Source organism: Medicago sativa, chromosome 7 (genome assembly GCF_051527215.1).
Source record: "Medicago sativa cultivar Bolivia chromosome 7, Bolivia_mono, whole genome shotgun sequence".
NCBI classification, from domain to species: Eukaryota; Viridiplantae; Streptophyta; class Magnoliopsida; order Fabales; family Fabaceae; genus Medicago; species Medicago sativa.
The window spans coordinates 10,060,432-10,204,610 of NC_140755.1; the positions used below are offsets into that span (position 1 = coordinate 10,060,432).

The window sequence follows — 144,179 nt, forward strand, 5'->3', positions numbered from 1 at the left end:
TAATGTCACCGTGACATTAAATCTGGGCCACACAACACACACCTTTGTGTGGCTCAGATTTAATGTCACTCATACATCACATCTGGGCCACACAACACAACCCTTTGTGTGACCCAGATTTAATGTCACGGTGACATTATGTCACCAAAGTATTATCCGTTTATGTTAGCTAATAACTACAGTTTACACGAGAAATGTGTGCTGATATAGAAGAGTCTGTCTGATATGAATATTGTCCTTTTAAGTTGTACAAGGATATAACCTTCGTATACACGGTGAATCAATATATGCTGCTTTAAAACAATTCTATGATAAAAAATGGGTCAAAACTTTTCTGAAACATGCAAGACTTTACCAAAACTTTTGTAGAGCATGATTTTTCTAAAACATTGACATACTCGGACAACTCGATTTTACCAAAACATAGAAGCAGTGAATGTAAATTAACAGCGGACATTAAATGAAGTCTAGAGCAAATATTACACAGGCTCAGGCTAGCGTGGGAGACCAAATTGGGTCTCTCACGGTGGGAGGGGAGAAAATACCTACATTAGCAGGTCAAAGGCTGTTTTTTTTTTTTAACAATAAGTAACCACCTTTAATTAATAATATATGGTGGTGAATCTAATGGTTTCAATCTTATTTTGTTTCAACAATTTTTATTAGTTCGTGAATCTAATGGTTTTACTTCTCTGTTGAATTCTCAAAGCCAAATCGTTGCTCTCTAGCAAAACCCCAAATCACAAAGGATCAACGAAAACAAACATAGATGAAATCAAAATCTTTGAAAACGACGATTACGACGGCGACCGAAGACGACGACGGCGAGATGAGCGGCGTACGACGATCAGAGATGCAGAACGCAGAAGTGGTGGTGGGTCATGCTATGGGTATGGGTTTTGTGATGGGTCTGCTTTAGATGTTTGCTTTTGTTTTTTAATTACAAACAAAGCTTGGAACATGCGTCAAATTTTGAACCAAAAGATTTAATCAATGGTTGATATTGACCAAAGTCACCTTACTTATCCTACCACAACATTACTGAATCCTGATCCATATAATATAACTTGAATCAAACGACTCAAAAAACACGCCTCTTCCCATTCTGTCACTTCACCCATCACAACCCAAACACCACATTTGTAAAAACTAACAACCTAACCCCCCAACTACTCTCAGTTTTCATTACTTCACCCATCCAACAACATGCCTCCCACCCTTGGCCAACTCCTAAAACAACCTGCAAGAGGATTTTTCTCTACTGTGCATGTCAAAGATGAGGTTTGTTTTAAATAATTTTCACGTCTTCACTTTAGTCCTTATAATAGTTTGTATTAGGGTCAACTATTATTTGAGATTACGGGATTGTGATTTGATTTGGTCCTTGCTCTTTATTACATTGTTAGGTTTTTAATCACATCACATTTAGTAATGCGAAATCTACTTTGGATTTTAGATGTTTATTGGTAAAAGATTGTGTTGATTCATGCAACTATTATTTGATATTATGAGATTGTGATTTGTTTGATCCTTGGTCTTTGTTACATTGATAGGTTTTTAGTCACATAACATTTATTTGTTGGTACATATTGCTAGTTTTTTTTTGGTCCTTGGTTTTTGTTACATTGCTAGTTTCTTAGTCCCATCACATTTAGTAATGCTAAATCTGTTTTTGGATTTTAGATGTTTATAGGTAAATTATTGTTATCTGTTTTGTTCTTCGTTTTATTTCTGTGTTACACCTACAGGACTGTGGTGAAATTGAACCCAGCTTTTTCGATGAATTTCACGGTGAATTGGGACAAACTTGGGTTCTATACGACAACAAAGGCGTTAGACTCACGGTTGAGTGCAACAAAGACCCAGATTTTCCCATGTTAACCGATGGATGGATGACATTCAGGGAAGTTCATAAACTCAAAGGGCACCACAATGTTTTTTTCAAGTATTTAGGAACAAGCATCAGCACAGGGAGAAGTATTTTCGTTGTTGACGTTTCACCAGTTGAAATGGATATTAACGTTTTCCCTTCATGGCACAGTAGGAGCAAGGGACTTAGAAGGGCTGTGATTTTTCGAAAGACTCTCACACATGGTGACATAACTACTGAGCTGGTTGAGTTTTGATAACCACAATTCTTGCATTTTTTACTAAATTTATTAAGGATGACATAAATGTAAAAATTTGATTCCTTATATTTTGTTTTTATGTAGACTGTGCCTAACGAGATGGAAGAATATCTACTGAGAACACTCTATTATAAGGTTAAGATGCGAGGACCATCCGGACTGCAGCGAGTATGTTGCATACATAAGGCTGAAGCTTACCCATGGAATATGGTATTTCGTGAAGATTGGATTGAGTTTGCTGCCCACAACAAGTTCAAGGTTGGAGATAAAATCTCCTTTCGCTTTGTTAACTTTCATGTTGACCAAGTAATCGCAGTTGATTATTGTTAATTCAAATATTGAAGGTTTCCTTGTTATTTTGGGTGGTAGTGTTAACCGCATAGTGCCAATAGGTTGTATTATTAATGGCATAATGCCAAGACATTCTACTTAAGACTTAAGTAGTTGATTGTCTGGAGTATGGTATTATGATGTCTATGTACATATTTTAGTTTGGTTGCGGTAGTATGACTTGTACTGTTTTTTTTTTTGGAATAGAGTATGACTTGTACTGTTATTAATGGCATAGTGCCAAGAACATAATATATTCACTATAATATCGTATTAAAGTGTGCATGTTTAATGTGTTTCTATAATATTCATTTGCAAATTTAATTACAATTTCAAAAAAGGGAACAAACCAACATCATTTTGAAATCAAAAAAATATTGGTTATCTAAATATGACATTAGTGCTTGCATGCCAGGGGTGAACACTGTTGTAAAGGTCAAAAAATAGCATCCCAGCTGAATGGAGAAATTCTTAATATGGTCACGGACCAAAGAAAAAGTGTTTGGTCACACACACATAAAGAAGTTTTTTAATAATAAAGAGGAAACTGATAAAAAAATGGTTGAGAATTTTGAGGATAATCTTTTTGTGTGTGTCCAAATATTATGGATTTGGTCTTGTGACAATGGAAGAATACCTCGAGACATATAATGACAAAAACATAAAAGAAAATAAAAATATGGAACAAAATTGGTGTGGTAGGGTCCACATAAATGATATAATCACAAAAACATAAAAGAAAATAAAAATATGAAATAAAATTGGTGTGGTAGGGTCCACATAAATGCAATGATAAATTAAGGTACACCCATTAAAGTTGACTAAAAAGAGTGTTAGTCAATTGGTTGAATAGATTGTGTGGGGTTCAATTTTTACCATCTAATTTGATTTGCATGTATTGTTTGTGAGTGAATGAGTGTCTGAGTGAGGGGCAGAATTCAAGTTTTCAGGCTTTTCAATAAATGATGGTAGTGATGTGCCAAGTGTCCAAACTCTAGTGGCAATAGGGTCCTATAAAACAAAAGAGTGGTATTAGTGTACATAATTCAAATCAAAAAGGATGGTACTTTGGGGCCGTACTTTGGTAGATAATTATTTTAATAGTGGTACAGAAAAAAAAAAAAAAAAAACCAAGTTTTCATGTTATCCAATCAACTGAACCGGGATGCATGATGTTATTGCATGGATCGAATGAAAAGTACGGGAACTAACTAGCGGATTGATGTGGATAGCTCATATGCATTACCACAAAAAGTGGTGGTCCAATATATTAATAGTATTGTGTTTTTTTGATCAGTCAGAGGAATAAAAATATTACACCACTAAAGCTAAAAGATTATTCCCCACGTGTCCCTCTGGGGTCAGTCAGTACAAGTACAACACCTTATTTTGTTCCTTTTGCCTATTGTTGTCCCTTTATGGTATCAATAAGGTGGGTACCATTGGCCAATTAGAGTGTGCCACCTACCAATGTTACTTTATAAATGCTTTGTTTGATACTGTATATTTTTTTAAAGGGTATGCCACGTGGCACATTCTAATTAGGCAATGGTATATACCATTATGGTACACAAGCGCTATCCGTCCCGGTCCTTTATAGTCACAATTTCGTCTTGTCTTATTTATGTCTAGCACTTTGGTGACATATGAAGGGGTGCCAATGTAACGTGACATTGGCCAACCACGATGTCACAAGTGCCAATGTAATGTGTGCACCATATAGTTCGACATTCTATGTTGGACAAAAGGATTTGGACTATCTATTTTACTCACATCATTTTTTATTTTAATCTTTAAATTGCACACCAAAACTAACAAATGCAAAGCATACCATATTATATACTAATTAACTCAGTACCCTTGCTTTAAAACGTAGTGACTCAACACCCTTGTTTTAAAACTAGTTGCAAACACCTTGATTAAAGGTCAATACTACAAAGTGTACTGGCACTGTGCCTCAAGTTTAAAACCAAAAAACCAAAATAGCACTGTAATACTAGAAATTGTGTCTCGGCATTACACCATAACATTACAAGCGAAACAACAAAACTATAAATAGAAGTCAAACACGACTTACTACGATGTATTGTCCAATGTGAAGGTTTGTCATGAGGAATCGGATCTTATCTCCAACTTTGTAGTTGTTAAGACGTGCAAAGCTACTCCAACCGAATTTAAATTTAACAAGCCTTGGTTGAGAAGTCTCATAAACAACGGTACAGTCCTGAATAACTTGTGGACTTTCCCACAACTTAACCCGAGTATAAAGAGTGTTCCTCAAGTACTCTCCCATCTCCTGAGGCAGTATCTACAAAAAAATAATGAATTGATTATCATTATGGTAATGTTAAAAAAATTAAAAGTAAACCATGGCTGCAACGTTTATATATTGCAACATTTATATATTTAGTACTCAACTAATTCATCAATCTGGGAAGGATCTTGTACGATAGTCAACACAAACGCTTTTGATTTCCTTAGTGCTTTGCTCCTAGAATGCCATGTTGGGAATTCATTGGGGTTGGTTTTTCGATCAACGTCAACAATGAAGTGAAATACACTATCTCTATTAGGAGTAGTTCCTAAATATTTGAACAAGATTTCATGGTGATGTTGTAGACAATATGCTTCCCTGATTCGTAGCCATCCTTCAGTTAAGATTGGATTGTTGTTGTGTTTCACGCATTCCAGATCAAACCTCCTTCCCGTGCATGTATAAAGCACCCATCTTTCACTCAACTCATCACGGAATTCACCAAAAAATGACGGTTCAATCTCACCTACAGGCTGAAACCGTTAAACAATGTCCGTTAGATTCAACCATTACTATTAATGTTAAAAGGTAATTCATTGCCGATTCAAAATAACATATCAAGGACATAATACGATATATACGACCTCATCTTTCACATGCACAGTAATGAACATGCCTTTTGGAGGGTGCACCAGCATTCGACGGATGAGATCAGATCTAGACATGTCGAAATGACACAACCTGCAACCCCTAAGTGGATGATGAATTGATAGTTGAGAAGAACCTGAAGTAACAAAAAGCGAACAAATTACAAGAACACAAATACTAAACCTAATAAGGAAAAATGTATATGCATGGGAAAATAAGATGATAGTAATGATATGAACCTTAGGGAATGTTTTGGACAAGTGCAGCGGATTCAAGAAGGATATGTGACGTTTTCAACAGTTACCACTTGAACGGTTAGCAACAATAGACGTACCAAATGGAATCGGTGCAGTTTTTGTAATTGGAAACCCAAACGCAGCCGTTGCCACCACTTGAAAAGATAATTATAGGTAAACGACTTTCAATTCGCGTAATGTGTATCTTAGTGTCAAGTACCAATGCACATAATTATTTCAACTACCACCAAACAAAAATTTAAATAGTTAATGGGATGGGATGTGTAGTGGTTGTGTCATCAATAAATGCCAGATATATATATATCTCTCTATATATGACTATGCACTTAAGTAAACACCACTAAATTCAATAAGCTAACTTCTGATGGAACTCCCTAGAACTGCACCATACAAATGTGGTAAATCACCCAAGAAACAGATTTATGTTGTCTATGCCGGTAAAAACCCTGGTATATATGAAAAATTGGAGGATATTGCAGAACAAATTGTTGGCTATGAATATACAAGATATGAGGGATTTGGATCCTATGTTGAAGCTGAGGATGCATGGTATAGACACCTAAACCGTGTGGCAATGCTAAACATTGGAGTCAACCATGGTGAGGAAAGATCATCCGGATCGTCACCCTCCCACCCAAGAATTCATTACAGGTATAATAATGGATATTCCATTTTTTTTAAAATAAACATTTGTTATTTAACTATTTTATTATATATTAACTATTATATATTTTAACTGTATAGGAGATAATTCATTTGCTCCAAACACCAATAATGCGTGGTTAGAGGAGGAACTACGTGAGACCTTAACTACTACAAAGTTGCGTGGTTAGAGGAGGAACTACGTAAGGCAGCTGATAAGAACTTAGAATTGGAACTTGTGAATCGCATGTTGATCTTGAAGATGGATGACTTGAAAAGGGAGTTTGGTTCGTGCTAATGTTTGCCAGTGTTTTAATGCATTTGTGTGATGTTGTGTTATATTTTCATGTATTTTGATGCATGTGGACTATTTTCGTGTATTCTGATGTGTGTCATTGTGTTTTAATATTTTAACGTTAATATATTGGTTCATCTAATATATATTTTGGGTTGTAGTTTACTCAATGTGGTAATTTGAGTATGATGTGTACTATTTTCGTGTATTTTGATGTGTGTCGCATTGTGTTTTAATATTTTAACGTTAATATTTTGGTTCATCTAATATTTTGGGTTGTAGTTTACTCAATGTGGTAATTTGAGTATGATGTGTACTATTTTCGTGTATTTTGATGTGTGTCGCATTGTGTTTTAAGATTTTAACGTTAATATTTTGGTTCATCTCATATTTTGGTTTGTAGTTTACTCAATATGGTAATTTGAGTATGATGTGTACTATTTCCGTGTATTTTGATGTGTGTCATTGTGTTTTAATATTTTAACGACAACGATAATATTTTGGTTCACCTAATATTTTGGTTTGTTGTTTACTCAATGTCGTAATTTAATTTGAGTATGGTACTTAAGTGTTATTGTCAATATTTTGATGTTGCAACCTAAACAGTGTTAATTTTTCAACAATGTTTTTCAGTGTGTCGTATTGTTTGCAGGGACGGACCTGAACAAGGCATGGTGTTGCAAGTGCCACACCAGTTCAGGTCCGATTTATTTTTTTATAATTTTGTTTTGTTCGATTCACTTTATATTTTGACTCATATATTAATACAGACATCTAATTTTTATTGTGTTTATACGTCTGTCTATATTCTTACTCATATATTAATACGAAAACATATTTTTTTTAATTTATATACGTGTCTATATTTTTACTTATATAAGAGAACTTTTTTTTTTAATTTATACATGTGTTTATATTTTAACTTGTATATTAATATGGAGACCGATTTTTATTTTTAATTTATACGCATCTCTATATTTTTACTCATAGTTAATACGAAAATAAATTTTTGTACAATTTGTACATATGTCTATATTTTTATTCATGAGAAATGCTTGAATACACGACTTGCTTTGTCGTGGGATATGCACGACCGTGTATTCCACTAAACACCGTTCAGATTTTTTTAATTTGTTTTAATTAAAATTGAATTTAAAAAAATGAAGTGATGCCACGTCACCTATCGTGCATGTCGTGTGTATGGATTTGTCGTGTGATTTAGCAATGCTCTTTATTCATATATATCAATATAGAATTTTTTTTTATAATTTATATGCAATTGCGACTTGCTTCCAAATAAACAGGTAAACGCTCTCACTCATCCGTATGCACGGGTATCCTGCTAGAGCATTAGACATCTCTTGTAACTTATATAGAAAGAAATGTTCTTAGCACAATTAGTAATGATATAATTTTAGTTCATTTTCAACAAATAAAAAATATATTGTAAAGAAAAAAATATTTAATTATTTGACAAAAAAAAATTGCCCCACTAGCATTCAAAGTCCAGCTGATCCGCCCCTGATTGTTTGTTGGATATGCTCAAATTGTTGGATTGTTTTTATTGTTGTGGCCAAGCCTAAGTACATTGCACTGAAAATAAAAATAAACAAATTATGAAGATCATATTTATTTTTTTTTGAAAGAAACTGAATCAACACGAGTGGTTATTATAATGGTTTTTAAAATTAAGAATACCAATAACTTTATAATTAACCAATGGAACCTTGGAAAACGTTGTAACGGTTGCCATGCATCAATTAATGTAACCTTTCGAAGGGTTGCATCTCTACAAATAATCTGCAATTATGTATATATAAATCCCAATTGTTGGACAACATAATCATTATCATTTTTGTACTTACTCCTTGCAAAACAAAATGAATGATCAAGGCAATTTAGAAGAAATGTCTCCACAATCATCCGTTGTTACAAATGACGAAACTAGGGTTAATATTGAAAACCTCTTTGATCAAATAAAGGATATGCTAGATCTGAGTTTTGATGCTTTTAGTTTGGATGAAGCCCGTATCTTGAATTTGAAAGAACTAATGGAACAAGTTAGTGTCTTCAAAGATTCCTTCAATGATGTCGAAGTTGGGTTCTACCTTGCCATCAAATTCTATCTCTATTCTTTTGGTCCTAACATGAGAAAGATTAATAACGATCTTGCAGCCCTTCGATTATGTGAGCATCAGTATGGTGTCTCGCAACGTGAACTTAACTTTCTCAATAAACAACGTGAGATCAATTCTGAGAAAATTCTGAAGCATATACTTAGTCAATCTTACCATGAAGATCTTCTCAAAAAACTTGGAAAAAGACTACGTACTCTACAAGACATGGTAGCAACTGGCCAACATGTCGAAGATGATGAGATCAACATTATCGAGGAAAAAATTAGAGTCGCTAACGTAAAATTGGGACTCATTCCGAGGATGAAAGAATCTACATACAAGACTCTCAATGAAGTGATTGCTAAAATTATGGGAGGTCACAATGAAAGATCCGAAATTGAATCTAACATGAATAAAGCGTTCGAAACTTATGAAGCAGCACTTAGTATCAAGAACGAATTAATAGAGGGATGGACAGACTTACAAGCGTTTGTTTGGATGTAATTTAATAATGGTTACATTACCATCTAATTTAAATTTTTATTTTACAAAAATGAGTTAGGTTAATGCATTTGTAATTTGTAAATGAGTTAGGTTAATGTAATTTGTAATTTTTATCAAGTATGTGTTATAAAGTTTTAAATGTTCGTTAATATCAATTGCATTAATTATCATTTCATCGTTAGTTGTCTAGATCGTAGTTGCATTTTTTCAATGTGTTAGATTATTGGTTGTGTTCTGCCCAATTTGATGTCCAATGCATCCAAGTAACAATATATACATACATATAGTTCAGACGCTAACCGTTTTGAAAAAACAAAATTAACGGTAAATTTTCATCGTCCGTGGACACGCGGTCTTTGGGTGGACACAAAACACAGAAAAGTGAACATGCTAAAATCATTTGAAAATCAATGATCATTTAATTGTTATTTTTTCTATTTTTTCCTTTTTATGTATATGTATATGTGACCAAATAAAGGGTCCAAATCTTTGTGTTGGCAAAGGGTACAAAACCCTTACAAATGGCTGTCACAGTGTCTCTTACCGGTTTTGTGATGACATCATTAGATTCCTGACGAGGGCAGCAAAATCTTCCAAAAATCTATCTAAATCTCAATGCATCACCATCAACAGTGCACTGTAGGGAAGTAGGAATATAGGCCTGCATTGGTAATGATAGTAATCATTATAGTGCTGCAAAAGAGCCTGTGTGCACACGCGTTTCGGTCCAGTGTGCCATCAATTTATTGAAGTGAATTAGTCTTCATCTTTTCCTATCGTTGATCTCAGATCGGACGGCTACAATATCAAGAAGACATAACCCGTCTGAACAATCTCAGCCGTATATTTTAATCAAACGGCATCTGTGTGTATCTGCATTGTGGTTATGCTTCATGTTATCTTACACCCAGTAATTAAGCGGGACTATAATTTTGGTGAGATTTTTTCCTTTCAAAATTTAGGTGGGATTTATTTCCCTCAAACATAAATTCATCTGTAGATAACTTTGTTTGATTAATTTTTACTCCGTTTCAAAATGAATGTCGCTTTAGCCAACAAAAATTGTTTCAAAATGAATGTCACTATCAGTTTTCAATGCAGTAATATTTTTTTCTTTTTAATTGCACCCTCTAATTAATACTCTGCACACTAAGTGACTTAAGTCGGAATTATATGTGTTATTGGATCTGACAAAATATCCCATTAGAAACGTAGTCAATTGGAAAGGTCGTTACTCATATGATCAAAGCATAGTTAACCGATTGAATGCAACATACTTACCGTGTGTTTGGATAAACATTGAAAATAATTGATTCTTACAAGAAACTCATAGTAATTATATAAGGACATTATAAGGAGCAATAAGGGACCAAGAACTCAAGTTACCCAAACCGGAATCTTAGTTGAGTCGATCTAGGAGAAGATCCGCTAAGAAATCCTGGTAAACTTATACAAGGACATTAAAAGGAGCAGTAAGGGATCAGGAACTCAAGTCACCCAAACTGGAATCTTAGTTGTGAGTCGTTCTAGGAGAAGATCCCCTAAGAAATCCTGGTAAACTTATTGAAGGACATTAAAAGGAGCAGTAGGGGATCAGGAACTCAAGTCACCCAAACTGGAATCTTAGGTGTGAGTCGATCTAGGAGAAGATCCGCTAAGAAATCCTGGTAAACTTATACAAGGGCATTACAAGGAACAGTACGGGATCATGAACTCAAATCACCCAAACCGGAATCTTAGGTGTGAGTCGTTCTAGGAGAATATCCCTTAAGAAATCCTGGTGAACTTATAGAAGGACATTAAAAGGAGCAGTGAGGGATCAGGAACTCAAGTCACCCAAACCGAAATCTTAGGTGTGAGTCGATCTAGGAGAAGATCCGTTAAGAAATCCTGGTAAACTTATAGAAGGACATTACAAGGAACAGTAAGGGATCAAGAACTCAAGTCACCCAAACCGGAATCTTAGCTGTGAGTCGATCTAGGAGAATATCCGCTAAGAAATCATGGTAAACTTATACAAGGACATTACAAGGAACAGTAAGGGATCAGGAACTCAAGTCACTCAAACCAGAATCTTAGCTGTGAGTCGTTCTAGGAGAAGATCCCCTAAGAAATTCTGGTAAACTTATAGAAGGACGTTAAAAGGATAAGTAAGGGATCAGGAACTCAAGTCACCCAAACCGGAATCTTAGGTGTGAGTCGATCTAGGAGAAGATCCGTTAAGAAATCCTGGTAAACTTATATAAGGACATTATAAGGAGCAGTACGGGATCAGGAACTCAAGTTGCCCAAACTGGAATCTTAGTTGTGAGTCGATCTAGGAGAAGATCCCCTAAGATATCCTGGTAAACTTATACTACAAGGACATTACAAGGAACAGTAAGGGATCAGGAACTCAAGTTAACCAAACCGAAATCTTAGCTGTGCGTCGTTCTAGGAGAAGATCCGCTAAGAAATCCTGGTAAAATTATACAAGGACATTACAAGGAACAATAAGGGATCAGGAATAATAATGGAGCATGAAATCAAATTACCCCCAACAGAATCTTATGTGTAAGTCGATATGGGAAAATATCCCATTAGAAACCTAGTGAACCTGTAAGTACATTACTCACACAATAAAAATAGATGTCAACGACTAGGCAACATACTTAATCAATCGAAGCGTTCAATAGACCTTATTGGATTATGAACGGAACATGAACCGAGATTACTGCAATCATAATCATATGCGGTGTAGAGAGAGCTTTCTTCTTAAATACTGCAATCATAATCATATGCGGTGTAGAGAGAGAGCTTTCTTCTTAAATTTTGAATCCACCACATGCAGAAATTGTGGAACTTGGTTTTGATTCAACGACGTATTCAATTTGCCTAAGGTTTTCTTTTGATTCTCTACAAAGGTTTTTGAATTGATAGTCAAAAGCTTTTAGAACATATCAGTTTTTTTTTAACTGCTAATTCCAATAAAAAGTTAAAGATCAATTGAGTTTGAATAAATAAAATAATCAGAAAATTATGTACTATGTTTTTCGAATGTTCTTAAAACTGGAAATATCGATGAATTCTTCTTAACAACAATTTACGATACCAGAAATATAATATGTCGGGGTGAAATAATGAAGTGTAATTCAGGAACGAAGTCTAAAAATTGACATTTTCTTTTGATTTGTAGGGGTGAAGGTAAAGTTGTAAGGGTATAGGGTAAAATTTCCCCAGGTTCTTAGGTCTTGGGCCACTTAATATTATTGGGCCCATAGACTATTTTTCTCTGGCATGCGTACCACCCTCCCATTCCCAACATACAAACGGTACCCGATCCACCATTTTGCCCAGCCCAGTAATTATTACCAACAAACACGGGAAGGGAAACTAAATAGACAATTTTCATCTCTCCACTAAATTAACACGCGCGTGCATCGCTATACTCCAACTTAAGGAAGACGACAATGGCTTACTCCGACGACGACAGTTACAACAGTGTGGCTTTCTCCGACGATGACCGTGACAGCGACAGCGACTACCTCCCACCCGGCTACAGCAACAGTTACTCCAACAACACAAACCCCAACAACTCACCAGGGATATTTTTACGCAGGTACTTTGCTATTTTTGTTGCATTTGTTGTTTTTTTACCGTTTATTTGTTCTTAAAGGCTAACCTTTTATTTACCATTTTTGTTGATTGACTACATTCTTCTTTGTTTCAGAACCTATACTGTGCAAACCGTATATATAGCTTGTTAGGTTAAACAATGAATATATCGAATTTTTAACTAATTTAATGTGCACACTTATTTTTGATGGACCTGCATGTTGATTTACACAGTTAACCAAAATCATTGACCATGTGTATATTTCATTGTTTCAGACGAGAGACAAGAGGATTCTACCCTAAACCAATCAATTATTTCTATACGGCCATTTTACCAAAAAAGGTAACAAATCATATTTTTAAAGCTCTTCTAGTTTTATTCTTATTATTATCTGTAGACTTTTTTGTAAACTAGTTGCTTATTGATTGTTGCATAAGGCAACTGGTCTAAGATTATACTTTTTTGTAAACTAGTTACTTATTGATTGTTGCATAAGGAAACTGGTCTAAGATTAATGTAACTTTATAGTCTATTTATAATCTATTATTTTCCCTTACAGAACACAATCAAAGTGCAATCAGATTTTGCCCATAATTGGGCGAAAGAGCTAAGGGTTCAGAACCAATATAGTGTCATCCTCCCTAGTGAGCAAATCCTTGATGTTGAAATGATATGGGATCACGCACTTGTGTACTTGCAATCCGATAGATGTGTGGCGGAAGAATGTGGTTTTAATGAGCCGACATGGGTGGAACTGAAATATGTGACTGAAGGTAACAGGTTTGTCATGACTGTCTTAACCGATGCTGACAAGGTGTCAGGTTGTTCAAACAAGCATCCATCTCTGTTAGAATTTGAAGTCGAAGATGACAAAAATGCCGTAGAACCATATGTTCCTGATGACGATTGTGTTGTCCTTGAACATCCTCCTGATGGTTACGGACCTTTGTTGATTGAACTACAGGATGCTGATTATGACAATGAGGATTCGAGTGGAGACTACGAAAACCAACGTGGTGATGGAGATGCTGGAACTCAAGGTGGTGTTCAGATGACTGAAATGGAAGATGCTGATTATAATAATGAGAATGAGGATGAGGAATTGGTTGATTACTATGCTTTTGCTGAAGATCATGACCAAGGTGCTGCGAATGATGCAGATGTAGATGGCCAAGGTGATGGTAATGATGTTGAGAATGTGTTGGGAAATCATCGTGATGATGGTGGCAATGAAGAATGTGGTGGTCATTATGTTACTCGTGAAGATGATGGTGGTAATTATGCTGATGGTGGTAAGTATGCTGGTGGTGATGAAGACTCTGATCAAGAATATCTTCCTGGAGAAGATGAAGAAGATTGGTTACACCGTGAACTTCAACCGGATGAGTGGGATATTTACAACTGGGAGCGTAAAGTATCAGCAGCATTTGCAAACACCAAGAAGCCTCAGGCTTTGGTAAGTGAACCGAACTTTATACTTTACTTAATTACACCAAATGTACTTATGAATTTGTATATATTAGAATATAATATACGGCTCACTGCACCCCGTCTCAATTTCACCATGCAGTTTCAAAAGCTCGTCCACTAATAATTGTTTAAAGTTGCTCCGTTAATTTCAATTCAAGGACATGCAGTCATTTCCCTTATTGTTTGGATGTATATCATGTATTATCTCTTGCATTTGTTAATTCCTGCAGTTGATTTATAAGAGTAGAATGTATGTATATCAATAGACATATTACAATTGTATGGACATAGACATATGTCATTACATGAGTTCACGTTACATGACTTCACTGATGTTAAACTTCTTACTTGTTTATGTAGTATATTCCAGCCGTTACTACTAAGTTTGGCCTAAAAGATGGCCAACAATCGATTATACTTAGTAGTGAGGACGACGGTGCTGAATATGTATGCAAGATACTGCCTTCTATTCATAGCCCAAACGAGCGGCATTTGGGTCAGGGCTGGTATGAGTTTGTCAAGGACAGAAAGCTAAAGCCTGGAGACTTGTTGAAGTTTGCACTTGACCGCGACGCAGAATATTTGTCTGTACAAATAGTGCGCTGCTAAGATTTTTTTAAATATTTGTTTGTTGTACAACTTCGTGTACTTTTCGGTCTATAACATCAACCGTGGGTGTATATTACTTGGATATATATTACTTATTACCTGTCGAACATTTTTTCAAAAGGGATGGAAAGAATTTTTCAATCTAAAATCAGAATCAATATAATTCAAAAGTAGGACGTGTCACAATTATCTTGTGTAAAACAGAAAATCACAAAAAGAACATAACTTATTATTCATTTAAGCTCGTCCTTTATCTTGATGATTTATGTCTTTAGCAGCGGCGAAGCTAACAATATTTTTACGCGGTGGCCATATATATATATTGCACCTGAAATCGAACTTGTGTTAGCCAAATATACATTATTAGAGGTAGCTAAATATAAAAATACAACTAACTCAATAATTTAAATTTTTTTGGGGCACCCATAGGCCATAGCTACCCCTTGGTTGTACAAGCATTCGTCCCTGATCTTTTGTTTATTGTAAAAAAGACCGGACCGGAGGAAATATATTGTTTATTACTCCCTCCATCCCAATTTATCTGACCCCTTGGCTCATTTCACACATACTAGACCATCGACCCGTGCTCCGCACGGGTCCCACCGACTAAAATATGTACGAATAAGTTATATCATAATAATAAAAAAAATATGAAATATTCACATGATAAAAATGTATTACATTAATCATATCATCTTGACATTAATATATAGTTTGAAAACCGTACATTTTACATTAGATATCATACATTACGAAATACTATAAAAACGACATTTGAAGTGACATTAGTATTTTCACATTCATCATTGGTTATCATCAACCTTTTTTTTTTTTACGTATTCAACTCATCTCTTAAAGTAACTCTTGTTAATAGTCATTACAAATAAAACAAACAAAAATTGACTCCTTTGAAACTTGATCCAAGCCTTACACCAATTCCATATTAAGTTTGTTCTTGTGTGGCAAGAGTTTGTAATTCCCCTCATTAAATCCTATCATGACATTCTCTACCTTATATGTTCCTCCTTCTTCAACCATTCCTTGAATTGTTGGCACCAGGAACTTATGAACAGTGGCATGGATCCGTCCTCGCTAAACAAAAAATAACATGTCATTAACATAAACCATACTATATGTTATCGTAGTGGCAACTTGAAAAAAGGATCATTTATTTATACAATTGATTTATATATATATATATATATATATATATCAACCAATATCATGTTCATGAAGATGATATCGTCTGGATTTTCCTTATCACGGATCAGCCATAAATGGGCCACACAGACAATCAACTTCAAATCCTTCTTTCCACCTGTCACAGCTGAAATGGGGGTGAAAATGTTTGCCATATTAGCAAGTGCAAGAAAGAGTTATATTTGCTTAATTTTGCTTAAAGTCGAGAATGGCTGTATTAGCACAACTAAGTGGTATTTAAATAGGTAATTGGCAATTCTCTTCGTTAGTTTCAAATGTGATTATTAATCATAGTTTTCTATTGGTAATAATTACTATTCAAAAGTTTTTAACTGCCATTAACTACGTTCTTGATTGCCATTAACACTACGTCATAATTACTGTTCAAAATCGAATCAACCTTGATACGTGTTAATTTTTGAAATAAGTACGTAGTTAATTGCTTTTAATAGGTAGTAATTGGTAAAGTGATTGGTGCATAATGCATAAAAGCAATTAAAAGTAATTCCTATACAAAAATATGCGACTTAAAAGTTTTTAATTGTCATTAACGACGTTTTCAAGCCATTAACTACGTTCTTAATTGCCATTAACAATACGTAATAATTACTATTCAAAATCGAATCAACCTTGATACGTGTTAATTTTTGAAATAAGTAGGTCATAATTGCTTTTAATAGGTAGTAATTGGTAGAGTGATTAGTGCATACTTTAGTGGTAAAATTCGAGGGAAATTTCACTTTGAAACGCATATCTTCCTATCACTCTATATCGGATAGCACATTATAGTGTAAAAAATGCATGCGTGAAACATTGAAATGTCAGTATTGGGAATTAGGGCAAAGTAGGGAGGATTAGGGCAAACATGATAGCCAAGCAAGTCTAGCTTTTATAATAAAGGATAAAGGATTAAGAAAAATGTATAAATAAAGGAGAAAGTGGAATATATTGTATTGGGAATGATAAAAGTAGTATTATTTAGTGTTATATTGTATTGGAAATGATGAAAGTTGTATTGAAAATTGAAATGACTCAGTTATTTTGGGACACTTTTTTTAAGAAAATGGGTCAGATATTCCGGGACGGAGGGAGTAGTAGTTATTGAAGGTTAAAAATTATTGTTTAATATTTAATCGCTGTTTTTGTTAACATAAATTATCGACTTACACATTTGGTATTTTGGATTAAAAGGGTTGATGAAAATATTTGATCAAATTATAAGTGAATAATTGCCTAAAAAAAGGTCTAAGATATATATATTTTTTTTAAGAGCTATAAGATAATTTTAAAACTGATTAAAAATAAAAATTGGTATAATAGTGACATGGCATCTAGCTTGCATTTGCATCCCTGCCTGCCACATTACCCAATTTGGCATCAAATGAGTATAAATAGAAGGAAACCCTTGGGCCTTGGTTACCACTTTCTCCAATTTTACCACTTCCCCCAATTTGATAGCGACATCACACCTTATATATTCTTCATCACCCTACATCGTCAATCTTCCGATTTCATCCTAGATTTCAAAATGGAGAGCCACCGTAACTACTTCCAGCGCCAGACTGAGGAATCAAAGTACTGTATGAGGTTAGTAGATTTCTTTACGTCATTTTCTTGTTGTTGATGTTGTCGCTGTTATTTCAATCACTTTACCAACTTAGGGTCTGCGTTTATAGAGGACTATTATATATGGCTGACAACTAATTATTATGTAATAATGCTGCTGATTTAAATCTACTTGTTGAAAATGATGTCATTTTGCATGTTTAGGGTTATCCTTTTAATTCATTTGATCTGATTATGTTTAGGCCACCACCGGCGCAAGGTATCAGGTTAAGAATTCACCATATGGGTGAACTTCTTCAGACACCTTTTAAATTGTACGTAAAGGGTAAGGTTGATGAGATGGACTGGGAGTGGGATGTGGACTATATAAACCATTACAAATTGGAAGAATTGGTCAAGTGTGAAGAACATTACAATAATATCAAATGCATGTGGTACTGGTTCCCCAAGTATAGTTTTCAACGTGGCCTAAGGCCTTTGAATTGTGATGACCATGTACTGCAATTTGTTAAGGATATGAAGGATTACAAAGTTGCTGATATTTATGTGGAACATAAAGTTGACACACCTGTTCTTCCGGAAGATGGTGATGGTCATGAAGTTCAAAACAAGGTAATATAAATCAAACAGAAAGGGTTTAAGCTATTTTTTTTCTTCTTCTTTTCAACTATTGATTATATGTTATGCTTGTAGGCTAAGAAGGCAAGGAAGGCAGACAAGGGACCCGATGCTGAGGGGAACTCAAAGGATGTTGATCAAGAAACATTATCAAAGGAGGGAAAGAAAGGAAAGGCTGGAAAAGAGAGCAAGGGAAATAAGGGGAAGGCCAGAGCTACTAACAACTAATCGATCAAGAGAAATATATAAGCTTTGTTTTGTTATAAGTAGCCTCATTTTGCAAGTAGTATATCTGTTATATTTTGGAATGTGTAATGTCCTTGCAATGTCTTTAATAACTTGTACTTTGTATTGACTTGGTTCAATCCTAGAACACTTTCAAGTGACTAATTGTATGGAGTATATGGACATTGTCCAACTATATCACTAATATTCTTGCATATGCTATAAGTATTGATATTTAACACATTATGCACTGTCCGCATAGGTGAGTTAAGACAAGTTTGTGTGATCGTAGTAGGTAACATTCTACATTATTAACATATTAATTTGAGATTTACCTTCCTATTTGTCATGTTTATCAAATAAACTCTTCAAAATTAACGCGTACACCAGTTTTTCAAAGAACTGAAATGATTATCTCAAATGTATTACCAAAGTTAACGCGTACACCAGTTTTTCAAAGAAGTGAGATGATTATTACCATACATATTACCAAAGTTAACACGAACACCAGTTTTTCAAAGAAGTGAAATGATTATTACCATACATATTACTAAAGTTAACGCGTACACCAATTTTTCAAAGAAGTGAAATGATTGTTACCAAAGTTAACACGAATGATTACCATATATATTACCAAAGTTAAGGCGAACACCAGTTTTTCAAAGAACTGAAATGATTACCATTAACATTACCAAAATTAACGCGTACACTGGTTTTTCAAACAACTGAAATGATTACCATACATATTACCATACACAATACATGATATATATTATATATAGTAATGACCAGGATATTTTAATAGCCAATCAAAGCTACATCAAGTTGCCAATTTCATGACATGCACTAAATTATTGTTCCCAAAATGAGCAAATTTGAAGCGGACAGTGTCACCAGGTTTGTAACCACCTAACCTACAAAAGTTCCTCCATCCACCAACAATTTTCGTAATTTTCTCTGGTCGATTGGTCTTGATGACCGTACATTCCACAACTTCGCAATTTGATCCACATAGATTAAGACTTGTGAACCCTCTCGATCTAACGTAATCCCCAAATTCTTTATTGAAAATCTGAACAATAATTACAAATAATAGAACACAGTTTGTTAAAATACTGTCTACAATTATCAATAATTGTTTTTTACAAGATATAGCTTTAAAAAAAACATCTTACCAATTGTGAGCTTATAGAAAGGTAGTCGGTCACAAGTACATTAAAGCATCTAGTCGTTCCATTCTTCGTACTAAGGCTATGAAATGTAGGGTATTGGGATGAATCTGTAAGGGTTTTCCCCTTCAATACCCAGAAGTTGTTATTCCCCAAATAGAATGCATGCAGCTCGTGTTCCTTCGATTGTAAAAGCTTCCCTAAAAGATACCCAACCGTTTGTAATAATCGGTTTCATTTCGTTCTTCACCACTGTCACCAGATATGGATTATCGTTGTCATCCCTCAATATCCATTCATCCCCCAACTCATTGTAATGCTCCAAAACAAACTTTGGATCAATCTCTCCGTAGGGCTGGATAGTGAACAATCATGTTAACGACAAAACAAAATGATAAAACTTGATAAGAAACCATGTTTTTTTCAATGGTTGCATAAGAAATGAAAGGAGTAAACTTACCTGATCTGGAACATGTATTGTAGAGAATTGGCCTTGTACCACATAATTCATCATTCTATGAACTCAGGGATTGTCAAAGTATGATAATGAGTTATGGTGGTGTGCCCTGGTATGCAGAAAATGATAATTCATTCAGTATAGTACCTTGTTAATAAAGCCCTCGGTCATAGAAGATGTTGTGTTAAATGAAGTTGGTGAACATAATATACGTCATATGTTATAGTTGTTGACTCAATAAATTTTTACCACTCACTCACCTAATGCAAAGATGAATCATTTATGAGTGTAATCTTGGCTTTGTATTCACTCATTTTTGTATGGATTGAGTCTGAATAAATGGATATTAAAGGTAAATACAACAAACGTAATAAACCCATAGCATCAGACATCTTCCAACGTGCATGAAGTAATCACATTCAAAAATTCATTTAAACAACAGGTCTATCCCATACATAAAAACTACTTCTGTGACATACAAGAAGAAAATAGTAAGATCACCCTACCATCAACATACTAAGCCTTACACACTATTACTTACCATTTCATCTAAATGCTTCCAACCTTGGTTGATAATAACACCAACATACTCTACATCTACGTTATAAGTTTGTTGGAAGTTCATTGGGATTTTGGGATACTTATCAGTTGTGTAACTCAATCAAGTCATGTGTGTTAACTTATCATTCAGAATCGGAGCTGATCACAATTGGACTCTTCTTGTTGCTCATATGTTTATCTACCCCATCATAATTCTCAACAGCAATCATTTCATAGGTGTTATCTTCAGCATTCATTCAAGAGTACTGTCATACCTGACGTCATATAACAATTAGAACCGGAGATGTACAAGTCAAGTCCACCCTGCATGATCTCCCACTTGGATGGTTTAACCACCCACATTCATCTACATCAATTTCATATCTCCATGCCTTGCAAAATGCTAGACAAATTTCAATTCTATCCTGTAATTATATAACATAAATGCACAGTTAGTTCACTCGTATCACTGGTATATATAGAATCTAATTGAAATGCCTTCAACAATTCATTAAGTTATGAATAACCAATAATGGTTTATGATTTGAAATTTATAATCATAAAATTTGCAATGCCATATGGGGGGTAAATGATAGTTTGGAATGGCTTGTGAATTCCCTTTGATTTACTGCCTCTTGATCTTCTGAAAAACAGATATTGGTATTGATCAAATATTGTACATAACCTTACTAAATGATGTCAGTTATGAGGGACATGTATGTTAAGTTTTGTTTGTTGACAATTGTTTCCAGGTTGGGACCTAAATCAACATGTATGTCAATGCAAGCATATCAATTAACCTGTTTCAAATAACTCAACCTACCCACAACTCTTAATCTTTACTCATTAATCTATTAATCTATGCTGCGAATTGACAACAACCCATTGCTTCGTTTGGTACCAACAGACTCCCAACTCACACGCAACTGAAGCTGATGTTAATCCCCAACACAATCGTAACAAATCAATGATTTTAAATCGAAACCAATAACTAATTAAACAAACCAACTTTACCTTTTCGAAACTACATCCATTCAACGATGCGAGCTGAGAACAACGATCAAGGGAAGGCGAAAGATGCAAACTTTGGTCAAGACAGGATCGATTGTTGAAGGAAGAAGGCTGATTAATGAAGAATCAAACTTCGTCGGATCTTAATTTTTTGTTGAACGAAGAATCAAAAATCTTAATTTTAGGGATTTAGATCTTAATTTTGGGGATTTTGATGATTTAGATCTTAATTATTTCAGTAATGACATAATTAAAAGTAGGTTTGTTAAAAGAGTTTGATTAATGACGCAATATTAACTTGTTTCTTATATTTCATAAGTATTATTCAGCATTTTCCAAAAACATGACAATATTTAAAAAAAACCGATTGAAAACCTGCTAAATGAATTCATCCTGGCCAGTCAATATTTTAATATTATATCTAGGGCTGAAATCGATTTGAAAAAACTGATCCATGATGGATCATATTGGGCCACTGGTCCATATTAGAATTTGTCACCTATTTTAATATAATATTACTCTTTAGAAACATATTTATTATAATTATTTTGCTCTTTTGAAAAAAGTTTATTAGATAAATAATTATTAATATAATTATTGTGTTTTTGTTGCTATGAAAAAATGAAAAAAATATGCATTTTTTAAATATTTTATAAAAAATAAAGTTTTCGCGGGTGGGGGTGGGGGCGGAGCCGGGAGTTGAGGGCAGGGTTGGGTGTTCAATTTTTACCCCTGATATGGTTTGGGGATGGAGGCGGGGGCGGGTACGGGTGCATGGAAGCGGGGGCGGGGACGGGGATTCTCAAACCCGCCCCCGGTCCGCCCCGTTGCCATGTCTACATATTGGTCATTACAGGACATGCAATTTCTATATAAGCAGATCCTCCTGCCATTGAATTTTAATTGATGCACTTTTCAGGTGTAACAGTACGCAGAATATTTTTTTTACATCGTTGTTACCCCAAAATACAAATTTACATTAGACCATTGGTTTTGTAAAAAATAAAAACAAACAACAATCGACGTTTCTGTAGCCCAAACTATATTTAGACACACCCATAAAAAATTTAACGTTTGCATTCACAGGCTATATACATCTGACACTGACTATTATATAAAAAAAATATAATCTTTTTAGTTTTTATGATTAATAAAATATATTATGTCAACAAATAATAATATACAGTACGTCGGCGTATTTTTGCATAAATATTACATATGCTAAGTTTAACAATGAGTACATCTTATACTACAAATAATTAGTATAAGTATAAATCCAAATACTTTAATCGTTATGTGCAATGTTTAGATATTTCAAAATATATACAAAATTAACAACATTAAGATGATATTTTTTTCCATATCAAATTTAAATTATAACTACATTTATAATTTTAAGATAACATATAATATAAAATCTATACATTTGATCAAAAAAGTTTTTTATTTCCCGTGCTTGGCACGGGTCACTATACTAGTTTTATTTATAATTCATCCTAATTAATGAGAATCTTTGTCTCTCAATAGGTATGAGACCAATGATTGAGTCGGCAACGAGACATTTTTTGATTTATACAAGGGTTGAGTTGTCTCTCAAATTACTAATAGTGAGAATCTGGAATCAAACTCATATTCTTTTCTTGAGGAAGAGATAGAGTCATGTTACTATCTCTCCCAACACCCTGTTAGGGACACATTTTCATATGCATTAGAGATTATTATTATTATTATTATTCTGAATGAGAAGCGGCTTCGTCAATTGTATGTTATATGAATGAAATGAACGTTTCAGAGGAAGAAGAAAAAAACATATACAATACATTATAAAAAATGCATGGAAAAGAATTAATGGACACTGCTCCTATCGAGCTGCTTTTATGGGACCATTTTTTAATCAAGCAAGAAATGCAGCACGTGTGACCCATACTCTCTATTTAAATGGCAATAGGTTTGGTATCCAAGTAGGGCTGGAAATGAGTCGTGCTGAGTCGAACTTGGCTGAGCTCGACTCGACTCAATAAAATTTAGACCGGCTCAAAACTCTCGAATTTTTTTTTCCAGCTCAAACTCGACTCGATCCAAGCTCGTGAACAACTCGGTTCGATTCGATAGGTTCAATTCAATAGCTCGAATAAATGAACCAAACAAAAAAAATTAACGTATAACCGTATAATTAAAAACTAGTAAGGTAATTACAAAATTTAATGCACCTTTTTCATATTTTTCACAATTAGGGAAAAATAACACAACTTTCTTAGTTGTAAATTCAACTAGGACTAAAACCTTGTGTTTTATAACAACAGTCTTCGATATCTATCCTTGTTCCTATCGATGTGGGACTAGGAGTTTACAAGAAGTGCAATTTGCTTGTTTTTGTTATTTCCTCCACGTTTATTCTTTCTTTCTGTCTTTCTTTAATTCTATGTTTCTGGTTTTGTAAGTGTAATCCCAATATTCCGTAAAAAATTAACTTTAGTCTCAATTTTCTTCTTTTTTGATTAATTCTTTTACAACTGTAAACATTCCTATGCTAGTGTATATACATGCAATAACGAGTAAATGTAAACCACATACTGAAGGGTGAGAAATATAAAGTGTAAAGATGATCAAATATATGCATATTTTTGTAATAACATCAATAAATAATAATTCAATAACGAAATTGAGGAGAGTTTTCTAAGTGTTGGAGACAACTAGATACATATTCTAAGTGATTATATATATTAGATATACCGAGCTGACTCGTGAACCAAACGAGCCGAACTATCCACAACTCAAGTTCAACTCATTTATTTCACGAGCTTAATTTTCAACTCAAGTTCGACTCGTTTGATTCATGAACCAAGTCCGACGAATAAATTACCGAATCGAATCTCGAACTATTTTCGAGTTGGATCGGTTCATTGTCAGCCCTATATCCAAGATTGAGATATCAAAAAACACATTTATCACTAGTTGTTGATCCCTTCTAGTTTTTTTTTTTTTTTTTTTTAAGATATGCAAATTAGGATTTTCATTGGGATGTATTGCATTAGGATTTGAAAGAACTTTCAATGGTAAAAGATTCTTGTATTATTTAATAAGACATTCATTTCTCTCATCCATAGTGAGTGATATGATTCACTCATCTATGCTAGGCGGAGCTTGGGATCAATAGACCGAGAGAGGAAGGAGTGATGCGGCTTCGTGAATTATATGTAGTATGAATGAAATGAACGTTTCAAAGGAAGAAGCAAGAAAACATATCGTTTTTTCTTTAATGAACCCCTTAAAAAAAATTAACCATGAACCCTCTCGACTTTTGTTCTCACTTTATTTAATTACAAGGTGGAAAGTCCGTGCGTTGCAACTCGATTAGAGCGGTGTCCATGAATCTTTCCCATGCATTGTTTATAATGTCTTATATGGGAACTTCTACGGTACATCTCACAAATTGAGGTGTACCAATACTCTTAGTTCAAAATTTTATAATTCAACGGTCATTTCCGCCCCACTGTAATTAGACTTATCACCCCTTTGTAATAGGGTGAAGTGTCCTCTGTACTCCCCTTAATAATAGCCTATAAAAAAAACAAAACTTTAACACACATTTGTAAATTCATATCAATCTCGTTTTTCTTAAATAAGATGGTTGTGGATGATTTGAGTATTTACGCGAAAGCTTGTCAGCAACATATGTATATAAAAATCACATAGATATTTTTTTGGTCACAGAAAAAAGGCATAGATATTTTTAAATTTTTAGATAGAAAAAGACATAGATATTTTAATGTTACTTAGATGTGGTTTGGCCTATACAAAACCAAGACGATGACGAGCACCATAAACCAATCAGACACGAGATTCAGCAAATAACATTTTTTTTTTGAAGGAAGACCCATTTAGCGCACATTTGTAAATTCATTTCAATATGTCCTTTTGCTAATAAGATATTTTTTTATTATTTTAATGAACACGAAAGCTTATCAACCACATGCACATAAAAAATGAATAGATATTATTTTGGTTACATAAAAAGGCACAGATATTTTAATGTTACGTAGGTTTGGTTCAACCTATATAAAGGATCATAAGTTTTGGCTATAGGTACAAAATCAACAGAAGTTAGAGAACCAAATACTAAAGAAATGACAATGACGACCACCAATATAAATCAATCAGACATGAAGGTGGACATGAGAAGGTCTGCAAATTATAGACCCAACATTTGGAAAGACGATTTTCTGCAGTCTCTTGGCAGTAAATATGATGTGAGATATATGTTATTTTTCTTATCTAATTTACTATTATTTAGGTTACATAACATAAATGATATCCTTTATTTTCATTACAAGATGTGATATTTGAACATCTCAAAAGAGTTGTCAAATACTCACACCTTATGCTTTTGTCCAAAATTTAGCCTTGCATGCAAATCGAGATGAAAAATAAATTATTAAAATATGCAAAAAAGGTACATGAATGGTATGAATATACGTTGTCCTACAACTTCATGTTTTCAACATATCATTTCCCTTTCATTACTAGCTAATTACAAGTAACTAACAGTACATGTGTGTGTGTATATATTAAAAAAAGCAACTAGCAATATACGAGTCCAGAAAGTTTGACCAACTTATGGTGTTTGGATATATTGCTTAAGAATTTAATTTATGTATACCGATAGTGTAAATATGTTTTACACCATCGATAAATTATATCTTAGAATCTCTTAAAACATTTAACGTTATTCATACCTACTATTAAACTTATTGATTTGATTTGTTGTGATTTATTACAACTTTTTACATTGTTATGGTATAAACAAATTAAACACGTTGTTTAAGAGTTTGGGCTCCCCATTCTTATTTTGGTTTGAGTCATTGGTACATAAATGATTTAATTAGTTTGTGAAAAATAAATTATTTAATTATTGTTATTTATAAAAGATGCATAAATGTTTTTTTATCCTCGTTGAATCACTTTTAACACTCTCCCCATACATTTAATAATAGAGGTTTATGTTCATAAAAATTGATATATTTAATCCAAATTTTACATAATATGAACGCAAAAATTTAGATATAAAAATTGATATATTTAATCAATTTTTAGTGGACCATCATACTTTTAGAAATCAATTTCTCTAGGGTGATTATATGTGTGCATCTTTAACTTTCCAACACATTTTACATTTTATTCTCTTTCAATCTCTTTCTATTATCATCACATCATCTATGCATCACATCTATCACATCATTTTGTCTATTCAAGTGTTCAAAAAATTGTTTCTCTCTTCTCAATCTCTATCTGGAGAATTCCTTGGCACGAGTAGTTTGCCCAAAAATCAAATGTATTCGTCTTTTTTAATGATACCAATAAAAGAGTATTTTTATAGTTAAATTTGTTTAAAGGTATAATTGGAAGTTAAAAAATCAGCTTAAAACCATATTTTCTCTATAAATTCACACACCAATAACACTACTACTAAAATAGTTCACTCAATTTAAGGGTTTGGTCTACATTATCATACTTTTATTAAAAATATGAATTTTTTTTTTTACTATTTTATAATTTTTGGGAAGGAAATCTGTATACTTTTATAGACAAATTTATTAAAATTTGGGATGAACATTACTCAACCATACCAAACAGGTTTGTAGTTAAAGTGATAATTGTTTCTCATTTATAAACATATGTTCATGTCACATCTCTTTTCAAGTTGGATTTTATACATGATGGATATTCATCCATTAAAATTGGAGCAATGATGGGTAGACACATTTAATGTGTACAATCCTTTGTACCACTCTGAAACATTTCAGTTAACCAAATATATGGTTTGTGTGACCACATTTTTTTGATTGCGTGACCACTAGTTTTCCAAAAAAAACGTGGTTAACTAAGTGGAAAAATAGTGGTCACGCGCATTTTAGTTGCGTGACCATATTTTTCAACTTCTAAATAGTGGTCACACAACTTAAAAATTGTGGTCACACAGACCATATATTTGTTTAACTGAAATTTTTCAAAGTAGTACAACAGGGTGCACACATTAAAGGTGTCTACCAATCTTTGTTCTTAAAATTGGATGAATTGAATTGAAATTGTTTAAAGAATTTTCCGTGGATTGCTAATGGATTAATGAATTGTTTTTATCCATCCATTATCATCCAAATGTAAATCCATCTATATTGTCATTCCTAATTTTAAATTGTTGTAATATAAATTTAATACTTACTTTTTTATTATCACAATTATACCCTTAAAGCACTTTTTTATAATAAAGAATGTTGTTGATGTCATTAAAAAATATAAGAGTTTAAATTTTTTTTTTGTTATATTGTTGGTGTCATTAAAATAGATAATTATGTTTTGTTTGATTTGTTATGATTTCAAAGCGAAAAGCAATTATATTTATACTTTTAATCAAAATCAAAATTTCATAAGAAAAACACCGTTTATAATTTTCAAACGTTAGCGCAATAAAAAGAGCGGAAAAACGGACACGTAATTGCTTGTTTTTTCGCTAGTAATAATAACAATAAAGAGAAGGTTAATGAGTGTCATTGAGACATTGGTTAAAGTACTAAAATAAGTAACTTTGCAACAAAAAGTTGTGTAATTATTGCTAAGACAAAAGTAAAAATTTATATTTTCAAGACAAATTTCTACCAACGAACACTACTTAATAATAATTTAGTTTAATATTTTTGTGCAGAAAGAAGAATTTGTTGTGCAGTTAAACAAGTGGGTGATTGAAGTAAAATGCCATTTTGTTCAAGAGTTGAACATTTTGCAAAAATTAGAGTTTGTTGATTGGATTCAAAAACTAGGCCTTGCCAACCATTTTGAGAAGGAAATAGATGAGTTTCTTGAAACTATATTTGTTTCTGTCCAAAACTTCAACAAAATTAGTGTTCAACAAAATATGCACGTGTCTACACTATGCTTCAAGCTTTTAAGGCAACATGGATACAATGTTTTTCCATCTGGTAACTATCTATTTTAATTAGATATTCATCAAATTGATCAAAACCTAGGAACTAATTTTTGGTTTTTTGGTTGTTATTCATGAAATTCAGATATACTAAGCAACTTCTTAGATGTGACGGACAACACATTTGCTAATGATGCTAAAGATATTATAGAGCTTCTTGAGGTCTCACATTTGGGTTTAGAAGATGAAATAATCTTGGATGAGGCCAAAACGTTTGCAAAACATTGGCTCAAAGATGCTTTCATTTCATATTCCATCAATATCAAAGAATTAGTTCCTATCAAGGTTGTTGAAAGAGTGGTCCATGCTTTGGAGCTTCCTTCCCATTGGAGAGTACCATGGTTTGATTTGAAATGGCATGTGAAGCAATACCAAACTAACAAAGACATGGACCATGTTTTACTTGAATTGACAAAATTAAACTTTAACATAACGCAGGCCAAACTTCAAAAAGAGGTCAAAGAATTATCCAGGTATATATTTTTAGCCAGAGAAAGAAATAAGTTGTTTTTAGAAGAAATAAGTTTTGTTGTACCAAAAAAAAAAAAAAAGAAGAAATAAGTTTTGTTTAATGTGCACAAACAAATAAGTATTGGATCATCTATAAATTTGTTTTTCACCATTAGATAATTAAATCTCATTGTATTTATTTTAAGGTTAATATATGTTTACCCTTGTAATATTAGTGGTTTTTTGTTTACCCCTAGTAAACAATATATATAGATTCCAACCCTATAATTTGAAGATTCTTTGATTTTGGATCTTCATAAATTTTGACCGTATAAAATCAATGATATGCAAGGGGGTAAACCAAAATTCGTTCAAATTGCAGGGGGTAAAAGAACCTTAAAATTTGAAATTTGATGTCAATAAGGTCTAAAACCAAATAATCTTCAAATTACAGAGTTAGAATCTAAAAAAAAAACAAAAAAAAAATAAACTACATACACCATAAACCGCTAATATTACAGGCAGATAAACATATATTAACCCTTTAATTTAATTTAATAGTGAAATTTTGGTTATAGCAATGATGAGATTTATTGATCCAATGATCCTATATTTATTGATCCAATGACATATACTACTAATATATATATTAAACATTCATATTTGTCTTTTAGGTGGTGGGAGAAACTTGGTATAAAAGAAAACTTGTGTTTTGCAAGAAATAGGTTGGTCGAAAGCTTCATGTGTGCAACTGGGGTTGCTTTTGAGACCAAATATGAATCCTTGAGGAAATGGCTCACCAAAGTGATTATTTTCGTATTAGTGATTGATGATGTTTATGATATACACGCCTCATTCGAAGAACTGAAGCCGTTCACAACGGCATTCCAAAGGTTTATTCTCTATAAATATTTCAACTTTCGATTTTAAACCCTACAAAAATTTCAACCAAAATTTCTTCATGGTATATTTTCCATTATCAATTTAAAAAAAAAAAAACTAAAACTATCAAGAGCATTTTAGAGAGGAAAAATGTGAAATTCATCTTTAATTCCATCGTTAAATTTTGTGATGAGAAAATTAGTGAAGGATTTATTTCTTTTTCCGTCAATAATATTTTTCGTCGCTAATTTTGATTGTTTCATTTTTATGTACTAAAACGAATTTCCACTTAACAAATGTTATGAGTGTCTTTTTTTATGACTGCAATATTTGTTCATGTCTACATCACCTACATTTCTTCTTATTATTATTTATAATTTAAAATCATGTTCATAAACACAGATGGGATGCAAAAGAAATTGAAGAACTTCCGGCTTACATGAAGATTTGCTTCAATGCACTTCAAGATGTCACAAATGAAATTGCTTATGATATTGGAGGAGAAAAGAACTTCAATTTTGTGTCACATTACCTAAAGAAAACGGTACTAATGCTAATATATTAATCATAACCAGTAATTTTTATTTTGAAAATGTAAAAATCATTGAAAGACTATGAAGCATGGATACGGACACGACACCGGGCACGACACGGTTACTGACACACCGACACAACTAATAATTTAAAAAAATCAAATAATTCAGTGTAATTACAAGTGTCGGTGTCGTGTCGGTGTCGGACACGACACATGTCTGACACCGGAACACGCCTAATTCGAGGAATGTCCGTGCTTCATATTTGAAAGATATGAATCAATATTTGCTTATAATTATCCTCACATTTTTACAGTGGATTGAATTTTGTAAAGCATTATATGTGGAAGCAAAGTGGTACAAAACCGGATATATTCCATCGTTGCAAGAATATTTGAACAATGCATGGATCACATCTTCAGGGCCATTAATTCTACTCCATTCATATTTTGCCACACTAGTGTATGAATTAACAAATGAGATAGATGATTTTCCACACATATATGATGATTTGGTCTACAATGTGTCTCTCATCATTCGGTTGTGCAATGATCTTGGGACCGCAGTGGTAACTTTTTTGTTTCATAGAATAAATTACATATTTGTTTTTTTATCTTTATTTTTTTACTTAAATTTGAAAAAAATGAGAAAACAGAAATGTTTATTAATAATGGTAACACTGTCACTAATAGTCAATTTTACCTGTTATTAAGTTATAGAAATGATAATTATATAATTTGATATGCAATCAATAGGCCGAAAGAGAAAGGGGTGATGCAGCTTCATCAATTGTATGTTATATGAATGAAATCAACGTTTCAGAGGAAGAAGCAAGAAGACATATACAAGACATTATAAACAATGCATGGAAAAGAATTAATGGACACTGCTCCAATCAAGTTGCTTTTATGGAACCATTTTTTAATCAAGCAAGAAATGCAGCACGTGTCGCCCATACTCTTTATTTAAATGGTGATGGGTTTGGTATCCAAGATCGAGATATCAAAAAACACATTTTATCATTAGTTGTTGAACCCTTCTAGCTTTTTTACTTTTTTAAGATGTGTAAATTAGGGTTTTCATTGGGATGTATTGCATTAGGATTTGAAAGAATTTTCAATGGTAAAATATTCTTGTATTATTTAATAAGATCTTTTTTTTGTCAAGTAACACACCAACTAAAATATCATCTTATAAGATGAATAAATAGGGTTTCGGAGTTCGAATCATGGAGTAAGAATTTTCAAACACCAAAAATAAAAAGCAAAGGCACTTACATTATAGAACTGTTGTTTGTTCCTCATGGAATTGTAGAGAGTAGGGAAGACAGGATATGCACAATAACAAAAAAGAATAAAAGCCAATAGCAATAGGGATCTCATTCCAATTTACAATATCACCCTTTTGATGAACACCAGATACATAAGAAAGCAGACTCAAATTATCCAACCAAATTGTTGGCAAGATAATCACTGCAACCAATATCACAAAGAATCTCCCTCCATTTCAAAATACATGTCACAATTTTACAATGTGCACTATTCACATATCTTACTTTGACCATCAAAGCAAAAATTCACCATGGGAGAGAAAGAAGAAAGCTTAGAAATGGAAAATTCTATTATTGATTCAATGTGTTCTCAGAGTACAAGATGAAAGCGCATATATACACTCAGATAGTGCCAGCACATCCTAACTGCTGTAACTAACTAAATGTAATCTAAATTCACATGAAATTACAATGAAATTAGAAACCTAATCTAGTAGGTAACTTGCGTAGTCAGCTAGGTAATATTCTCCACTTCTCCTTTATATGCTAATAGACCATATTTTTTAACTAATATATAAATACAAATGTTAAAATGTAAGATGTTGTTTGATTTATTTCAATGAATATTTTCAAAATATCAAATTTTTATAATTTTTTATTATATATAATTAAAGATATTAATGAGTTTTTTTACTTTTTTATGATGTGTAAATTAGGCGACTAAGAGTGGACCGCAATAAAGGCAAAACTTTCAACAAAGAGTATCAACAATAACCCAAAGAGTGTACCAAAAAAGGAAGGAAAAAAAAAAACAGAGAGAAACCGCTCATAATGCTCTATCATAAACATATCTTTATCAAATTCATTAATCTCTTGATCTTTTTTAATAGTTTTCTGTTTAGATTTTTCTCTGCCTCTAGTAATTTGATTAACCTACCTCTGGTCTAATGTTTTCTTTACTACATAATCTACATATATTCTCTTTCCATGCACAAACCACTTAAGTCTAATTTCCACTCTTTTCTATGATCGGAGCTACTCCAGCTCTGTTTGATTTCGCCATTTCTAATTCTATCTTGTGTATTGTTTACACACATACAAAACAACATCTCCATCTTCGCTACATTAATTTATTTCATTCTTGTGTTGCTTCTATATTGTCCAACACTCTCGTACAATCATAAAATACGTAATAATTTAATAAAAACAAAGATAAAAAAGGTTTGAGTTTCCTTCCCCTTAATTTTATATGACATCACTTTTATTAAGAAAAAAAATGATAGCTATATTTGCTCCTTAATTGTTAAGATTTTCTTGTCTCTGTTGACCAGAACTAAAATAGTCTCGGAAGAGTAAGACAGAGAAACAAGATCAAGCTCAAAATTTTAATTAATTTAGACTCTTAATTTTTTTTACAATTATAAAAGATATATGGTGTATAATGTGTAGCACTAAAATACATTGGTATTTGTTAATCAAGAAAATGTACACATACACGTTATGTTATTTCGATTATGCATGCTAACTTTGTGTGTAATACTATTGAGACCAAAAAAAAAAAATGTATGTTAAATACCGTATATAGTATTTGGAGTCCTAAAAACATTTTGTTATTGTTTAATGAAAACACACACACACACACACACACACATATATATATATATATATATATATATAACGTTATTTCAATTATGCATGCTTAACTTTTTAAAATTATTTTCAATAATTTTGTGCAAGCTCTTAAATGGACAGTCAGTTCTAGATTGATGTTTTATGCATACAACCAAATAATAAAATGTTGAGTAAATGAAGGGAGAAAACAAATTACTGTGTCTAACAAAAAATAAAATTGCACAGGAACGATTGTCTCAGTCAAGATATTAAATTGTTTTCCATAAATGCAAGTAGCAAGAAAATCAGAGCAAACTGCTGAGTCAAATAATAGAGACAAATGAAATTTGTGGAATTTAGATAAAAGTCATATTAAGTTAGATAAAAGTCTTTTTCAAAAAAAAAAAAGTTAGATAAAAGTCTTGCATAAAAGACGTGTTAGAATAGAGTACAATAAAGATGAAATAAAATTGTTGATTCTACTATAAAAGTCTTGTATAAACCACATGTGTTAGAATAGAGTACAATAAAGAAGAAATAAAATTGTTGATTCTACCATAAAAGTCTTGTATAAACCACATGTGTTAGAATAGAGTACAATAAAGATGAAATAAAATTGTTGATTCTACTATAAAAGTCTTGTATAAACCACATGTGTTAGAATAGAGTACAATAAAGATGAAATAAAATTGTTGATTCTACTATAAGAGTCAAGATTCAAATACCTTTTTTCTTCAAAAAAAAAAAAAAGATTCAAATACCTATTGTGAAATTTAAACAGTAAAGGAGACAAGATATAGACCTGTGATGTAGTCCTAAACCAAGTTCACTAAAGATATTTTTATTTGTTATGTGCAGTGCATTCCTTTAGTATATAAGAACCACCTAGTATGTGTCTAGCATTTCATCAAATTTTTCAGATTAAAGTATCAAGATACAATGGTGTTTGTCTGGTCTCTTGTTTTGTTACTAAAATTTCTTTTCCTTTATTCACTATTTTCTCTTTTATTTACTACATGTTTTCCTGAAATTCAGCCAAAGTGTCATCCATATGAAAGCCATGCCTTGTTGCAATTTAAGGAAGGCTTTGTCATCAATAACTTAGCCTCTGATAATCTTCTCGGTTATCCTAAAACAACATCTTGGAATTCCAGCACAGATTGCTGCTCGTGGGATGGCATTAAATGTCATGAGCACACGAATCAAGTGATTCACGTCGATCTTAGTAGCAGCCAACTCTATGGTACAATGGATGCAAATAGCAGTCTCTTTCGCCTTGTGCATCTTCGAGTTCTTGATCTTTCTGACAATGACTTCAATTACTCTCAAATCCCATCCAAGATAGGTCAGCTTTCACAACTAAAATTTCTGAACCTTTCTCTTAGCTTATTTTCTGGAGAAATTCCACCACAAGTTTCACAGTTGTCCAAGTTGCGGTCTCTTGATCTAGGCTTCAGAGCTATAGATAGTCCTAAAGGTAGTACTGGCAATTTGTTGCAACTCAAATTGTCCAGCCTCAAAAGCATAATTAAAAACACAACAAAACTTGAGATCTTTTTTTACCAGACACACTCACAAATTTAACATCATTGAAAGAACTATCTCTTTACAATTCGGATTTGTATGGTGAATTTCCAGTTGGAATATTTCATCTTCCAAACTTGAAAGTTCTAGATTTGAGATATAATCCAAATCTCAATGGTAGTTTGCCTGAGTTTCAATCTAGTTCACTCTCCAATTTACTACTTGACCAGACAGGTTTCTATGGTACACTGCCAGTATCCATTGGAAAGCTCCGTTCTTTAATTGTTCTATCAATTCCAGATTGCCATTTCTTTGGATATATTCCTTCTACGCTTGGAAACCTCACACAACTCGATCAGATAAACCTTAAAAATAACAAGTTTAAGGGCGACCCTTCTGCATCCTTGGCAAATCTTACGAAGCTAAGCATCTTGAATGTAGGTTTGAATGAATTTACTATTGAGACCATGTCATGGGTAGGTAAGCTCTCATCGGTGGTTGGCTTGGATATATCCTCAGTCAATATTGGCAGTGACATCCCATTATCTTTTGCAAATCTCACTCAACTAGAAGTATTAATTGCAAGAAATAGCAATATAAAGGGTGAAATTCCATCTTGGATAATGAACCTAACAAATTTAGTTGGCTTGAACCTACGCTCTAATTTTTTGCATGGAAAGATAGACCTAAACACATTTCTGAAGCTCAAAAAGCTAGTTTTTCTTAATTTATCATTCAACAAACTGTCATTGTACATTGGACAAAGTTCTTCCCATATCACCGATTCTCGAATTCAAGTCTTACAATTAGCTTCATGCAATTTTGTTGAGATTCCAACATTTATAAAAGATTTGGATGATCTGGAATTTCTTACGTTGTCAAACAACAATATAACATCGCTACCCAATTGGTTGTGGGAAAAAGCAAATCTACAAAGCTTAGATGTTTCCCACAATTCATTGTCAGGAGAAATATACCCATCCATATGCGATTTAAAATCACTCGCGACTCTTGATTTATCGTTCAACAACTTAAGAGGCAACATTCCTTCATGTCTGGGAAACTTTAGCCAATCTTTAGAAAATCTGGATCTAAATGGGAACAAATTGTCTAGCATCATTCCTCAGACATACATGATAGAAAATTCCTTTCAGCAGATTGATCTCAGTAACAACAAACTGCAGGGTCAGTTGCCAAGGGCATTGGTCAACAACAGAAGGCTAGAGTTCTTTGATGTTAGTTATAACAATATCAATGATTCATTTCCATTCTGGATGGGAGAATTACCCGAGTTAAAGGTACTGTCTTTAAGAAACAATGAATTTCATGGAGACATTAGGTGCCCTGGCAACATGACATGCACATTTCCCAAGCTTCACATTATTGACCTTTCCCACAATGAGTTCTCTGGAAGTTTTCCATCAGAAATGATCCAAAGCTGGAAAGCAATGAAAACTTCCAACGCAAGTCAATTACAATATGAGCAAAAATTGTTATTATACTCGAGGTTGAACAATTCAGGAGAGTATCATGCGGCTGCAGATAAGTTTTATTCATTCACAATGTCAAACAAAGGGTTGACCAGGGTTTATGAGAAGCTTCAAGAGTTTTACAACTTGATAGCCATTGATATTTCAAGCAACAAAATCAGTGGAGAGATACCACAAGTCATAGGTGACTTGAAGGGTCTTGTTTTGCTCAACCTGTCGAATAATATGCTTATTGGCAGCATTCCATCTTCCTTAGGGAAGCTTTCAAACCTTGAAGCACTAGATCTTTCTCGCAACAATCTCTCTGGGAAAATTCCCAAGCAGTTGGCAGAAATCACCTTTTTAGAGTACTTAAATGTGTCCTTTAATAAACTCACAGGTCCTGTACCACAAAATAAGCAGTTTTCTACATTTCAAGGTGATTCATTTGAAGGTAACCAAGGTTTGTGTGGGGATCAGTTGTTGAATACGTGTATAGATCATACAGGGCCTTCTACTTCTGATGATGATGACGACTCAGAATCATCGTTTTTTGAATTGTACTGGACAGTAGTTCTGATTGGATATGGCAGTGGACTTGTTGCTGGAGTGGCATTGGGGAACACTTACTTTCCACAAGTATTTGCGTGGTGTAGAGATTGCCTTAGCGTTTCAGTTATGATATTGCTTAATAAGATTTTTATGAGACATTAATGAGTTGTTTTTATGTTATGATGGCTTAAAAGGGTCTTGTTAGTTGAAAGCAATAAACGTGTTAGTCCTCTGAATTTATGGTTTTCATTTGCTTTAGTTTCCTTTTCTTGTTGTAATTGCATCTGGTAAGATTTTGCTTGCAATTGTTTTGGTTATTGGTTGTCGCTGACCCGTTCTCCACTAGGTGCAAAAAGAGGTAGTGTATGATGAGATTGTACAACACTTTCTGCTGTGTAGTTCTCCAGTTCGGTGCAAAAAGAGGGTGATGATATTAATATGGTTAACAACTAGGTGCATTTGGTTGGAACAAAACGATATCCTTCTCAACCTGAAGGCGATTTTGAGGTGACAAATTAAATAAAAAGGTCATCTTGATCTTGGTTTATCAACATGAATAAGAAAATAAAAATATGTTTTTATTTTTATTTTGGTGTAGCTACCCTTTAGCTTTATTTTAGGTTTTGATAATGTGTGAGTGTTGGTCGACATGGATCTCTCCAAACGGATTTTTGAAGAAGTTGGGAGAGTTACGCTTTCAATGTGGAAGTGGTTTATGAAAGGATGCCGATGTTTTGCACTCGGTGTCGTATAATTGGGCATAATGTCTCTTACTGTAAATGGTTGCATCCTACTGATAATGAGCAGGTGGATCATGTGAAGAAAATTTCAGAGGTGGAGGCGCCTAAGAAAGGAAAGCAACAGTGGGTTGATCTTGGTAGAAACACTCATGTTGGTGCCTGAAGAGTTGCTACCACCGAGGTGGTTGAGCGTACATTAGTTCCTCAAGAAGTGCTCGAGGAGAATCATGAGGTATCAAAGGAACTTCCAGGTCGGGGTGTAGGTCAAGAAGTTGTCCGTTCTGATGAGGAATATATGGACACAGATGAAACAGAAACTGTGCATGGGAAGCCGAAACAGATTGCGAATTCTAAAACTGGTACCTCATTTCATTTTCTGTTGGTGAATGTTACAGATGAGGTGGTGCCAAACCGTATTGATACATTGGGAATGGCTCAGCAAACTGAGTCTAATTCTCCTACTCTAGAACCGGTTCAGCCCTTGGTCTCGGCTGAGGTTGCATCTCCTGGTATGTCTACTGCAACAATTACTTCCTCTACACGAGAAGCTGTTCCAGAAACACAGAAAGTTCAGCAAACTAATATATGCCCGGTTTTACAAAAAGATTTCAGCTTGGTTCGGTATATTTTGGTAAAAGAGACAGACATACAATTCCAATGCTCCTTTCACACCATATCTAACAAAGAAGCAGAAAAAAGAAATCAACAGAACCTACAAAACCTGTTCAAAGGGTGACGTTACTCCTCCTAATCAATGAAGGTCCTCTTTTGGAACATTATTGGCAATGTGGAATCTCGTATTGCTTTTAAAAATTTGTCTTAATCATCGTCCTCTTTTGATGTGTTATTGTGTCAATGAATCTTGCTTACATAGAACAAACTCTTCATCATTCTCATATCAAAATATAAAATAAATCCAACATTATCTCAAATATGAATGAATTGGCCAAAATCAAAATAGGCCATCGTCACGTATGACTGATACTTTATTCGGATCAGGTACCCTACACATTCCTAACAAAATAGTTGTTGAGTTTATCCAATGGTCACTAGAGTTCAACGTCATTGGATAAACTCAACGGCCGGGATTCCAGCAGAGATATACATGAGAATGGACCACTACATAATACTTTCACCTATTACAAATTTTGTACTATTTCAACAACTGAAGTATATGTCCCAGATATTCCCACTGCTACAGCTACAAATATTATTACCACAATTGCCACTGTCTCGAACTCGAACTTCCTATAACTTCCAGAAATCTTCAAGTAACACAAACATGGAAGCAAAATAGAAGCAGTGACACTTAAAAATGCTCCAACCAATGACATGAGAGATCCAAAGAAAGGAACAGCCAATGCAACAATAACAGTGCTGATTACAAGGACAGTGCTCACAAACATATTGGTCACTCTATTATTCTTGTATGTCCTTGGAAGTAAATCTTTCAAAGCATTTGTAATTGGTGTAGCCATTAAAGCAAATTTTGATATTGGATTCACCAAGGTTGTGTATATTGCTATTCTTGAACTTATTTTGTTTAGTGGCAAGTTTAATGTTATTTGTGAATCAACTTTTGAACCAAACATTAAGTAACCAATTATAGCCATTGATGCATAACCAGCTGTGGTTAATATAAAACATACAATTAGGACCTGCAATGTAAAATAAACACATTAAAATATTAAAATAATATATATAAAAAGGATAATCAACTTATTTAAAGTTAATGTCCTATCCAATGCTTTAAGTAAAGGTAAATTATTTTCTAGACATTCATAGTATTTCTCTTGAATTATCTTTCAATTAAAATTTATTTTCTTTTGAAAAATTAAAGAAGTGCTGAAATTATTAAAACCATATCTTGAGTTTTCGATTATTTATATCAATGTTTTAAAAACCAAACCAAACTATGCGGTTCATTCAGTTTAACCATGACCTAACATGTATGTATCATTCAGTTGACTATGGTTTGTCTCAATTGAGTTATTTAAAGCACTTGAACCATGATCCGAAAGTCTCCTAAGTTTTATGCGAACTTATACATATAACCTTATGAACTCAACTACTCAAGTAAGAATTTTATAGAATCACAAATCAAAACACACCCAAAAAAAGAAAGTAGAAGCACTTACATTAGAGAATTGGTGTTTGTTCCTCATGGAATTGTAGAGAGTAGGGAAAACAGGATGTGCACAATAGCAAAAAGCATACAAGCTAATAGCTGTTGGAATTCCAGTCCAATTTACAATATCACCCTTTTGATGAACACCAATTCCATCAAATGCTGCAGTCCATGATATTGACAAAATAATAACACCAGAAGCAAACACACCACTTGCTGATACATAAGAAAGAAGGCTCAAATTATCTAACCAAATTGTTGGCAAGATAATTACTGCAACCAATATCACAAAGAATTTCTTTGCACCAATTGATAAACCATATACTTGAAACTCTTCAATTGGGAATAAGTTACTCAAATTGTCACCTTCTAGAATCAAGAATCCAATTGAAACCAAGTATAGCTCTGTGTACATTGATATTGATACTATTAATCTTCCTATTTTTCCAAATGCAAGTTCACCTATATCAGGATAGGTTTTAATGTTTGAATTTTTCTCCATGCATCTTTTCATTAGTATGCCTGAGTAAAATGCTGCTACTGCAATGCAAAATAAAAGTGCTAAACTTAACCATCCTCCTGAGGCTAATGCATATGGTACTGATAGTATGCCAACACCTGGAAAATCAAAGTCATATAAACATCATTAGCATTTCTTAGATTCTCTTACTTTGTTAGTCTCTAAAGTGTCTCTTTTGTAAGTCTTTTTATAAATAAAATTGACTAATGTAATGCACATTCAAAAACTAAACTACCTATGAAAGTTACACTCCCTCGTAAAAGAAAAAAACTATGAAAGACATATTTGATGCCCAAAAATGACCAACAATATAAACATTTAGATATATTTTTGTAATGTTGATGCATTCAAGGACTCTATAAAATGACATTATAAAACTAGAATAACGACAACAACCAAGCCTTATTCCACTAAGAGGGGTCGGCTACATGGATCAAATTACGTTATAATGTTCTATCATAAACCATATTTTGATAAACTCATTAACTGCTAAATTTTTCGTAATAGTTTTTCCTCTTAGAGTTTTTATAGGTCTTCATCTATCTCGTTTGATCCCTCTTAGAGTTTTTAAGTCTTCTCTCTACAAGCCCAAACCACCTAAACCATTTTCTACCATCTTTTATACTATAGGTGTTACCCCAGCTCTCTCTCTCTCTCTCTCTCTCTCTCTCTCTCTCTCTCTCTCTCTCTCTCTCTCTCTCTCTCTCTCTCTCTCTCTCTCTCTCTCTCTCTCTCTCTCTCTCTCTCTCTCTCTAAAGGTGTCATTTTAAACCTATTATGTCTAGTCTTACCACTCATCCAACGCAACATTCTTATCTCCACTACACTTACTTGATTCTCGTGTTGGTTCTTAACCGTCCAACACTTCGTACCATACAAAATCGCTCATTTAACTGTTGTCTCATCGAATTTTCCTTTCAACTTAAATGGTACTTTCTTATCACCTAAAACACATGATGCTTTTCTCCATTTCAATTATCCAACTTGAATACGATGATTTACATCTGCTTTTGTTTTCTCCGTCATTTTGTATTATGGACCCAAGATATTTAAACTGTGTAACTTGGGGTATAATATGATCTCCAACTTTCACCTCCAAGGTAGACCTTCTTCGTCTTTTGTTGAAGTTATACATTCCATATATTCGGTCTTGCTTCTACTCATGCGAAAGTCATATGCTTTTAAGGCTTGTCTCCAAGTCTCTAGCCTCCCATTCAATTTCTCCCTCGACTCTCCAAGCAAGACTACATCATCTACCAAAAGCATACATCCCAGTGCTAACTCTTGGATGTGTTTGGTAAGTATATCCAAAACTAAAGTAAGAAGGTGAGGGCTTATGGTTTACCCTTGGGGAAATCCTATTGTTATGGGACAATCGTCGGAAGCCCCATCCTGCGTCCTCACACTAGTCGAAGTTCCCTCATACATATCCTTGATAGCTCTAATATAAACAATCCTAACCCCCTTTCGTCTCTAGGGCTTTCACAAAATCTCTCTAAACACCCTATCATTCACCTACTCCAAATCATATACAGAACTATATAATTATATATCTACATCAAAATCATCATCATCATCATATATATAAAGGGAATTCAGAAATTAATCTTAAATTTTGGTGGGACATTTTTGCTGTATAATTGTCTTTTACAACACATTTTTCAAATTTAAATTAAAAAATATACAGCATGAAAATAAATAGTATAATTTAAATAATATTCAAATAAGATATAGAGCTCATTTGGAAAGGCTTATTTTTTACCTTATAAAAAATAGCTTATGCAAATAAATTTGTATTTTTTTTGGGTAAATGAAGAGAAAATAAATAAATAAGTTTGTATGTTAATTCATAAGTTCTCATTAACAAAAATTATATTTTTGTAAATGTTTTTTTTCTTAATAAACTACCTTAATAAGTTTACGAATAATACATAAAATATTTGCATACGTTGTTTTACGTGAGCTCAAAAATAAGACAATCTAAACAGACCAATATTCTATTTAACTAAAATTTGCTGTGTCAAAAATAAATAAATACAACTAAAATTTAAACGAACATTATACAACACAATAAAATACATATACAAAAAAAAATGTAATAGAAAAGAGGAAAACATAGTGGAAAGTGATGAATCCACAAAAACACTTGTAAGATGCACTAGCTATGATGCTCTATAGATTTATAGTGAGAGAAATTCTAGATATATAACTGTTTCCAGCATATATTTGTCGTACCATACAACTGCTGAATGAGATCTAGATACTACTATAAACAAGACAATATTAGTAGAGAAGTATATATTGTTAAGAATTAAGGAGTAAAACCTGAAATTGCATTGAGTCCATTAACACATGTACGAAAGAAAGATACTGCATTTTTGTTTGAAGGATGAGAGGCTATGACTTTCTCCTCATCTATGGAATGTCCTAACTTCCACTCAGATAGTAATGGCACATTTAAGGGTGGGTTGTTGAGGACTTTTTCTGACATATTGGAAGAAACTGAATTGTTGATGGCAAAAAATCTAGGATATTTTGTTCTCAATTAAATATAAACTGAAGTTTCAAAATCTCAAAGGTTTGATATATACTACTAGGTGGTAGATGGTCCAACAGTGAACTATACCACACAAAATCTCAATTATAAACGTTTAAGAAAAGCCCAAATTGAACAATTCAATTCTCATTTGCCAACCACACAAAATAACACCTTACATATCTCTATCAAAGTAAAAAATTAGTGAAAATAAAAATGTTTCAAATTGACTTTTATGGCTTTTATTATTTAACTTTTACTATAATTTTAACTAATCAAGTATATATCCTTTGATCATAATTTTTGAATATATATACCTTAATTATTGATCACGATAGAAGATACTCTTGCTTTGATAGATACTTACATTTTTTACTCAATCATGTCGATATATGGAACACATTAAAATTGTTTAATATTGCCCAGTCAAACACTGAGTGTGAAATTACAACCTTCAAGGCAAAGCAGGAAACGTGTATTAAAAAAAGCACCATAAACATGGCTTGTCCTTTCCTTTTACATATAAAAATAAAAATGATACAATAAGAAAGGGACAAAGACGTAACCAGTGGTGGAGTTAAGAATTGTAAGTTGTGGGGGCCATACTCGACATATATACATTGGATTTAGAATAAATTGTGCATGCAGGAGCTCCAAAGTGAAGTGAGTGGTTACAAACCTGCTAACTAGTCTTATTGGAACATTTGTTAAAAGAAAAAAAGAAATTTGATATTGCAAGTAAATGGATAGAATATTCAAAGGGAAAAAATTAATTAATCAATGCGTTTGATTTAACTGTGCAATTCAATTCAACGATTCTAAAATATCATGAATGATATTCGCCAATCAATTGACATCCTATTGAGAAACGACTCAAAATTGTATCGCGATTTCGTCGCGATTTTGGTGGCGTAACGCGATTTTGATGGCGTGTCGCAATTTTTTTTGCAGAATGAATGGTTTTTTTTTCTGGTGTCAAAATTGTAACGCGATTTGTGGCAGGCATAACGCGATTTGTGGATAAGGTTTTGTACCTTGGATCATACGTTAAAATTGTAACGCGGTTTTAACAATCGTGACGCGATTTTTAAGCTTTCACGCTTCATTATTTTAAGAAGTTTTGGGAATCTCATGGAAACCAAAGAAGGGAACTTATAGGGCATTTAGATACTAATGGTTGACGGTCTTTGGTTGAGGTTAAAGCTTCAAGATGTGAATCTTAGAGAACCAAAGGAAGGGGGCTCTTGGAAAAGGGTTGGTGCCTTTTGGGGAGAGATTCATGGGGTTAGGAAACACATGAGTGGAGAGACATTTGTGAGCAACTTGGATGAGTCTTGGGAAACCAAAAGAGAAGATCTTTATGTAATCAAAGGCTAAGGTTTGGTTCTTTTTTGGGGGTTAGATTCTAAAGTTGGGAAACAGTTGTAAACACCTTGGGTGAGTGAAAATCATTGAGTGTCTTGTTCATTAGAGAGATTGGGGAAGAAATGGTAGAAATTAGGGTTTGTTCTTTGTGAGCTTGTTGAAGCTAATTTCTTGTAACCCTTTTGTATCTCTTTGTAAAGAACTCATTGACAGTGGATTTGAGAGATCAATCTCCCCCAGAGTAGGTCATTGTTGGACCAAACTGGGTAAACATTTCTTAATGTCGTTTTCTTCTCTCTACTCACTTTATCTTGTTTATTCTTTGGTTCAATTATGGTTTTACTATGCACTTGAATTCTCTAGATTAGAACTAGATTGTTGTTGTTTACTTGTGGTTATTTTGTTTATTGGTTGCCATTGATACTTGTCCTACGAATCTAAATTTCATTGATGTGAGGTTTGGAATTTGACCGAATTCACAAACCCAAAAGGGTTTGGTTTTATTAACCTGAAAGGGTGGTTTGGTTACCAACGTGTTGAACTTATCTCTCGATTTGGGTTCAACGCGTCTGAAACCAGTTGAGTTTGTGGTTATATGCTTGATTATCTGATATTCCAGGTTTGTTGAGATCTGCAGGTCTCAATGTGTCAGGTCTGCCTTCACTCCAATACCGACGTATTATCTGTCTCAGTTCAAGGGGCTGTTTTCGTTACGCTCGAAAGAGCTTTTACGCCCGGTGCTTTGCTCAAGGGTTTGTTGTTATGTGGATCTTGATACCGTGTTGGCTAACATTCACCGTATGCTATTCATATTCTTGTTTTTTAAGATATGCAACATGTCTCCAACGTAAGATCAATTATTGACTTTGTGTTATGGATGAGTTGATAGTTCCATATATTGTATCATCAACTTCTACTTCAACAATTTATTTATCATCTTTTCATCTTCTAACTTTTTCATTCTTATTGAAACCCTACCAAATTTTCTTTTCCCTTTTCTCTCGTTCTCTATGGATATGTATTGTTAACATGTATACTCAAATAATATATCCATAGCAAAAAGAGATGCAAAATAATAATTATAAACATATAAATCTAAAAAAAATAATATATATTTGCTTCCATTGTAGTCCTGACACCAAACACACATCCACAATCTCTATTTGTGTTGGTTCTATTATTGAGGATTGTATTAACTTTAATGATTGTTCAACAGTTCAAGTGCCACTAAGAGAGCGTCAGACACTAAACGAGTGTTCGATTTCACGTTTAAATGTCTTAGATGTGATTTTCAAGTGTTAGAAACAATTCTAACTCTGTAAAATTATATTTGCCATTTTTTTGATAAATTAATTTTGGAGACTAAAAGCAATTCTATTTGAAGTTATTATATGTAGCTTTTGATTCTAAAATTGATTCTTACAACAAATTTATAATTCAACTCAATTTTAAATGATTTTGTCAAAAAAAAAAACTCATAATCAATTTTAAATGAATGTATCGAGACACTTTTAAATCAGAATCAATTTTACATAATCAATTTGCTTAAAATCAATTTTTGTCAATTAAATAAAACTTAAACGGTATGAAAAAAAACTTAAAGATCAACTTGTTACAATTAGATAACTTAAAAAATCTAAGTGATGTAAAAAAAAACTTAAAAGACCGACTTATTACAATTAAATAACTTAAAATACCTCTTGTGTGGCTTAGCCAATTTTTAAATAAAAACAGAAAATGTTATGTCCAAAATTAGTGCTAACAACCTTAATTCCAAACCAAACCAGAAAGAGACACAAGATGAAATTGAGAACACTTGAACCAAAGAAAATATAACAGGTGTATACTCGGTGACTGTTAGATAAAACTCATCCTCAAAATCCCATTCTCACTAACCAAAAAACTTTTTGGTCTGAAATCTTTGGGACACAAGAAAGAACCATTGGAAGTAATGATAAGAACAATGATTCAATCAAAGGGATAAATCCAAAAGAATAAAAACAATTGTTTCTCTATCTGTGTGGACATGAAGTTTCATAGGACAACAAGGTAGCCCATAGAAGAGTATAGCACCACACATTATATATCTATCTTTTACTAGTTAGGGACCAACATAATTATCATCACAAAACTCTGGTTTTAGGCTAAACAAAAAAAAATCTAATTTGTATTTTATTGAAAAACATCTTGTGTTTTGTAAAACAAAACAGCTAAAGTTAATAAGGTTACCTGATAAAGCATTGAGACCATTGAAACAAGTTTTCATGAATGATGTGGTGACATTGTTACTGGGACTGTTACCAGAAATTTGGCATCCTTCATGTTCTGCTATTAAGGGAATATTCAGAGCCATATCTTCATTACACTGCTGCCACTTATCACCTTCTCCTTCCATTGATATTTTCAAGAAAGATAGAGGCAGAGTTTTGTTGTTTGCTACTTCTTAGTTTACCAAAACTATGGACAACGTTTATCTCTTTCTTCAGAAATTATAATAATAATAATCTTTAGTGCACTATGTTTTTCTTTTGATAAGATAAGTTTGTTTATGTTTTTTTTTTTTTGAAAGAATAAGTTTGTTTATGTTGGATAGGGTATAATTAATTACGAATAGTGATTGAAACATTGTCATATGATTAACTATCTCTTTGATCTTATCTCAATTGGTAGGGAAATTGTATATTATATGCAGGGTCATGGTTCGAACCCCGGACATTTCACTTCTCCACAATTAAATTGTGTGAGCTCTAGCCACTAGACTACTTGACCAAAAAAAACATTGTCATATAATTGGCAATACACGTTGGTATGGATATGGATTCGGGGTACATGACTTGAGAAAAATTTGATAGGTATGTGACTTATTGATTTTGGTATGTGTTGGTTCGTAGTATTGTTACTATCATTTTTTCATTTAAATTTGGTATGTGCAATTCAACAACCGATTAATTTGTAGAGATTAATCTTATCACCCATTTACATAAGGTCGTTTAAAATTACAAATTAGTGATGTGATATAAAAATATGAGGAATGCTAACAACACTCTCTTTTGAGCACTCTCTCTAGCACTCACTCTTTTATTGGGTAAAATCAATGTACACTCTCCGGTCACTAATATAAGCAAAAATTCACTTTTTAGGTTCATTCAATTATTGATGTATGTAGTCTTTATTATAGACTACATACATCATTAATTGAATGAACTTAGAAAGTGGATTTTTGCTTATATTAGTGACCGGAGGGTGTATGTTCCACCACTTTATGTAGGTTCCATTTCCAAAGTGTAGGTCTCACATTGATTTCACCTAATAAAAGAGTGAGTGCTAGAGAGAGTGCTTGAAAGAGAATGTTAGAAAAAATAAAATATTGAATGTGGTCTAAAGAAATATGAGATGTACGCATATTATTGTGGTTGAAATAATCGATAAGTATAAATAAAATAGTATTTTTACCCTAAAAACTAGAGTATTTTAAATTCATCTTTGATTTTCTTCTACTATAATAATAACACTGAAAGCCACATTTATTCAACAAAAAAAAAAAACACTGAAAGCCACGTGAAGTAATAGGTGTGACCTCATTCTGGTGACATACTTGCCTTTATTGGCCTCAACTACCTTAGTCTTAATTGGTGGGATATAACCATTTTAGAGGGCCTTAGAAGAAATATTTCAAGTCTTTCTTACTACTCCCTCCGTTTCTTTTTATAAGCAAATTTTACTTTTTAGGTTCATTCAATTAATGATGTATGTGGTCTATATTATGAACCACATACATCATTAATTGAATGAACCTAAAAAGTAAAATTTGCTTATAAAAAGAAACGGAGGGAGTATAGATTTTGTTTGATAGTATTGTTGTTGCATTGTGTTTTGTATATTGCTCTATACTCGTTTTCCCTTGCCTTTTGTTTTTTTTTTTTTAAAAAAAACTAAGAAAATATATTAAACGAACATACAAATGTCCCTCTAGCACAATGCATACTAGAGAAACAAAGAGTTAAAGTATGTTGCAACACAAAACTATTGCAAGCGTAGCATAAAAAAAAACGTAGGAAATTGCCTTTAAACATATCAAAGGATTCAACCTCCAAGTAAGGTAATCAAAATCAAACAATACATAATGTGCTTTTAACCACCAAAATAAATGACTTTGACCTTTTCAAGTAAAGATGTGAGAAGATTAGTCTTTTGAATAAAAATTCTCTCAGTCTTGTCCTTCCAAATAGTATACAACACTGATACCCAGATAATATCGAAAGCCAAACGAGAGTTTTTTGAAAAATCCCCTAAATCCCCAAATTGGAGAGGATGATCAGATAAATTTCATGAAGAGACAATGCAAAAACTAACCAGCATGAAGTATAATTCCAAAGACGACCATAAAAGTCTTTGTTATTGATACATGGTCTATTAACCCAAGTTCATAATGTAAATTTGTTAAGTGGTTATGGTAGTTGACCTCTTTATTTATCTTTTTTCTTAGGGCCTCTTTATTTATATATACACGTTTGTGCTATGCTATCATATATTTAACACATCAAGAGACATTCATGTAAGGTTGATAGTTTGGTTTTTGTATTTGATTTTCTTTATGGCGATGTAACTATGTAAGGTTGTATGTAAGGAGAAGGAGACTAGTTAGAAAGGGATGCACTATCAATATCTTTGAGAAATGATATTTACATAATCATTTTATAACAATTTTTTTTCTTATACTTTTGTTGTATTTTTACTCTCTCCGTTGTTTTGATTTTGTGTTAATACCTATTTTTTTTTATATATATATTTAATTTTTTCGTAAATTATTTCAAAAATAATTGTTTATAACATATCACCGTCTTTAATGTAATCACTAAACATTTTTTTAACATATTTCCAAGCTTATCTGATAGCTCGTATTTGGTAGCATTTCTTTTACAAATGTGTGGTATTTTATATAAGGGTTATTAATTTACACTCACCTACAAACACTAAGGTGTAAATTAACAAGCTACACCCACTTGTATTTTACTAAAACACCCTTTTGTTTCTATTCTAATTAAATTTAAATAGAAGGACAGTTTTGTAACTATCTTAATGAAGATCCTTAAAAAAAGAAACAAAAAAGACAATGACATGCTTAAGGTACAAAACATGTAATAGAGCCAAAAATTTAATGAAATAATATTTGAAATGATGAAAGTGGATGTAAATTAATGAGGTGGGTGTAAACAATTTGATAAAATTTATAAAAATGAGTGTATATAATCAAGTGTATTTTTAGGTGGGTGTAGGTTGCTAATTTACATCTTAGTTTTTAGATGAGTGCAAATTAGCAGTCCCTTATATATATATATATATATATATATATATATATATATATATATATATATATATATATATATATATATATATATATATAAGAGTTAGGAAAAATGATTTTTGTAGAATTATTTTCGATAATTTTCTCTCTCATATTTATACTATGTTATTATTCTATCTTTTTTTCTCTCTCTATTGTTTTTAACTAATAAGAAGAAAAGAAAAAAAAGATTATCTAAAAAAATTGTCACAAAATAATTAGAAAAATATCATTATTAAAAAAAATATATGAGCTGGAGAAAAGTACTTTATACTCATAAAAAAAATGATAAATCAAAACAACTTTATCTCAATCATAATATTATTTAGGTGAGCAATTGACGTCACTAGCTAAATGCTGAATTTATCATTTTTTATACTATTTTTATTTTACAATTTAACTCTTTCTCTATCTGTTTGGTTTGGCTTCTGAGAAGCAATTCTAGCCCAAAATCAATTCTCTACAGTGCCAAAAGCAATTCTAGCCAAAAACAACGTGTTTGGTTCAGCTTTTCAGAATTGCTTTTATCCTCCAAAAACAATTCTCCATGAAGCTACAAATCCTAGCTTCTAGCTTTTCTAGAATCAATTCTCCTTGAACAACGTGTATAGGTTTGTATATTTTATTATTACAACATGTTATTTTACTTTATTGCCCTTTATCAATTCTCATTCTTTATCAATTCTCCTTTAGCTATGTCTATTTTAGTAATTATACATTCAAAAGCAATTCTACATAATTGCATCCAAACATAAATCATTTTGTTTAATCAATTCTACATAATTGTATCCAAACATAAATCAATTCTCTCAGAATCAATTCTGTCAGAATCAATTCTATCAGAATCAATTATATTCAAAGCTGAACCAAACGGGCACTATGTCTTTTCTTTCTTTCTTTCACTATGTCATGAAAAATATGTTTATATGTATGCTCTTTTTTTTTTCTTTTTTGACAAAATTAATATGTATGCTTGTAGGAAATGAGTCGTCTGGATTTTTTTTTTTTTTTTTTTTTACATAACGAGTCGTCTGGATTTGAATAACTACGATAACAGGTGCTGTTAATCTTATCATATGACGACTAATAAAACAAAAACAAAAAATAAAAAGTGCTTTACGTGGTGGCTGAATTGTCTATTTAGAGATAAGTGAAGGAAACAAAGCTCCTTGAACTCTTAAAAGTTCAAACTCTTTGATATGGACAACCGCTAGCAAGCTTCTCTAGACCATACTGCTAATTTTAACTTTTTCATATGACTCTTACAAAAACCATTATGCATTTTAAAAAACAAATATTAAATTCCTTAAAAAAAAAAACAAATATTAAATAACCAAGTGACTAGAATTTCACAATTTTAAGTTGAATAATTGTGGAATGTTAAATTTTAACTCCGGCCCCTAAATATATAATATAATATCCTTGTTAGAAGTGACAAATGGTAAGTGATAAAATGAATGGTTTGAATACATATGAATTTGGATCCTTATGGATGGATAAAAAAATTCTTAAGTCCATTAAAATCCATTAACTTTTTGTACCAAAAAAAAATCCATTAACTTTTAAAAGGAAAATAAAAAATATATATTCAGTCCATTAAATATAAAATTCATCATATCCATCCATTATTTGATTATTAATGGATGAATGTCCATCCGATCTATATATTAATGTGCATTATTAATTTGAATTTTACTCTTCTCCCTTTTAAAATTGCTCATTTCCACCTCTATTTTTTAGAATTAATCGTAGCATGAGTTAACTCACGCTTTGTATACACAACGTGACTTGAATCACACAGACCCCAGCGTGACTTAACTCCCACTCGGTAGCAGCATGAGTTAACTCACATCTTGTTCTGTTTTACATAAGAACAGACAAAATTTTCTTTGCCATTTGTTGGAAATATTACGAGTAAACTAGAATTGAGAGAGAGTTAGGAATGATAGAGAAGAGTTTTGTTGTGCCGTGGTCAAAACCACTGCCCTGAAAGCAAATTTTCGGTGGACCTCCGGTGCAACCCAATATCCGGTTTTGCTCCCCAAGGTTTACACAACTACGTGTTTGAACTCGTGCACTCGAGGCCAACACGTTGGAGCCTCACAAACAATGCCCAAAATTACAAGAGAACAATAGAAATGAAGAGGGCTTATTAGAAAGCATGATGAATTGGATTTCTATCCCCCACTGTCCCGTCCCTTAATTCTCTTTTATATTCAATATCTCTATGATGCAAGAGTGGCATAAACAAAAATGAATTCCTCATCTTTCCGTTGCCATATTTCTTATTGATATAAAGGATATTAATGACAAAGAAAACCGATGGAATAAATGCTTATTTTTCTGTAACGTTTAGCCAATTGAATATGAAGAATTAAGGAGACAAACAATAGTAATTGATTGCCATTATATCCAACACCATTGTGTTTCAAAGCAAACAAGTGCGAATTTCATTCCTCCAAATTCAAGTGTCATCAAACTCAACCAAATCAACTTCAACTTCTACCTCAATTACAAGTGTTTATGATCCTTTTGCATTGCCATTTTTTTGTTTGTTTAAATGTTTGATTTTTTTGATAAAAGTTGTAAAATGTTAGGTTTAATTGGGGTTGATGAAATTGTTAGATTTTTTCATGTTAATGATGAAATTAGTTAGAAATTGGATTGTTAATGTTAATTAGAGTAAGTTTGAGTGAAATGTGGTAGTTTAGATATTGAAATGACACAATGAACTCATAATGTTTATGTTGAACTCTAGGTGTTTGATAAAATGTGTCAATGAAAAATTATTTGATTTTTTGCATTGTTTTATATTATGTAGATATGCATGGCAACCCAAACAAGCAGAAACTCGACAAAGAAACGATGACCGGGAGTGCACATGCAGAGAGGGTGGTTGCCCACCCTTTTATAAGAAGGGGACGCGACAACGGGCATGGGAGTTGGGAGGGGTCGTTGAATATAGTGGTAATTGATGATTTGTATCGCGAAAATACACGTTTAGGTGTTTAAGCGCTAAAATATCAGCAATTCTTGACAGAATTGTTTTTATGTTATCAGTCCTAAAATCAACGCAAGTTAACTCATGTTGGGGGTCAGCGTGTGTTAACTCACTTTGGATATCAACGTGAGTTAGATCACGTTGGGTCTATTGAGCGTGAGTTAGCTCAAGTTGGAGTTATTTTTGGAAGTTTGAGGTGAGAATGAGCAAAATGGAAAGGGAGAAGACCAAATTTCTATTTATTTTTTCATGAATTCAATTTCAATCCAAAGAGAATTTATGCAACAAGGCCCAATACATATTATTAGAAATGGTGGTTGGGCCTAACACAACCCCACAAAACCGGCTTGTGAGGTGAGGATTGCCCCCACTTATAAACAAATTGTCAGGCCAACTCCTAACCGATGTGGGACTCTTAACACACCCCCTCACGCTCAGGATTACACATCTGAAGCGTGAACATAAATGACGGGTGGCCCGATAACGGAAACCTGATAACAGGTGGCCCAAAGAATCGTGAAGAGGCTCTGATACCATGTTGAGAAACATGGCATCCATGAAAATAGAGAGAAAAAGCTCTTTTCATTTTTGTATCATTTCAACTATTATGAATACAATAATTTCCTAAGCTTTTTCTCTCTATTTTCATGGATGCCATGTTTCTCAACACATATTTTTTTGAAAATTATTGTTTACACTTCTAATAAGGCTGAAATCCACCAGAAAAAGACGTAAATGTTCATCGACAGTTAACTGCCGCAGATTAAACTCCGTCGACAGTTAACTGCCGATGAGGTTATATTGGTAAATTACTAGTGTTTTCTAGCATTGAGTAAAGTGTGAACATCATTATTCTAATTTTTTATAGCCCAATGACTTTTTTGACATAAGTCCAACTAATCTAATAATTCAAAAATATTTAATGTTATTAATTAAATAATAAAAAATGATGGGGTGGCAGCCGATGGTCAACGGTATGACACCGTCGTTGACCACAGTGGCCAGATTCTGGTGACTCACAAGGAAGACACGGTGGTCCGTTGACGGCGTGCGGCGGAGCTTCAGCGACAGATGGTGGTTCCCCGACGATGCGCGGGTAGTCGTTGAATTTTAATTTTACTATTTTATATTTATTGAAATAGTAAATTATTAATTAAATTAATAATTAATTTAAAAATCTATAATTTTAAAGAAAAACCAAGTTGATAGTTTTAGTTTGAAACTTGTTTAATGTCATTGAATTTATAAACGTGACATTGCTATTATTTATGATGTTGTTGTGTTTCTTAATTATGTTGATGATGTTCGATTTGTTTTTTTTTTTTGTTACAAGATGTTCGATTTGTTTCATAAGCTTGTTTTTAGCACAATTTAATTTGCTGCTTTTTTTTTTAAATAACATCAACACAATTTTTTATAACAACAAACTGTAAAAAAAAATGCATTATAAAAAGATTTTTTTTTCGACAGGTCAGCCCGCCGACTTGTCAATCCACTACTAAACGTGAGAGAGTGAAATTTTTTAACTCAGCCACCTAAATTAACATGACTCATCCAGTTTTGTTTTATACGGGCTTAAGCAGGGCCAATCTAAATGGAGCAAGTTGGCCGGCTTTACCATCTCCACTGACATCTCACACGTCCTACAATATTTCGTATTCTATAATTCAAACAATGTAGAAACACATTAAAATCTTGTATTTCATAATTCGAACTAGGTTTGGTTGGGAAAAATCACTCTTCAAAATTTTGTAGCCAAACTGAACAAAGTTTGTTATATAATCATCTACAACTTTAACCCAAAATATTCTTCATTCTCATGACGCAGCAGCCGGAGCTAAATTTCTTATCTCACCATGCAGACTTCACGATTGCTTCACGTTACTTCTTGTTTTTTTTCCAACCATTTGACCAACACGTGATGCACACATGTGACCTTGGTACAATAACCGCCATACACACGAGAAAGTTTAATATGGTTGTGATAGGCTGATAGCACTTTGTGACGGTTCCGTGCACTGATCATCCACAATGTCACAAATGATTTTCTTCTCTCTTTTTTACAAGATTTTCTTGTAAACTTATTTTTTTTAAGGAGTCCAAATCTTTTATAATAACCGCCACACACTTGTATTTTATTTTTCTTTCGTTTTTCTATTTTATTTCTTTTCTAATAATTGGACTGTGGGCCCCCTTAAGAGTGACCAATCCAACATTAAGGAAGCACACTGATTATCTATATTTTCTGGTATAGATCACTGTTTATCTATCTATAGTGTATATATTAAACCTTTGAGATTTTGAAACTTTAAGTATATATTTGATAATATCCAAGTTTTTTCCATCAACGATTCTAGTTTTTTTCTTTTGTACTATGTCTGAAAAACATCACAACAACTCAACCTTAAATGTGCCTTTGTTATCTGAGTGGAAGTTAGGACATTTCATAGATGATGAAGAGAAAGTCATAACCTCTCCTCCTACAAACAAAAATACAGTATCTTTCTTTCGAACATGTCTTAATGGAGTCAATGCAATTTCAGGTTTCCTCTATAGTCCTTAACATATATAACGGCTAAAAGATGGACACTACTTTCTGCTTTTCTATTTGTTGTTTTTGTATATGTATTATATTGTATATACTGTTTGTTTTATTTTCAATTTCATAAAATATATGTTATTTGAGTTTATCTAAATTTTTAGTTTTAATATTCACGTGGTTTGTTTTTAGTTTTTAAATAAAAAATAATTTGTTAAAGATATATTTGTATAGAAAAGGTCCCTAAAACTGATAGATATATTTTGAGGGTATTTTTTTTTTTTTGAAAGAATATTTTGAGGGTATTTAGATACTGAACTATAGGAAATGTAAAAATAAAATAAAAATGAAGGAGAAAGATAAACGGATAAAATTGTATAAATAACATGAGTTTGATTGATTACTTTGACTTGTACAAGATGGGTATTGATAAACAAATAAAATATAAAAAACTGTTCCTACTGGTCAAACGACATGCATACAATGTTTAGTTCTGCTCGACTATTTGCATTGATAGTGCGTTAGTTTTCCCTCGTTGGGAGAATGCTTGACACGTCACGTTCAACTGATATGTTTTTCCTTTGCGATATGATCCGTTGACAAGATCCAATGTGCATAGCCTTCCACAAAAAGTCTCTCCTTACTCATTGCGGTTAGTGATGCTATAAACAATGAGCATGGCTTGAGTGCGTCACTGTCGAGTCCTACTGGACTTTGACTAAGTCTGATGTCTTCAAGATACTCTTCACTAGACTCAAGAGATAGTCGGTTGACCTTTGTTTAGCCGCAATATTGCTCGTCTAACCCTCCATCGGTTAAGGGGAAGTTCGCAAATTCTTATATTATCTATTTGTAAATTTCGGTCACGATAATTATTTTGAGCATGTGATCTTTTAATTTCTCCAACACACATTGTCATAGAAAAAAGTTGAATTAACAACAATCACTTAATGTTTTATGAGACTTTGATTTTCACAGGTGTTGGAATACTATCAGTTCCATATGCATTAGCCTCAGGAGGATGGTTAAGCTTAGCACTTTTATTTTCCATTGCTGCAACAGCATTTTACACAGGTTTATTGATGAAAAGATGCATGGAGAAAAATTCAAACATTAAAACATACCCTGATATAGGTGAACTTGCATTTGGAAAAATAGGAAGATTAATAGTATCAATATCAATGTACACAGAACTATACTTGGTTTCAATTGGATTCTTGATTCTAGAAGGTGACAATTTGAGTAATTTATTCCCAATTGAAGAGTTTCAAGTATTTGGTTTATCAATTAGTGCAAAGAAATTCTTTGTGATATTGGTTGCAGTGATTATCTTGCCAACAATTTGGTTAGATAATTTGAGTCTTCTATCTTATGTATCTGCAAGTGGTGTGTTTGCTTCTGGTGTTATTATTTTGTCAATATCATGGACTGCAGCATTTGATGGAATTGGTGTTCATCAAAAGGGTGATATTGTAAATTGGAATGGGATCCCTACTGCTGTTAGCTTGTATGCATTTTGCTATTGTGCACATCCTGTTTTCCCTACTCTCTACAATTCCATGAGAAACAAACACCAGTTCTCTAATGTAAGTGCTTCGACTTCCTTTTGAGTAAACCACCAAATTGGTCCATCTCTCTGTAAGTCATTTTTAAATTAGACTCTGACTCTATTAATATTTTATCATTAAGTTTTTGTCACATGACGAGGGACCTAATTGATTTTTTTTGACAAAGACAGATACTGGTTTGAAATATTAATAGAGTAAGGGATAATTTGAGAATGACTTACATAGATAGGGGCCAATTTAGTGGTTTACTGTCTTTGTTTTTGTTGGATGAGTTTTGATCTCTATAAAATTCTTACTTAAGTAGTTGAGTTCAAAAGTTTATATGCATAAGCGAATGTTATAAAAGCCAAACATCGCATTGAATTTAGGAGACCTTCGGATCACGGTTCAAGTGCTTTAAACAACTCAATTGAGACAAACCACAATGAACATGTGATTTGCTTAATAACCGAACTATACATGTTAGTTCATGGTTCAACTGAATGAACCGCTTAGTTTGGTTTGGTTTGGTTTTTAAAACATTGATATAGTTAATAGGGTTAAATATGTTTTTGGTCCCTATAAAATTGGGAACTTTTAAGTTTAGTCCTTACTTAATTTTAATAGGTATTTTAGTCCGTACAAAAAGAAAATTACTTCTAATTTTAGTCCCTGTTACAACAAAGTTTGTTTAATTATCCTTAAACTCTTAAATTTTTGAACGATTTTTTTTAGACAAGTTTAGAACACTATGAAATGTTCATTTACGAAAATTTAGAATTTTTTAACATGAAACGAATTAAATATGAATTTTTTAAAACGGCAGAAGTTAAAGATAAAATTAACATAATCTGGACGTAGAAATCAAATTTTGCGACAATTTTTTGTAGATGAACTTTTAGTTATGTTCTTAACATGCCTGCAAAAACTTGTTCAAAAATCAAGAGTTTAAGTATAAATTAAACAAATTTGAATTGAGGAGGGACTAATACTGAGTGTAGAAAAAAAATTAAGGACTAAAAGAACTATTAAAATTAAGTAAGGACTAAACTTAAAAGATCCCAATTTTATAGGGACCAAAAACATATTTAACCCTAGTTAATAATCAAAAACTCAATATATGGTTTTAATAGTTTAACACTTCTTTAATTTTTCAAAAAGAAAATAAACTTTAATTGAAAGATAATGCAAGAGAAATACTTTGAATGCATAGAAAATAATTTACCTTTATTTAAAGCATTGGATAGGACAATACAAATTGTATGCAAGTTTTAACATAAATAAGCTGATTACCCTTTATATATATATATATATATATATATTATTTTAATATTTTAATGTATTTCCTTTACATTGCAGGTCCTAATTGTATGTTTTATATTAACCACAGCTGGTTATGCATCAATGGCTATAATTGGTTACTTAATGTTTGGTTCAAAAGTTGATTCACAAATAACATTAAACTTGCCACTAAACAAAATAAGTTCAAGAATAGCAATATACACAACCTTGGTGAATCCAATATCAAAATTTGCTTTAATGGCTACACCAATTACAAATGCTTTGAAAGATTTACTTCCAAGGACATACAAGAATAATAGAGTGACCAATATGTCTGTGAGCACTGTCCTTGTAATCAGCACTGTTATTGTTGCATTGGCTGTTCCTTTCTTTGGATCTCTCATGTCATTGGTTGGAGCATTTTTAAGTGTCACTGCTTCTATTTTGCTCCCATGTTTGTGTTATTTGAAGATTTTTGGAAGCTATAGTAAATTTGGGTTTGAGACAGTGACAATTATGGTGATAATATTAGTAGCTATAGCAATGGGAATTTCTGGAACATATACTTCACTTGTTGAAATAGTACAAAATTTTCAATAGGTAATGTGGACTAGGATCCTCTCTCGGATAGTTTTCACTGGAGGAGGTTCAGTGTCCATCTCCACGATTAAATCTTTTTTTTTTTTTTTTTTGTTAATTGAAACTGCATGTGTAAGAAAAAAACTAAGGCTGAGACTACACCGGAGACAAATTCCACAGGAGAGGATCTCCTCCCATTATGTTGTGGACCATTCTCATGTGAATCTCTCCGGTGAAATCTCGGCCGTTGTATTTTTTATCTTGTGAGAATGATAAGAATATTTTTCAAAAATGCATTTCTATAAGAAGTTTCATATCAACTTTCTCATATCATTTCTCGGCTAAGGTTGTATATATATTTCATTTCATTCATAGGTAAATGACTAAAAATACACAAAAGGTTTTTTTTGCATAAAAAGGTATTAGTCTAACATTAGTATATACAAAAAATAAAGGGTGATAAATAACTTTTGAAACAAGTAAAAGCTAAAACTGAAAAATGAAAATACTATATGATCTGTAGTATAAACTCTAGACTATATATGAACTCATATACAACTCCATCCTACCACATTAGAAATCTATGATCATTCTCATACTTCAATCATTTCCCTTATAGAGGTTCTATCAATCTTAATTGAAGAAATATCTATAAATTCTGACAAGATTGATCTAAATTCATCTCCACTAAGTGTCTCTTTTTCAAGCAACACATCAACTAATTTATCAATTGCATCACGATTATTCCTTATGTGATTCTTTGCAACTTCATATGCTGTCTCGATTATATGTCTCACTGTGTTATCAATGTCCTCAGCTAGTTTCTCAGACATTGAATTTCTTGCCAACATCCTTAGCACTACATCACTGCTCTGAACTGCAGGTTCAATTAGTGTCCATGGTCCAATCTCAGACATGCCATATGTTGTCACCATCTGTTACAAAATAGAACCACTTATTAGGAGATGAACTCTATTTTTAAAATATATGTTTGTTTTTTGGTGGTGGCCGGGGTTTGAACCCCAGACCTTGCATATATTATGCACTGTCTATTATGCACTGTCTCTACCAACTGAGCTAAGCTCACGAGAACAAATGTCTGCCTGTTTAAGATTAAAATAAAGGCGATTATTAGAAAAATAATTTAGAGATTGTTTTTAGAGATTTTTATATGAAGGCAACAAATGTGCTCTTAATCTAACCTGTCTTGCTATCTGTGTAATTTGTTGCAAGTCCCCTGCTGCTCCAGTGGTTATCTCAGTTTCACCAAATATGACTTCCTCTGCAGCTCTACCTCCTAAGCCTCCAACTATTCTAGCAAATAATTGATTCTTGGAGATAAGAGAAGGATCATCACTTGGTATGAACCATGTTAAGCCCTTAGCTTGGCCTCTTGGAACTAGAGTCACTTTTTGTACTGGATCATGCCCTGGAGTAAGTGTCCTACAATGTTGCACACATCAATTTGCGTGTAACTTAAAGACGACAAATGCAATTTTGCCTATTATGTTTAGTCAAACCGAAGTTTAAAGATAATGAAAATGATGTTACAATTAAACACTACCAGCAATATGAAATAGTATATGATGCACTTACGCGCAAATAGCATGTCCAACTTCATGGTATGCCACCAAAATTTTGCTCTTGCCATCTGTCATTGTGGTACCTTCCATGCCTGCAACAATTCGATCGATAGAGTCGTCAATTTCTTTCATTGTGATCTTCTCTTTTTGCCTTCGACCGGCTAGAATGGCTGCTTCATTCATGAGGTTTGCGAGGTCCGCACCACTGAATCCCGGAGTTCTCATGGCAATGACACTAAGTGAGATATCCTTATCAAGTTTCTTGTTGTTACTATGAACTTTCAATATTTCTTCTCTCCCTCTGATATCTGGTAATCCAACAGTTACCTATTGTAACAATCGCAAAATTATCGTTAGAATAGTAAATGCGGTTCTAAAGTAAGAAAATAAACACAAGAATATAAGGATTGATCTTGAGTTCGATCAATATCTCTATGTATCAAACAACATAGTGGCTCATGTACTTTTCTATTGTACAATAAATTAGAGTTTAAGGGTAAAAATCTTAGTTTAACGACAATGATTTAAATTGCAGTCGGCGTCCAATAAATCAGGGTTTAAGCGTAAAAACCTTCGTTTAAGTACCATATTTAAATTGCGGTCTGCAAGTGCAATTGTAGCTTTAATATAAAGGATTTTGTGATGTCTACAACAGCACAGCAAACGCAAACCGCAATTTCAACCGGATCGTCCATATTTTCCTGCATTTTATCACAATCCAAAAGTTTGCAGAGTAACCGCGGCTACGATTGAAATACTACCGTCGGCTATGCACTAGTTTCTTCATATGAAGCCCGAACACAAACATCAGACACGACATTGACATGTCAACACCGGTAATAATTTAAGAAAATAAACCAATCATATAATCACGTGTCAGTGTCACATACCAGTCCCACGGTCACACCTGCCACCAAAAGTGTTGGTGCTAGACTTTCAAGCCACTTATATCAGCTAATATGAGTCATTCTCATCAATTATTTCATCTTTTTATTTGCTAGATTTAAACTTGAACTATATAAAGGATATAAAAAAAAATAAAAAATTAGCAAGTAAAATTTACCTGTCTATCAAACCTCCCAGGTCTAAGCAAAGCAGAATCAAGAATTTCAGGTCTATTAGTAGCAGCAATAACTATAACACCAGTATTACCATCAAAACCATCCATTTCAGTCAACAACTGATTCAATGTTTGTTCTCTTTCATCATTCCCTCCACCAATACCAGTACCTCTCTGTCTCCCTACAGCATCTATCTCATCAATAAACACTAAACAAGGTGAATTTTCTTTTGCCTTATTAAACAAATCTCTCACTCTCGAAGCACCAACACCGACAAACATCTCAATGAACTCGGAACCAGATAGCGAAAAGAATGGAACTTTTGCTTCTCCTGCAATTGCTTTTGCTAACAATGTCTTCCCTGTCCCTGGTGGACCTACTAATAGAACTCCTTTCGGAATTTTTGCTCCAACTGATGAGAATTTCTCAGGGGTTTTTAAGAACTCTACTATCTCTTGGAAATCTTGTTTAGCTTCATCAACTCCTGCTATGTCCTCAAATGTCACTCCTGTATTTGGTTCCATCTCAAATTTTGCCTTGCTCCTGAAGTAAAAGGAAATGAAAACAAAACAATTTCAAGAAACTCATGGTTTTAGATAGTAGAAACTGCAATTACGACCGAAATGTAAAGTCTCTGCGATCGTATCAAGACTGCAATTTTTCATGATTTCAAGAATCACGGCCTAGTCTTAACCGTGACTGCAATTTAAAACAATGAAGGAAATTACTTGAAAACAATTTGGACTGATTTATTTGAACTTAACTACTGACATAAGCACATGTCAATTTGTTTGAGAAAGCTTATGAAAATAAGTTATGACATGTCCATAAGTTGATTTCTATTTCCATAAGCTCTCCATATTAACTTATAAAAACAGTTTATATGAAAAGAGTTCGTCTTTATTTTATCTTTTGTTATCAAAATGGTTATACATAAACACTAATCTAATGAGTGCCTAATAAAGCTGTTTATTCAAACAAATCATAACAACTAACACATTACTTGGAGAATAATTTTTATGGACTATCAGTGTAAAACTTTTTACACTGTCAACCGATCACAAACCATCCCATTTGTCTGAAAGTCAAACTTTTACATGATCGACCGATAGTATAAAAAATCTTTACACTGTCAGTGCATATAGGAATCAAATCCTATTACTTATATTTATGGAAGTTTCATATGCTACAATTCATACCTTCCTAGTCCAAATGGCAAGTTAGGACCACCAACAGAATTATTTCTTGATGTCCTAATGAGTAAAGTACCAAGCAATATCAAAGGAAATGCCAAATTTCCCAAAAGATCAAGTAATGCAACTCCCCAATTTGTATCCATAGGATAAACACCAAAGTCAATATTTTTATCTTTCATTTTCCTAAGTAACTCTTGAGGCAACCCTGGTAACTGAACTTTAACCCTTTGGTTTTTATCCAAAGTTGTATTATATATCTCAGCAATAGCAACTGTTCCATTCTCAAACAAGTCAACTTTGTTAACAACACCTTCATCCAAGTACTGCAAAAATCTTGTGTATGAGATTCTATTTGAGGTTGAATCAATTGGGCTTTCAGGCTCAGCTCTTGTGGGCTTAACAACACAAGATGGGCCCAATCCAATCACACTTGATGTCAATAGCTTCCTCTTTGTGACCTTTGTGTCTAACAAAGTTGGTGTTTCTTTGTTGTTGGATTTTGTATGGTTGGTGTCTTTGGAAATGTTTTGAGGCTTGAAGATTAATGTGGAAGACACTGAGAGGGAAAGAGTAGAAGACATTTTATGACTTGAAATTGTTACCTTATTTGGTTATGTAGCTATGATGTTATACAAGAGTATGGTTTTGTGATTACACTTTTTCTTTAGTTAGTAACTTGAGAAGTGTGCAAAAATTGGTTCAGATGGAAAAAGTTAAGTTAGTTTAAAAAGAGAGTAAGAAACATTAGAAACTTCTGGTGCCTTCAATTTGGAATTTTTTGAGTATGATTTTTGTTATTTTGTCTTGTTTTTTGTTCATGAAGGGTCTTGCATGTTCCTCTTTCTAAAGATCCTTTGTTTTCTTTTCATTGATTGTTTTGAAAAGGGAGATCAATGGATATGATTGTTCCATGCAAAAAGCAAACAGAGAAGATATCATCAAAACAAGTTATAACCACACACTTGGAAGAAGTTGAAGGGGAACACCTTGTTATGTTGTTATTTTGCGTTTGACTTGCAAAGAAATATGTTGAAATTATGAATGGATATGATTTGACTTGGCATTTTCTAGAGAATGAATTTGGTTAACAAATACATTAGCTGCTCTCATATTTATTTAATAACAATAACGCATTTTTTTTCCTATTTATTCATTATACATCCTATGTAAAAGGACATTTTAGTAGATCAGAACAATGAAAGAAAGTGTTAAATGGAGGTGGTGAGGATCGCAGGACCACATGTCATATTTATATGTGATGGTAGAAGAGGTGTGTATCATCTATAATGGTCAACGTATCACCACTCTTTATTTAATTACAATAAAGTGTAATTAAACTTATATTAAAAACACTTTCTTTCCCTTTCAAAAAAAAATTATATTAGAAAAACTATTTCATGTAGTTGGCCTTACTTAGTGGGATAAGTTAGTTAGATATGGTTTTTCTTTTTTAAGGGAAAATAAGTCATGGTTGTTGATGTATTAAACAAAAACTATTCCTAATGCTCCCTTGAATAATAATGGAGAAAATATCTTTCTTAGTTAGTATAAGAAATTAGTATATTTTGGAAAATCCTAAATTGCCCTTTTGGACACGTGTCAGCTGTTGAGCTACTTCAACTTAATATATATGTTATTTTTTAGTTCAAAGTTCATGAATGAAGGAAAATTTTATCATTTCAAATTTCATAATTCTCCCTTTTCTCATCTCAGTTCACTACTACCAGCTATCTTTTTCTCTCTCTTCCTTTTTTTCTTTTTTCATCTGCAATGTATCTTTCTTTCTCACACTTTTCTTCCTCTTATTTTTTCAAAAAACACTCTTCTTCTCTCTATGTTCTTTAATTCAAGAATGACACGATTTTGTCGAACAAACGAATAAGAAACTTATATCATACGTACAATTTTACCGACCAATTTTTTTCCTTCATTTTTATGCAGATTTTACACTCTATCTAGATCTTCAATGATGATTTATTTTGGATTAAACTCTCAATTGGGTCCCTGAAAGTGACACTCGCTATCACACAGCTTCAGTTAAAGCCACAGATGAACTGTCACCCTCAACTGGACCACCTTCACAACCGTTCCTCCGCCCTCCATCCACCGTAAATCTTCTTCCTTCACCCGGATCATGTACCTTGCACCGACAATTGAAATGGTGAAAGATTCATCTATCAACCACATTTTAGGAGAAATCGTATCATCGTCAAAATCAATGAATTCGCCAAACTTTGAACCAAGAAGCTTGAAGAACACTTCCTCTCATGCATGAAGGGGGATTCCATAAACTTAAAGCCACACTCTTCTCCTCCTTGCCACTCTCACTGGAGACCATTTTATGATATCCTTGAAATTTACCTCCCACCATTTTTTGTAAGTTGTTTGGCTCTTTCTATCTCTCCTTTTTTAGAACAATTCGACAGGGCCAAGTTATCTCCCATTTCGGTAACAATAAAATCGGTTAAACCTTCCCAGAAGAAGCTAGACCTAACAACTTTAAAGTCTCTATGAAAAGGTAATACCCCCACATAAGAGTTCTCTAGATCCTCCAACACAACCTCACAAACAGTAACTTCCATCGTCAAAAATAACTCCATCATCGTTGAAAACTTAACATTTGCAACGTTTTTGAAAGACCTATCTAGCCCCACATCTACTGATGTACCAACACCTCTTTTCTCCACATTATTACTCATTATTTGCACTTTCTCATCCATACCAAAACGTGCCCCAGGGCCGGCCATAGGCTGGGGGTGCGACGGCCTAGGGCCCTTGCCGGTAGGGGCCCAAAAAAAAATTATTGAGGGGGTGTATATAGAAATATTTTGTTTATGAGGGGTATATATAGAAAATTTAACATAAAAAAACCCCAAACATTGACATGAAGGAGGGCTGGACTGAAGTCAATTTATGTTTTTTTACGCGATTTGCTATATGTACCCTCGTATATCACAAAGATTTCAATATACACCCTCCCTATAAAAAAAACTTAGTTGTTCTTAATAATGTGTCAAAAAAATTATTATCGAAGAAATTAATGATTTTTTTGGGCTCTTTATTCCTAATAATGTGTTTCACTAATATTAAAAAATATTAGTGATATTTATTCCTATTAAAAATATTGGTGATATTTATTATCCAATAAATAGAGATAATTTTCATAACAAAACAAATTATATTTTACTTGAAAATCGACCTACCAGAGAAATTAATCATAATCTTGTCTTTCAAAGGCACCAAAAAAATAAATTACATAGTTGAATTGATTATGTAAGATCATGCGAGACACATTCATGGATCATCATAATGAACTTGTTGTAGATACTTATAGCATATAAAAAGAGGAATGATGTATTTCTAGTATACAAAGGAGTTCTTGTATCTATGATTCATCTATAAACTTTAACACTAATTTTGTATCATGTATTATTGTTGTTATGAGTTTAACATTGGAGAATTTTGTATTCAAAAGTTTAAAATTTAGTTAATTATGTGTTGATATACTTTTACTTTTTTGATGTTATTATTTTTAGGTGTTAAAATTTCAGTCTACTTCGCATGTGCTATTGTTCTATACTTCTATGATATTTTATTTTGTTTTGGTGTCTATGCAGCATTTGATTTATTTTCAGATGTTGCCTAAAAAAATATTTATTTAGTAGTGGAAAGCGGAAAAAAAATGAAATAAAGAGTTAATACTATCACAACAATAAGCTAACAATTTTTATGAAGTATTATGTAAGGGGCATTTTTCGCTTATTATGCCTAAGACCCCTAAAACTCTATGAACAGTCCTGACGTGCCATTTTGATCTTCCGCTTCCTCCCATCGAACCAAACATCCCTCAACCTCTTTTCAAACTCCTCTTCGCTGTTCACATCCTTAAACATCTAAAAACCATATTTTCTCCCTCCTTTACCCCTCTTTTGACGAATATAGACTTTCCCTACCCTCCCATATTTAGCAAAAAGTTTCCATAACTCTACCATTTTTAGCTCAACCTAGAAGTTAGTGAAGAAGAAGGTGATGGTAACATGATCAAGATTGTGCACATACCCTTTCCTCCTTGCCGACCGTGCACTCCCTCATTTTCAAAAACCCCAGTGGACCCTTTTTCCCCCTTTGTTTGTCTCTCTAGTTTCTCTCTCATCTTATTGGATTTTAATTTATTTATAACATAAAGGATTAGATTGAAAAAAGAAATAAAGAATAGAAATGTTACTTGAAATTAAGTGTAGAAACAAATTGTGTAATTTTGTCTTAATTTCCAATAATATATTAAATATAATATACACTTTTATCTAAAATCGTGATGACATAGAAACAACCCATAAAAAAGGAAAAGAAGAGAAAAAAAATAAGAAAAAAAGAGTTGGTTGAAACAAAAGATATTTTTAATAATGGTTTGGTGATTCTAATGTTTTGGAAAATAAAAACATGAATAATATAGACAAAAAAAACATGAGAATGATAATTAGTTATTGTTTTAATAGTTTTTATTTGAAAAGAAAAAATTAGGTGATTTGGTTCATAGAGCTCCAAGGCTAGGACATACCTCAACCTACAAAAATTGACAAATCTACTAAGAGATTACCCTCACGGACTAGATGGTCCAATTTCTTACCAAGTAAATTGACTTTTATTGTCTTTTCATCATAAATAACTGAAGTACATAGATATCACTTATTTGATTCATTAGCCATTAGTTTTACATTGTTATAAAATAACTGAAGTAGATAGATATCAAATTTACCACATATAGCACTTCATTAACAACTAAAATGTAAGTTACCGACCAGTTACAATACTTAGATAATGTTAATTGAATTTAAGATGTACACCCTCCGATCACTAATATAAGCAAAAGTTTGATGTTTAGATTCATTCATTAAATGATGTATGTAGTCTTTATTATAGACTACATACATCATTTAATGAATGAATCTAAAAATTAAACTTTTGCTTATATTAGTGACTGGAGGGTGTATGTCTACGTACATGACAGACTCAATAATTTTCGATAGTAAATTCATATGTGTCCTTTTAGATTAGAGGTGTTCGTGGTGCGATTTAATTCGGTTTTGAGGCTAAAAGTTATTCAAACCGAAAGATAAAAAAAGAAACAAAACATACGGTTTGGTTTGGTTCGTTTGACGTTTAAAATAAAATCCGAACTAAATTAAACTAAACAAAACCAATGCGGTTTGGGTTTGATCGATTGGTGTGCTTTTTTTTTAATACAATATTAAAATCGAGTTAAAAAGTTAAAACACACCATATTTTAGCAATGCTTTAAATTTTATCCAACATTACAATTTTATTTTACCAAACAACATAAACCAAATTAAAAGCTTGGACAAAAAGTAATCATATTCCGTAAGAAATGTAAATGATTAAAAATTTATCATTCTCTAAAAGTTTAAGTAGCACATAAATCATTTTGAAACAAAAAGCAACAAAGAAACTTAACAAGAGAAAAAATATGTTATTTTTGTAAAAGTTTTCATTAAATCTCTATGAGTATTTGTCTACGTAATATAGATTTAATTAATGATTTTCTTATGTTGAGTTTTTGTTTGATTCGGTTGGTAAAATAAAAACTGCAAACCGAACCAAACCATACGATTGAGTAAAAACGTAATCCAAATACATCCAAACTAAATATGAATTTTTACAGTTTTACTTTGGGTTAATTCAGTTTGCAATTTTTCTTATGGGTTAACTCGATTTTGACACCCCCACTTCAGAATTTAAAATCTAATAAAAAGTAATTTTGTTGTTGCGCTTTAAGACTTTAGAGACCTTGTCGACATAGTTGCGTGTGATACTTTGATTTATAAAAATAAAAAATAGTAATGTATAAGATGTATAACACAATAGATATAAAATACAAATAACTTTTATCATCTAATTTATAATTTAACTCTCAATGAATTTGAAGACCTTGTGTTTCAATTCTGATGCCTGGAATTGGATTTCAGCATCATAGCTTTTGCTGTCATAGGCTAGACTGTTGTTGCTTTGTGGAGTTTTTTAGATGTTTCGCCTATATGCGGCATCCTTGTATTCTTTTTCTCCGCCTCTTTGCGTCTTGTTAAGAGTTTCGGTTTCAATAATATTTGCCGTTATCCAAAAAAAAAATGTAAGAATTTACTGCTAATCAATCCCGATTTTGTAGCAACGTTTGTTTGGAAACAAGTAAATAAGATTTGTCATAGTATAGCTACATATCTTTTATGATGTACCCTCTACTTTATACTTTTTAATTATGAATGAATTACAGTGATTCTACCTTTGCTAAATAAAAAAAGTCTACCTTTTTAATTATGAATGGATAGGCCTCTTTTGATAAGCAAGTGCCCATTTTTTATTTTTAAAGAATAAGCAAGTGCACATTGATGAATATGACGCAAAGCTAAAAAATATATATGTGACAACACTTGCCTAATAATTTTAGACCTAGCGAAGAACACTTAGCACATCTCACCAACTAAACACCAAGATTCCCTGTCTGGACGTTAAAGCCAAAGGTGAAAATTTTGACTAATGTTTTTGAATAAAACATCAGAAACTGAAAACAAAACAAAAAATATATATATTAAAAGTAAAATGACCATAATATTTTTTCTAACAGATGACCATAACATAAAGCTATCTTTTAAGGGATGATAAGATAAATTATATATAAAAAGAAAAACAAGTTGACAAAATTAGTAAAGATAGCCCGATATTTAGTTAGTGTCTTTCGATTATTGATGTAGCATCATGTATTTACAATTATTTTTTGTTTTTGAAAGAATGTATTTACAATTATTGGAGAGGTGCACCACCACGCCGGCAGCCCTTTTCGTCGGAGGGGAGGTTCACCAGGGGGAAGGGATCCAAGCAGGGTGCCACAAATTGGGGGGATGGGGATGATTGGTTTGTCGTGAGACGGCGACGAGGGAAAGCACAGGGACAAGAATGCAGCGATTGGGATAGGCAACAGGGGTTCGGACAGCTTGAAGGAAGGAACGACAACGTTAACAGACAATCTAAGGTTAGGGATTCAATGGTTTGGCAAAACAATAATTGGTCAGGTACGTATAGAGAAGCGGCGGTGCAGAACTATGAGCGACCACCACACAAGGGTTATGCTTATCGGTGATCTGAAGTTTCTGTTGACCTCAAAAGGAAGCGCAATTATGCTGATGATGGAAGGGAGTCTGCGCGCGATATTGGAGCTGCTGGAAAGGAAAGCGCGAGCAGTAAACAGGCAGAAGGGAAGAAGGAACAACAGGCTATATCACAGTATAAACGGTTCGTAACATTTTACTTTACAAATTTTCCACCGCAATTATCTAATTTCTATTTGTGCAAGGGTTTTGAGGTTTTGTGGAATTCTTGAGGAGGTAGTAGTACCAAGTAGAAGGAATGTGAATGGGGAAATGTATGGGTTTGTACGTTTCTCTAAAGTACGAGATGTTGGTAAATTGTTAAACGCTGTGAATGTTGTCTGCTTTGGTAGTTACCGTGTAAGGGCGAAGGTAGCTCGCTTTGACCGTAGTGTGGAGGTTGAGGGGTCTAGTGCAAAGGAGGATGAGGAAGTGGGAGGTGTCGTGAATTATAAGAAACATGATACGGGAGGAGAGATTAGGACAGATGGAGATGGAACGAGGAGGGGTGGTGATGGAGTTAATTTTGCGAAGGTTGTAGACAAAAGGACTTGGAATGGGAAAGGGTGCATGGAGGTGGTAAACGGTGTTGTGGAGGAGGGCTGTGTAAAAGTGGTGACGGTGGGGGACGTGGTTGTTACGATACGTGATGGTAAAGGGAAGGTTGGAGACCGAAGGGGGGTAGGTGTCGATGATGGTAAGGTGGGGAAGGTGGTTAGGGAATCGAGGGAGGATGAGCTACTTGTTGTGGAGAAGCATCAACCGGCTACAAATAAGATGGTACGGATGTATAGGTCAAATGGAAATGATTTAAAATGGGCACGTTCAGGTGTTTAGGCTAATGTGGTGAATGGGGAGGCGATCACGGTGGTTCAAAATCGGGTTGAAGATGCTGGTTTCGTGGACCTTGACATTATTCCTATGGGAGTGGATAGAGTTTTCTTGCGAAGTAGGTCGGATAAGGATATTATGGTCATGCTTGGGGAAGCGAAAGATTTTTTTGCTCACCTTTTTACAAATGTGGTTCGTTGGGATAAGGAAGCGGTACCATTTCGTAGAGGCGGTTGGGTGAGACTGTATGGAATTCCTATTCACGCTTGGAGTGGGGATTTTTTTTTAAATTATGTGTGATGGGTTGTGGAACTTATTTGCGTACTGATGATATGTCTTTGGATAGAGGAAGATTTGATTTTGCTCGAGTTCTGATTTCAACGCCATCTTTAGAGATTATTTCACGAGTCAACCAACTATTGATAGATGGACAGATGGTAGACATTAAAATTGTTGAGGAATGGGGCGTGAACATTGGGGAGGATGCATGCCTTTATGAAGATGAGGATGAGCAGAAATCCCAGTCAGATAACGAGGAGGTTTTTCGTGACCCGGAAACCTGTAAAAATATTGATACTGTTGTTGACAAAATTGTGAAGGAGTTAGAGGTTGAGGATTTGAATACTGTTGCTGAGTGTAACACCCCGTTTTTCCAACATAAAAATTTCATAACAATTATCAGAGTTTTTCATCACAAAACGGAATGTCACATTTCTTAAAAATCATAAATGGAATAAATTAATATTTATCCTTCAAAATTCAATCAACAATTAATTAATATTTTGCAGCGGAATTATTCATCATCTAAAATAGTCTTTGGCATGCAGGGCTCATCATAAAAGTCTCATAAATCTTAGTTCAATAATAATTCTTAAACTTCAAAAGCAATACGTAAAGGAACAGAAAATAGTATTAAAATCCCATCCCGTTACGTATCAGAGCACCTAAGGACACAGTGAGAGATAGTCACCCACGACCGCAACTAATCTTGATCACCTGCAAGTTACTCATACGAAGAGCAACATTTTCAAGCAGAAGGGGTGAGATTTCTCAAACAATAATATTAAGCTTATAAATCATAAATTACATTTAACAACTTAAATATCATCACATATCTTAACAATAATCATGTAACATCATAGGATTATCTAAACATAGTATTATCATACACATAACGTTATCATAACCAACTTCATAATCAAATTCATAAACAACTTCATATTCAAATTCATAATCAATTTCATATTCGTTCGGCAACATCACTTGATAAATCGACTTAGCACTTGACTCGACAATGCAACTCAACTCGACTATGCAACTCAACTCGACAAATGCAACTCTTCACAACTTATAACATCGTAAACTTCTTGATATGCAAATGCATGTGGTACCATTCAACAACATAAATGAGCGTAATTAGGCTCTTCAACGTGTGAGCATAAAGCTGCCGGGCTTAAAGCCCCCAACGTAGTTTGAGCACAAAGGCTGCCGGGCCTAAAGCCCCCAACTTTAATGAGCACAAAGGCTGCCGGGCCTAAAGCCCCCAACTTTAATGAGTATGCAATGGACTCAATCTTCCTACAACTTAAACAACTTGAACATCATGAACATCTTATATGACCCCAATAATTTGGACGACATCTTACAACTTTACAACTTAGACCGACATTTACAACTTTAATAAGATCAACAACAACATATGCAGCACTTATAAAGTCACATCATATCAACATCATAATTAACAATATCAAATGATAACAACATAATAGCATCTTAAGCATCGCATCAACATAAGCATCATAATAACACATATAGTGCATATATAACAATATCACATCATTAATAATCTTAGTCATTCTTAACTTAGGCTTCCTGGACAGCTTCTAATAATCTAGACATCCTTTCTTTCCTACTCCAAGTTCATCTTAAAACTACACGATCTTTAAATAGTAACACATCTTTATATAACACATCTTTAAAGCACACATCTTCAAATAACACATCTTTATATAACACATCTTTAAATCATACTTTGTCAATTAATTTATCATTAAAACAAACATTACACAAATATATATAATAGAGTTCACACTATAATTTAGGAAGAAAGCACAGATTCATATTTTCTCTCTTTATTTCCACCTAAGTTACTATTTTTCTTCATTTCAAATCCATCCACTAATTCATTTATAATTAATTAATTAATTAATGTGTGATAGCTCATGTTCTTTCAAGTATTACTATATATATATATAAAACACTGATGCCACTTCCAGACACAAACAAACAAATGATAAATTGATCTACAACAAAAAAGAGATTCAATCGGCCTACTTCCCTAAAAAAATAAAAGACTCTTTCCAAGGGATTTCAATTTCTCACTAGCGTTTTAGTTTGGTTCTCGGAAATACTATCTTCAACGCCCCATTGTTATTACTATCCCTAACCTTATCGATTTTCTTTAACTCACATCTTTAAATAACTAATTCTTGTTCATCATTTAGTCTTTCACTAATTCAATTCACCGTCTAAAGCAAAACATACTACTTTAGACATGTCAATTTTCGACACTTATCCTTACTTAACTTTAACTAACATTGAAAGTTATTTCTTTAAGGTCACAATCCTATTATGTCTGGTCTCCTATCCAACTTATGCGTTATAATAATAGCTAGAATTCTAATCTCCGTTTAAAGATAAAGCACCTATTTTACCCGTACTCACTCGGTCCTAACCTTTCCCTGTTGTTTCTTATTTACTAAAAGTCCAAGTTCATGAACTGCACAGTATTTATTATGTATCCCTTAGGACTATAACTTCAACTAATCCTTAAAACCACAGTTTTGGCTACTAATGCATATCAGCCACTTAAGTTTCTAAGCCTCTATATTTAAAATGGCCTATGACCAAAGTTGATAACACGTTCAGACTTACAAAATCCATGAGTGCACATAAAATAAACAATACTCTTCTACTTAAGACAATATTGATAGGTAGCTTCCATTAGTTTTCTATTAGGGAATTCACGTGGGCAGTTTGTTTTAATTCAAAGACAATCTAGTTGTTACTATTTTGTAACAAAATCAAATTCATATCTTGACGGGTCAAACACATCACGTGCTCTAGTTTTAGAAACATATAAAATTCAAAGATTCTAACACGAAAACGACTTCACTCAGATTCTTAATTCTAAAAGATGAACATTAAAAATTATGATATGGCTTCTGGTTATCATGTATATATTTTACCAAATCGACATCACATCGGAAACGAAAAATTAAACGTATAAGAATCATCGAAAAATATTAAGAGAAGAACGAAAATTAACAACCCTTCACTACCCCACATGAGTACACAACCCTTATGGTGAATAAAACTACCCCTTACAAACTCATCCTAAAACATGTTAGATGCAATCTAATGATTCACATACCTAATATTAGTGAAAGATAGTCTCACCCTTACCTTAGATTGTTTTTCTGAAATCAAAAGCAGCGTTCTTCGTTCCTAGGGTTCTCTCTCTGAGTTCTCCTCTTTCTCCTCTTTCTCCAAAAAGCGGTTTTAACGTAAAAACTCTTTCTAACCTAATCTTCCTTATTTATAATACTAATCGCTCTTCCTAAATCTATTTAGGCCCAATAACTTATTCTTATTTCTATTCTAACCTCCAATTCTACTTATCACCAATAATTCTCATATTCTAATAATTAATAGAATAATGCCACATAATAAAATACTAACACCTCATGTATATAAATAAATCACATAAATAGATTCTAACTTAATAAAAATAATTAAATAAAAGGAGGGCGTTACAACTCTCCCCAACTTAAAAGAATTTCGTCCTCGAAATTCAAGGCACAAGAGAAAATAAATTTAGTTATTGCTCCTTCAAACAAGACACAAAACCACATCAAAGTTAGTCAGTTAAACATGATCACACAATAAAACATAACTACTAACTAGAAAAACATGACGACACGACACAACGACTCATCTACTTGGCCGGACGGACCGACCTGCTCTGATACCAATTGTAACACCCCGTTTTCCCAACATAAAAATTTCATAACAATTATCAGAGTTTTTCATCACAAAACGGAATGTCACATTTCTTAAAAATCATAAATGGAATAAATTAATATTTATCCTTCAAAATTCAATCAACAATTAATTAATATTTTGCAGCGGAATTATTCATCATCTAAAATAGTCTTTGGCATGCAGGGCTCATCATAAAAGTCTCATAAATCTTAGTTCAATAATAATTCTTAAACTTCAAAAGCAATACGTAAAGGAACAGAAAATAGTATTAAAATCCCATCCCGTTACGTATCAGAGCACCTAAGGACACAGTGAGAGATAGTCACCCACGACCGCAACTAATCTTGATCACCTGCAAGTTACTCATACGAAGAGCAACATTTTCAAGCAGAAGGGGTGAGATTTCTCAAACAATAATATTAAGCTTATAAATCATAAATTACATTTAACAACTTAAATATCATCACATATCTTAACAATAATCATGTAACATCATAGGATTATCTAAACATAGTATTATCATACACATAACGTTATCATAACCAACTTCATAATCAAATTCATAAACAACTTCATATTCAAATTCATAATCAATTTCATATTCGTTCGGCAACATCACTTGATAAATCGACTTAGCACTTGACTCGACAATGCAACTCAACTCGACTATGCAACTCAACTCGACAAATGCAACTCTTCACAACTTATAACATCGTAAACTTCTTGATATGCAAATGCATGTGGTACCATTCAACAACATAAATGAGCGTAATTAGGCTCTTCAACGTGTGAGCATAAAGCTGCCGGGCTTAAAGCCCCCAACGTAGTTTGAGCACAAAGGCTGCCGGGCCTAAAGCCCCCAACTTTAATGAGCACAAAGGCTGCCGGGCCTAAAGCCCCCAACTTTAATGAGTATGCAATGGACTCAATCTTCCTACAACTTAAACAACTTGAACATCATGAACATCTTATATGACCCCAATAATTTGGACGACATCTTACAACTTTACAACTTAGACCGACATTTACAACTTTAATAAGATCAACAACAACATATGCAGCACTTATAAAGTCACATCATATCAACATCATAATTAACAATATCAAATGATAACAACATAATAGCATCTTAAGCATCGCATCAACATAAGCATCATAATAACACATATAGTGCATATATAACAATATCACATCATTAATAATCTTAGTCATTCTTAACTTAGGCTTCCTGGACAGCTTCTAATAATCTAGACATCCTTTCTTTCCTACTCCAAGTTCATCTTAAAACTACACGATCTTTAAATAGTAACACATCTTTATATAACACATCTTTAAAGCACACATCTTCAAATAACACATCTTTATATAACACATCTTTAAATCATACTTTGTCAATTAATTTATCATTAAAACAAACATTACACAAATATATATAATAGAGTTCACACTATAATTTAGGAAGAAAGCACAGATTCATATTTTCTCTCTTTATTTCCACCTAAGTTACTATTTTTCTTCATTTCAAATCCATCCACTAATTCATTTATAATTAATTAATTAATTAATGTGTGATAGCTCATGTTCTTTCAAGTATTACTATATATATATATAAAACACTGATGCCACTTCCAGACACAAACAAACAAATGATAAATTGATCTACAACAAAAAAGAGATTCAATCGGCCTACTTCCCTAAAAAAATAAAAGACTCTTTCCAAGGGATTTCAATTTCTCACTAGCGTTTTAGTTTGGTTCTCGGAAATACTATCTTCAACGCCCCATTGTTATTACTATCCCTAACCTTATCGATTTTCTTTAACTCACATCTTTAAATAACTAATTCTTGTTCATCATTTAGTCTTTCACTAATTCAATTCACCGTCTAAAGCAAAACATACTACTTTAGACATGTCAATTTTCGACACTTATCCTTACTTAACTTTAACTAACATTGAAAGTTATTTCTTTAAGGTCACAATCCTATTATGTCTGGTCTCCTATCCAACTTATGCGTTATAATAATAGCTAGAATTCTAATCTCCGTTTAAAGATAAAGCACCTATTTTACCCGTACTCACTCGGTCCTAACCTTTCCCTGTTGTTTCTTATTTACTAAAAGTCCAAGTTCATGAACTGCACAGTATTTATTATGTATCCCTTAGGACTATAACTTCAACTAATCCTTAAAACCACAGTTTTGGCTACTAATGCATATCAGCCACTTAAGTTTCTAAGCCTCTATATTTAAAATGGCCTATGACCAAAGTTGATAACACGTTCAGACTTACAAATCCATGAGTGCACATAAAATAAACCAATACTCTTCTACTTAAGACCAATATTGATAGGTAGCTTCCATTAGTTTTCTATTAGGGAATTCACGTGGGCAGTTTGTTTTAATTCAAAGACAATCTAGTTGTTACTATTTTGTAACAAAATCAAATTCATATCTTGACGGGTCAAACACATCACGTGCTCTAGTTTTAGAAACATATAAAATTCAAAGATTCTAACACGAAAACGACTTCACTCAGATTCTTAATTCTAAAAGATGAACATTAAAAATTATGATATGGCTTCTGGTTATCATGTATATATTTTACCAAATCGACATCACATCGGAAACGAAAAATTAAACGTATAAGAATCATCGAAAAATATTAAGAGAAGAACGAAAATTAACAACCCTTCACTACCCCACATGAGTACACAACCCTTATGGTGAATAAAACTACCCCTTACAAACTCATCCTAAAACATGTTAGATGCAATCTAATGATTCACATACCTAATATTAGTGAAAGATAGTCTCACCCTTACCTTAGATTGTTTTTCTGAAATCAAAAGCAGCGTTCTTCGTTCCTAGGGTTCTCTCTCTGAGTTCTCCTCTTTCTCCTCTTTCTCCAAAAAGCGGTTTTAACGTAAAAACTCTTTCTAACCTAATCTTCCTTATTTATAATACTAATCGCTCTTCCTAAATCTATTTAGGCCCAATAACTTATTCTTATTTCTATTCTAACCTCCAATTCTACTTATCACCAATAATTCTCATATTCTAATAATTAATAGAATAATGCCACATAATAAAATACTAACACCTCATGTATATAAATAAATCACATAAATAGATTCTAACTTAATAAAAATAATTAAATAAAAGGAGGGCGTTACAACTCTCCCCAACTTAAAAGAATTTCGTCCTCGAAATTCAAGGCACAAGAGAAAATAAATTTAGTTATTGCTCCTTCAAACAAGACACAAAACCACATCAAAGTTAGTCAGTTAAACATGATCACACAATAAAACATAACTACTAACTAGAAAAACATGACGACACGACACAACGACTCATCTACTTGGCCGGACGGACCGACCTGCTCTGATACCAATTGTAACACCCCGTTTTCCCAACATAAAAATTTCATAACAATTATCAGAGTTTTTCATCACAAAACGGAATGTCACATTTCTTAAAAATCATAAATGGAATAAATTAATATTTATCCTTCAAAATTCAATCAACAATTAATTAATATTTTGCAGCGGAATTATTCATCATCTAAAATAGTCTTTGGCATGCAGGGCTCATCATAAAAGTCTCATAAATCTTAGTTCAATAATAATTCTTAAACTTCAAAAGCAATACGTAAAGGAACAGAAAATAGTATTAAAATCCCATCCCGTTACGTATCAGAGCACCTAAGGACACAGTGAGAGATAGTCACCCACGACCGCAACTAATCTTGATCACCTGCAAGTTACTCATACGAAGAGCAACATTTTCAAGCAGAAGGGGTGAGATTTCTCAAACAATAATATTAAGCTTATAAATCATAAATTACATTTAACAACTTAAATATCATCACATATCTTAACAATAATCATGTAACATCATAGGATTATCTAAACATAGTATTATCATACACATAACGTTATCATAACCAACTTCATAATCAAATTCATAAACAACTTCATATTCAAATTCATAATCAATTTCATATTCGTTCGGCAACATCACTTGATAAATCGACTTAGCACTTGACTCGACAATGCAACTCAACTCGACTATGCAACTCAACTCGACAAATGCAACTCTTCACAACTTATAACATCGTAAACTTCTTGATATGCAAATGCATGTGGTACCATTCAACAACATAAATGAGCGTAATTAGGCTCTTCAACGTGTGAGCATAAAGCTGCCGGGCTTAAAGCCCCCAACGTAGTTTGAGCACAAAGGCTGCCGGGCCTAAAGCCCCCAACTTTAATGAGCACAAAGGCTGCCGGGCCTAAAGCCCCCAACTTTAATGAGTATGCAATGGACTCAATCTTCCTACAACTTAAACAACTTGAACATCATGAACATCTTATATGACCCCAATAATTTGGACGACATCTTACAACTTTACAACTTAGACCGACATTTACAACTTTAATAAGATCAACAACAACATATGCAGCACTTATAAAGTCACATCATATCAACATCATAATTAACAATATCAAATGATAACAACATAATAGCATCTTAAGCATCGCATCAACATAAGCATCATAATAACACATATAGTGCATATATAACAATATCACATCATTAATAATCTTAGTCATTCTTAACTTAGGCTTCCTGGACAGCTTCTAATAATCTAGACATCCTTTCTTTCCTACTCCAAGTTCATCTTAAAACTACACGATCTTTAAATAGTAACACATCTTTATATAACACATCTTTAAAGCACACATCTTCAAATAACACATCTTTATATAACACATCTTTAAATCATACTTTGTCAATTAATTTATCATTAAAACAAACATTACACAAATATATATAATAGAGTTCACACTATAATTTAGGAAGAAAGCACAGATTCATATTTTCTCTCTTTATTTCCACCTAAGTTACTATTTTTCTTCATTTCAAATCCATCCACTAATTCATTTATAATTAATTAATTAATTAATGTGTGATAGCTCATGTTCTTTCAAGTATTACTATATATATATATAAAACACTGATGCCACTTCCAGACACAAACAAACAAATGATAAATTGATCTACAACAAAAAAGAGATTCAATCGGCCTACTTCCCTAAAAAAATAAAAGACTCTTTCCAAGGGATTTCAATTTCTCACTAGCGTTTTAGTTTGGTTCTCGGAAATACTATCTTCAACGCCCCATTGTTATTACTATCCCTAACCTTATCGATTTTCTTTAACTCACATCTTTAAATAACTAATTCTTGTTCATCATTTAGTCTTTCACTAATTCAATTCACCGTCTAAAGCAAAACATACTACTTTAGACATGTCAATTTTCGACACTTATCCTTACTTAACTTTAACTAACATTGAAAGTTATTTCTTTAAGGTCACAATCCTATTATGTCTGGTCTCCTATCCAACTTATGCGTTATAATAATAGCTAGAATTCTAATCTCCGTTTAAAGATAAAGCACCTATTTTACCCGTACTCACTCGGTCCTAACCTTTCCCTGTTGTTTCTTATTTACTAAAAGTCCAAGTTCATGAACTGCACAGTATTTATTATGTATCCCTTAGGACTATAACTTCAACTAATCCTTAAAACCACAGTTTTGGCTACTAATGCATATCAGCCACTTAAGTTTCTAAGCCTCTATATTTAAAATGGCCTATGACCAAAGTTGATAACACGTTCAGACTTACAAATCCATGAGTGCACATAAAATAAACCAATACTCTTCTACTTAAGACCAATATTGATAGGTAGCTTCCATTAGTTTTCTATTAGGGAATTCACGTGGGCAGTTTGTTTTAATTCAAAGACAATCTAGTTGTTACTATTTTGTAACAAAATCAAATTCATATCTTGACGGGTCAAACACATCACGTGCTCTAGTTTTAGAAACATATAAAATTCAAAGATTCTAACACGAAAACGACTTCACTCAGATTCTTAATTCTAAAAGATGAACATTAAAAATTATGATATGGCTTCTGGTTATCATGTATATATTTTACCAAATCGACATCACATCGGAAACGAAAAATTAAACGTATAAGAATCATCGAAAAATATTAAGAGAAGAACGAAAATTAACAACCCTTCACTACCCCACATGAGTACACAACCCTTATGGTGAATAAAACTACCCCTTACAAACTCATCCTAAAACATGTTAGATGCAATCTAATGATTCACATACCTAATATTAGTGAAAGATAGTCTCACCCTTACCTTAGATTGTTTTTCTGAAATCAAAAGCAGCGTTCTTCGTTCCTAGGGTTCTCTCTCTGAGTTCTCCTCTTTCTCCTCTTTCTCCAAAAAGCGGTTTTAACGTAAAAACTCTTTCTAACCTAATCTTCCTTATTTATAATACTAATCGCTCTTCCTAAATCTATTTAGGCCCAATAACTTATTCTTATTTCTATTCTAACCTCCAATTCTACTTATCACCAATAATTCTCATATTCTAATAATTAATAGAATAATGCCACATAATAAAATACTAACACCTCATGTATATAAATAAATCACATAAATAGATTCTAACTTAATAAAAATAATTAAATAAAAGGAGGGCGTTACAACTCTCCCCAACTTAAAAGAATTTCGTCCTCGAAATTCAAGGCACAAGAGAAAATAAATTTAGTTATTGCTCCTTCAAACAAGACACAAAACCACATCAAAGTTAGTCAGTTAAACATGATCACACAATAAAACATAACTACTAACTAGAAAAACATGACGACACGACACAACGACTCATCTACTTGGCCGGACGGACCGACCTGCTCTGATACCAATTGTAACACCCCGTTTTCCCAACATAAAAATTTCATAACAATTATCAGAGTTTTTCATCACAAAACGGAATGTCACATTTCTTAAAAATCATAAATGGAATAAATTAATATTTATCCTTCAAAATTCAATCAACAATTAATTAATATTTTGCAGCGGAATTATTCATCATCTAAAATAGTCTTTGGCATGCAGGGCTCATCATAAAAGTCTCATAAATCTTAGTTCAATAATAATTCTTAAACTTCAAAAGCAATACGTAAAGGAACAGAAAATAGTATTAAAATCCCATCCCGTTACGTATCAGAGCACCTAAGGACACAGTGAGAGATAGTCACCCACGACCGCAACTAATCTTGATCACCTGCAAGTTACTCATACGAAGAGCAACATTTTCAAGCAGAAGGGGTGAGATTTCTCAAACAATAATATTAAGCTTATAAATCATAAATTACATTTAACAACTTAAATATCATCACATATCTTAACAATAATCATGTAACATCATAGGATTATCTAAACATAGTATTATCATACACATAACGTTATCATAACCAACTTCATAATCAAATTCATAAACAACTTCATATTCAAATTCATAATCAATTTCATATTCGTTCGGCAACATCACTTGATAAATCGACTTAGCACTTGACTCGACAATGCAACTCAACTCGACTATGCAACTCAACTCGACAAATGCAACTCTTCACAACTTATAACATCGTAAACTTCTTGATATGCAAATGCATGTGGTACCATTCAACAACATAAATGAGCGTAATTAGGCTCTTCAACGTGTGAGCATAAAGCTGCCGGGCTTAAAGCCCCTAACGTAGTTTGAGCACAAAGGCTGCCGGGCCTAAAGCCCCCAACTTTAATGAGCACAAAGGCTGCCGGGCCTAAAGCCCCCAACTTTAATGAGTATGCAATGGACTCAATCTTCCTACAACTTAAACAACTTGAACATCATGAACATCTTATATGACCCCAATAATTTGGACGACATCTTACAACTTTACAACTTAGACCGACATTTACAACTTTAATAAGATCAACAACAACATATGCAGCACTTATAAAGTCACATCATATCAACATCATAATTAACAATATCAAATGATAACAACATAATAGCATCTTAAGCATCGCATCAACATAAGCATCATAATAACACATATAGTGCATATATAACAATATCACATCATTAATAATCTTAGTCATTCTTAACTTAGGCTTCCTGGACAGCTTCTAATAATCTAGACATCCTTTCTTTCCTACTCCAAGTTCATCTTAAAACTACACGATCTTTAAATAGTAACACATCTTTATATAACACATCTTTAAAGCACACATCTTCAAATAACACATCTTTATATAACACATCTTTAAATCATACTTTGTCAATTAATTTATCATTAAAACAAACATTACACAAATATATATAATAGAGTTCACACTATAATTTAGGAAGAAAGCACAGATTCATATTTTCTCTCTTTATTTCCACCTAAGTTACTATTTTTCTTCATTTCAAATCCATCCACTAATTCATTTATAATTAATTAATTAATTAATGTGTGATAGCTCATGTTCTTTCAAGTATTACTATATATATATATAAAACACTGATGCCACTTCCAGACACAAACAAACAAATGATAAATTGATCTACAACAAAAAAGAGATTCAATCGGCCTACTTCCCTAAAAAAATAAAAGACTCTTTCCAAGGGATTTCAATTTCTCACTAGCGTTTTAGTTTGGTTCTCGGAAATACTATCTTCAACGCCCCATTGTTATTACTATCCCTAACCTTATCGATTTTCTTTAACTCACATCTTTAAATAACTAATTCTTGTTCATCATTTAGTCTTTCACTAATTCAATTCACCGTCTAAAGCAAAACATACTACTTTAGACATGTCAATTTTCGACACTTATCCTTACTTAACTTTAACTAACATTGAAAGTTATTTCTTTAAGGTCACAATCCTATTATGTCTGGTCTCCTATCCAACTTATGCGTTATAATAATAGCTAGAATTCTAATCTCCGTTTAAAGATAAAGCACCTATTTTACCCGTACTCACTCGGTCCTAACCTTTCCCTGTTGTTTCTTATTTACTAAAAGTCCAAGTTCATGAACTGCACAGTATTTATTATGTATCCCTTAGGACTATAACTTCAACTAATCCTTAAAACCACAGTTTTGGCTACTAATGCATATCAGCCACTTAAGTTTCTAAGCCTCTATATTTAAAATGGCCTATGACCAAAGTTGATAACACGTTCAGACTTACAAATCCATGAGTGCACATAAAATAAACCAATACTCTTCTACTTAAGACCAATATTGATAGGTAGCTTCCATTAGTTTTCTATTAGGGAATTCACGTGGGCAGTTTGTTTTAATTCAAAGACAATCTAGTTGTTACTATTTTGTAACAAAATCAAATTCATATCTTGACGGGTCAAACACATCACGTGCTCTAGTTTTAGAAACATATAAAATTCAAAGATTCTAACACGAAAACGACTTCACTCAGATTCTTAATTCTAAAAGATGAACATTAAAAATTATGATATGGCTTCTGGTTATCATGTATATATTTTACCAAATCGACATCACATCGGAAACGAAAAATTAAACGTATAAGAATCATCGAAAAATATTAAGAGAAGAACGAAAATTAACAACCCTTCACTACCCCACATGAGTACACAACCCTTATGGTGAATAAAACTACCCCTTACAAACTCATCCTAAAACATGTTAGATGCAATCTAATGATTCACATACCTAATATTAGTGAAAGATAGTCTCACCCTTACCTTAGATTGTTTTTCTGAAATCAAAAGCAGCGTTCTTCGTTCCTAGGGTTCTCTCTCTGAGTTCTCCTCTTTCTCCTCTTTCTCCAAAAAGCGGTTTTAACGTAAAAACTCTTTCTAACCTAATCTTCCTTATTTATAATACTAATCGCTCTTCCTAAATCTATTTAGGCCCAATAACTTATTCTTATTTCTATTCTAACCTCCAATTCTACTTATCACCAATAATTCTCATATTCTAATAATTAATAGAATAATGCCACATAATAAAATACTAACACCTCATGTATATAAATAAATCACATAAATAGATTCTAACTTAATAAAAATAATTAAATAAAAGGAGGGCGTTACAACTCTCCCCAACTTAAAAGAATTTCGTCCTCGAAATTCAAGGCACAAGAGAAAATAAATTTAGTTATTGCTCCTTCAAACAAGACACAAAACCACATCAAAGTTAGTCAGTTAAACATGATCACACAATAAAACATAACTACTAACTAGAAAAACATGACGACACGACACAACGACTCATCTACTTGGCCGGACGGACCGACCTGCTCTGATACCAATTGTAACACCCCGTTTTCCCAACATAAAAATTTCATAACAATTATCAGAGTTTTTCATCACAAAACGGAATGTCACATTTCTTAAAAATCATAAATGGAATAAATTAATATTTATCCTTCAAAATTCAATCAACAATTAATTAATATTTTGCAGCGGAATTATTCATCATCTAAAATAGTCTTTGGCATGCAGGGCTCATCATAAAAGTCTCATAAATCTTAGTTCAATAATAATTCTTAAACTTCAAAAGCAATACGTAAAGGAACAGAAAATAGTATTAAAATCCCATCCCGTTACGTATCAGAGCACCTAAGGACACAGTGAGAGATAGTCACCCACGACCGCAACTAATCTTGATCACCTGCAAGTTACTCATACGAAGAGCAACATTTTCAAGCAGAAGGGGTGAGATTTCTCAAACAATAATATTAAGCTTATAAATCATAAATTACATTTAACAACTTAAATATCATCACATATCTTAACAATAATCATGTAACATCATAGGATTATCTAAACATAGTATTATCATACACATAACGTTATCATAACCAACTTCATAATCAAATTCATAAACAACTTCATATTCAAATTCATAATCAATTTCATATTCGTTCGGCAACATCACTTGATAAATCGACTTAGCACTTGACTCGACAATGCAACTCAACTCGACTATGCAACTCAACTCGACAAATGCAACTCTTCACAACTTATAACATCGTAAACTTCTTGATATGCAAATGCATGTGGTACCATTCAACAACATAAATGAGCGTAATTAGGCTCTTCAACGTGTGAGCATAAAGCTGCCGGGCTTAAAGCCCCCAACGTAGTTTGAGCACAAAGGCTGCCGGGCCTAAAGCCCCCAACTTTAATGAGCACAAAGGCTGCCGGGCCTAAAGCCCCCAACTTTAATGAGTATGCAATGGACTCAATCTTCCTACAACTTAAACAACTTGAACATCATGAACATCTTATATGACCCCAATAATTTGGACGACATCTTACAACTTTACAACTTAGACCGACATTTACAACTTTAATAAGATCAACAACAACATATGCAGCACTTATAAAGTCACATCATATCAACATCATAATTAACAATATCAAATGATAACAACATAATAGCATCTTAAGCATCGCATCAACATAAGCATCATAATAACACATATAGTGCATATATAACAATATCACATCATTAATAATCTTAGTCATTCTTAACTTAGGCTTCCTGGACAGCTTCTAATAATCTAGACATCCTTTCTTTCCTACTCCAAGTTCATCTTAAAACTACACGATCTTTAAATAGTAACACATCTTTATATAACACATCTTTAAAGCACACATCTTCAAATAACACATCTTTATATAACACATCTTTAAATCATACTTTGTCAATTAATTTATCATTAAAACAAACATTACACAAATATATATAATAGAGTTCACACTATAATTTAGGAAGAAAGCACAGATTCATATTTTCTCTCTTTATTTCCACCTAAGTTACTATTTTTCTTCATTTCAAATCCATCCACTAATTCATTTATAATTAATTAATTAATTAATGTGTGATAGCTCATGTTCTTTCAAGTATTACTATATATATATATAAAACACTGATGCCACTTCCAGACACAAACAAACAAATGATAAATTGATCTACAACAAAAAAGAGATTCAATCGGCCTACTTCCCTAAAAAAATAAAAGACTCTTTCCAAGGGATTTCAATTTCTCACTAGCGTTTTAGTTTGGTTCTCGGAAATACTATCTTCAACGCCCCATTGTTATTACTATCCCTAACCTTATCGATTTTCTTTAACTCACATCTTTAAATAACTAATTCTTGTTCATCATTTAGTCTTTCACTAATTCAATTCACCGTCTAAAGCAAAACATACTACTTTAGACATGTCAATTTTCGACACTTATCCTTACTTAACTTTAACTAACATTGAAAGTTATTTCTTTAAGGTCACAATCCTATTATGTCTGGTCTCCTATCCAACTTATGCGTTATAATAATAGCTAGAATTCTAATCTCCGTTTAAAGATAAAGCACCTATTTTACCCGTACTCACTCGGTCCTAACCTTTCCCTGTTGTTTCTTATTTACTAAAAGTCCAAGTTCATGAACTGCACAGTATTTATTATGTATCCCTTAGGACTATAACTTCAACTAATCCTTAAAACCACAGTTTTGGCTACTAATGCATATCAGCCACTTAAGTTTCTAAGCCTCTATATTTAAAATGGCCTATGACCAAAGTTGATAACACGTTCAGACTTACAAATCCATGAGTGCACATAAAATAAACCAATACTCTTCTACTTAAGACCAATATTGATAGGTAGCTTCCATTAGTTTTCTATTAGGGAATTCACGTGGGCAGTTTGTTTTAATTCAAAGACAATCTAGTTGTTACTATTTTGTAACAAAATCAAATTCATATCTTGACGGGTCAAACACATCACGTGCTCTAGTTTTAGAAACATATAAAATTCAAAGATTCTAACACGAAAACGACTTCACTCAGATTCTTAATTCTAAAAGATGAACATTAAAAATTATGATATGGCTTCTGGTTATCATGTATATATTTTACCAAATCGACATCACATCGGAAACGAAAAATTAAACGTATAAGAATCATCGAAAAATATTAAGAGAAGAACGAAAATTAACAACCCTTCACTACCCCACATGAGTACACAACCCTTATGGTGAATAAAACTACCCCTTACAAACTCATCCTAAAACATGTTAGATGCAATCTAATGATTCACATACCTAATATTAGTGAAAGATAGTCTCACCCTTACCTTAGATTGTTTTTCTGAAATCAAAAGCAGCGTTCTTCGTTCCTAGGGTTCTCTCTCTGAGTTCTCCTCTTTCTCCTCTTTCTCCAAAAAGCGGTTTTAACGTAAAAACTCTTTCTAACCTAATCTTCCTTATTTATAATACTAATCGCTCTTCCTAAATCTATTTAGGCCCAATAACTTATTCTTATTTCTATTCTAACCTCCAATTCTACTTATCACCAATAATTCTCATATTCTAATAATTAATAGAATAATGCCACATAATAAAATACTAACACCTCATGTATATAAATAAATCACATAAATAGATTCTAACTTAATAAAAATAATTAAATAAAAGGAGGGCGTTACAACTCTCCCCAACTTAAAAGAATTTCGTCCTCGAAATTCAAGGCACAAGAGAAAATAAATTTAGTTATTGCTCCTTCAAACAAGACACAAAACCACATCAAAGTTAGTCAGTTAAACATGATCACACAATAAAACATAACTACTAACTAGAAAAACATGACGACACGACACAACGACTCATCTACTTGGCCGGACGGACCGACCTGCTCTGATACCAATTGTAACACCCCGTTTTCCCAACATAAAAATTTCATAACAATTATCAGAGTTTTTCATCACAAAACGGAATGTCACATTTCTTAAAAATCATAAATGGAATAAATTAATATTTATCCTTCAAAATTCAATCAACAATTAATTAATATTTTGCAGCGGAATTATTCATCATCTAAAATAGTCTTTGGCATGCAGGGCTCATCATAAAAGTCTCATAAATCTTAGTTCAATAATAATTCTTAAACTTCAAAAGCAATACGTAAAGGAACAGAAAATAGTATTAAAATCCCATCCCGTTACGTATCAGAGCACCTAAGGACACAGTGAGAGATAGTCACCCACGACCGCAACTAATCTTGATCACCTGCAAGTTACTCATACGAAGAGCAACATTTTCAAGCAGAAGGGGTGAGATTTCTCAAACAATAATATTAAGCTTATAAATCATAAATTACATTTAACAACTTAAATATCATCACATATCTTAACAATAATCATGTAACATCATAGGATTATCTAAACATAGTATTATCATACACATAACGTTATCATAACCAACTTCATAATCAAATTCATAAACAACTTCATATTCAAATTCATAATCAATTTCATATTCGTTCGGCAACATCACTTGATAAATCGACTTAGCACTTGACTCGACAATGCAACTCAACTCGACTATGCAACTCAACTCGACAAATGCAACTCTTCACAACTTATAACATCGTAAACTTCTTGATATGCAAATGCATGTGGTACCATTCAACAACATAAATGAGCGTAATTAGGCTCTTCAACGTGTGAGCATAAAGCTGCCGGGCTTAAAGCCCCCAACGTAGTTTGAGCACAAAGGCTGCCGGGCCTAAAGCCCCCAACTTTAATGAGCACAAAGGCTGCCGGGCCTAAAGCCCCCAACTTTAATGAGTATGCAATGGACTCAATCTTCCTACAACTTAAACAACTTGAACATCATGAACATCTTATATGACCCCAATAATTTGGACGACATCTTACAACTTTACAACTTAGACCGACATTTACAACTTTAATAAGATCAACAACAACATATGCAGCACTTATAAAGTCACATCATATCAACATCATAATTAACAATATCAAATGATAACAACATAATAGCATCTTAAGCATCGCATCAACATAAGCATCATAATAACACATATAGTGCATATATAACAATATCACATCATTAATAATCTTAGTCATTCTTAACTTAGGCTTCCTGGACAGCTTCTAATAATCTAGACATCCTTTCTTTCCTACTCCAAGTTCATCTTAAAACTACACGATCTTTAAATAGTAACACATCTTTATATAACACATCTTTAAAGCACACATCTTCAAATAACACATCTTTATATAACACATCTTTAAATCATACTTTGTCAATTAATTTATCATTAAAACAAACATTACACAAATATATATAATAGAGTTCACACTATAATTTAGGAAGAAAGCACAGATTCATATTTTCTCTCTTTATTTCCACCTAAGTTACTATTTTTCTTCATTTCAAATCCATCCACTAATTCATTTATAATTAATTAATTAATTAATGTGTGATAGCTCATGTTCTTTCAAGTATTACTATATATATATATAAAACACTGATGCCACTTCCAGACACAAACAAACAAATGATAAATTGATCTACAACAAAAAAGAGATTCAATCGGCCTACTTCCCTAAAAAAATAAAAGACTCTTTCCAAGGGATTTCAATTTCTCACTAGCGTTTTAGTTTGGTTCTCGGAAATACTATCTTCAACGCCCCATTGTTATTACTATCCCTAACCTTATCGATTTTCTTTAACTCACATCTTTAAATAACTAATTCTTGTTCATCATTTAGTCTTTCACTAATTCAATTCACCGTCTAAAGCAAAACATACTACTTTAGACATGTCAATTTTCGACACTTATCCTTACTTAACTTTAACTAACATTGAAAGTTATTTCTTTAAGGTCACAATCCTATTATGTCTGGTCTCCTATCCAACTTATGCGTTATAATAATAGCTAGAATTCTAATCTCCGTTTAAAGATAAAGCACCTATTTTACCCGTACTCACTCGGTCCTAACCTTTCCCTGTTGTTTCTTATTTACTAAAAGTCCAAGTTCATGAACTGCACAGTATTTATTATGTATCCCTTAGGACTATAACTTCAACTAATCCTTAAAACCACAGTTTTGGCTACTAATGCATATCAGCCACTTAAGTTTCTAAGCCTCTATATTTAAAATGGCCTATGACCAAAGTTGATAACACGTTCAGACTTACAAATCCATGAGTGCACATAAAATAAACCAATACTCTTCTACTTAAGACCAATATTGATAGGTAGCTTCCATTAGTTTTCTATTAGGGAATTCACGTGGGCAGTTTGTTTTAATTCAAAGACAATCTAGTTGTTACTATTTTGTAACAAAATCAAATTCATATCTTGACGGGTCAAACACATCACGTGCTCTAGTTTTAGAAACATATAAAATTCAAAGATTCTAACACGAAAACGACTTCACTCAGATTCTTAATTCTAAAAGATGAACATTAAAAATTATGATATGGCTTCTGGTTATCATGTATATATTTTACCAAATCGACATCACATCGGAAACGAAAAATTAAACGTATAAGAATCATCGAAAAATATTAAGAGAAGAACGAAAATTAACAACCCTTCACTACCCCACATGAGTACACAACCCTTATGGTGAATAAAACTACCCCTTACAAACTCATCCTAAAACATGTTAGATGCAATCTAATGATTCACATACCTAATATTAGTGAAAGATAGTCTCACCCTTACCTTAGATTGTTTTTCTGAAATCAAAAGCAGCGTTCTTCGTTCCTAGGGTTCTCTCTCTGAGTTCTCCTCTTTCTCCTCTTTCTCCAAAAAGCGGTTTTAACGTAAAAACTCTTTCTAACCTAATCTTCCTTATTTATAATACTAATCGCTCTTCCTAAATCTATTTAGGCCCAATAACTTATTCTTATTTCTATTCTAACCTCCAATTCTACTTATCACCAATAATTCTCATATTCTAATAATTAATAGAATAATGCCACATAATAAAATACTAACACCTCATGTATATAAATAAATCACATAAATAGATTCTAACTTAATAAAAATAATTAAATAAAAGGAGGGCGTTACACTGAGTCGAGGGATGTCGTGGGCGCAGGTGTTGATATTGTTGATGTTATTCCTGAGGCTATGTCAGATGTGGGGTCGAAAGCTACACCGGACAATGGGGAGGCTGCGACAACACAGAGTACGGCGATGCCTGAAGTGGTGCCAATGGTGTCTGGTGTTGAGGATGTGGCTAATCTTGATGGGAAATGTTACAAGACAGCAAAGTTTTGAAATTAGTAAATCAAGCTGAGGAGGATGATAAACGGGATGACGGTCAAGGCAAGAAACCTGCGTTACAGTTAGTAGGGAAACAACATGCTTCAACTGTGTCTGGACCTCCTTTTGAGGGTAAGTCTGTGATGTCGGGGCCGTGGAGTACAGAATGGTTGAAGGATCATCACGGCGGCGCTGGAATTATTTTTTCTGCTAAAAGGAAGTTTATAAAAGTGGGGAAAAGAAAAGTGCAAAATAGGCAGGAAGGAGTGGATGGTACGAAATGTAGGAAAATTGGAGGTGAATTGCGCCATACGGTTCACACTCTAAAAAAGGTGGCACGTTTGTCTAGCAAAGATAGAAATGTTGTTTTACGTACTTTGAAAAAGAGAGCTAGCAAGAAAAAGCAGCCTATTAGTGACGATGGCTCTCAAGGTAATTCTGATGAAGTTTCTTCTTCTGCTTCTATAAACAAAGAGTGGAACAATTGGGTGGTGCTTCATGGGAAAGAGAAGGAAGCGGCAGAGGATGTGTGGGGGATAGGGAAGGCTTTAGGGTTACAATTTCAAGGGGAAACTCATAATATGTTTGCAGCGCTTGCGAGGAAAGGGGATGGAAAGAGGGAGTCAAGAAGACTTGATGAGGGAGGGAGGGGCAATACGGTTGGTGGTGAGATGTAGGGGTAGGAGGCCGAGGGTGTTGGGGTGAGGGTGTGTGAGATGAGGATTGTGTAATGGAATGTCCGGGGATTAGGTGGAATGGAAAAGCGTAAGGAAGTTAAGGAGTTGGTGCGGGAAAAGAGGCCTTTGGTGTTGTGTATTCAAGAAACAAAGTTGCAGTTTATAGATGATTTTTTATGTACATCGTTCTGGGGACCTACGAATCATGACTTTTCTTTTAGCCTGTCTGTGGGGGCGTCTGGAGGTATGGTTACGATTTGGGATACGTCGGAGGTGGAGGTCTGGTTAACTGTTCGAGGTGAGCACTTTCTGATGATTCATGGCAAGTTTATTAACTCTAATGAAGACTTCTATATATTTAATGTGTATGCACCTTGTGATCGGAGTGCTAAACAAGTGTTGTGGAATTCCTTATCATCGAGGCTGCTATCTTTAGGTAATAGAAAGGTGTGCTTGTGTGGGGATTTTAATTCAGTGCGGTCAGTTAATGAAAGGCGTTCAGTTAGGGGTTCTCAGGTGGTAGATGACTGTGCACCTTTTAATGATTTTATTAAAGAGGGTGTTTTAATTGATTTACCGTTGTGTGGGAGGAAGTTTACTTGGTATTAGGGGGATGGGCGTTCGATGAGTAGGTTGGACAGGTTCTTGCTCTCTGAAGAATGGTGCATGGTGTGGCCTAATTGCCTTCAAGTTGCTCAATTAAGGGGATTATCTGATCATTGTCCTATTGTGTTGTCTGTTGATGAAGAGAATTGGGGTCCGCGACCGGTGCGTCTGTTGAAATGTTGGCAAGATATGCCTGGTTATACTAATTTTGTTCGTGAAAAATGGGGCTCTTTTCAGGTGTCCGGGTGGGGCGGTTATGTTCTTAAAGAAAAATTGAAACTCATTAAGGCGGCTCTTAAAGAATGGCATGTTGCCAATACTCATAATTTACCGGCGAAGATTGATTCTTTAAAGAACAGACAAGCGTCCTTAGATAGTAAAGGGGAGGAGGAGGAGTTGTCAGAGGAAGAACTCGGTGAACTTCATGGTATATCGATGGATATTCATTCCTTGTCTCGTCTTAATACAAGTATCTGTTGGCAACAATTAAGATTAAACTGGCTTCGTGATGGTGACGCTAATTCCAAATTTTTTCACTCTATTTTGGCCGCAAGAAGAAGATCAAATTCTTTGTCTTCGATTTTGGTAAATGGGGTTGTTGTGGAGGGTGTTCAACCAGTCCGTCAAGCAGTGTTCACGCATTTTAAAAATCATTTTCTTGACCCAAGAATGTCGCAGCCGAGTGTGGGACACCTACAGTTTCGAAAACTCTCTTTTACAGAAAGGGGCGGCTTGATCAAACCCTTTTCTGAGGATGAATTTAAGGCAGCGGTGTGGGAATGTGACAGCTTCAAGAGTCTGGGTCCAGATGGTATCAACTTGGGATTCATCAAGACTTTTTGGCACGAGATGAAAGCAGATGTTGTGTGTTTTGTTACTGAATTCCATAGGAATGGAAAATTATCGAAAGGTATTAACTCTACGTTCATAGCTCTAATTCCTAAAGTTGTTAGTCCTCAATCTTTAAATGAGTTTCGTCCTATTTCGTTGGTGGGGAGTCTGTATAAAATTTTGGCAAAAATTCTAGCAAACAGGTTGAGGCAGGTTATTGGGAGTGTTGTGCAGAAGTTCAGTCTGCTTTTGTTAAAGACAGACAAATTCTTGATGGAATTTTGATCGCTAATGAGGTGGTCGATAAGGCTAGGAAGTCTAAGAAAGATCTCTTGTTGTTTAAAGTCTATTTTGAAAAGGCGTATGATTCTGTTGATTGGGGGTACCTAGATGAGGTTATGGGGAGTATGTCGTTTCCGACGTTGTGGCGCAAGTGGATTAAAGAGTGCGTTGGTACCGCTACTGCCTCAGTTCTTGTGAATGGTAGCCCTACTGATGAGTTTCCTCTTGAACGGGGTTTACGTCAGGGTGACCCTTTATCTCCTTTTTTATTTTTATTGGCAGCAGAAGGTTTGAATGTGTTGATGCAACCTTTGGTAGAAGTAGGATTGTTTACGGGGTATAGCGTGGGGCGCGCGGCTCCCGTGATTATGTCTCATTTACAGTTTGCTGATGATACGCTTCTTATTGAAAATAAAAGTTGGGCTAATGTGCGGGCGCTGAGGGCTGGTCTTGTTTTGTTTGAAGCAATGTCGGGATTGAAAGTAAACTTCCATAAGAGTTCTCTGGTAGGGGTTAACATTAATGATTCGTGGTTGTCAGAAGCGGCTTCTGTGTTGGGTCGCAAAGTAGGTAAAATCCCGTTTCTCTATTTGGGGCTTCCGATTGGGGGTGATCCGCGTCGATTATTGTTTTGGGAACCTGTTGTTAATCGTATTAAAACTAGATTGTCTGGTTGGCATAGTCGGTTCCTTTCTTTCGGTGGTCGTTTGATTCTTCTAAAGTCCGTCCTGACTGCTCTACCTGTCTATGCACTTTCCTTTTTCAAAGCTCCGTCAGGTATAATCTCTTCCATTGAATCTTTGTTAAATAATTTTTTTTTTTTTGGGGGGGGGGGGGGGGGGGGGGGTGGGGGGGAGTGAGGATAAAAGAAAAATTTCTTGGATTAGGTGGGATACTTTGAGTCTGAGGAAGGAGTATGGAGGGTTGGGTAATAGGAGGTTGAGAGAGTTTAATATTGCTTTGTTAGGTAAATGGTGTTGGCGGTTGTTACTAGATAGGGAAGCTTTGTGGCGAAAGGTGTTGGTGGCTAGGTATGGTGTGGCGGATGGGGGTTTGGAGGATGGGGGCCGGAGTTGTTCTTCATGGTCATAGTGAGGATTAGAGATGGGATAGGTGAGGGTGGAGAGGGCTGGTTTGGGGCGTGTGTTAGGAGGAGGGTGGGTGACGGTGCTGAAATAGATTTTTGGCGTGATTGTTGGTGCAGTGATGTTCCGCTGCGTGCCCGTTTTAGTCGCCTTTATGACTTGGCTGTTAACAAATCAATCACGGTTAGGAATATGTTCTTGTTGGGGGTGGATGTGGGTGGGGAGGCATGGCAGTGGCGTAGGCGGTTGTTGGCTTGGGAGGAAGAGTTGGTAGAGGAGTGTAGGGCTTTATTACTTACAATTTCCTTGCAGGAATCAGTGACAGATAGATGGCTGTGGTTACCAAATCAGGATGGTGGTTACACCGTACGTGGAGTCTATGACACGCTGACATCACATGAGCAGCCCCAGTTACATCAAAATATGGAGTTAATTTGGCATAAACAGGTGCCTATCAAAGTCTCTATCCTTGCTTGGCGACTTTTGAGGGATCGGTTACCTACAAAAAATAATTTGGCAAACCGTGGCATTTTACCTTTGGAGGCGCGGTTGTGTGTATCTGGATGCGGGAACGTTGAAGATGTCAATCATTTGTTCTTGTCTTGTCCAACTTTTAGTGCCTTATGGCCATTGGTGCGGGCATGGCTCGGAGTGGTAGGGGTCGACTCTCAATCAACTTCAGATCATTTTTTGCAATTTATTAATTATGCAGGTTGTTCGAGAGGCCGACGTTCTTTTTTCCACTTGATTTGGCTGCTTTGTGTTTCGGTGTTGTGGAATGAACGGAATGACAGGATCTTTAGAAATAGACAAAGCTCTTTGCCACAAATGCTAGATAAAGTTAAATCATCTTCTTTGTGGTGGTTAAAAGCTCGTAATGTTGTTTTTAGTTTTGGTACTCAGAATTGGTGGTCGAGCCCGCTTTCATGTTTGGGTATTGACTAATTTGGTTGTAATTTTGTTTGGACCTTGACATTTTCGTGATTGTTTTGGCACACATTGTGTTGTAACAATCACAGTGTCCGTGTTAATATATCTCATTTTTGATTGTTAAAAAAAAAAACAATTATTGATATCTAATAAAATGTTATAAGCATATTTTTTTATATATAAGAAAAAGAAGGTGACAAAATTGAACAATGAGTCCTAACTGTAACAACATTTTTTCTTTTTGATCTACCAAATAAGAGTGATTTAAGATCAATTTTGATCTACCAAATAGAACACCGATAAACAAGGGGACATTTAATATGAATCTGATTCAAATGTGTACTTTATTATTTTTAATAAATTTTGATAAAATATTACATTTCTTCTATTTTAGAAAACTAATAATTTTTTTACTAAAAAAGATAAAGGTTCATTCTTACACCATTTTTAAGAGGTTTATATTAGACAAACTCATATACGCAATTGCAAGCACTTAGCAACCCAACGATTATGATAGAGGACCCCAAACTTGTTGCCCACAAGGATACAGATTGGGGTATGTCATTTTTTATAAACGCGGATATAAGGATTGACACTATAACGCTTCTCAAAGGATACCGGTTGCCATCTCTTCTACTTTTGTTGTTTTCCTTGTATGCCCTTGCATTTGTAGTAATGTTGAGAATAATAACCTTGAAAACTAATTAATAGTAAAATTAATGATCTCAAATATTAAGAAAGTTTATAGTACTATTATAAAATAAAATGTACATTCTAATAAATAAATTTATTAAGGTCCTATAAAAATTAAGTTAATGTTGATACTGGTTTGTAAATCTAAGTGTATTCTAGTAATTTTAAAAATAAATTATACTGTGTTCTTCTACTTTTCTTTAATATCAATTAATATATTTAATCTACTAACCCTCTTGGATTGATCTCATGATGTTAGCTTGAGATCTTGAAGTGTGATTCTTTTAAAGTCTCATGTTTATTTCTTCTCAATGTCAATTTTAGTGGGTTAGTTTGACTTCAGCAGTAAAAAAATAAATTTACTCTATTTCTTGCTTCTTTCTCTTTTCTTAATTAATTTTCATCTCTTTTTCTCTTTTCAATTTCTTTCTATAACCAATCACACCACCCTATTCTTTTGCACCAAAATGTTTATGTGAATTAGGCCTTGGAAACTGACAAGAGTCGTGACAAACCTCAAGACTTAAACAACATTTAGAAAGTTACAACATATATACCTATAGATAATCTAAAAAAGAAAAAGTTCTCACATTGATGGGTGGAGTTAAACTCACACCCTAACGCGATAAAGACCAACCTTCATTAGCCTAATCACACCACCTTGAGTGAACTCAACACATCTTATTATTGTTTGACAAAATGGACATTTTCTTAAGCAACACATAACAATTTTAAAAAATATTTTGTCAAGAAAGATCAACATAGGAAATAAAGCTTATAGTAGTAAGAATTACAATACATGTTGAATTTTGTTACAACTAAAAAAAGGAAGTATACAAATTGCGACAACCATAAGAGGCAATCTCTATGACAGCAAATTGATGTTTGACACAATCAAATATTTAAGTGATGATAAGCAACATCGTAATCAAAAGCAACAAGTATCATCATTATAAATCCCTCAAAAAAAAAAAAAGTATCATCATTATAAAAACATTGCAAAATGCCAAGAAAACTAAACTATTGCCTAACTTTAGGCAACATAGGACTGCGATAACTAAATTTATAATTAACTATTCATTTGATTTGTATCATTAATCACAATCGGAAAAGATGGATTTGTCCGCTTTTCTTCTGCGCTTAATCGTATGTAAAAGAAGATATCAATTTGATATATATTATGTTCAAATAATTTTAACAAACAAAATTAAAATAAACTATTTTATTTTTTGATGCGTACTCTAAACTTGTTACCTCATTATTTTAAACATACCAAACATTTTAAAATTGGTGAATGAATTAAATCTTTCTTTTAAAAATACCAATAATTTAAATCTTTCTTTTGCAAACTGTTTTCTTTTTTGATGCGTACCCTAAACTTGTTACCACATTATTCAAATTGGTACATGAGCAAAAACAAATATGAAATTTAGTATGGGGAAAATTTCAGAAATTTTCAAAAGTCAGGGATGTTTTAGAAATTTTATAAAAGAAATACCAAAATCTTAAATTTGCAAAAACATAGGGGCCAAGAACACATTAAAATTAAAATAGAAGCTGTTAATGCTGTCAATGAGTAATGCAAGATGTTACTATCATTCGTCCACTTCCAAAAATATGATTTAATTTTATATTGTAATATCTTTTTTGTTAGTTGGTTAACTCAGTTTTTTAATTTATATACATACCGTAAATTAAACAAGCATCTCATATTATTAGAAAGTACAACGCTAGATGAGATATCATAAGTCTCTTTTAAATTAATCAAGATCTTGGTTCGAATCCAGTCTTAGGCACACAAAAACGTTAAAACTTTTAATTTGTCACCTATTTAGATCTCACAAAGTTTGAGAGATTAGTCTCAGCAAGTTACGTATGAAGATACCTGATTTAATAAAAATAATATTATGAGAAAGTTGATCTTGATCCCTTTAAATACTTGAAGCCGTCCTGCTTGAAAGTTCTGAAAAGGAAATTTAGAATAAATAAACGCAAAATGATAAGTAGGATATGATATCAGCTTGTGCTTATTCATTTCTATGTAGTTGGTGCAACTTGTACCTACTCAAGAAACCTTTTTATGATAAGCATGGAAGTGCCCAACAAAACAATACTTCCTCCGTCTGTTAATACTTGACACAATTGACCTTATTACGCATGCCAGTGAATAATTTTGAGCTTAAATATCTTGAATAATATATTAGTAAAAAATTATGAAAATTTGATATTTTGAAAATACTCATCGAGACAAATCTAACGACATCTTGTATGATATTATTTATCTTTGTATATTAGAAGAAAAATATGGTCAAAGTAAGTTACGTCAAAATTACACATTTTCAAATGGGTCATCTATTGCGGGACGGAGTGAGTAATTTAATACCAAACATACTAAAAACCAATTATTTAGGAGCGTGTTTTAATTTTCAGTTTTCATGCATAAAACTAATTAAAAACCAATTTTGGGCACATAATCTACCAAACAATTTTGAAATTTTGGTTTCAATAATCAGGATGACACTGACTTAATTCTCCATGTACGAGACCTTAATGAGAGACGTATAATTCTCATAAAAAATGAAAAGAAAAGACAGACCTGAAGACAAAATAGAGTCATACATACCAACTCGATCAAAGAGTTTGTCGAACATATATGGCTCCCAACAATGATAAAAACATGGATTCTTACCATTTTTAATAAAGTAGTAAATTTTATGATAATAAAAAATGAAAGAGAAGATTATACCCTGATTCTTTTTATAAGAGGTATATACGTCAACAAAAGTTGATGTATTTATGCAGGTTTGAGGTTTTTTGGAATGAGAATGTGTTTCATTTTTTTTTTTTTTTTTTACAGCAATGGACTCTTTGTATATAGACGGTTGAAGTTGTCTCGTAGACATGATGTCATTAGACAGTTACCTCACCTGACATGTAATCCTGATTGTTATTTGATGATAAACAAAGAGGTCAGATTACATGTGGGTTCGTTACTTGATCTATTTCGCAACCCGATGTTAGCTCTAGTGCTCTACCTCTGGAGTAGGCGCCTTATTGCACCATTATGCCTCAGGATTGGGCCATGGCCGAACATAATCAAATTAATTACGCATACATTTGATAATTAAGTTAATATTTTTTTCTTGAAAGATAAAAGTTAGTAGATAGTTGTTAGATTAATATTTGTTCATTCGTTCAAGCTTGAACTAAGAATCTCAAACTTTTTATCCATTAGTTCAAATTATTAGTTTAGCAACCCAACCCAATTATTAGTTTAACAAGTGCCTTTGGACACTTATATAGAAGTCTTAAAGAAGATTTTTTTATTTTCTTTGAATTGTATACTCAAATATAGAAGTCTTAAAGAAGATTTTTTTATTTTCTTTGAATTGTATACTCAACACATTGAAACTTCAAAAATAGTTTTTTTTTTTTTATGTAGAATTTATACTCCATCAAATTCAAAATGAGTGTCGTTTTAGGTGTTTAGACACGTATTAAGAAATGCAATGATTAAAAGAAAGAGAATGATTATTTTACCAAATTATCCTTATTAACTATTGGTTAGTTTTAAAAGTAATACTTTGGAAGTAATGTGCAGAGTATTAATTGGAGGGTACAATTGAAAAGAAAAAGTTATTATTGCATTGGAAACTGAAAGTGACATTCATTTTGAAACAATTTTTTTTGGCTAAAACGACACTTATTTTGAAACGGAGAGAGTAAATCATTTCTTCTTTTGAATTCTTAACAAGTACTCTTAACAAGTGTCATAAGGGCACTTGTTAACCTAACTCATAAGTTAATAATCAATGTAGTTATCTCTTACAGCTAGCAAAATTGGAGTACACCTATAACATGATATGCTATCAAAAGTGATGATGATTGTGATAGGTGATAATGTATCCACTTGTATCACGTTTCTTCTTATTTTTCTTCCCCAGCTGTTTTTTTACCTTAAACTTTTCCTTTGAAATTATAAATGTCACATTCTACGTGTAATTGATTAAAAAACGTGCAGTGAATCTCCTCCTAATTAACTTCTATATATACTTGTTCATCCAACTTCAACTCTTCCCATACCTACTCTTAGAGTATTTCCCATATACTTGCAATCTCATTTATTATTGAAAGATCACATTGTTTTTTTTTAAGAGGATCACATTGTATATTAGTGAGAAGGTTAGTGCTCGTTTTAATTTCAAGTTTGTCTTGATCATCTTAATTAATTTTTGGGTCCAGGTAACATGTGCCTTAATTTTTTTCTCTCTATTTCTAATTTAATGCATTCATTTATAACTGAACTTTTTTGCCATCAACAAATATGCATTCATTTATAAACAATAATATTATTATGACATCTGAATATAAGAGACGCTTCAAGCCTTTGCTAGTTCTTTATAGTTTATATATGATATGATATACACTTTGCCCACAAGCCAAGGGATCAATATGACTATGTCACTTCAAACCAAAAAGTACCTAATTGAAGTATGGTCGTGAAAATCGTCTTGGTTTAACTTTTAAGGGTAAATATAATACGAGCCTTTTTAAAAAATGGTCTAAAGGTGAGGAACTTTACCATTTTAAGTAAGAAAATTAAGGGGATAGGGGGTTTTGTGTTAACATTTTCATTATCTCAATTATAAATTTAAACAAAATTTTCTATAATAATGTTTATTGTTGGTGTCATTAAAAACTATAAGAATTTATATTATATTTGCTAAAAAAAATTATATAACAAAAAGATGACAAATATTAGTATTTAAATTTATAAATATTTCAGGACAAAATGGAGAAACAAGTGAACAAGGAGCTCGAGGTTTGCACATTGGATGGATCTATTGATAGACACGGTCATCCTGCTGTTCGAGAGAGAACTGGAACTTGGTTTGCAGGGATTTTGATTTTAGGTAACTCAATTCATCATCACTTACAATATGTAAGAAATTATATTTTAACATATAACTCGTATAAAAACACACAAAATCATCTTAGTTAGATTTATATTTTGTCTTATTAATTAGTTTGACATTCAACTTTCTCTTTCACATGTGTACGCAATCAGAAGTTCATACAATATTATGATTTTGATAACTAAAATGATTAATTGCATGTTTGGTCTCTTGTGTTTATTTTAAATTTTAAGTTGGTCCTTTATGTTTTAAAAGTTTTAAGTTGATCTCTTATATTTTGACAATTTCAAGTTGGTTCAAAACATTACTCATAAGTTAATCACTTCCGTCTCTTATTTTCTTTGATTGTTTAAACAATATGGGTATCGGCTAACCGCTTGTTTTTGTAATATTTTGGCAGCTACTCTGTATTCTTGAGCGCCTCTTTGATATGCCTTGTGCTAAAGAGGCGTCTCTGTTTGTATGAATATATATTCCAATTTTGTTTCTTCAAACAAAAAAAAAACAATATGGGTGATGAAATTTAACTTATTTAGAAAATTAGTTTTAAAACATTTTTTAATTTTTTTTGTTTTATTAAACTTAATATTATGTCGCGTAAGGGACTAACTTATTCTAACGTGGATAACGTTTTGGACCAACTTAAAACTTTTAAAACATAAGGTACAACTTAAAAACTAAAATAAGCATTAGTGAACCAATTAAGTCACTATACAAGGGAAATATCTTGGAATACAAATTTTATAAATGTCCATACATCTCTAGTGATATCAAAACAATTAAGTCACTATACAAGGGAAATACCTGGGAATACAAATTTTATAAATGTATATATTAATTAATGTTGAATTTTGGCATTAGTGAACCAAGGGTTGGCAACTCTAGCATTTTTTGGTGTGGGAGTGAATCTGGTACTATTTTTGACAAGAGTGATGGGTCAAGATAATGCTGATGCTGCAAACAATGTGAGCAAGTGGACAGGGACAGTTTACATCTTCTCTCTTCTTGGAGCTTTCCTTAGTGACTCTTATTGGGGAAGATACATCACTTGTGCCATTTTCCAAGTCATCTTTGTGATTGTAAGTATAATTAATTACTATATATAGTATATGTTTTAAGTAATTTTGTTGGACATGTGAAAGATATGTGTCAAATTCAAACACTGACTAGCTACTAATTAGAAAAAATGGGCATTTATTTCTCTCATTTTCATAACTCATTATTTTAGTTGAAAAATTAAAAATTAATTAAAAACGGGAAATTTTGAGGTAAAAAATATTTGAAAATATAATTTAAAAGGACCAAACTAAAATTTGGTATATTTAGAAGAATTAAAAACATATTTAACCTTATTTTAAAGTCAAACTTAAGGCACGAGCGTATGAGTGAAAAAGACTGGACATGTGATAGTTAGACCATCATACACAATCCGAAGGGTCTCAGTATTGTTTAAAAAAGGCCATCGACCATATTTTATATGGTGTGAGAGTAGGTTTATGTGTTCAAATAACTTTACATCTTTAAACCATATATTGTTTAAAAAAGAAAGACATGATGGGAAATAAAACCGAGGGATATAAAAAGAGAATAAGGGTCATGCTAACTAGTACTTCGAGATAATATGAATATTTCCATCTTTTTGTGCTCGTGAAAATTAATAATGTTCTATGTGACAGGGTTTGGTGGCATTATCATTGACATCTTACATATTCCTATTGAAGCCAAATGGTTGTGGGTCCAAAGAATTACCTTGTGGATCACATTCATCATATGAAACAACTTTATTCTATGTATCCATTTATCTAGTAGCCTTAGGAAATGGAGGATATCAACCTAACATTGCTACATTTGGTGCTGATCAATTTGATGAAAGTGACCCTAGTGAACAACACTCAAAAATAGCATTTTTTAGCTATTTTTATTTGGCTTTGAACATTGGATCACTCTTCTCAAACACCATATTGGACTATTTTGAAGATGAGGGACTATGGACTTTGGGATTTTGTGTATCAGCTGGTTCTGCTGCCCTAGCATTGGTTTTGTTTCTTTGTGGCACATCAAAATATAGATACTTTAAACCTGCTGGAAACCCTCTTCCTAGGTTTTGTCAAGTTTTTGTTGCAGCAATAAGAAAATGGAAGGTCAAAATGTTCGAAGGCGAAGATAAACTTTATGAGGTTGAAGAGTGTTTATCTAATGGAGGGAGAAAAATGTACCACACACAAGGATTTAGGTAAGTATTTCAATAATTGATTTAAGTTGTTAGTGAAGTTGCAGTTACGCGAAAAAACTTTATGTTGAAGTAAAATACAAACAAATATGGTCGATGCGACTCCAATTGCATTTGTGATGCGTTTGCAATGACATCTAAAATCGTTATAGTATGTTTGTGAACCTCGATTTAAAACTATATATGATTTTAATCCGTATATGTAACACAATGATATGAATTCTCTTATATGATGCTGAAAATGAAAAATCTTGAACATAGAACAATATATCATATATGTATATATAGTCAAGATCATAGGTTGTATAATTGTTATATGATTAATTGCTTAAAATAATTAAATGACTTTATATTTTAGTTTTGATCGTTATGTTTTGTATAGGTTCAATTTTGATGATGAAATGTCACTAATGGAATTTAAACTAATTTTGCTAGGTTTTTAGATAAAGCAGCATTTATCACACCAAAAGATTTAAAGCAGATGGAAGAAAATAAATGCAGTCCATGGTTCCTATCAACTGTGACACAAGTAGAAGAAGTGAAATGCATATTAAGATTACTTCCAATTTGGCTATGCACTATATTATTCTCTGTGGTCTTCAGTCAAATGGCATCACTCTTTGTGGAACAAGGTGCTGCAATGGAGACTAAAATTTCCAATTTTCATATCCCTCCTGCAAGCATGTCAAGCTTTGACATTCTCAGTGTAGTTTCCTTCATCTTCATCTATCGGAGAATTCTCGACCCTCTTGTTGCGAGATTTAAAATGAAATCCAAAGGTATCACGGAGCTTCAAAGGATGGGAATCGGTCTAGTATTAGCAATCATAGCAATGGTTTCAGCAGGATTAGTAGAGATTTTCCGGCTAAAGTATGCGATAAAAGAAGAAAAAAATTGTAGCCATTGCGAAGGGACTAGTTCATTGTCGATATTTTGGCAAGTACCGCAATATGTACTAATAGGAGCATCAGAAGTTTTCATGTATGTTGGTCAATTGGAGTTTTTCAATTCACAAGCACCTGATGGATTGAAGAGCTTTGGAAGTGCACTTTGTATGACTTCAATATCATTAGGAAACTATGTTAGTAGCTTGCTTGTTGCAATTGTGATGAAGATATCAACTAGAAATGAAGGCATGCTTGGTTGGATTCCAGGGAACTTAAACATGGGACATTTGGATAGGTTTTACTTCCTCTTAGCAGCACTCACTGCAGCTGACCTTGTAGTCTATATTGCAATGGCTAGGTGGTATAAATATGTTAAATTTCAAGGAAACAATATTGAAGAAGAAAACAATGATAAAAATCCAGAGCTTTATGTGTAGAGTGTACTTGTTTTTTTTTAGTAAAAGAACAAGGAAAATGTTGTGTAAAACCCTTGGGGTGTATACATCATGAGAGGGTAAAGAGATAAGAGAGTTATGTGATATGTGTGATAATTTTGTAATGTGATTGGAAGATACTTAGAAAGAAAATAAGGTGTTGAATGAGTGTAGAAAGTGTACACGTTAATTGTTGTAAGAACAATGTCTAGTATTATACCTAAGTCTTTTCGATCTAGTAATTGTATTATTTACTATGACACTAGAGAAATTCATTTCTCAGTGGAGTAAAGATATTATAAACTTTATATGTTGGTCTCTTTTCTTAATTAATTTGCATCTCTTTTCTCTTAATTTCTTTCAATAACCAATCACACAACCTTATTTTTTGCACAAAAATGTTATGTGAATTAAGCCCCAAAAACTCACAAGAGTCATGACAAACCTAAGATTTAAACAACACTTAGAAAGTTACAAGGTATTTATAGATAACCTATAAAAAAAAGTTCTCACGTTGATGGCTGGAGTTAAACTCACACCCGTACAAGATAAAGACCAACCTTAGTACCTTGGAAATTGCTGGATACACATGTTGTTTGGCTGAAAAACACATGTAAAAGACGAAAATAATCTTTGGTAGTTAACTGCCGAGGAAAAATAAAACCGGCTGCAGTTAACTACTGAGGAAAACTCGGTAGTTAACTACTGAGAAAAAGCAATTTAAAAAAAAAATCTCCTTCGGCACTTAAGTACCGAGGAGTTGTTTCTGGCTTTTGTGAACAGGAACATGTGTGAGTTTGGTAGTGAAAGTGTGATACATTAGAAAACTTTTGAGGAACCAAAGAGGGAGTGAAGTGTTTTTGATAGCAGAATCTTTGATGGCAAAGAAAGTTGAGTTTTTACGTGGAAGAAAGAATGGTGGTGAACGATGAAGAAGATCGGCCATAAGAACAAAACCTGATTTTTTGAGAGCTTCTATTGCGTTTGTTGAGAGTGTGTGAGTTTGTGGTGAAACTACCACTTGGTATACATACTCCTCGGTACTTTAGTGCCGAAGGAGATTTTTTTTTGAAAATTGCTTTTCCTCGGTAGTCAACTGCGGAGGTTTTCCTCGGTAGTTAACTGCAGCCGGTTTTATTCTTCCTCGGCAGTTAACTACCGAGGGGTATTTTTGTCTTTTACATGTGTTTTTTAGCCAAACAACATGTGTATACAACAAATTTCTAGTACCTTACCAACTAACCAAGCTTCACTGACCTAATCACACCACCTTTAGTGAACGTAACGCATCTTATTACTGTTTGACAAAATGGACATTTTCTTAAGCAACACATAACAACTTTAGGAAATATTTTGTCAAGAAATATCAGCATAGGAAATAAAGCTTATAGTAGTAAGACTTACAATACAAGTTGAATTTTTTTACAACTAAAAAAAGGAAGTATACAAATTGCGACAACCATAAGAGACAATCTCTTTGACAGCAAATTGATGTTTGACACAATCAAATATTTAAGTGATGATAAGCAACATCGTAATCAAAAGCAACAAGTATCATCATAATAAACGTTGGAAAATTCCGGGAAAACGACACTATTGCCTAACTTTAGGCAACATCTGACTGCGATAATTAAATTTACAACTAGGGGTGGGAACAGGTCAGGCAGTCCGACAGGGGCCTATGGCCTAGCCTATTTAAAGCCTAACTCGACCCAGCTCGTTTATTAACAAGGTCAGGCTCAAACTTTTTATCAAGCCTATTTAATTAAATAGGTCAGGCTAAGGCTTACAAAAAAGCCTATTAAGCCCGTCGGGCCGGCCTATTAATCTTTTTATGTATAATATATCTTCTCGTTGAAGTTTTTTTCTCATAAACTCAAACATTCATATGATTTGTTATTTAGTAGCAGATATATTGATGTGATTAGACTATCGTAAGATTTCATTATTTAGTAGCAGATATATTCATGTGTTGCTAGACTTTAGTGTAAATTTTGGCCTATTTAGTAGTATGCTTACATGTGTTGCTAGACTTTAGTGTAAAATAGGCTTTCAGGCACCACCAAAAAAAAAGATTCACCACCAAAAAAAATAAGCTTTCAGGCTTCATCAGGCCTTTAAATAGGTCAGGCCTCGAAAATGAGCCTATGACGGGTAATAGGCCAGACTCAGGCCTATAATTTTTGAAGTAGGCCAGGCTTAGGCCTTACAAAGCCCGACCCGGCCTAGCCTATTTCCACCCCTATTTACAACTAACTCTATTCATTTGATTTGTATCATCAACATAAAGAAAACTACCTCTTTCAGTATTTATGGGCTGACTTTTTCTATTTTCAAAAATGCCCTCAATTTTCAATATAAATAACACATGTAATAAACATATAAGAATAAATTTAAATATTAAAACAAATGTAACAAACACGATATGAATATATATATATATATATATATATATATATATATATATATATATATATATATATGAGTTTTTTTTCTTTATCATTCAAAAAGTGTAACAAACTAATAAGTACTCTCTCCGTCCCAAAATATAAGCAAAAATTGGTCAACGAAAGTTAATGTATTTGGTACGAATTTTTAACCAAATACATTAACTTTTGTTGACCAATTTTTGCTTATATTTTGGGACGGAGGGAGTATATTTATACTTAATTTTTTATTATCCCAATTACACTTTTAAACAACTTTTTCTATAATAAAGAACGTTGTTCGTGTTATTGAAATAGATAATCATGTTTAATTTGATTTGTTATAACTAGAAAGTAACAAACATTTATTATATTTTTAGTTCTAATCAAAATCAAAATTGCATAAAAAAAACATAGTTCAGAATTTTCAAATTCTAGCGCAGTAAAAAGAGAGGAAAGACGGGCACGTAAGTGCCCGTCTTTTCGCTAGTCACAATAAAAAAGATGGATACCAAAAACGTTTAGATGAGATGACACGTGTTTCTTTTAACTTAACCAAGGTCCTGAGTTCGAATTCAGCCTTGGACATGTAGCAGTGTGCTCGAAGGATTAGTCTCCGCAGGATATCCGGTTTACACGACAAAAAAAAATCAGAAAAGATGGATTAGTTCACTTTTCTTCCGCGCTTAATCTATACTATAAATAATGAAAACTACATCTTTCAACACTTTTGGGCTAGACTTTTCTTTTCAAAAATGTCCTCAATTTTCAAAGCAAATAACACGTGTAACAATTAGATAAGAATAAATTTAAATATTGATAAGTGTTTTAAAGTGATATATTTCATATAGGAGTTTCGGCATTTTAGTGACTTGTTTTGCAAGATTCTCTATGGAAAACTCCAAATATTGTGTTAATATGTCATTTATGCTTTTGAGCCCTATTCTACCCTTTTTGTGCAGGAAAATACAAGCAAGGAGCAAGAAAAGTCAAAATTCAAGGATGCCACGCCATTAGCGTAACCTACGCTATTAGCATGAGGAAGAAAAGCCCAAGGTCAGAAGGGTACGCCAATGGCGCACCTGGAGCGTGAAATCTGGAGCACTCGTGAAGAACACGCTATTAGCGTAAGCTACGCTATTAGCGTAATCACTCCAGAAAGGTACGCTAATAGCGTACCTGGAGCGTAGCAGGCCATGAAGAACCACGCCATTAGCGTGAGAGACGCTATTAGCGTAATGAGTCCAGAAAGCTACGCCATTAGCGTGGCTGGAGCGTAGAAGCAGGGCAAGGCCAACGTGGCAGCAGTCCATTGGCCAGATTATAGGCCGACTTACCACGCTATTAGCGTGGCAGGCGCTATTAGCGTAGGTACAAAAATACAGGCCCATTTAAATAGCATTCTTACCTCTCTTTTAGGTCATTCACTATTCCATTAAAACATTTTATACATTTCTAGAGAGAGGTTAGAGCTATTTCAAAGAGAGAAACACAAAGCAAGTGATTAAGGAGTAGATTCAACCCTAGATTCATTGAGACATCAAGGATCTTGGCATGGAATCATCATCTTTCCTTCATTCCTTGCATTAGTTTACATGTCTATGTGTAACTATCATCTTCTTTGTAGTATTGAGGTAACAATCAAGCTATTATGTAATCTTTTGATCTTTTAATGTATATGGCTCTAGCTTAATGATTCAATATTGTTGTTATTCTTGCTTTTAATGCTTTCAAAGAGATTCAAGATGATTTGGACACAAACTCTTGAATCTAGAACTAGAATAACAATCTATCTTATGTTATATCACTCTTGACAAGTTTTTAAACCTTTGATAATTACTTTTAATCAAGATTTTAATGCTTTCGGATACTTAATCAGGCTGGACACGGTCGATTAAGTTATCCGATCGACTTTGTTATCGTTTAAGGAATTTGGACACGAATGTTTAAACGCTAACTTGGAAATAACGATGTCGCTTTGGACACGAAGGATGTTGTAGAAATGATTGTAATAATATTGGTTATAAAGCTAGAGTCTGTTAATCGATCGAGAGATTGCTGCTGTTATGCTTGCTCGTTATCTTATACCGCAAGCGAAATAGTTTGATCCCCTCTCGTTTTTACTTTTATGTCATCTGTGGATATAGTGTTACAAACAAACAAAGTATATCCAAACCCTTAATGTGAAATATTGTGAAAATGCTTATGATTAACGTAACTCCCTGTGGAAACGATCCTATATATACTCACGTGTACATAGTTATATGACATGTAGAAAAACTACATCAAAATGGCGCCGTTGCCGGGGTGTAACGGAAATTTTTATATTATAAGTTTTGAAACAATTTTGTCATGTTAAGTAAATTTTGCACAAAATTCTTTCATGCATATACTTATACACTTATATCATTCATTATTTTTATGCTAACCACCTGGTATAGTCTTTGTGAACTTTGTTTATGCGAGGTACCATTGCTAAAGAAGACCTACAATTTGATCCTGAGATTGAGAAAACTGCTAGGTTACTTAGGAAGCAAGCAAAGGAAGCTAGGAGATTAGCCAGGCTGGCTCAGCCGGAATCTTTACTTTTTATTCCTTCTCCTTCCGGTTTGGTGCATACTATTCACTTAGTGGTTCTTCACACTCTTCTGAACTATCATCTCCAAGGAGTGAACCAGAAGTAGTCATGGCTAATGAAGGTGAAAATGATGCTCTACCAATGTGGGTTAGTCCGAGGAGGCTAGCTAATCTTGGAAATCAAAATGCCAAATCAATTGAGCTGAAGTCGGGGTTGATAAACTTGATAACTCATAACCAGTTTACCGGTATGGATCATGAGGATCCATATAGACATTTAACCAACTTCTATGGTATCGCCGGGACACTTGGTTTGAAGGAAGATGAGGAAGAGGGTATGTTTGTGAAATTGTTTCCTCATTCTTTAATCGGAAAGGCAAAGGAGTGGTATATTGATCAACCAACTTCTTTGATGGAAAACTGGACGGAGCTAGAGAAAGCGTTTCAAGAAAGATTCTTTCCGGAGGATAGGCATCTTGAGGCTAAAACTTCAATTACAACTTTTGCTCAAGGCCAAAGTGAGTCTCTTTGTGAAGCTTGGGAGCGCTATAAATCATTGCTAAGGAATTGTCCAAAGCATGGTTTTGATAGCCAAATGCAACTATATCTTTTTCGTCAAGGGCTTCAAGACATGTCCAAGACGATGCTAGATGCAAGTGCTGGAGGTTCTATTGCTTTGAAAAATCCAGCTGATGCTGTCAAAATCATTAACCAAATGGCTCTCAACACAAGAAAATCTTCTCACAACCGGAATCCTCAACAAAGGAAAGCCGGTATCCTTGAACTAGAAGCAAATGATGAGGTCTTAGCTCAAAATAAGCTTCTCACTCAACAATTAGAAGCTATGCAAAAGGAGATGAGAGCTATGCCAAAACAAATTCTTGAATCTCTCAAGCAAGAAGGAGGAACCACTCAAGTCAATACTTGTGGACTTTGTACGGGGGATCATCCCACCGGCTATTGTCCCGCTCCCGGTTCTTTTGAAGAGGAAGAGGTCAACTATGTGGGAAACCAACAAAGACCTAACCAACCACAAAAAGCCGGAACCTCACAACAATCCCAAAATCCGGGTACTTCTAACTTCCAAGGAAGATATCCGGCCAATTAAAACTTTCAAAGGCCATGGAGGGCACCTTACAACAATAACTACCAATATCCACAATCAAACTTCTACCAACAACCTTACCCTCAATTCCAACAACCATTCAATAATCAATACCAATTCCCACCACCAAATAACCCCCAACAACCTAACAATTCCCAAAGCACCGAAGAAACCTTGAAGCAATTCATGCAAATGTCCATGGCTAACCAGAAAAACACCGACGCGTCCATCAAAGGCCTTGAAACGCAAGTTGGTCAGTTAGCACAACAAATGGCTCAAGGTCCTCCGCAAGTGGGAACTTTCACCGCTAACACTCAACCAAATCCTAAGGAGCATCACAAAGCATAGCAGTCAAAAGCTATTGCTACAAGGAGTGGTAGAGTAGTATGTAAAGGGGTAGGTGAAGATTTTGTTGTTGAAGAGAAGGATGATGAAGTTGTCAATGAGGAGGATAAGGAGAAGTTCGAGGAGGATGTTGTAGAGATAGAGAAGGAAGTGTATATAAAGAATAAAGAAGAATTAGTTGAAAAAGAAAAAAATCAAAAAAGAGATCTAGTGGAACAAGAGGAGATGGAGAGGAAGAATAAAGATGTGGGGAAAGATAAAGGGAAGAAACAAGAAGTTGAGAAGCAAGTGGTGGCTCAACGATTACCATACCCACATGCTCCATCGAAGAAAGACAAAGAGCGGCAATACGCAAGGTTTCTTGAACTCTTCAAGAAGTTGCAAATTGATATACAATTCTCAGAAGCCTTAGAGCAAATGCCGGTCTATGCAAAATTCATGAAAGATATCCTTTCCAAGAAAAGAAGAGTCAACGATGAAGAGACGATCCAAATTGATGCCAATTGTAGTGCTATTATTCAAAGAACATTGCCTAAGAAAGAGCAAGATCCAGGAAGAGTCACTCTACCGGTAGCTATTGGCACAACACATGTAGGTAAAGCACTACTTGATCTTGGATCAAGCATCAATCTCATGCCTTTGTCCGTTGCCAAAAGAGTTGGTGATCTTTGTATAAAGCGGACTAGGATGATGTTGCAATTGGCCGACAAATCCTTTGCAAAACCACTAGGTATGGCCGAAGATGTTCTTGTAAAAGTGGACAAATTTATTTTTCCGGCTGACTTTGTGGTTATGGATGTCGAAGAAGATGAGGATGTGCCTATCTTAATGGGAAGGAATTTCATGCAAACGGCTCGGATGATGATTGATCTTGATGATAATATCATGAAGGTCAAGGTAAATGATGAAGAGGTTACTTTCAACATCCGAGAAGCCTTGAAGTACTCGAAAGACAAGGGTGCATGTTTCAAAATGGATGCAACCGAAGACGTCATCTTGACTATTCGGAAGCAATTGCACAATAGAACACCCCTTGAGAGTGCTTTGGTGGACGCACTCAATGCTATTGATGAAGATGAAGCAAGAGCTATTGACGAGTGTTTGAAGGAGCTAGATTCCTTGAAGGAGGTTCTTCCTAATCAAGCCATACTTGAAGATTTGAAAGAAGAATCCAAGGAACAAGCAAAAGTTGATGACACCAAGGTAGAATTAAATATTTTACCATCTAATTTGAAATATGTTTTTCTTGAGAAAGATGGTACAAAACCGGTAATCATTAGTAGCTCCTTGTCCATCGATGAAGAAACAAAGTTGGTAAAGGTCCTCAAGGCCAACAAGGAAGCGATAGGGTGGAAATTATCCGACTTGAAAGGGATAAGTCCATCTTATTGTATGCACAAGATTATGATGGAAGAAAACTTCAAGCCGGTAGCACAACCACAACGCCGCTTAAATCCAAACATGAAAGAGGTGGTGCGAAAGGAAGTAGTGAAGTTGCTTGAAGCCGGTATGATCTATCCTATCTCGGATAGTGCTTGGGTAAGCCCGGTTCAAGTAGTTCCCAAGAAAGGAGGAATGACGGTGATCACTAATGATAAAGATGAGTTGATCCCAACTAGGACCGTCACCGGATGGAGGATGTGTTTAGATTATAGAAGACTCAATCAAGCAACAAGGAAGGATCACTTCCCCTTGCCCTTCATGGATCAAATGCTTGAAAGACTCTCCGGTCAATCCTTTTATTGCTTCCTAGATGGTTACTCCGGTTACAATCAAATCGCCATGAACCCAGATGATCACGAGAAGACGGCTTTCACTTGCCCCTTTGGTATTTTTGCTTATCGAAGAATGCCATTTGGCTTGTGTAATGCACCCGCAACTTTTCAACGGTGTGTTCAAGCAATCTTCTCCAACTTTATTGGTAAATGCATGGAGGTGTTCATGGATGATTTCTCAGTTTTCGGTTCGTCATTTGATATGTGTTTGAATAGCTTGGATACCGTGCTGAAGCGGTGTATTGAAACTAGCTTGGTGCTCAATTGGGAGAAATGTCACTTCATGGTTACCGAGGGTATTGTCCTTGGTCATAAGATTTCTGCTAAGGGTATTGAGGTAGACCAAGCAAAGGTCGATGTTATTGGAAAGCTTCCACCTCCGGTGAATGTCAAAGGCGTTCGGAGTTTTCTTGGTCATGCCGGATTTTACCGGAGATTCATTAAAGACTTCTCAAAGATAGCAAAGCCTATGAGCAACTTGCTCAACAAAGATAAGTCTTTTATTTTTGATAATGAATGTCTTTTAGCATTTGAAACTTTGAAAGAAAGATTGACCACTGCACCAATAATCATTGCTCCTAATTGGAATTTAAATTTTGAATTAATGTGTGATGCAAGTGATTATGCTATTGGTGCGGTCTTGGGTCAACGTAAGGATAAAATTTTTCATGCTATTCACTATGCAAGTAAGGTTTTAAATGAGGCACAAATCAATTATGCCACAACTGAAAAAGAGTTACTTGCAATAGTTTATGCAATGGAGAAATTTCGTTCTTACCTTGTAGGTTCCAAAATTGTTGTTTATACTGACCAATCAGCTATCAAGTATCTCCTTACTAAGTCCGACTCAAAGCCAAGGCTCATCCGTTGGATGTTGTTTGATGACATCCTGTCATTACGTAATATTAGGGACTTATTGTGACATTTTGATAGAGTTCTCATGCAATTTATACTGTTCTGGAGTGCAAAAAGCTTAAAATTTGAAGTCTGTTCGAAGGAAATCGCGCCACGCCAATTTCAAGCTTTGCTGCGATTTTTGAAGCAAAATTACACACTTCCTGTAAAGAGGAAATCGCGGCACGCCTATATACATGGCGCGGCGCGATTTTGATGGGTCAGGCCCATGACTTCTATAAATACTGCACTCAATCTGAAGAACAGGGGTTACGATTTTGGAGAGCAAAGTGCGGTTTTGAGACATCAGAGACGGCTAGAAGGGCGATTTCTTCATCCTTTTACCAATTCATGTATGTTTTAATTATTTCATTGATTATGCTATTTGTAAACTCGATTATGAGTAGCTAAATCTCTCAGAGATTAGGTCAGAGATGAATCTATGTAACCCTAATTGATACATGTTGCTGTGAAACTCTATTACTTATTAATGATATTCTAGTTTTCATTCAATTCAATTGTTCTTAATGCTTTTTATATCCTGATCAAATATAAACATGATTTTGTGAGAACGAATGACTACTGACCATAGCTTTCGACTTAGACCTAATTGAATTGTTCTAATAAACATGGTTAGTCTAGGAATGGATAATCGTTTGTTAGTGATATTAGGTTAACGTGCTTAAACCTATGATGATTATTAGACCACCTAAGGAATTAGGGGCTGTAGTTTAAAAAGAGGGTCCTAACTCAAGGGATTGATTAGGGCTAATTTGTTAACTATCGTGAAACTAGAGAATCATTAGTAATAATAGGTGCAGTAACCAATTAGGGGAAACATAGAGGATTCGAAGACCTGATCTCATCTCTCTCCATATTTTCTTAATCAAACCTATTTCTTTTATTTGATTTCTTAAAATCAAACCAAATCTACTGCCTAGTGGCAAACTAAAATAAACCTTTATACATCCTATTTTTATAACGCAATTGAATTATTGAAGTTAAAAACAGTCCTCGTGGGATCGATATTTTTACTACTTCGATAGTATTTGGTGCACTTGCCAGAATTCTATCAAGTTTTTGGCGCCGTTGCCGGGGACTGTTGAATTATTTCAACAAGGCAATTACGTTATAATTTAGGGTTTTTGCAATTTAATTTTCTGTTTTTAATTTTTATTTTTCTGTTTTCATATTCACTTGATTACTTTGCGTTGTGCAGTGCTACTAAGGTATTTTGCTGTTTATGCGAGGTAAACAGAGCTCAGACGACTTAGAGTACGATCCGGAAATTGAAAGGACTGCTAGAGCACTTCGGAAAGCTGTCCGATCGCAAAGGTTAGCTCAGTCCGTTCCACCGGGTGTTCGAGAACAAATACCGGAGCCACTCTCAACTGAATCTGAAACGATCTCTTCTCCTAAATCTGCAACTATGGAAGGAGAAGGAGTTGTACCACCGAGACCTAAGCTAGGAGACTACGGGTTAGCCACTCATCGCGGTCAACTGACCCACACTTTTCAACCAGCTAACCCTGTAGCTTTCGACATCAAGACAACTGTCCTCAACGGTTTGAGGGACAAGCAATTCGATGAGACTGAAGCTATGAGTCCTCATGAACACTTGAGCCGCTTTGCTGAAACCTGCGAGTTTTGTGTGCAACCAGCCACCGTGACTGAAGCACAAAAGAAGCTAAGGCTGTTTCCTTTCACTTTGACGGGAAGAGCGAAAGATTGGTTGCTAACAATACCAAACGGGACTGTCCAAACATGGGAAGAGTTAGAGCTGAAGTTCTTGGAGAAATATTTCCCTATGTCTAAATATTGGGAAAAGAAGATGGAGATCTCTAACTTCAAACAAGGAGAAGGTGAATCATTGTATGATGCTTGGGAGCTATTTAACTTACTTCTTAAGAGATGCCCAAATCATGAGTTCACCGAGAAACAATACCTCCAAATCTTCACTGGGGGGTGACTCCAAACACTAGAATGTTCTTAGATGCTTCCGCGGGAGGTAGTCTCAAAAGCAAAACTGATCATGAAGTTCAAGCTCTAATTGAAAACATGGCTGGCAATGAGTATCGTGATCAAGCTAAAAAGAAAGAAAGAGGAGTGTTTGGGGTGAGTGAACAAACTGCTATCCTTGCTAACCAAGCAGCTATGAATAAACAAATCGAAGCTCTAACTAAGGAGTTTCAAGGCTTCACTTTGGCTCATAAGCAACAACAACAAGTGGCTGCAATCAAATGTGACTTATGTGGTGAAGAACATCCCAACGGTGAGTGTGTTCCAGAAGGATCAAGTGAAGAAGCTAATGTAACACCCACACTAAACGTATCTAGAAAGTTTAGCATGAACGTTATTCTTAGTACTGGATACATTAAAATATACAACATAAAATTTTTCCGAATGAATAATATTTACACCAAGTCACGTTCGTATAAATAATAATACAACACAACTCATCCATACATAAAAATACATCCTTGATGTCCATAACGTCCTGCAGCTTTACGAACGAACCCTTGAAGTAATATCCATCCGGCTCCGAACATGCATAAACATCCTGCTTATTTGAAACAAATAAGGATTGGGATGAGACATAATGTCTCAGTGAGTTCCCCTAAATCCTAGGCTATAGGCAACCTCAAGGGGAAACCTACGATCACCACGTGTCTACATTACAACCTGACGGTTGACTATACGTGTGTGGGGACTGGCATACTTAGACGGTAGTGTATACTAAAGCCTTCATAGTCTTATCTTAACTTGTTATAGGCTTCACTTCCTATACGTGTCATGGCGGTCGAGGGGGAATCTAGGACCGCATTGCCAAGAATACACTTTAAGTATCAAGGCCTAATCATAACATAATCATGGCACGATTCTAAATCGGACGATTAGGGGAAACCTAATATCGTCATCGGTATCATATTCATAACTTGCTCTATACATAACTTGTACTTGTCTTAAAGCATCTAATGCTCTTATTCTTATACATAATCGTGCATGGAATCATAATCATAACATACATAAACGTACTTAAGTTCATTCATATTGATTAGCGTTGAACAAACAATTATTATCTTGATTCATTTTACGGATAGTCCCGGGTGGAATAACCCCGAGATCAATCCCATACATGACCGATGTACGTACATCGGACTCCCTCGGTGTCGTGCGGGTCCCTTGCGGCTTGAACCGTTCCCCTTAGGTCGAGAACCTCCCGTATCCCCCTGGCGTGGATAACAAGAGACACGAGCACCTACGTCTTATTTACTCAGTGACATGCGGGTCCCTTACGGCTTGAATCGTTCTCATTACGAGAACCCCTTGTATCCCCCTGATGTGGATATCAAGAGACATGTCACCTACACATATTAGTCATAGTCTTGTCGTGCACATAAGTTAAACATAATCATGCATACATGGTTACCTCGGAACCTTAATCGATCCGATTAGCGGTAAATGTTCATACTTGTACATACTTATTCTTGCTCATGTGCGAAGAGATTATACTTCGCGTCTTACTTACATATGCTTTCATATTCCTATACTTGACATACTTAGGAATTCATGCTATCTTGCTAGTTCTCAACAACTATGTCGAGGCTCTACATTCATGCCCTTGCTTAATTCATCACTACCCGAACATATTGCATAACATATCACTCGTGCGTATCATTTATCAACAAGTATTGTTAACAATTTGCCATGCCTTTCCCTTGATTAAAATCTTGTTTGGAATTGTATTTTAGGCACTTGGAATTGAGGGGTTTCATAGTTTAAAAAGATACTGCAAGACCGAGCCTCGGATAGCCCTTGTTGGTCGCAAAACGAATTGACAACACATGCTGTGCAGTCAATTTCGCCTGGCCAAATTCTCTCCGCCATGGCGAAATTTTTCGCCATGGCGAGCTCAATGGCGAGCTACTCCAGAGAGCCCTGATCCCCAGCTCGCCATGGCGAGCTAAATTCCGCCTGGCGAACTGTAGCAGCCCAGAATTCTGCAGAAAACGTGATTTTGCATAAAAACCTCAATTCAAGTGTTCTAATTCATTCTAATCATCCAAAACATCATAAAAACAGCTTATAACTTGTGCATGGCATCAATTAACAATATTTGATCATAAATGGTACAAAAGGGGTACTAAACATAATACTTGGAACCTAGAATTTCATGTTAATCTTACATGACATAAACATAATCCCAAGGGTAGGATATCTATCTATGGAACTCACCTAAACAAATTCTTGTGACAGCTCCAAGTTCCAAGCTCAACAAGCCAAAACCCTAGCTTTTGATCAACATACTCCCTTTGCTCAACCCATCAATCCTGTTGATCTTTCTTGCAATCTAAGCACCATGATCCTTGCTTGCTCATCTCTATTCCAACCCCAAAACTTCCTTCACCAAAACCCTAGTTTCATGATTCTTTCCTTGTGATAATAGAGTTGAAAGAATAAGCTCAATATAAGCTTCTACTTGTTCACAAAACTTGGAAATAAAATAACATAAGCTTAATCTTTGAGAGGAATAAGTTTTGGAAGTTTGATGAAGAGAAGAAGAGAGATAGAGGCGTGGGAGTAGAGAGAAGGAAGAGGAAAATTGTTTTCCAACATCTTAGAGAGAGAAAGAGAATAGAGAATGGGATATTTTGGTGCCCAACACAAATAAATATCCCTTCCATGTGACTTTACCATTTCGCCCTTGCCTTAAGCGTATTTAATACGACACTGATACTTCATCCGTATTATGCTGACATTACATAATAAATATTCTCCATACTTATTTTCCTTGAATTAATTTCCTCTGGCTCAATCGACTAGTATTATTCTGATACTGACGGGCGGGATGTTACATTCTACCCCCCTTAAAAAAAATTTCGTCCTCGAAATTTAAAGATCAACTACCAATCCTCATGACAAGAACTTACCATCTGTGGTCTAGGCCTTACATGTATAAAAAAAAAACACGGATTCTCAAGAAGTTCATCATTACTTGTGTTTCGTCTTGTTTCTTGATTCACATACATGAGCATATAACTTTCTTGATCTTAATATCACTTAGACTCTGAAGTTATCTTAGTACATCATGATTTGGAACTTACCTTGCTACACATAGACGTATTGTCTCGGACTCGTATCTTAACCGCTTAACATAAACCATTCATAAAGGTATCTTATCATAAACATGAACACTCAGGATTTGCCTTTTAACTGGAATCCTTCCGGAAACCAGGTTTGCCCTGCAGTGCTTACTTGCAACATTAAAACATTCTTTTCATGCATACACAATCTTTCTTACCGCACTTTGCGACTTATGCCTCTTACGTACATTACTCAAAAGACGACTCCACGAATCACCTATCCCTTTCTGAGTCTTAGGAAACCTTCGATCTCATTGCAATCTTATTGCATCTTATCACCCGTACTGAGGGGTAACTTATATAGCTTGACATGAAAAAGTGAAATCAACTCACCACTTCATCTGATAATCTATTAATTAACATCATGATTCACATACTTTTGAAACTTACTAGCACATCCACTTGCACATACATCGTAGACTCTTAATACAATTCCGTGTATTCTACATGGTATTGGCTTCATACGAACATTGTCGTTTCCATAACGTGTGCATACTTTGAATTGCCACTACTTGTTAAATGATAACGATACGTGTTCTAGCATCTTGCTTAAAGAAATTTTCTTAAACTTTGGTATTCGGGTTGTTGGAACGAATTTATACATGACTAAAAGGATTTTATCATTTCCAAAACTGATTGTATAAAGGAACCACCGGACAAGTTTCGATATTTTTGGAAAAAGATTTAACAACTCGCCCCTAAACTTGTCCACGACAAGTTGGTCCTGAAGTTTTGTACATCTTAAGTGAGTTCACTTACGACGTATGTCATCAGTTTCGAAAATGTTTAATTCCATGAGTTTAAATAAATATCGTTCCCAAGTTCCATAATACCAGTCTTAACTTTTAAAAGCTTTAAAATCATGACTTAATATATTTTAACAAGAATCGTTTTCACTCAACAAGTATCGCATACGAAAGTATGACTCTCATTGCACAAACTCGAGGGTTGCACTCCTTTCATGATAACATACTTAACTCCGAAGGTGGATTCTTACCTCCTTAACTGTTATACATAATTTGGACACATACTACTGCATAACATAAACCATAGACGATTCTTAGCCCACTTTACGGTAACTTGTTCCTCTTCTTCAGGAACACATAACTTGATTCACCATATCATCTCATTCGGTTATCGCTTGAGCATTAATACCTTTTCCTGAAACCGGTCTTCTTCCTTGATGCTATGATCATTATATGAATCACAAGAGGAAACCTTCTGAACCTTACACACTTTCCATTATCATCATTCATACATCTTGGCCAATTAATATATGGCAACTCTTGTCTTTCTCATCTTACTTACGTAAAAGCACATACTTAAAACTTTTACCTTAGCCAACACCGACTATATAAACATCCATACTTACTTATCACATCGAGATCTCCTCGCTTGTCTTAGGATGCATTCTTGTTACACTTGTGTTACCAACCGAATATTCTTCTCAAAGATTCTTTCATACTAAAATCCCATGTTTTGTGTTTAACGATTAGCTTCCATGGCGCTACTCTGATTCCCACCGGTTGGCTTAAACCACTACTCTAATCCGATAGAGCAATTGAGACTTCATATTCCTACTTACCACTTGAATACTAACTTCTTGTAATGTTTTCAAAATCTTCCATGTTGCAACCAACGCCATAACCTTACACTTATCTTGAAATTTCAAAACTCGTGATAACTTATCTTATACTCATAATACTTGACTTGGGGGTAAACCTTACATTCTTGCTGGTTGCATTCACCTGCTGAGGTATACATATCATACTTGATCTTGTTTCCGAGTAAACTCAAATTCCTTTTTACAACTCGTCTTGTACTTGAACATATATGTCTTAAACATTTAGCCTTTCCATTCTCGCATACTATATTTTGCTTAATCATATCAATGCTTGCTCGTTAATTTTTCCTTTAAAGAAAAACTTCGTAAACTAACGCATGGGTCATTGACGTTGAAAATTTTCTACTATATAAATTAAGTTTAGGCACCAGCCGTTGCTCTAAAATCATAGAACGAGTTGATAACACATACGTGCCATCAAACTTAGACTCTTATAAGTCTAGCCCGCTCTACGAGTGTCGAAGCAAACCGGTTCCTAGAAAATCTCGTGAGTTTTCAAAATATCAACCTCAATCACCCATACGTGTAAATCTTTTTTTTTTAAAATCCTTTAAACTTTATAGTTCAACTTCATAATGAGCCTTAGCAAGTCAATTAAGCAAGACATAGGTTCGAGAGATACGTCATAATTCCACATAATCCGTGAACCTTGTGATTCCTCATAACTTTGCACCACTTTAACCTCTTACTTCATACCTCTTGCATAAACATATGTGACTTCCTTCTAGATACTGGAACTTCTATACTCTTGATCTTGGCATGTTATTCATTCTTAACACATTAACTTCCAAAGCTACCTTAAACCGTATCGATTTCGTTGATGGTTGCCCATGTCTTTTCCCTTGGAAATCTTAGGTTATGATATGCATTCGTTACTTGATATCATAAAAGATTTTTTTGTCACATAAAAGATTATGGTGAAGACATCTCCCCAATAGTCATTGCAAACCATAGGAACGAAAGGGAAGATTTTATAAAAAATAGAAAGTTTCGTCCCAGGCTTGCTATTGGTGAGCTTCTTCAACTCTATATTTATTTTTTTTCAGAAAACATTTATTGCATAAAATTCTTATTCTCAAGTATACAATGCACATCATTCATTCCTATCATCGTAAAATACTCTATCACATATGCATGGCCATCCTCAACCCTTTTCAATACAATTCTTGGCACGTCGGAAATCAATGCCTTACTCCTAATAACATAAAACTTTCTCTACTATGAATAACTTACCTCGTTACATTGCCACTTACGCAACTTTCCGAGCATACATGTCCTTAACTTCATTCACATATTGCTATTCCTGAGAACCTGCTGACTATGTCATCATATGTCGACTTCTCACTATTTTATAACCTTCTTCTGACATTCCAGAATATCATAAATCCGTTCCAATATCTCTTACTGAAACTTTTAGCCATGCCTAAATATATATCCAACTTCTTCGCTTACGGGTACATTAAGTATCACTATCATCTTACCCGACCTTGTCGGAACGTTCCTTCTTAACATGCCTTACATTCCCGGAGGATTCACACTTCTACTTGATTAGTTCATCGGCCACCTTTTGGCACGATCAAACCACTTCATCACATACTTCGTTCCTCCTGGGTCCTATTCAGCTCTCAGGCATCTGTTCAAATCGTTGAATGTTAAATTGAGTTGATCAGGCTCAACTAACAACAACAACTAGAACATTTACCCGGAACCCAATGGTCCCACTACCTTAGTTGTAATTTAATGACCCAAGGCACGGTCTGAATCGACCTGCTCTGATACCAATTGTAACACCCACACTAAACGTATCTAGAAAGTTTAGCATGAACGTTATTCTTAGTACTGGATACATTAAAATATACAACATAAAATTTTTCCGAATGAATAATATTTACATCAAGTCACGTTCGTATAAATAATAATACAACACAACTCATCCATACATAAAAATACATCCTTGATGTCCATAACGTCCTGCAGCTTTACGAACGAACCCTTGAAGTAATATCCATCCGGCTCCGAACATGCATAAACATCCTGCTTATTTGAAACAAATAAGGATTGGGATGAGACATAATGTCTCAGTGAGTTCCCCTAAATCCTAGGCTATAGGCAACCTCAAGGGGAAACCTACGGTCACCACGTGTCTACATTACAACCTGACGGTTGACTATACGTGTGTGGGGACTGGCATACTTAGACGGTAGTGTATACTAAAGCCGTCATAGTCTTATCTTAACTTGTTATAGGCTTCACTTCCTATACGTGTCATGGCGGTCGAGGGGGAATCTAGGACCGCATTGCCAAGAATACACTTTAAGTATCAAGGCCTAATCATAACATAATCATGGCACGATTCTAAATCGGACGATTAGGGGAAACCTAATATCGTCATCGGTATCATATTCATAACTTGCTCTATACATAACTTGTACTTGTCTTAAAGCATCTAATGCTCTTATTCTTATACATAATCGTGCATGGAATCATAATCATAACATACATAAACGTACTTAAGTTCATTCATATTGATTAGCGTTGAACAAACAATTATTATCTTGATTCATTTTACGGATAGTCCCGGGTGGAATAACCCCGAGATCAATCCCATACATGACCGATGTACGTACATCGGACTCCCTCGGTGTCGTGCGGGTCCCTTGCGGCTTGAACCGTTCCCCTTAGGTCGAGAACCTCCCGTATCCCCCTGGCGTGGATAACAAGAGACACGAGCACCTACGTCTTATTTACTCAGTGACATGCGGGTCCCTTACGGCTTGAATCGTTCTCATTACGAGAACCCCTTGTATCCCCCTGATGTGGATATCAAGAGACATGTCACCTACACATATTAGTCATAGTCTTGTCGTGCACATAAGTTAAACATAATCATGCATACATGGTTACCTCGGAACCTTAATCGATCCGATTAGCGGTAAATGTTCATACTTGTACATACTTATTCTTGCTCATGTGCGAAGAGATTATACTTCGCGTCTTACTTACATATGCTTTCATATTCCTATACTTGACATACTTAGGAATTCATGCTATCTTGCTAGTTCTCAACAACTATGTCGAGGCTCTACATTCATGCCCTTGCTTAATTCATCACTACCCGAACATATTGCATAACATATCACTCGTGCGTATCATTTATCAACAAGTATTGTTAACAATTTGCCATGCCTTTCCCTTGATTAAAATCTTGTTTGGAATTGTATTTTAGGCACTTGGAATTGAGGGGTTTCATAGTTTAAAAAGATACTGCAAGACCGAGCCTCGGATAGCCCTTGTTGGTCGCAAAACGAATTGACAACACATGCTGTGCAGTCAATTTCGCCTGGCCAAATTCTCTCCGCCATGGCGAAATTTTTCGCCATGGCGAGCTCAATGGCGAGCTACTCCAGAGAGCCCTGATCCCCAGCTCGCCATGGCGAGCTAAATTCCGCCTGGCGAACTGTAGCAGCCCAGAATTCTGCAGAAAACGTGATTTTGCATAAAAACCTCAATTCAAGTGTTCTAATTCATTCTAATCATCCAAAACATCATAAAAACAGCTTATAACTTGTGCATGGCATCAATTAACAATATTTGATCATAAATGGTACAAAAGGGGTACTAAACATAATACTTGGAACCTAGAATTTCATGTTAATCTTACATGACATAAACATAATCCCAAGGGTAGGATATCTATCTATGGAACTCACCTAAACAAATTCTTGTGACAGCTCCAAGTTCCAAGCTCAACAAGCCAAAACCCTAGCTTTTGATCAACATACTCCCTTTGCTCAACCCATCAATCCTGTTGATCTTTCTTGCAATCTAAGCACCATGATCCTTGCTTGCTCATCTCTATTCCAACCCCAAAACTTCCTTCACCAAAACCCTAGTTTCATGATTCTTTCCTTGTGATAATAGAGTTGAAAGAATAAGCTCAATATAAGCTTCTACTTGTTCACAATACTTGGAAATACCATAACATAAGCTTAATCTTTGAGAGGAATAAGTTTTGGAAGTTTGATGAAGAGAAGAAGAGAGATAGAGGCGTGGGAGTAGAGAGAAGGAAGAGGAAAATTGTTTTCCAACATCTTAGAGAGAGAAAGAGAATAGAGAATGGGATATTTTGGTGCCCAACACAAATAAATATCCCTTCCATGTGACTTTACCATTTTGCCCTTGCCTTAAGCGTATTTAATACGACACTGATACTTCATCCGTATTATGCTGACATTACATAATAAATATTCTCCATACTTATTTTCCTTGAATTAATTTCCTCTGGTTCAATCGACTAGTATTATTCTGATACTGACGGGCGGGATGTTACAGCTAACTTCATGGGAGGTTATCAAAGGCAGAATCAATACTACAATTCAGGCATCAATAAGCATCCAAATCTAAGCTACTCAAATAACAATGCTTTGAATTCTCAGATGCTCACTCCTCCTCAACAACAACAAAGGAAGCCATCAGCTCTTGAGGAAACTATGATGAACTTCATGAAGATGACTCAAGGCAACTTTGAAGAGATGAAGAAGAGTCAAGAAGCTGAAAGAAAGAACAATGAAGCTTCTAGGAAGATGCTTGAAACTCAACTGGGGCAATTGGCTAAGCAGTTGGCTGAACAAAACAAAGGCGGATTCTCAGGTAACACTAAAGATAACCCTAAGAATGAGTCTTGTAATGCTATTGAATTGAGGAGCAAAAAGGTTTTGACACCTTTAGTTCCTAAAGCTCCAAAGAAGGTTGATGATGTAATTGAGGTGGAGGAGGATGATGTAGTTGAAAAAAATGATGAGGGTGTAGTTGAAAAAGAAAATGATCATGGAGTAGTTGAAAATGAAAGGAAGAAAAAAATAGAGGGAGAAAAAAGTGAGAAGTTAATTGATGAAGATTCAATCTTGAGGAAGTAGAAGAGTCAAATTTTGAAAGATGGAGACAAACCACAGGTTATTCCATCATATGTGAAGCTTCCATACCCTCACCTTTCAAAGAAGAAAGAAAAGGATGAAGGTCAATTCAAGAAGTTCATGCAACTTTTCTCACAACTTCAGGTGAACATTCCTTTCGGCGAAGCTCTTGATCAAATGCCGTTATATGCTAAGTTCATGAAAGACTTGTTGACTAAACGAAGGAAGCCTAAGGATGATGAGAACATAGCACTTTCTGAAAATTGTAGTGCTATTCTTCAAAAGAAGCTGCCACCTAAGCTGAAGGATCCTGGTGCATTTACTATCCCTTGTTCAATTGGACCGGTAGACATTGGAAGAGCTTTATGTGACTTGGGAGCAAGTATCAACCTGATGCCTCTTTCAATGATGAAGAAGCTTAAGTGTGGGGAACCAAAACCAACAAGAATGACCATTACTTTAGCTGATCGGTCAATCTCTTATCCTTTCGGTATACTTGAAGATGTGCTAGTCAAGGTTAATGACTTGGTATTTCTGGCAGATTTTGTGATCTTAGATATGGCTGAAGATGAGGATATGCCACTCATTCTAGGAAGACCTTTCCTTGCAACTGGCCGTGCTTTGATTGACGTTGAGAAAGGAGAGCTAATGTTGAGATTCCATAAGGAGCAAGTAGTGTTTAATATATTTGAGGCCATGAAGCACAAAGATGAAAATCCCAAGTGTTACCGGATTGACATTGTTGAAGAAATAGTTAAAGATGACTCTTGTAAACATCAACCAACACACCCCCTTGAACGTGCAATTGTGAATTCTATAGAAAAAGGTGAAGATGATGAAGATCTTGAAGTAAGTGATTGTGTGAAGCAACTAGCAGCAAGCAAGCAAGAGTTGGGTCCGGTAAAAATAGAAGAATTAATGGGTAAGCACTCTATGGATACTCCTATTTTGAGTGGAGAAGGAGAGAAAAAACCAGAATTAAAAGAACTCCCTTCTCACTTGAAATATGTTTTTCTCACTAAGGATGCCTCTAAACCAGTAATTATCAGCAATACCTTGACACCTTTGGAAGAAGAAAAATTAATGAGGGTGTTAAGAGACAATCAAGGAGCTTTGGGGTGGAACATTTCTGATTTGAAGGGTATTAGTCCAGCTTATTGCATGCATAAAATACATATGGAGGCTGAATACAAACCGGTGGTTCAACCTCAAAGGAGACTTAACCCAACAATGAAGGAAGTGGTAAAGAAAGAGGTGCTGAAGTTACTAGATGCAGGTATGATCTACCCTATCTCAGATAGCTCATGGGTAAGTCCAGTTCATGTGGTACCCAAGAAAGGAGGAATGACGGTGGTAGCAAATGAAAAAAATGAATTGATACCTACCCGCACCGTCACTGGTTGGAGAATGTGTATAGATTACCGGAGGTTGAATACCGCAACAAGAAAGGACCACTTTCCATTACCATTCATGGATCAAATGATTGAGAGATTGGCTGGCCAAGCCTTCTATTGCTTCTTGGATGGGTATTCAGGGTATAATCAAATTGCAGTAGCTCCGGAGGATCAAGAAAAGACTGCCTTCACTTGTCCATTTGGAGTGTTTGCTTATCGAAGGATGCCCTTTGGGCTGTGTAATGCACCGGCAACCTTTCAAAGGTGCATGCTTTCCATCTTCTCTGATATGATAGAGAAGAACATTGAGGTATTTATGGATGACTTTTCTGTTTTTGGTAAGTCTTTTGATCAATGCTTGTTCCATTTAAATGATGTACTTAAAAGATGCACCGAAACTAACCTTGTTTTGAATTGGGAAAAATGTCATTTTATGGTAACTGAAGGTATAGTTTTGGGACATAAAATAAGTGCTAAAGGCATTGAGGTGGACCAAGCCAAGATAGAGGTTATAGAGAAACTTCCTCCACCCGTCAACGTTAAAGGAGTGAGGAGTTTCTTGGGGCATGCCGGTTTCTATCGGCGGTTCATAAAAGACTTTTCTAAAATTTCCAAACCCCTCTGTAACCTCTTGGTCAAAGAAAACGAGTTTAATTTTGATTCTGAATGTCTAAATGCTTTTTCTTTGATTAAAAACAAGTTGGTAACTGCACCAATAATCATTGCACCCGATTGGGATTTACCTTTTGAACTTATGTGTGATGCAAGTGATTATGCTGTTGGTGCAGTCCTAGGCCAACGCAAGAACAAATTTTTTCATGCAATTTACTATGCAAGCAAGGTTTTAAATGAAAATCAAGTTAACTATTCCACAACTGAAAAGGAATTGCTTGCGGTAATTTTTGCATTGGAAAAATTTCGTTCTTATCTAATAGGCTCCAAAGTCATTGTTTTTACAGATCATGCAGCTCTCAAATATCTCTTAACTAAAGGGGATTCAAAGCCTCGACTGTTGAGGTGGATCCTATTATTGCAAGAATTTGATCTTGAAATTCGTGACAAGAAGGGAGTCGAGAACGTGGTAGCTGACCACCTCTCAAGGCTGGAGAATGATGAGGTAACAAAGAAGGAGAAGGCCATCAAGGCCGAGTTCCCCGATGAACAGCTGTTTGCTATTGGAGAAAGACCTTGGTTTGCTGACATGGCAAACTTTAAGGCCGGCAACATAGTTCCTGATGATCTGACCTACCCTCAGAGGAAAAAGTTCTTCAAAGATGCAAACCACTACTTGTGGGATGACCCGTATCTGTTTAAGGTAGGTACTGACGGTTTGATTAGACGTTGTGTTGCAGGTGAGGAAGCACATAGTATCATGTGGCACTGCCATAGCTCAGCTTATGGAGGCCACCACAGTGGAGAAAGAACAGCTGCAAAAATTTTGCAAAGTGGATTCTGGTGGCCCACCCTTTTCAAAGATTGCCACGACTTTGTCACAAGATGTGACAAATGCCAAAGGACAGGTAACATATCAAAGAGGAATGAAATGCCCCTAAAAGGAATCATTGAAGTTGAACCATTTGATTGTTGGGGTATTGATTTTATGGGACCATTCCCTTCCTCTTACTCTTATCTCCATATTCTAGTCTGTGTTGATTATGTCACAAAGTGGGTTGAAGCGATACCATGTGTTGCTAGTGATGCCAAAACGGTTGTCAACTTCCTTCAAAAGAATATTTTCACTAGGTTTGGAACCCCTAGAGTATTGATCAGTGATGGGGGGAAGCATTTTTGCAATAATTTTCTTGAAAATGTGCTCAAAAAGTATAACATTAAGCACAAAGTTGCAACTCCCTATCACCCACAAACTAGTGGTCAAGCAGAGGTTTCAAACCGACAGCTGAAACAGATTCTGGAGAAGACAGTTGCGTCAAATAGGAAAGATTGGTCTAGGAAATTAGATGACGCACTGTGGGCATATAGGACAGCCTTTAAGACCCATCTTGGATTCTCACCCTATCAGTTAGTCTATGGGAAGACATGTCATCTTCCAGTTGAGCTAGAACATAAAGCTTATTGGGCCATTAAGGCCTTAAATTTTGATCAAATAGCCGCTGGTAAGAAAAGAATTTTGAAACTTAATGAACTTGAGGAGATGAGGCTTAGAGCGTATGAAAATGCGCTCATCTATAAAGCCAGGACAAAAAGGTATCACGACAAAAACTTAGTGTCTAGGGATATTAACTGTGGACAACTAGTTTTGTTGTATAATTCCAGGTTGAAGCTGTTTCCTGGGAAGCTCAAGTCAAAATGGTCTGGACCATTCTTGGTCAAAAGTGTGTCACCATATGGAGCTGTTGAACTAGTGACACCTGAAGGAGATCGAAGTTTCAAAGTAAATGGACAAAGAGTTAAACCATACCTAGGTGGCGACCTACCAAAAGGAAGGGTGGCACTCATTCTGAATGACCTCTGAGAATCCTTAGCAGTCAAGCTAGTGACGATAAAGAAGCGCTGGGTGGGAGGCAACCCACTACATTTATTTTGTTTTCAATTTATTTTCTTTATTTTCTTTTTAATGTCGAAGTCCATTGAACTTATTTCCCTATTGTAATTGCTCCTGCACTTGTTTATTATTAATGAATTTGTTTTGTTTCATGTGACCTATTCCAGTTTAGTAACAGTTGTTTGATGAAACGGTATTCCAAAAGTTCTAAAGGAGGGGTGACTTGATTCAAAGGCGAAGTGTACGGCGTTGCTAGGTAGTCACATACTCCCAGAAATCTCAGCCATAAGGTTCATTGCCAAATTTGTTTTTCAATTTACTTATATTTAGATTAGTTTTCCATGCAACTACATTTCTAGAACTTGCATTGTTTCTCTATTATTGATTGGTCTTTGTCAATTACACACTGAGGCAAAAGTGCTTGGTCCTGTGAGCCTTTTTCAAGCCTACCCTGTTTTAATTTGTTAAATTTATCCTTTCTTAACCAATTGTGAGCCGGTAGGATTAGAACTTTTTGTTCGGTGACAAACTACATTACAAGCCTAGAGACTTTTAGGATTTGTCCCTTAATGTATTTTCTGAGTTAAGGCATTGTAGTATGTTGCTAAAGATTAAGTTTGGGGTTGCTATTGGAATTTGCAACCAACTAAGTTTGGGGTGGGGGTACTAGAGAATAAGAGAAAAAAAATGAAAGAAAAAGAAAAATTGTCATGCAAAATATACACAAAAATGGTGTATGAAAAAAAAAATGAAAATGAATGATGAAAAAGGGACAAAACATTGAAAATCCGAGTAACTTCAAACTCGATTGTCCCTAAATGTTAAAAATATTCTCTAGTACCTTTGCATTGATTGTATTTCCACAAGGTGAATGAATGAAGGATTGAATTTTGTGCTTTAACTTCCGTAGGAATGCCTAACTCAAATTTTGTGTAGCCTACTTATCCAAATATATCCCACCTTTCACCTAAGCCCCGTTATAACCCTAAAGACCTCAAAAGTGTGTAATGATATTGACTTTGATTGATGTTTAGAAACTTTTCAAGCGTATGGTAATATGTAGACCTGCATGTCGACTGGTAGAACCCTATTTCATATTGATGCGTGGAGTTGTGAACTGGTGGATGCGAACAAGTCAAACTAGCTCATCTTTAGCTAGAAGGAGAATGAACTTTTGGGTACTATCGTTTTGTCAGGTAACTGTTATTTTACTGTCGTTTGTCACTGTTGCAAGCAAATTCCTTGAGGACAAGGAATGGTTTAAGTTTGGGGTTGTGATGACATCCTGTCATTACGTAATATTAGGGACTTATTGTGACATTTTGATAGAGTTCTCATGCAATTTATACTGTTCTGGAGTGCAAAAAGCTTAAAATTTGAAGTCTGTTCGAAGGAAATCGCGCCACGCCAATTTCAAGCCGTGCTGCGATTTTTGAAGCAAAATTACACACTTCCTGTAAAGAGGAAATCGCGGCACGCCTATATACATGGCGCGGCGCGATTTTGATGGGTCAGGCCCATGACTTCTATAAATACTGCACTCAATCTGAAGAACAGGGGTTACGATTTTGGAGAGCAAAGTACGATTTTGAGACATCAGAGACGGCTAGAAGGGCGATTTCTTCATCCTTTTACCAATTCATGTATGTTTTAATTATTTCATTGATTATGCTATTTGTAAACTCGATTATGAGTAGCTAAATCTCTCAGAGATTAGGTCAGAGATGAATCTATGTAACCCTAATTGATACATGTTGCTGTGAAACTCTATTACTTATTAATGATATTCTAGTTTTCATTCAATTCAATTGTTCTTAATGCTTTTTATATCCTGATCAAATATAAACATGATTTTGTGAGAACGAATGACTACTGACCATAGCTTTCGACTTAGACCTAATTGAATTGTTCTAATAAACATGGTTAGTCTAGGAATGGATAATCGTTTGTTAGTGATATTAGGTTAACGTGCTTAAACCTTTGATGATTATTAGACCACCTAAGGAATTAGGGGCTGTAGTTTAAAAAGAGGGTCCTAACTCAAGGGATTGATTAGGGCTAATTTGTTAACTATCGTGAAACTAGAGAATCATTAGTAATAATAGGTGCAGTAACCAATTAGGGGAAACATAGAGGATTCGAAGACCTGATCTCATCTCTCTCCATATTTTCTTAATCAAACCTATTTCTTTTATTTGATTTCTTAAAATCAAACCAAATCTACTGCCTAGTGGCAAACTAAAATAAACCTTTATACATCCTATTTTTATAACGCAATTGAATTATTGAAGTTAAAAACAGTCCTCGTGGGATCGATATTTTTACTACTTCGATAGTATTTGGTGCACTTGCCAGAATTCTATCATTGTTGCTTCAAGAGTTTGACTTAGAGATCAAAGATAAGAAAGGCACGGAGAATCTTGTAGCTGATCACCTTTCAAGGTTGACAAACAATGAGGTAACCAAGAATGAACCGGAAGTTCGTGAAGAATTTCCCGACGAAAGGTTGCTTGCAATCAATGTGAGACCGTGGTTTGCCGACATGGTGAACTACAAAGCAACCGGGTTCATTCCGGAAGATTTTGAATGGCAACAACGCAAGAAATTCCTCCATGATGCTAACCACTATGTGTGGGATGAGCCTTATTTGTTCAAAATTGGAGCGGACAATCTCTTGCGTAGGTGTGTAGATGATGAAGAGGCAAAGAAGATCCTATGGCAATGTCATAATTCGCCCTATGGAGGTCACTTCAACGGGGAGAGAACAGCCGCAAAGGTACTTCAATCCGGGTTCTATTGGCCAACTCTATTCAAAGATGCCAATTTACATTGCAAGCATTGTGATGAATGCCAAAGAACCGGATCAATGTCAAAGAGAAATGAGATGCCTCTACAACTCATCCTTGAAGTGGAAGTGTTTGATTGTTGGGGTATAGATTTTGTTGGCCCTTTTCCTTCATCATATTCCAATGAGTACATCTTGGTTGCTGTTGATTATGTTTCAAAGTGAGTGGAAGCCGTAGCATCGCCTAAAGCCGATAGCAAGACGGTAGTAAAGTTCCTAAAGAAGAATATTTTCACCCGGTTTGGTACACCAAGAGTTCTTATTAGTGATGGAGGGTCACACTTTTGCAACACACAACTTGCCAAGGCCCTAGATCATTATGGAGTCAAGCACAAAGTAGCATCACCGTATCATCCACAAACGAATGGACAAGCCGAAGTTTCCAACTGGGAGGTCAAACGAATACTTGAGAAGACGGTCTCTACATCTCGGAAGGATTGGTCGGCTAAACTTGATGAAGCTTTGTGGGCATATAGGACTGCATACAAGTCTCCTATAGGCCTCACTCCTTTCCAAATGGTCTATGGCAAATCTTGTCACTTACCGGTCGAGCTCGAACATAAAGCATTCTGGGCATTGAAGTTCCTAAACTTTGATCAAGAGAAGGCCGGTGAAAGAAGAAAAGTTCAAATGCATAAGCTTGAAGAATTGCGAAATCAAGCTTATGAATCTTCAAAGCTCTACAAAGAAAGGACCAAGAAGTATCATGACAAGAAGATCATTCTGAGATAATTCATGCCGGGGCAAATGGTGTTACTTTTCAATTCAAGACTAAGACTGTTTCCGGGCAAATTGAAGTCTAAGTGGTCCGGACCTTTCATGGTGAAAGAGGTCAAACCATATGGAGCTGTTGAACTTGAGGATCCAGTCACAAAAGCCAACTGGACGGTGAATGGGCAGAGACTTAAGCCCTACTTCGGTGGTGAAATTGATCGGTGTTTGTCGACGATTTCACTAATCGAACCATGATTTCTTCAAAATGCGTCAAGCTCAGGACGTAAAACAAGCTCTTGCTGGGAGGCACACCCAGTTTTGTAAGTATTTTTTTATGTTTATTGCATATAGTAGTAGTACATAAGCATTGAAAGCTGAATTGAAACAACAAAGAAAAAAATGATCCTGAAGCATCACGCTAATAGCGTAAATTTCGCTATTAGCGTGGGAGCTACAGAAAGCTACGCTAATAACGTAGGTTTGGCGTAGGAGAAAATTTTTTGTGGGCCCAGGGGAGTAACTCCCCTTAACTTCCCACAACCCCTCATTTACCCATTTTTCACGGTTTCATTCATTCACACACACAACCCTAACTCACAAACTTCTTCTCTCACACACATAACCCTAACTCACAAACCCATTTTCATTGTTTCAATTCAAGTCAAGTACCACACTTTGCATTGCATTTCTGCTTGAATTTGCATCATTCTAACAGGTTTGTTTTCCTTTTCTCCTTTGCTTTAATTGAATTGAAAATATCATGTTTTTAGCAATTTTAGAAATGGTTAGGTTAGGGTTAGAATTTTGCTTTGTGATTAGAGACTGTAATTCATTGATTATAGTTTGAAAAGGAACAAGAATCATAACCCACATGCAACAAACATTCATCTTTTGATTTTGACCCATTTTGTAAAAATTTGAAAAATAAGGGTTTTGAATGATTTGTGTGCCAATGTTGTGATTTTGATTCCTTTTCAAGATTATATTGTGTTTTAGAGACATAGGATGAAACCTAGGGCTGAAAATTGCTGGTATGTGCTGAGAAATTGCAGGAACAAGAATTTTGAAAATTTGAAAATTGCAGGTACGAAGAAATACGCTAATAGCGAAATTTACGCTAATAGCGAAATTTTTCCAGAAAATTTCGCTATTAGCGTGGCAGACGCTATTAGCGTGGTTCTTCCTACTTGCCCAAATTTTCAAAATTTTTGATGTTTTTAAATGACTAATTCTAGTTTGTGCTAATATTTTCTATGCAATATGTTGGTTTTTCCTGGTTTTGTTGCAGATGGCACCTAAAAATGTTGAGAAAACTACCGGGACCAAACGTCCAAGAGGCAAAGCTTCCTCGACCTCAGCCACACCTGTAACCCCAAACCGTTTTCCCACCCCTGCCCACTCTGCCAGGTTTAAGAAGATGGCTCAATACAAAACCTGACATGAGAAAACCTTTGACATTCACCCCGATGGTGAACATTGTGACCTCCTCTACATTTTCACTGATCGTAAGTGGCATAAACTCCTTTATCCTTCAACTGAGATTAACACTGATTTAGTAAAGGAGTTCTATTGCAATGCTACACCTGATGCCTCACCCACTACCCTGGCTGATGCCTTTTCTTGGACTTCATATGTGAGAAGGAAGCAAATCCCTTTTGATAGGGATTCAATCAATCAATTCCTAGGCAATCCCTTAGTCCTTCCACCTTCAGAAGATCCAACTGTCCCTCCTTTGTGTACTTATGCTAAGAGAAATGCTCAAGGCAATTGGACCTATGAGCAAATTGAGCGGGACATAATGAACAAGGGTAGGTTCTTTGTGAAAAATGATAGGGGAGAGATCAGGCATGCTCTCACAAAAGAGATGAATGCTAAGGCCTGCTTAGTGTTCCAATTTCTTGTCCACAATGCATTACCCCGAGCCCATACATCCGATGCCCCAAAAGCTATCCTACCACTCATCTGGTGTATTATGAAGAAAGTCAAGGTTAATATTGCTCGCATAATAGCCAATGAGCTGAAGGCTGTGGCGTTGAAGGTTGCCACCGGTGCTAAGAAGGTTGCACTATTCTACCCCGGACTTATCATGGGCTTGCTTAAGGCCCATGGAGTAGCCATTGCTGGACCCTATGATGAAGACATTGAGGGGACCATTAATGATACTGCTATCCGCACCTGGGAGAAGAGAGAGCAGAGGTGTTCTCAAAGCCACTTTTCTGATGATGAGGGTGGCCCATCTGAGGGCCCTGGTTCTTTTGATTTTTCAGGTTTTCAGACTTTCATGCTGGAGCAGCAGATGCATAACCAGTACGTGAGGGACCAGAATAGCTTCTTGATGGATCAGAATGAGGCAATTTGGAGGAGCAACATGGGCATACACCAGGACCTCTACAATTCTCACATGTATCCGGGAAATGCTGATTACCCGGTCATGACACCTGACCAGTACCAGAGCTATGTTCATTGGCCTAAGGGCAGGCCAGGTCCTTTTGTGGGGGTGGCAGATGCTGTTGATGATGAGGCTACACCTGAGCCTGAAAATGCTGGAGGTGAAGATGATGATGTGGAGGAGGATCTGGAGATGGATGATGCTGATGCTGATGATGATCAGTGATGTGATCATGGCTATTTAGTGATGTTTTTCTTTTCGCTTTCGAACTTTTGCTTTCCTTATTTCATGTTGAAACTTATTTAATTTGGTTGTATTTTGCATTTTGGTTATATTTTGTACTCTTTGAGCACTGTGGTGTTTAGTGCTCGACCTGATACTTTAGTACTTTATATTATTGTGGTTTAATAACTTAGCTTTTTGGTTTTTAACTTATGCTTTGGATGAATTTTTGTTGTTTACATCTTGCTTGTGTCTCTCAAAAGAAATTGCTCATGAACAATAAATTTTAAAGTGCTCCATGGAGCCATGTTTGAGCAAAAGCAGGTGAGTGATAATGATATTACTTGAGAGAAAGTGTAAGGCCAAGGTATTAGTTTCCTGTTATTCTAGGTTTTTAATAAGAATTTGAAACTTGTACTTTGCACAAAACATATATCATTTAATTCTTTTCAGAAACATAAATATTTTTGAACCACTTAGTACTTAACATAAATGTGAGGTAGCTTCAATCTGTTGTATATATGCTGGAGACCGATAATCACCGTCTAACTTGTTTTAGTTATGTTAAATCTAATAATCATTTTGAATTGTTTGAAAGCATGGAAAGGATCAAGGCACTTTTTGATTTGAGAGTAACCTACTTGACCACATAAAGCCTACCTGTGAGAAGAGCGAGTATCTGATACCCCAATCTGAGCCTAATGAATCAAGTCCTCAAACATGAACTGTCAATATTCATAAGCACAATGCTTAGTGAATTTGTCTGAAATTTTTCATAAATCCAGTTCATGCTTGTTTCTGAAAGGACTTTAATAATTTTTAATTTGTTGAACCCTTAACCTTTTTGTACTTTGTCCCTTGCCTTAGGATAGGGGAACATTCAATTAGAGTTTTGTTGTATTCAAGTTGGGGAGAAAAGGAGGCATTATATGTCAAGTTTATGGTGAAATTGTTAAAATAACCTGACAACATTGAATCAAAGAAAAAAATTGTACATTTGAAAAATAAAAGAAAAGAAAAGAAAAAGATAGAGAAAAATCAAAAATAGAATAAGTTGTCAAGGTTATAAGTTTGATTGTTAATCACCAAAGGTTGTAATTCTTGGTAGGGAAGTATATGGATTTCAAGTTGTGATACAAAAAAAATGTTCCTCTTTGATAGGCTTTCTGATCGATTGCCCCACATATGACATTTCTTTTGTAGCTCGGCCAAGTTATAACCCTTGCAAGACCTTTTGATCCATGATTTTATGCTTTTTGAGACGATATTTGAATGGACACCTAACTTAAATAGGATGTTAGCATGATTGTTGGATGTGTGTTCATTACCTCACTTATTGTTATCATATCATTGCATTTACTTTTAAAGAAGTGTGTTAGGTGTGGTTCATAGATAGATATGTTTATGTTTTGAAGTTTATGATGTATAGTTTGTGCTTAGGACATTTTTCGCATTCTTAGTTTGAATCTAGAGTAGCGGAGGACTTCATGCTTGTCCACGCGATCTTATTTGAATCACCATTTGTTTATTTTTGTTTTGAATTGTTGACACCATGTTGAAAACCTTGTCCAAAGCCTTGTTAGTTTCCTTTTCAATTGATTTGTTTGAGGACAAACAAAAAGCCAAGTTGGGGAGAGTTTGATAAGTGTTTAAAAGTGATATATTTCATATAGGAGTTTCGGCATTTTAGTGACTTGTTTTGCAAGATTCTCTATGGAAAACTCCAAATATTGTGTTAATATGTCATTTATGCTTTTGAGCCCTATTCTACACTTTTTGTGCAGGAAAATACAAGCAAGGAGCAAGAAAAGTCAAAATTCAAGGAAGCCACGCCATTAGCGTAACCTACGCTATTAGCGTGAGGAAGAAAAGCCCAAGGTCAGAAGGGTACGCCAATGGCGCACCTGGAGCGTGAAATCTGGAGCACTCGTGAAGAACACGCTATTAGCGTAATCACTCCAGAAAGGTACGCTAATAGCGTACCTGGAGCGTAGCAGGCCATGAAGAACCACGCCATTAGCGTGAGAGACGCTATTAGCGTAATGAGTCCAGAAAGCTACGCCATTAGCGTGGCTGGAGCGTAGAAGCAGGGCAAGGCCAACGTGGCAGCAGCCCATTGGCCAGATTATAGGCCGACTTACCACGCTATTAGCGTGGCAGGCGCTATTAGCGTAGGTACAAAAATACAGGCCCATTTAAATAGCATTCTTACCTCTCTTTTAGGTCATTCACTATTCCATTAAAACATTTTATACATTTCTAGAGAGAGGTTAAAGCTATTTCAAAGAGAGAAACACTAAGCAAGTGATTAAGGAGTAGATTCAACCCTAGATTCATTGAGACATCAAGGATCTTGGCATGGAATCTTCATCTTTCCTTCATTCCTTGCATTAGTTTACATGTCTATGTGTAACTATCATCTTCTTTGTAGTATTGAGGTAACAATCAAGCTATTATGTAATCTTTTGATCTTTTAATGTATATGGTTCTAGCTTAATGATTCAATATTGTTGTTATTCTTGCTTTTAATGCTTTCAAAGAGATTCAAGATGATTTGGACACAAACTCTTGAATCTAGAACTAGAATAACAATCTATCTTATGTTATATCACTCTTGACAAGTTTGTAAACCTTTGATAATTACTTTTAATCAAGATTTTAATGCTTTCGGATACTTAATCAGGCTGGACACGGTCGATTAAGTTATCCGATCAACTTTGTTATCGTTTAAGGAATTTGGACACGAATGTTTAAACGCTAACTTGGAAATAACGATGTCGCTTTGGACACGAAGGATGTTGTAGAAATGATTGTAATAATATTGGTTATAAAGCTAGAGTCTGTTAATCGATCGAGAGATTGCTGCTGTTATGCTTGCTCGTTATCTTATACCGCAAGCGAAATAGTTCGATCCCCTCTCGTTTTTACTTTTATGTCATCTGTGGATATAGTGTTACAAACAAACAAAGTATATCCAAACCCTTAATGTGAAATATTGTGAAAATGCTTATGATTAACGTAACTCCCTGTGGAAACGATCCTATATATACTCACGTGTACATAGTTATATGACATGTAGAAAAACTACATCAAATATTAAAAAAATGCAAGAAACACGATATATATATATATATATATATATATATATATATATATATATATATATGTCTGATTTTTTTTCTTTATCATTTAAAAAGTGTAACAAACTACATGAGTATATTTATACTTACTTTTTTATTATCTCAATTATACTCTTAAACAACTTTTTCTGTAATAAAGATTGTTGTTGGTGTTATTGAAACAGATAATATGTTTATTTGATTTGTTATAAGTAGAAAGTAACAAACATCTATATTTTTAGTTTTAATCAAAATCAAAATTTCATAAAAAATAGATAGTTCATAATTTTTAAATTTTAGCGCATTAAAAAGAGCGGAAAGACGGGCACGTGAGTGGCCGTCTTTTCGTTAGTCACAATAAAAAAGGTGGATACCAAAAGCGTTTAGATGAGATGACACATGTTTCTTTTAACTTAACCAAAGTCCTGGGTTCGAATTCAGCCTTAAACATGTAGCAGTGTGTTCGAGGGATTAGTCTCCACAAGATACCCGGTTAAAATAAAAAAAATCGAAAAAGATAGATTTGTTCACTTTTCTTCCGCGCTTAATTGTATATAAAAGAAGATATCAATTGATATATATTTTTCAATAAAACTAATTAATGCTATATATTTGGAAAACTAAAGTTTGTTTTTTTAAACAAAGTAAGTTTGTTTTGTTTTTAAACAAAATTTGTTTCTTGTTATCTTCAAATTAAACAAAATTTTGTTACCTATGATAATAATTCCATGAAGAGTTAAAATTCTATAAATAACATGATTAGTACTTGTTAAAAATTTCAAAAGATATGCACAATATTTAGAAAATTTAAAATTGTTTGTTATGAGAGAAAGATAAAACGTGTAAAAAAAATAGGAATTTGTTGGAGAAAGAGAGTAGTAACTAACAATTGTTTGTTACATATTAAATTTATTGAAAAGATTAAGTGTGTGCAAATAAATAGGAAATTACTATTGGATTAAAATGAGGGTATAATAGGAAAAAAGTGTGCAAAAATACACTTCGCTATTTTTGTGTTAAAATTCTAAAATGAAACTTAAAAAGGAACGGAGAGAGTATGATCAAATAATTTTACCAAATAAAATATGCGTATCATAATCTTGTTACCTCATTATTTTAATTTTTTTTTTTTTTTGAAAGGACCTCATTATTTTAAAAATTGTGATGCGTACTATAAACTTGTTACCTCATTATTTTAAAAATACCATCATTTTAAAATTGGTTTGATATATATTTTGATCAAATAATTTTTACAAATAAAATTAAAATAAATTGTTTTCTTTTTTGATGCGTACTATAAACTTGTTACCTCATTTTTTTTTTAAAAATACCATCATTTTAAAATTATTTAAATCTTTCTTTTAAAAATACCAATCATTTAAATCTTTCTTTTACAAACTGTTTTCTTTTTTTGATGCGTACTCTAAACTTGTTTACGCATTATTCAAATTGGTACATGAGCAAAAACAAGTATGAAATTCAGTATGGGAAAATTTCAGAAATTTTTAAAATTCAGGGATGTTTTAGAAATTTTACAAAAGGAAGACCAAAAAGCTTAATTTGCAAAAACATAGGAGCCAAGAACACATTAAAATTTAAATATTTAAAATTTAGAAGCTGTTAATGCTGTCAATGAGTAATGCAAGATGTTACTATCATTCGTCCACATCCAAAAATGTGATTTAATTTTATATTGTAATTTCTTTTTGTGCTAATTGGTTAACTCAGTTTTTTAATTTACATACACACTGTAAATTAAACAAACATCTTATATTATTAGAAAGTACAACGCCAGATGAGATATTACAAATCTCTTTTAACTTAATCAAGATCTTGACATGAATCCAGTCTTGGGCATAAAACTTTTAGTTTACCGCCTATTTAGATCACTCATGGTTTGAGGGATTAGTCTCTGTAAGTTGTGCGTGAAGGATCCGGTTTAAAAAATAATAATATTATGAGAAAGTTGATCTTGATTCTTGATCCCTTTAAATACTTGAAGCCGTCCTGCTTGAAAGTTCTGAAAAGGAAGTTTAGAATAAATAAACGCAAAATGATAAGTAGGAAATGATATAATTTGTCAAAAAAAAGTAGGAAATGATATCAGCTTGTGATAAGCATGCAAGTTGGTGCAACTTGTACCTACTAAAGAAACCTTTTTTATGATAAGCATGCAAGTGCCCAACAAAACAATAATTTAATACCAAACATACTAAAAGCCAGTTATTTAGGAGCGTGTTTTAATTTTCAGTTTTCATGCATAAAACTACAAGCCAATTTGGGCACATAATCTACCAAACAATTTTGAAATTTTGGTTTTAATATTCAGGATGATACTGACTTCATTCTCCCATGTACGAGACCTTAATGCCAGACGTATAATTCTCATAAAAAATGAAAAGAAAATACAGAGCTTAAGACAAAATAAAGTCATACATACAAAGCTCCCAACAATGATCAAAACATGGACTCTTGCCATTTTTAATAAAGTGCAAAATCGATTATAATTATGAGTTGGTGATGAATCGTTCTTTAGCACCTGAAAAATGAGAGAGCCCTTTATTGTTCTTGTTCCATCCCCCACTCCCTTTTATCTTTCCACTCGATTTAGATTGAGAGAACCAAACAAACTAACTATTTTTAAGGCTAAATTCAATCACTAGTCATTTATGTTTGGGGTTTGTAATAGATAATTCCATCCCACTTTACGTTTTGTGTAACACCCATACTAAACGTATCTAGAAAGTTTAGCATGAACGTTATTCTTAGTACTGGATACATTAAAATATACAACATAAAATTTTCCGAATGAATAACATTTACATCAAGGCACGTTCGTATAAATAATGATACAATACATCTCATCCATACATAAAAATACGTCCTTGATGTCCATAATGTCCTGCAGCGGTACGAACGAACCCTTGAAGTAATATCCATCCGGCTACGAGCATGCATAAACATCCTGCTTATCTGAAACAAATAAGGATTGGGATGAGACATAATGTCTCAGTGAGTTCCCCTAAATCCTAGGCTATAGGCAACCTCAAGGGGAAACCTACGGTCACCACGTGTCTACAATACAACCTGACGGTTGATTATACGTGTGTGGGGACTTGCATACTTAGACGGTAGTGCATACTAGAGCCGTCATAATCTTATCTTAACTTGTTTTAGGCTTCACTTCCTATACGTGTCATGGCGGTCGAGGGGAACCTAAAACCGCATTGCCAAAGATACGCTCTACGTACCGAGGCCTAAACATAACATATCATGGCACGATTCTAAACCGGATGATTAGGGGAAACCTAAGATCGTCATCGGCATAACATACTTTACTTGTTCTATTTCATATCTTGCACTTGTCTTGTAGCATCTAATGTAACACCCTAATTCCCATATTTTATTTTTATAATAAAAACTTATTTAAAATAAAGAAACACGTAAGGGTGTTACACTTCTTCTAAAAAAATTCAAATTAAAAACTTCGCAATGGAATAGTTTTCAAGAACCTTAAAGTACATGTCGCATCACAATTTCAACACCAAAACTAAATTCAAAAGAATTATAAAATAGAGTCTAAAATAAAAAGAATCCCCGGTCCCTAGTGTTACTGATCAGAGCTTCGACTCAATAAAACTCCAAAAAAGCGATAGACAAAAAGGAGAAAGCCCCAACGCCATCCTCCGAGACTCACTGCTACTAAGATCTTCCTGTAAATCTACACCACAAGGGTGCAGGCGCCCAACCCGCCACTAGAGGGTGAGAATATATCCAACACAAGATATGCATAATCACATGTATAAATCCAGATAAAAGAACACAACAATTACATTTAGACATGTATGCATCATAGTAAGACAATATTCATATTTAAATATAAAGTTTCATCTAATAAAAATAAAATAGGCATCAACCAACATCTTATAATAACATATAAGCATCGAGAACATTTAAGAATATCAAGTAACCACTTAGCAAAATACAAATCATTCACACATAATCATATATAAGCACTTCGTTAAATATCACATCTTAAAATAGTTATACTTTTTCAAATAACACATCTATTAATTCCACATCTTCAAATAGCACATCAATTACACATCATCAAATGACACATCATCATATAATTGACAAATTACACTTCTTTAAATATATAATCAAATTCACCACATCTTCAAATATATTTGACAATGAATGCAATGTCCCTAACTCGACTCTATATGCATGTGGTACCGGTTTTGGATATCAGAGTTATGTTACTGATTTATCCCCCATCTTTAAACACATCTTTAAATCGGACTGACAATGAATGCATGAACACCAAATAATGACTCAACAAATGCACATCTTTAAATGACTCGACAAAATACACACATTTAAATAACATCATCGTCAAATATCACATCTTTATATAACACATCTTTAAATCACACATCTTCAAATAGCACATCTTTATATAACATATCTTTAAATCACACATATTCAAATAGTTCATCTTTATATAGCACCTCATTATATAATTAAGCAATTAAAAAAAATAGGGTGTGCAAGTTTTACTGAAGCAAGATATTAAGGCTTTATCTTTAATAATAAAGAAAACTATAATTAGTATGCCAACATGGTAACGGTATGATCAGCTTCCCTTTTTTTTTTTTTTTTGTAACTTCAGATGTAAAGAATCCTTTTTCTTGTAATTATACTAATAGTATAGTATTTGAAGATTATCACATTCATTAAAATTCAATAAAATAAGTGATTATACTAGTACCATGAACTATATTTTATGGTCAACTATTATAAATGGCAAAGCAATTTCAAAGGCTATCATGGAATAAGGGCCAATCTCGATTGGTCAACCAACAAAATAATTTGGTTATAATAAACATCCAATAAAACTATATTTTTGGGATTACACCAAGTTGAAAAACAAGTAGCGGATTCGAAAATCAGAGGCAGTGAGAATCGTTCAACGACAAAAGGTGTAGAAAACTGGATCGATGGAATTACATAATTTTAATTCATGTGGCCACTCAAATTTACAAAACAGATAATCAAGTAAAATAAATCCATCCATGAATAACAGTCATGATATATATAGAGCATCGGTTAATAAATAAATATAAATAAAGCCATCGTTGAAGTAAAAAAAAATAATCAACCACAATTGAATCATATATTTACCACATCAACATCATAAATTCAGAAATAATCAAGTAACAAATTAGAACACGAATTCAACATCAATTCATCATAAGATCATAAAAATAAAGAAGAAAAACACAA

The 144,179-nt window shown here is 34.1% G+C and overlaps 9 protein-coding genes and 1 long non-coding RNA gene across 13 annotated transcripts; 7 read left to right on the forward strand and 3 right to left on the reverse strand.

Annotated features, from left to right (window-relative positions):
* Positions 1-17,381: 17,381 nt before the first annotated feature.
* Positions 17,382-18,664, forward strand: LOC146904111 (uncharacterized). Its single transcript, XM_085726362.1, has 3 exons — positions 17,382-17,637; positions 17,859-18,228; positions 18,310-18,664. Exons 1-3 carry the CDS (start codon positions 17,432-17,434, stop codon positions 18,460-18,462), a joined length of 729 nt encoding a protein of 242 aa, XP_085582488.1. The 5' UTR covers positions 17,382-17,431; the 3' UTR covers positions 18,463-18,664.
* Positions 18,665-19,114: 450 nt separating this feature from the next.
* Positions 19,115-22,133, reverse strand: LOC146904112 (uncharacterized). Of its 2 annotated transcripts, none has more exons than XR_015019884.1 (5): positions 21,640-22,133; positions 20,627-21,050; positions 20,089-20,194; positions 19,635-19,983; positions 19,115-19,531 (listed from the first exon to the last, which is right to left on the reverse strand). It is a non-coding gene; the product is annotated as an uncharacterized LOC146904112 (long non-coding RNA). The 2 variants fall into 2 exon arrangements; XR_015019885.1 differs by having other exon boundaries at positions 20,901-21,050; positions 21,640-22,092.
* A 3,591-nt stretch (positions 22,134-25,724) lies between these two features.
* Positions 25,725-31,626, forward strand: LOC146904113 (alpha-farnesene synthase-like). Its single transcript, XM_085725930.1, has 7 exons — positions 25,725-25,886; positions 28,337-28,610; positions 28,701-29,088; positions 29,740-29,958; positions 30,350-30,491; positions 30,797-31,048; positions 31,236-31,626. Exons 1-7 carry the CDS (start codon positions 25,764-25,766, stop codon positions 31,521-31,523), a joined length of 1,686 nt encoding a protein of 561 aa, XP_085582056.1. The 5' UTR covers positions 25,725-25,763; the 3' UTR covers positions 31,524-31,626.
* Positions 31,627-34,300: 2,674 nt separating this feature from the next.
* On the forward strand, positions 34,301-37,211 carry LOC146904114 (receptor-like protein Cf-9). Its single transcript, XM_085727615.1, has one exon. The coding sequence runs from the start codon at positions 34,301-34,303 to the stop codon at positions 34,943-34,945; it is 645 nt and encodes a 214-aa protein (XP_085583741.1). The 3' UTR covers positions 34,946-37,211.
* LOC146904115 (receptor-like protein 33) lies at positions 35,353-37,211 on the forward strand. Its single transcript, XM_085727610.1, has one exon. The coding sequence runs from the start codon at positions 35,353-35,355 to the stop codon at positions 37,066-37,068; it is 1,716 nt and encodes a 571-aa protein (XP_085583736.1). The 3' UTR covers positions 37,069-37,211.
* A 1,369-nt stretch (positions 37,212-38,580) lies between these two features.
* LOC146904116 (amino acid transporter AVT1I-like) lies at positions 38,581-46,767 on the reverse strand. Of its 3 annotated transcripts, none has more exons than XM_085727614.1 (4): positions 46,425-46,697; positions 42,620-42,819; positions 39,785-40,392; positions 38,581-39,304 (listed from the first exon to the last, which is right to left on the reverse strand). In XM_085727614.1, the coding sequence occupies exons 2-4, from the start codon at positions 42,783-42,785 to the stop codon at positions 38,786-38,788; spliced, it is 1,293 nt and encodes a 430-aa protein (XP_085583740.1). In that variant the 5' UTR covers positions 42,786-42,819; positions 46,425-46,697; the 3' UTR covers positions 38,581-38,785. The 3 variants fall into 3 exon arrangements, with proteins under 3 accessions (XP_085583740.1, XP_085583738.1, XP_085583739.1); XM_085727612.1 differs by having other exon boundaries at positions 42,620-42,778; positions 46,425-46,692; XM_085727613.1 differs by lacking the exon at positions 42,620-42,819 and having other exon boundaries at positions 46,425-46,767.
* An 8,041-nt stretch (positions 46,768-54,808) lies between these two features.
* LOC146904117 (amino acid transporter AVT1I-like) lies at positions 54,809-58,778 on the forward strand. The gene is made up of 3 exons (XM_085724014.1): positions 54,809-55,083; positions 56,058-56,665; positions 57,986-58,778. Exons 1-3 carry the CDS (start codon positions 54,915-54,917, stop codon positions 58,505-58,507), a joined length of 1,299 nt encoding a protein of 432 aa, XP_085580140.1. The 5' UTR covers positions 54,809-54,914; the 3' UTR covers positions 58,508-58,778.
* On the reverse strand, positions 58,140-63,022 carry FTSH6 (FTSH protease 6). The gene is made up of 5 exons (XM_085724013.1): positions 62,330-63,022; positions 61,133-61,673; positions 60,083-60,396; positions 59,689-59,929; positions 58,140-59,421 (listed from the first exon to the last, which is right to left on the reverse strand). The coding sequence occupies exons 1-5, from the start codon at positions 62,905-62,907 to the stop codon at positions 59,080-59,082; spliced, it is 2,016 nt and encodes a 671-aa protein (XP_085580139.1). The 5' UTR covers positions 62,908-63,022; the 3' UTR covers positions 58,140-59,079.
* A 6,105-nt stretch (positions 63,023-69,127) lies between these two features.
* LOC146904119 (uncharacterized) lies at positions 69,128-92,007 on the forward strand. The gene is made up of 7 exons (XM_085728233.1): positions 69,128-69,219; positions 69,503-69,628; positions 69,690-70,263; positions 70,321-70,559; positions 70,661-70,950; positions 91,128-91,289; positions 91,331-92,007. Exons 1-7 carry the CDS (start codon positions 69,128-69,130, stop codon positions 92,005-92,007), a joined length of 2,160 nt encoding a protein of 719 aa, XP_085584359.1.
* An 8,506-nt stretch (positions 92,008-100,513) lies between these two features.
* On the forward strand, positions 100,514-105,230 carry LOC146904120 (protein NRT1/ PTR FAMILY 7.3-like). The gene is made up of 5 exons (XM_085725077.1): positions 100,514-100,616; positions 101,221-101,347; positions 102,212-102,429; positions 103,027-103,583; positions 104,016-105,230. The coding sequence occupies exons 2-5, from the start codon at positions 101,227-101,229 to the stop codon at positions 104,902-104,904; spliced, it is 1,785 nt and encodes a 594-aa protein (XP_085581203.1). The 5' UTR covers positions 100,514-100,616; positions 101,221-101,226; the 3' UTR covers positions 104,905-105,230.
* The last annotated feature ends 38,949 nt before the right edge of the window (positions 105,231-144,179 follow it).

Bases quoted from the DNA above. Each gene is read 5' to 3' on its own strand.
- FTSH6 (XM_085724013.1), bottom strand. From the start codon at position 62,907: ATGTCTTCTACTCTTTCCCTCTCAGTGTCTTCCACATTAATCTTCAAG. The intron at 60,397-61,132 runs GTAAATTTTACT...TTGTTACAATAG, and splicing joins CTGGGAGGTTTGATAGACAG to GTAACTGTTGGATTACCAGA. The intron at 59,930-60,082 runs GTAAGTGCATCA...GCAACATTGTAG, and splicing joins GTTGGACATGCTATTTGCGC to GACACTTACTCCAGGGCATG.
- LOC146904111 (XM_085726362.1), top strand. From the start codon at position 17,432: ATGAGTATAAATAGAAGGAAACCCTTGGGCCTTGGTTACCACTTTCTC. The intron at 17,638-17,858 runs GTTAGTAGATTT...GATTATGTTTAG, and splicing joins GAATCAAAGTACTGTATGAG to GCCACCACCGGCGCAAGGTA. The intron at 18,229-18,309 runs GTAATATAAATC...TTATGCTTGTAG, and splicing joins GTCATGAAGTTCAAAACAAG to GCTAAGAAGGCAAGGAAGGC.
- LOC146904120 (XM_085725077.1), top strand. From the start codon at position 101,227: ATGGAGAAACAAGTGAACAAGGAGCTCGAGGTTTGCACATTGGATGGA. The intron at 101,348-102,211 runs GTAACTCAATTC...TTTTGGCATTAG, and splicing joins TGCAGGGATTTTGATTTTAG to TGAACCAAGGGTTGGCAACT. The intron at 103,584-104,015 runs GTAAGTATTTCA...TAATTTTGCTAG, and splicing joins TACCACACACAAGGATTTAG to GTTTTTAGATAAAGCAGCAT.
- LOC146904113 (XM_085725930.1), top strand. From the start codon at position 25,764: ATGACAATGACGACCACCAATATAAATCAATCAGACATGAAGGTGGAC. The intron at 29,089-29,739 runs GTATATATTTTT...TTTGTCTTTTAG, and splicing joins GAGGTCAAAGAATTATCCAG to GTGGTGGGAGAAACTTGGTA. The intron at 29,959-30,349 runs GTTTATTCTCTA...TCATAAACACAG, and splicing joins TTCACAACGGCATTCCAAAG to ATGGGATGCAAAAGAAATTG.
- LOC146904115 (XM_085727610.1), top strand. From the start codon at position 35,353: ATGTCATGGGTAGGTAAGCTCTCATCGGTGGTTGGCTTGGATATATCC.
- LOC146904114 (XM_085727615.1), top strand. From the start codon at position 34,301: ATGGTGTTTGTCTGGTCTCTTGTTTTGTTACTAAAATTTCTTTTCCTT.
- LOC146904117 (XM_085724014.1), top strand. From the start codon at position 54,915: ATGTCTGAAAAACATCACAACAACTCAACCTTAAATGTGCCTTTGTTA. The intron at 55,084-56,057 runs GTTTCCTCTATA...TGATTTTCACAG, and splicing joins TGGAGTCAATGCAATTTCAG to GTGTTGGAATACTATCAGTT. The intron at 56,666-57,985 runs GTAAGTGCTTCG...TTTACATTGCAG, and splicing joins ACAAACACCAGTTCTCTAAT to GTCCTAATTGTATGTTTTAT.
- LOC146904119 (XM_085728233.1), top strand. From the start codon at position 69,128: ATGTATTTACAATTATTGGAGAGGTGCACCACCACGCCGGCAGCCCTT. The intron at 70,951-91,127 runs GTAACACCCCGT...AAATAAAAGGAG, and splicing joins TTTGAATACTGTTGCTGAGT to GGCGTTACACTGAGTCGAGG. The intron at 91,290-91,330 runs GTGTTGAGGATG...AAATGTTACAAG, and splicing joins AGTGGTGCCAATGGTGTCTG to ACAGCAAAGTTTTGAAATTA.
- LOC146904116 (XM_085727612.1), bottom strand. From the start codon at position 46,590: ATGGAAGGAGAAGGTGATAAGTGGCAGCAGTGTAATGAAGATATGGCT. The intron at 42,779-46,424 runs GTAACCTTATTA...CCAATATGTCAG, and splicing joins TGGTCTCAATGCTTTATCAG to AAAAAGTCCTCAACAACCCA. The intron at 39,305-39,784 runs GTAAGTGCTTCT...TTTACATTGCAG, and splicing joins ACAAACACCAATTCTCTAAT to GTCCTAATTGTATGTTTTAT.